Source organism: Bos indicus, chromosome 8 (genome assembly GCF_029378745.1).
Source record: "Bos indicus isolate NIAB-ARS_2022 breed Sahiwal x Tharparkar chromosome 8, NIAB-ARS_B.indTharparkar_mat_pri_1.0, whole genome shotgun sequence".
NCBI classification, from domain to species: Eukaryota; Metazoa; Chordata; class Mammalia; order Artiodactyla; family Bovidae; genus Bos; species Bos indicus.
In genome coordinates, this window is record NC_091767.1 from 69,478,175 (window position 1) to 69,622,353 (window position 144,179).

General features: G+C 42.2%; 2 protein-coding genes across 4 annotated transcripts in view; both read left to right on the plus strand.

Moving 5' to 3' along the window:
* Nucleotides 1-8,098: 8,098 nt before the first annotated feature.
* PIWIL2 (piwi like RNA-mediated gene silencing 2) lies at nucleotides 8,099-92,148 on the plus strand. 2 transcript variants are annotated; one of them, XM_070794885.1, is made up of 23 exons: nucleotides 8,099-8,295; nucleotides 10,356-10,554; nucleotides 12,296-12,383; nucleotides 12,529-12,667; nucleotides 13,147-13,347; nucleotides 13,971-14,081; nucleotides 16,148-16,265; nucleotides 16,720-16,844; nucleotides 17,695-17,775; nucleotides 18,052-18,165; nucleotides 49,004-49,192; nucleotides 49,801-49,885; nucleotides 50,608-50,697; nucleotides 52,149-52,289; nucleotides 55,884-55,997; nucleotides 57,084-57,272; nucleotides 59,483-59,584; nucleotides 60,160-60,276; nucleotides 60,857-60,945; nucleotides 61,813-61,918; nucleotides 86,688-86,941; nucleotides 87,372-87,479; nucleotides 88,289-92,148. In XM_070794885.1, exons 2-23 carry the CDS (start codon nucleotides 10,363-10,365, stop codon nucleotides 88,443-88,445), a joined length of 2,910 nt encoding a protein of 969 aa, XP_070650986.1. In that variant the 5' UTR covers nucleotides 8,099-8,295; nucleotides 10,356-10,362; the 3' UTR covers nucleotides 88,446-92,148. The 2 variants fall into 2 exon arrangements, with proteins under 2 accessions (XP_070650986.1, XP_070650987.1); XM_070794886.1 differs by having other exon boundaries at nucleotides 8,099-8,269.
* Nucleotides 92,149-99,150: 7,002 nt separating this feature from the next.
* SLC39A14 (solute carrier family 39 member 14) overlaps nucleotides 99,151-144,179 on the plus strand; it is a 51,482-nt gene continuing 6,453 nt past the window's right edge. Inside the window, exons 1-7 of one of the 2 annotated variants that reach the window (XM_019966308.2) lie at nucleotides 99,151-99,297; nucleotides 134,193-134,470; nucleotides 136,448-136,634; nucleotides 137,419-137,588; nucleotides 142,072-142,194; nucleotides 142,925-143,113; nucleotides 143,264-143,471. In XM_019966308.2, coding sequence (XP_019821867.2) covers nucleotides 134,207-134,470; nucleotides 136,448-136,634; nucleotides 137,419-137,588; nucleotides 142,072-142,194; nucleotides 142,925-143,113; nucleotides 143,264-143,471 — 1,141 coding nt within the window. In that variant the 5' untranslated portion in view covers nucleotides 99,151-99,297; nucleotides 134,193-134,206. Of the gene's footprint in view, nucleotides 99,298-134,192; nucleotides 134,471-136,447; nucleotides 136,635-137,418; nucleotides 137,589-139,959; nucleotides 140,130-142,071; nucleotides 142,195-142,924; nucleotides 143,114-143,263; nucleotides 143,472-144,179 lie in introns of both variants that reach the window. The other variant, XM_019966307.2, reaches the window with a different exon arrangement.

The following is a 144,179-nucleotide window of genomic DNA, read 5'->3' on the forward strand; positions in this document are numbered from 1 at the left end:
TTTTTTTATTTTTATTTTTTTTTAAATTTCACCGTATTGGGCACCTCTTAGGCCCCGTTGTAGTTTCTCTCAGTCTTATCTGTCCCTTTATTTAGCCAGTACTGTGGTAAACAGTTTTCTGTGGGCATTCACAAAATCTACAGGGATGTCTCTTCAAGAAAATTGGAGATTCCAAGGGAACATTTCATGCAAAGATAGGTACAATAAAGGACAGAAATGACAAAGATCTAACAGAAGCAGAAGAGATTAAGAAGAGGTGGAAAGAATACACAGAAGAGCTATACAAAAACGGTCTTAATAACCCGGATAACCACAATGGTGTGATCACTTACCTGTGTGAAGTAAAGTGGGCCTTAGGAAGAATCACAAGGAACAAAGCTAGCAGAGGTGATGGAATTCAAGTTGAGCTATTTCAAATCCTAAAAGATGGTGCTGTTAAATTGCTGTACTCAATATGTCAGCAAATTTGGAAAACTCATCAGTGGCCACAGGACTGGAAAAAGTCCGTTTTCATTCCAATCCCATAGAAGGGCAATGCCAAAGAGTGTTAAAACTACAGCACAATTACGCTCATTTCTAGCAAGGTAATGCTTAAAATCCTTCAAGCTAGGCTTCAGCAGTATCTGAACCGAGAATCTCCAAATGTACAAGCTAGATATAGAAAAGGCAGAGGAACCAGAGATCAACATCTGTTGGATTATAGAAAAAGCAAGGGAATTTCAGAAAAATATCTGCTCCATGGACTATGCTAAAGCCTTTGTGTGGATCACAACAAACTGTGGAAAATTCTTAAAGAGATGGGAATATTAGACCACCTTACCTGCCTCCTGAGATAGTTGAATGCAGGTCAAGAAGTAACAGAACTGGGCATGGAACAACAGACTGGTTCCAAATTGGGAAAGGAGTACATCAAGGCTGTATATTGTCACTCTGCTTATTTAATTTCTATGCAGAGTACTTCATGCAAAATTCTGGGCTGGATGAATCACAGGCTGGAATTAAGATTGCTGGAAGAAATAGCAACAGCCTCAGATAATGCAGATGATACCATTCTAATGGCAGAAAGCAAAGAGGAACTAAAGACCCTCTTGATGTGGGTGAAAGAGTAAAAAAGCTGGCTTAAAATTCAACATTCAGAAAACTAATATCATGGCATCTTGTCCCATCATTTCATGGCAAATAGATGGGGAAAAAGTGGAAACAGTGACAGATTTTATTTTCTTGGGCTCCAAAATCACTGTGGACAGTGACTGCAGCCACGAAATTAAAAGACACTTGCTTCCTGGAGGGAAAGCTATGGCAAACCTAAACAGTGTATTAAAAAGCAGAGACATCACTTTCCTGACAAAGGTGTATATAGTCAAAGCTATGATTTCTCCAGTAGTCATGTACGGATACAAGAGTTGGACTGAGCATAAAGAAGGCTGAGCACCGAAGATTGATGCTTTTGAATTGTGGTGCTGGAGAAGACTCTTGAGAGTCCCTTGGACAGCAAGGAGAGCAAACCAGTCAATCCTAAAGGAAATCAACTCTGAATATTCATTGGAAGGACTGATTCTGAAGTTGAATCTCCAATACTTTGGCCACCTGATGTGAAGAGCCAACTCATTGGAAAATACCCTGACACTGGGAGAGATTGAAGGCAGGAGGAAAAGGGGGAGACAGAGTATGTGATGGTTAGGTGGCATCACTGACTCAATGGATATGAGTTTGAACAAACTCTGGGAGATAGTGAAGGACAGGGAAGCCTGGTGTGCTGCAATTCATGGGGTTGCAGAGTCGAACACAACTTAGTGACTGAAAAACAACAGGGATACAAGCTGATAATGCCTAGCCTCAAGCTTGCCCTGTGTATCTCCTGCTTTCTGCCCTGTTGCTTCTGCATTGATGCCAAGTCATGGAGCATGATGGTGCACTTAAAAAGTATAGGGATTAATACTCTTTGAGGTGAGACTTTGATCAAGGGACAGGACAGTCAATGCATATCCAACTCTTCCAGGTAACATCCTGTCAGGACTAGTAGTCTTTTTTTTTTTTTTTTTTTTAAAGATTTATGTATTTATTTTTGGCTGTGCATGGTGTTCATTGCTGCACATGGGCTTTCTCTAGTTGTGGAGATTGGGGCTACTTTTTTTGTCCCAGTGAGCTGGCTTCTCATTGCAGTGGCTTCTCTTGTTGTGAAGCACAGGTTCTAGGTGTGCAGGCCTAAGCAGTTGCAGCACGTGGGCTCAGTGGCTGCAGCTTGCAAGACTCCAGAGCACTGGCTCAGTAGTTGCGGCACAGGGACTTAGTTGCTCTGAGGCCTGTAGGATCTTCCCAGACCAGGGATTGATCCAGTGTCCCTTCCATTGCAAGGTGGATTCTTAATAACTGGACTACCAGGGAAGTCCTCATGTTTTTTGTTTGTTTTTATAATTTTTCATTTGAGAATCTTTACTTTTAATTTGATCATTGTGTAATCCAGAATATTCTGTTTTTTGGTTGTGCTGTTTACTCATAGTTTTAATTGCCAGAGTCTCATCTAGACGTCATTTAAATGAGATACTGGTGAGACTTGAGGTCTGATTCATCCTGAGCCAATATTCTGTTCCAGCTGTGAAGCTATGAAGAGGAAATAGCTTTGTTATGTAGGCTTGTGGTAGCAGTGGCAGCCCTGGTCATAGCTGAATCACCTTTGGGCTTATTCTTCCCTTTTCTTAAGTAATTCGGAGTGTTGAACTGCACTCCTAATGTAGGGGGAGTTTAATCACTGGGCAGGAAACTAGATTCCACATGCTGCAACTACGGTTCTTCATTCCACAACTAAAGATCTTGTGTGCTGAAATGAAAACCCAGTGCAGCCAAATAAATAAATATGTTAAAAAAATACACAAAAACAAAACTTTATTTCATCTAGTCAGATAGCCAGTGAGAATCTCCTGTATGACTCAGGGAACTCAAACAGGGGCTCTGTGACAACCTAGAGGGGTGGGAATGAGACGGAAAGTGGGAGGGAGGCTCAAGAGGGAGAGGACATATGTATACCTATGGCTGATTCATGTTGATGTATGGCAGAAGCCAACCTAATATTGTAATTATTCTTCAATTAAAAATAAATTAAGAAGAAGAAAAAACAAACCTTTAGTTCTTCCGGTCTCTGTTCCCATTGGTCCACACTGGCCATATCTCTGCTGGTATAATGCCATTTTTGCTCCAAGTTTCTGCTGAAATGGCTGATTAACTCCATAGTGAATCATGGATAATCTCCCAATAGAGAGATTGTCTAGCCACACCCTTGGGTGTTCTTTCCAGAACAAACTTTCTCACTTTTGCACCATAGATAGGCTGTGTGTATGTATGTGTGTGTATGTTAGTCACTCAGTCGTGTCCAACCCTTTGCAACCCCATGGACTGTAGCCCACCACGTTCCTCTGTTCATGGGATTCTCCAGGCAAGAATACTAGAGTGGGTTGCCATTTCCTTCTCCAGGGGATCGTCCCAACCCAGGGATCAAACCTGGGTTTCCTGCATTGTAGGCAGATTCTTTACAGACTGAGCCACCAGAAAATTTCCCAGCTCTTCAAATTCTGGTTCTTGTTTAATCTTTCTTTCAATTTATCTTTTTCCTCTTGCATTTCAATCCCTGGGTTGGGAAGATCCTCCAGAGGAGGGCATGGCAACCCACTCCAGTATTCTTGCCTGGAGAATCCTATGGACAGAGGAGCCTGGCAGGCTACAGTCCATAGGGTTGCAAAGAATCGGGCACAACTGAAATGACTTAGCATGCACGCACTCCTTATCTAGACACCCAAGTTTGTCGCTTGTGAGTTCCACCTTCCACAAAGCACAAGCCTACAACTCAGCCAGTTCTTTGCCACTTTATAACAAGGATCACCTTTTGTCCAGTTTCCTGGATGAGGAATAACATATTCCTCATTTCAGTCTGAAACCTTACCAGAAACACCTTTAATACCCATACTTGTACCAACAGTTTCTACAAGGAAATCTAGGGTTTTTCTAGCCTGTTTCTCATAAGTCTTCCAGTTATATCCATCACCCAGTTCCAAAACTACTTTCACATTTTTATGTATTTGTTATGTCAGCACTCTGCATTTAGTTAGCATTCTCTAGTGAAACAGAAGTATTAGGATACATAGATATGTATATGAAGTCATATATACATGGCTTTATACTAAGCATGGGCTTCCCAGATGGTTCAGGGTTAAAGAATCTGCCTGCCGATGAAGACGTGGCTTTGATTCCTAGTCCGGGGAGATCCCCTGGAGAAGGAAATGGCAACCCACTTCAGCATTCTTGCCTGGAAAATCCCATAGACGGAGGAGCCTGGCGGGCTACAGTTCATGGGGTTGCAAAGAGTCAGACACTACTTAATGGCCAAACAACAACAATAATAATAAGCAATTATAACATGTGATTATGGAAGTTGACAAATCCTGAAATCTTCAGTGGAACTGCAGGAGAGCTGATGGTGGTGCTCCAGTCTGAAAGCTGGCAGGCTCAAGACCCAGGAAGAGCCACTGTTTTAGTTTGAGTCAAAAGGCAGGAAATGGCTCCGACTGTAAAGAATCTGCCTGCAATGCGGGAGATATGGATTCGATCCTGAGGTCAAGAAAATCCCCTGGAGAAGGAAATGGCTACCCAGTCCCATATTCTAGCCTGGAGAATCCCCATGGACAGAGGAGCCTGAGGGCTACAGTCCATGGGGTTGCCAAGAGTCGGACACAACTGAGCGACTAAGCACACACAAAGGCAGGAAAAGGATGATTTCAGCTCAACTGAAATCAGGTGAGAAAAAATCTTTTATTCCAAGCCTTCTTGTCCTAGTGAGGCTCTCAACTATTTGGATGAGACCATCCGTGGTAGAGAGGGCAATCTGTTTTACCCAGTCTCCCATTCAAATGTTAATTTTATGCAGACCGCCCTCCCTGAAACACTCAGAATAATGTTGGACAAAGTATCTGGGTACCTGTGGCCAAGTCAAATTGATATGCAAAAGTAACCGTCACAGGGAATTTCCTAGTGGACCAGGGTTTGATCCTTGGTCCAAAAAAAAAATAAAGATTAAAAAGTAGCTATCACAGTTATTATCTGTGCTATTTATTATAGCCATTCTAGTGGATGTGAAATACTGTGTATATGTTTTCAGTTTGCATTCCTGTAATGATTAGTGGTATTGAGCATATTTTCATGTGCTTTTTACCCATTTGTATATCTTTGGTGAAAGATCAATTCATATCTGTTGCCCATTTAAAAAAACTGGATTGTTTGTGTTCTTATTGAGCCTAGTCTGTGTATTTAAAATTTAATTTAAAAAAAAATTCCAACAAACAAGCAAAACTCACCCATTTTATTGACCCTCATGTGGTTTGTAATTTATCTTTTTCTTATGAGTTCCTGTGTGGGAACTTTAAGGGCCAGGGTGAGTGTGTATTTCTCCTGGGAGGATCTGTATTTACGTCTGCCTGGAATTCAAAGATACTACAGATGTAGATCCAATTTCAGTTAAGTCCTCCATGTAGTTTCTAGGCCAAAGAGGTAATGTCATTTTCTGCCATTAATCTTGCTGTAGCTCTGTGTGACTTTATTTTCTCAACAACAAATCAGTATTTGTGGTCAGAATGGAAATACTTATTGGGGACAATGGGCCAGAGTCTTTGACGTCACGACTGCCTGGAAAAATCCAGATTGTACATAGTGACAGGACTGTCCTCATCCTGAATTTTAGAGCCTGGCAAGGCCAAGTGGATGGAACTTGGTGCTATGAAAATATCACCTTATATCATCTGTAATTTAATTTTAAATACTTTAAACAGTACAATATGTGTGTAGTATTTTAAATCAATACCAAGGGATTGTTAATTAACAACTGAAGTGCCTGTGGTGGAATATAACCTCCAGGAGAAGTTTATATTTTGAAAGCTTCCAAGCAGATGTCCACACTTTAGAGCTTCAACCATCTTTATTTCCAGTCAACACTGAGACTGTAGATTTTCCTTTGGTGAAATAACTAGTACTCGTTATGCATGGATTGGCTAGAAATGTTGTATAGGATATTTCTATACCCTGCTGAAGCTGAAGCTGCAATACTTTGGCCACTTGATGTGAACAGCCAACTCACTGGAAAAGACCCTGATGCCAGTAAAGACTGAAAGCAGGAGGAGAAAGGGGCGACGGAACACCACCACCGCCACCAACAATATCTTGTCTACTTTTGCATGATACGATGTAGAAATCTAGAGAATCCAATGTGTATATCCTTTGTAATGATGCTCTTTGAAAACTGACAGCTTCAGAAAATTGAGAATTGCTGTTGCCAAAAGCTGCTGAGTCCTGCCCCTAAAATATTGTTTCCTAGATATGGAACTATTTTTGAGTTGTTACTAAATGTTTGCATGGGCAACAGAATTCAGTATACATGTTATTATAACACTGTAATGTTGTAAAGTAGGAAGGTTGTGAGGTAGAACTTATATATAACGTTAAACAAATTACATCTACAAAGAAGGAAGGGGTATCCTACCAATTAGACTTCTGCTTTGGAAAATCTCCTGCTCCAATAATTTTCAAACTCTATTCTGATTTGGGAAGGAGAGGAGAGTCCTCAAATGTAGGGATTAAAGCAAGGTATGAGATATCTGAGGCTTGAAAAAGCCTTCTCTAGCCCTAGCCATATTCCATATACAGTAGTTGCATGTCTCTACAGCATCAGTCAAGGTCTCTGGAAGCTTGACCCCAACCACCTCAGAAAACTGGGGGTTGGAGAGGGGTGCAGTTATTTGCTAAAATAATTGAGGAGGGAGAGACATTTTTATGTCTTTGGAAAATGTACTGTAGCTGCAGAATTAACCACCAATGCTTTTACATAATTTGAAGATAGCTCTTCTTGGCTCACAGTTTCAGGTATCTATAAATAATAATGATAGACAACATTTATGGAAGGCAATCTTGTCCTGGTGCAAAGTATTTTACACACATGCATGTACATTTCCTAGGTGGCTCAGTAGTAAAGAACCCACGTGCCAACGCAGGAGATGCAAGAGATTCTGGTTCAATCTCTGGGTGGGAAAGATCCCCTGGAGTAGGAAATGGCAACCTCTTCCAGTATTCTTGCCTCGAAAATTCCACGGACAGAGGAGTCTGACAAGCTACAGTCCATGGGGTCACAAAGAGTTGGACACTACTGAGCATACACATGTAATTTCCATACAACCCTATGAATAGATGATTTTATTCCAGTTTTATTTTTTTTCCAGTTTTATATATAAAAACAGTGGGGCACAGAGATCGCATAATTGACTGTAACTCACGCTCATTTCTATGCACCACCATCCTCAATATCTTTTAAAGGGGAAAGCTATGCCTGTGCATGCTCAGTCATGTCAGACTCTTTGAGCTCCCACGGACTGTAGCCAGCCAAGCGCCTCTGTCCATGGGATTCTCCAGGCAAGAATATTGGAGTGGGTTTGCCATTTCCTCCTTCAGGGGATCTTTCTGACCCAGGGATCGAACCTGCGTGTCCTGTGTCGCCTGGGTGATTGCCAGGGTGATTCTCTACAGCTTGAGCCATCAGGGAAGCCCCAATGGGAAGGTTGAAAGCGAAAGCGGAAGTCGCTCAGTCGTGTCCGATTCTTTGTGACCCCATTGACTTGGAATTCTCCTGGCCAGAATGCTGGAGTGGGTATCCGTTCCCTTCTCCAGATCTTCCCAACCCAGGGGTCCAGCCCAGGTCTCCTGCATTGCAGGCGGATTCTTTACCAGCTGAGCCACGACGGAAGCCCCAATGGTAAGGTTGAGGCAAGTCAATTTCTACATGAGCATGTAAGCTAACTCTGTTTACATGAGTTGCTCTCAGTAAGAGAGTCGGGATGTTGAAAGCGAAACACACTTCAACACTTAATTTCACTCCTAACTTTTGGACACCACCCCCCGCCACTTTCCCCGCCACTTTGAGCACCCTTTCCGGGTGAACCTCGCCACCACGGCGTGAGACGGCTGGAATGGGAGAGGAAGGCTCTTTGCAGAAGAGCCAATGAGATGGCTGGTTCTTGTGATTGGCACGTCATTTGGCCAATGGGTTCAGTCGCTTAGGCCTCGCGAGAGGACGGGAACTCGAGGTCTGGAGCATGTGGGCTTTTGGCGTGGTAGGATCGTTGAGCGCTGGCTTCTCCTGAGGCGCAGCCAAGATGCTCGGTGGAGTCCAGCACCTGTGAGAGGACGGGACGCAGGTGTGGAAGACCAGGGAGGCAGAGGTCGCTCTGCTACAGGCCAGGTGCGCTCGCACTCAAGTTCTTGGTGGTAAGCTGGGGTCCTTGTGGCCCTCTCCCCCTCTCCCCTTGGAAAAGTGCGGAGTCTGTGGGCCCCTGGGTGGAGGCTGGGCCTGGGGCGGGGGCAGGAAGTCGTTATTTGAGGTTGGGGGTGTAGGCGGAAGGCAGGCCCTTGAAAAGGTGGAACAGAGGAGGGAGGAGGCTATTGGCAGGGAGGTGGTTGAATGCGTTGAGTGTTCCTTGGGCGGGAACAGTGGGCCAGACCGCTGGTGAAGTCTTGGTTTGGGGAATGATGCTTTCTCCAGGTTGAAGGAGCGTAGGGGCCCTTCCCTTCTGGTTACATCCCAGTCATAGACCCCAGTCTGGAGGTCGCACCTGGAGGAGTACTGAACGTAGGCCTCGCCTGTCCTGGGATCTGTCTGTCCTAGCATTCTTCCGGGTTGGGCCTTAGACTCAGTCAGCTATTTGTTAACTAATCAAAGGAGAAAATCCACAGTAAGGGAGGGTTTTCTGGAGGAGGTGCTTGAATCTGTAGAAGTGATGTTGGAGGTAAGAGAGGGGTGAAGAAAGAAGAGGATTCCAGAAATCCTGTAATTGGTAGGTATCACGGTGCCTCTCAGTGTGTACCAGTTAGACTACTAATTGCTCTGGTTTCCTCCAGTGGTGGTGGGAAGGTGTGAGCCAAGAGGTCAAGCTAACTGAAAAGGAGTTTGAACAATTATAGGGGAAAACTCTAGTAGCCTTTGAGGAGGAGGCATGCCTTTCCGTTTTAGTGTAAAAAATAATTGTATAAAAAAGTTTTGCCAAATCCTGAACCGCTTTCATCTGTAGACTTGACTTAGAAATTGTATGTCAGCCTTTTCTTTATGTGCATGACCTGATTTCTCAGTAATTTATAGTTAAGACAGGTTTGTAAAAATTAAGAAGAGGCTTACTTGTTAATTACAGAAGCTTCTTTGGGAATTGGGGTGAGTCAGGACAGTGAAAAGGAGCCCCTGAAAGAAGGAGTCCTGGGCCTTTGCTAGGGGTCTAGTTGGTTAAGTCTCTATGCTTCCACTTCAGGGGGCATAGGTTCGATTCCTAGCTGGGGAACTAAGATCCTATATGCCCCTAAAAGTGAAAGTTGCTTAGTCATGTTGGATTCTTTGCGACCCCATGGGCTATACAGGCCATGGAATTCTCCAGGCCAGAATACTGGAGTGGGTAGCAGTTCCCTTCTCCAGGGGATCTTCCCAACCCAGGGATTGAACCCAGGTCTCCCACCTTGCGGGCGGATTCCTTACTAGCTGAGCTACCAGGAAAGCCTAGCATGGCCTTTTAAAAAAAGAGAAGTCTTGAAGTCTGTAGATTATATAAAGTGATTTTGAAGAGGCTTAGTGAGTCTGAGACTTGAGGGCCAAGAAGAGCATCATCCCTGGTTACCTTGAGGGCAGGGGCAAGTATTAAATGTCACCTGTGAGACTAAGCAGGAATCATAGGCTCAAATGAGGAAGGGTCTGTATGCTGAAGACCTCAGTTCTGATAGAGTGAGAAAAGAGCTCTGTTGAAAGAAATTGGATAAAGATTCAGAGAAGCACACTAAGGAATCAAGGAGGAGATGGAATAGTTTACTATGAAAATAGACTGGGAAAAAGATTAGGTCCCTGGTAGAGAGGCCCCAAATAAAGCAAAACATAAATATTTATTGACACAAAATTTTTGTGATATGTTAACTATATACTTACTTATAAAGCAAAATCATGCCCATACATAAAAAATACATCCTTCCCCATCTGGTAGTTAACTTGTAGGACTGAGTTCTCAAAGAAGCTCTTTGGGTAGAAAATATGAGTAAAATTAAGGAGGGTTTGGCCTTTAAGAGATTGTTGATTGAGAGTATTTAGAAAATTCTGGGCTAAATAGAAACTTTTGAATATAATATATTGTGAATATCATATAGGAGTATCATTGGTATGATCCAAAGTAGCTTTTTTTTCTTTGAATGCTTGTGTGTCTGTTGTGGAGGAAAAGGAAATTCTTTGGGAAGCATTTAAACTATAAAATGATGGCAGGTAATAAACAAGGACAGATTGACACTCATGTCCTCTGCAGCCTTACAATGGATCCTGTCCGACCACGCTTCAGGGGCCTGTCTCCCGTGCACCCATCTCAGTCTGTGCGGATGCCAGGCTCTTGGCCACAAGCTCCAAAACCTTTGGACCCAGCTCTGAGCAGGGCAGGACCTGCAGGCAGGGGCCATGTGTTTGGAAAGCAAAAGGAGCCGAGTCCACAGAGTGGGCCAGTGCAGAAGGTAAGACCATGTCTGTATACACAGTAGCAGCATGCAGCTTATCTTTAGAGCAAATAATGGATTTCAAGGTACTTAGGAAACTGGGAAGCCCTATATGAAAGCAGGCATTGTTTTTATTTCCCCCTTTAACAAGTAGTTTGATCTTCTAGGAATATATTTGAAATTCTTGAATTGCAGGTCTAGAAAAAGTGCCTCATAATGAATGTTAGATGGACTTGGGTAAATGGCTTAGTTTCCTGACTTCTAAAAGTATAAATATGTACATACATACATACATGACAGGTTTAGAGATACAGCCTTTAGTGTTTAGGTTTTCACTCTGGGTTGGACTCGGTGGTATTAGCAGCCACTGTTGCCTCTAAGGTCATAATTGTTAAGAATAGTTCCTTTCAGAAGGCTCTTTGCCCAAATCTTAAAGAAAAAAAGGATCTTTGGCTATTGTTACTGCTGTATATATACTTACATGGATGTGCATTCTTAATCTCCTGATTATATAGTAATTGTTAAAATGGTTTTTATCTGTAATTAACAAATTTCAAAGAATAGAGAGTTAGGTATAGGAAGAACCTAATAATGCAGTTGTGACCATGTGAAGTAGTGTTGACCCTGTTAGATGTAACGTTTTATAAAAAGAAACACTGATGACAGTAATCCTGTGTTTTCACTCAGATGGGATTGCTTGAGTCCATATGTGGCAACTCTGATTGGTGTAACAGTAGTAAACTTCCAAGACTGCCACAGGAAAACAGTAACAAGTTCTGTTGAGGATTGTTTAAAAAACAAAAACAAAAACCCCAAGACTTCTGATACCCTTAAATGACATGTTTTTTGGGAAAATTTATTAGCTGGTATGCTTGTGCCCACTTATATTAGGTGTACAGGAAATGAGCTAGAAAAGTAGTTCTGTTGCATTTGGAATACTTATATTAAATCATGAACTATCAGTTCAGTTCAGTCGCTCAGTCCTGTCCAGCTCTTTGTGACCCTGTGGACTGCAGCACGCCAGGCTTCCCTGTCCATCACCAACTGCTGGAGCTTTCTCAAACTCTATCCATCGAGTCGGTGATGCCATCCAAGCATCTCATCCTCTGTCATCCCCTTCTCCTCCTGGCTTCAGTCTTTCTCAGTGTCAGGGTCTTTTCTAATGAGTCAGTTCTTCTCATCGGGTGGCCAAAGTATGAGCTATACTGCTGCTGCTGCTGCTAAGTTGCTTCAGTCATGTCCAACTCTGTGTGACTCCATAGACGGCAGGCTCCCCTGTCCCTGGGATTCTCTAGGCAAGAACGCTGGAGTGGGTTGCCATTTCCTTCTCCAGTGCATGAAAGTGAAGAGTAAAAGTGAAGTTGCTCAGTCGTATCTGACTCTTAGTGACCCCATGGACTGCAGCCTACCAGGCTCCTCCGCCCTTGGGATTTTCCAGGCAAGAGTACTGGAGTGGGTTGCCATTGCCTTCTCTGAGTATGAACTATATTTATGCTTAAAAACCTAATATGAACTATATTTATAAAATCATGAACTATATTTATGTTTAAAAGCCTAATATGACATAGTTATAAGTGTTCTTAAAGAAAACCATAAGGATTTAAACAATTTTATGAGGTATTTTTATCCTTTATTCTTGATATTTATAGAATTTGAAGTGTATAATTTTTATTATTTACCAAGGTTTGAAGAAAATCAACAATATTTCTGGCCTTTTAAACTGTATCTTAGAATAACATTATTCTTTGACTTTCTGTAGGAGTCTGTGGGTTTAGTCTCAATGTTCCGAGGACTGGGGCTTGAAACAGCATCCCAGACCCCTCTGAAACGCGAGGTGCCTCCTTTAGGTATGTGGAAAACTAACTTGAGAAAATGTGATGTTGTGTATCATTGCTTTGTTCTTAAATTAACACAGTTTATCTTCAAAAAAATTACTGTATTTTACAAAATGTTCAGCTCACAGTTACAGCTGGGATCTGACCTTTCCTTTAGGTAGAGGCATTTTAGGTCTAGGCTTATCTTCCAGTATGGCATGCAAGGACAAAGAAGAACCCCATCCCACTTTTCTGGATCCTTCATCGTTGGCAGCTGGGGATAGCAAGATGGCAGAGGCCTCCGTTGGTTGGAATAGGTGGGTAAAGTTGCCTCCTTGGGTAGCTATCAAATTTGGATGAAATATCTCCAAGTCCAAAGAGAAACTCTAAAGTGGGTTATATTGCCTCACAAGGAAACAGTGCATGGTTTCGTGGTAAGAATGGGCATTTTCCAAAAGTAGTTAGTACCTACTGACCCAGTCAGTCTTTGGACAAGGTAAAAGCAGTTTTCCACAGCACAGTTCACCACCTCGTTTGCCCTCTTAAGAAGTCATACTGATGGTGCTGATTCTTTATCCCAGGTGGGTCAGACTTCCACCTCAATTTCTGCTATGGAAGTTGGCCCTCAGAGTCCATATTAATAGTAATTGAGGAGTGAGTCTTGTTGGCATATTGGATTCAGAGAGAATCCCAATGTTTGGGTCCCATTTGCTGACTCCTCCAGGGAAAGAATGAGATTTGAGGATGATTGAGCATGATTGAGAAAGTCCTGATTTGTCTCTTTTCAACGATTCAGGATGCTCAGAAGAGGAACTTTGGACGCATCTTTGTTACCAGTGGGAAGAGCAGCTGGTTTAGGCAGAGGAATATACAAGGCTCCTGGTGCTCTCAGCCCGCCTTATCAGGATCCTGCCCAGCTCTCACCTCTGCCCGCTCTGCCCCAGGCCCCACTATACTCTCTTGATACCCCTCCACTTGGGACTGCAGAGCGCAAGAAGTAAGTCGGGAGTGCTGCCTTCCTGCTTGGGGATGATGTAGCGGAGGCCTTCTTATAGGATTGCACACTCTGTTCTCTCATAGGATTGCACACCCTCTTTTGTTGTGTCTAAAGTCCTCCCTTGTGGTAGGCACCACAGGGTTGTTTTGTTTTTTGCCAGTGGGGAGAATGACAGAAGAGGTGGACAATTCCTGATGAGGTGAAATGGGGTTAGTGCTGATAATATGTATCAATCAGCTCATGACTTTTCATTTCCTTCCCAATTCAGACATAGATAATTCCTTGTCATGTTGTAGATAAGAAAATTATCTGGGAAATACATTGCAGCTGTTCATTTTTCTCTACAGAACTAACTCTTATGTTCTTAGTTAGCTGACCTAGTTATTCCAGTGATATTACTAGGACAGATAGGGTGACCTTGCTGCTCTAATTAGAAATTGCAAGAATTTACCTTCTTTCTTTCAAAGCTTCTTTTGTATGTCTTGAGGGCCTGTGTACCTATAAAATACTACTTCCCCCAATCTATCTTTCCTTCTTTCTTTGCTTTCTTTGTATTTTTGTGGCATGGGCTATTTGTTTTTGGTATCTGTGGGTGCTTTTATTTTTTTATTTTTATTTTCTAGAGAGCTTTTTGTGAAGCAAGGATCAAAAGGAACACCTCAATCTTTGGGATTGAACCTTATCAAAATACAGTGTCATAATGAAGCAGTTTATCAATATCATGTGACTTTCAGGTATTCAAAGCTTCCCCCCACCCCGTATTGTTTACTTCTTAGAGAGCAGTAAAGAAATAGTTCAATAGGAATAACTGAATTGTTTTTCTGTATAATTCCTGATGCATTTACCTCCCCCTACAGACTTCAAATACTCAAATCTTTGCAATAAGTTTGAAATTAACTTTTCTGTGTTGTCTGTTTAGCTGTATTACCAATCCAGATTTTAACTTAATAGGTACAATTTTATGCATGAGGTTAGAAGTGGATTTTCTTTGAAGTTAATGAAACTTAGGTTCAGGGCCTTTTACTTGCATGGTACTCACTCGTATTGGACTCTTTGTGACCCCATGGACTGTAGCCCACCAGGCTTCTCTGTCCATGGGATTTACCGGGCAAGAATACTGGTATGGTTGCCACTCTCTCCTCCAGGGGATCTTCCCAATCCAACGATCGAACCTCTGTCTCTCAGGTCTCCTGCATTGGCAGGCATATTCTTTACCAGAGGCACTACCTGGGAAGCCCCTTTACTTGCATAGACCCCTTCATAACCTTTTAACTTACCTTGTATTTGTATTCCTTTTCTTTAATGTTATGAGGGAAAAAAATAGATTAAAAGAACAAAGGGGAGCATGGGCCATGAGAAATAGCCAGGGAACTAGCCACTTATTTTAAACGTTTGTAAGATGATTGAGAAATGAAATGCTAATTAGAGAGGGTAGCCAGATTGCTTTAAATGTTTCTGTGAGGTAAGAAACTAGAGCTGAGCATGTATGACAAGAGAAGGAGCCAAGGAACTGGGTTATATTGAACTCACAGGAGGAGAAGGTAGTGAGAATGGGCCTGTTCTGGAACGTAAGGAACAGAGATGGGTGTTAATGCGAGGAAAGTGGACTGACGACTGTTCCTGAAACAGAACTGGTGCGTGACTCCTCGTGTATCTGTGCGTTGACCAGGCTGTGGAGACAACGTGGATTCTGTACATTTTGAGATTGTAGCTACAATGTGATGAGAATGCCAGGCCCTTGAGAGAATACCTAGAGGATGCACTACAGTGACTGGTTATCCTGTGGATTCCTTGACATGATAGGGCTCTAAAAAGACTAACTGAAAAGTTGTCTGGGGCATAACGCCTTGTGTATATTAATATATGATTTTTTTTGAAGAAACATTTTGAAATGTGATGTTAGCATGTGAGTGCTTAGTTTTGGCAATGACTGTACTGGATTACCACCTGAACTTTTTGTAGTTTTTATCTTTCTTCACATACTTGAACACGCTTGACCCTTTTTAGCCTTGGGTTTGTTTAAACTTCGAAGTTGTAGGATAAGGTTGTGCATTATTGTAATCTAATGGGAAAATCATCATACAAAATAGCTATTGGAATTTTTCAAAACTAAGATTTGTGCCAATGAATTGATAAAAAGTTGAAATTGTTGAGCGAAAAATGGTTTTACTAAAATACTGTCTTTTAAAAATATATTTTTTAAAAAGTGTATATTTCTACAGATGTTGGATCAGGGATTAGCAGATTATGGCAGCCCTGCCAGGCAAATCTGACCCACTGCCTATTTCTATAATAAAGTGTTGCTAGAATGTAGCCTTGCTTATTGGTTTACCTATGGTCTATAAGGCTTTTGTGCTATGTTAGCAGAGATGAGTAGTTACAGCAGAGACCATATGGCTTGTAAAACCTTTCTGTAGAAGTTGTTTGGCCCTCTGGTCTAACCTCTCAAAGAATGTACCCCGACATGCTAAGGCAGTTATGTTTGAATGAGAACTGTTTTTATTTTAAGTGAGCCTTGGGTCAGAGTTCTTTTTTTTTTTTTTGGTGGGAATTTTTATTTATTTATTTTTAAAATTAATTATTTATTTTACTTTACAATATTGTATTGGTTTTGCCATACATTGACTTGAATCCACCACGAGTGTGCATGTGTTCCCATCCTTTTAATCAGATAGATATATTTGAATTGTTTAGTATGACCACTAGATGGAGCAGTAGTCACAAGTGACTGTTTCTCCAACAAACCTACTGCCCTACTGTAAAGTCATACTGAAGTAAAATCCTCTTTATTATTTTCTAGCCCCAACGTGGAGTGCAAAAGCATGAGGTTTGGCATGTTGAAGGACCATCAAGCTGTCACCGGAAATGTCACTGCTTTTGATGGATCCATTCTCTATCTACCTGTTAGGCTTCAGCAAGTGAGACCAAATAGGAAATGCATTTTGGGACGAAACCAGAGTGGTGGGAAATCATAGTGTCCCTGAACATTTGAGTTGTACTTACCTATTGTGAGAGGGAGGGCGGACTTCTCTACAATCAAGAAATTGCAAACTGAGAAACTTTTTATATATGAGTTCTTTCTAGTTTCTTCTTTCTTTAAGAGGAGTGGTTGGGAGCCTTTGACCTCAGTGACAAAGAATACTATAAGATTTCAAAATCATGAGGCTCTATTGCTAGTTCTGCATTGGGTGTCTCTTACCAAATCCTCTTGTAAACCCTGCTTGTCCTGCTGTGATTTGTCTAGTGTGGACAGCAAAGTAACAGAAAAAAATAAAACATGATTAAGATATGTTAGTGTTCTAGAACACAAGTTGGATTAGATTAGGGTTTGGTAATGGCATTTCTTTTTACATACATATGTTTATTTGTTAGGTTCTTGAGTTAAAGAGTCAAAGGAAAACTGACAGTGCTGAGATCACCATTAAGATTCAGTTGACAAAGATCCTGGAGCCCTGTTCTGACTTGTGCATTCCCTTCTACAATGTTGTGTTCCGTCGGTGAGAGATGGCTGAAGTCTTATTTTCTTTAACCTCAGTCTTTGTAACAGAGCTCTTCAGGAGCCTTGGATGGTATTAAAACTGCAGTGTGTATATAGAGAGTTTGGAAATATTTAATAAGTAAATGCATGACATTAAAGGCTAACTTATCTTGGGTGATTGGACAGATTTGGGTATATGAAAGTAGATCTGAGGTGGTTGGCTAGAGGAAATGGGTTCCTTTGATTCATTCAGGAACTTTAAAAGCAAATGTTGATGGTGTATATTTAATGATGTTACATTAAACACCGTGATGGGTCTACATGAAGAGGTAGTGTGTAAAAATTTTTGCTAGAATATCTCTCGGTCGTTTGAAGGTTTGGATATAGACAGCTCATAATTTTTTATTTTTACTCTTCTGAAAACTCAAATTTTCATGAAACTGTTATTCCCAAACCACTTCTTTTACAAAACACAAAACCTGATTTCTACTTAGTAAGCTGAACTGCTAGGAACAAACATAACTTCCTGTGCCAGACTGATACTCACAAATTTAGAAATGGACTCTCTTGTGCTATTTTTAGTTAATAGGGTAAAGTAATGTAAATTGAGCTTGGGAAGTCAACTTGATTTTTGGTTACCTAGTTAGGAGAAAAAGCTGCCATCATTTGCATATACAGCGAGATAAATGCTTTGGTAATTTTTATTTTCCTTTTGGTAAGAGTGTTCTGTACATAAACACTATATTGTGCAAAGAACATCAGCCTTTCTGCCCTTTTAGGCTTCCAAAGGAAAATGTAGCTAAGAGCACTTGAACTTATTTATTTTTAAATCTTCTACTAGAAAACTCATTCTTTGCTCTTTATTTCAGGGTAATGAAACTTTTAGATATGAAGCTTGTGGGAAGAAACTTCTACGACCCTACAAGTGCTATGGTGCTGCAGCAACACAGGTTGGTGGTGATTTCTTCTTCCTCAGTTTTGAATGTTCTACAGAGAAAATTTTCATTGCAATCACTGTATCAGTTTTTTATGATAGCAGGTACAATTTGTGAGTTAATTAAGTGTTTTATTAAGTTCATAGTGATGCTGACTTCATTTGTTTCCTGTTGCTTTCTCATTGTTATTGGGGAGGGGCAGTATCTGCCCAAAGTATTGCCTCAAATGGGGGCATGGAAATATCTGTGGTTCTTTTAGCATCCCAGGGTAAAGGCCATCTGTGTCTTCAGATTGCAGATCTGGCCGGGCTATGCAGCTAGCATCCGGAGGACAGACGGAGGTCTTTTCCTGCTAGCGGATGTCTCCCATAAGGTCATTCGGAATGATTCTGTGCTGGACATCATGTGAGTGGATGGATGGGGGGAATCTGCCTTTAACAGGTTAACAGTTTTCTGAGAAGTTCAGTAGTAGCTGCTAATAAATACACATTTAGCCCATTGTTCTTTTGGGGTTTTAAATTGTAGAACAGATTAAAGATACTGAATGGATGTGCTCTTTCCTTGAGTCCTACCAAGATAGACATCTGAATAGAGACCTGCTGTGCTTAGACTGAGGAGGAATGTATCTAAGTCTCTGGTTGAGAAGACTTGGTGTAATATACACACACCCTGAGTTTTTGTTTAAAAGTATTACGAATCGCCAGTCCAAGTTCGATGCAGGATACAGGAAGCTTGGGGCTGGTGCACTGGGATGACCCAGAGGGATGGTATGGGGAGGGAGGTGGGAGGGGGGTTCAGGATGGGGAACACGTGTACACTTGTGGCGGATTCATGTTGATGTATGGCAAAACCAATACAATATTATAAAGTAAAAAATAAATAAAACACTTGTTCAAAAACAAAAAAAAAAAACAAAATATTACTGTAGTAAATATTTACTGTAGTAAATACGGATATGTACAATTTATAATGGCTATATGAAATCCTACCTTATACATAAATCTGTGCATCTATAATTTTTTTTTTATTTGGGTACCTAGAAGTGGAATTACTTAATGGAAAGGCCAAACACTTTAGACTTGAACTATTTACTATAATATATTTAAATACATATTGATTGATTAGCCTCTAGAAAACTTACATTATTTTCTCACCAGCTGTGTATAACTGCTAGGTTTATCAGGCTCATCAGTCTTTGCTTATTGGATAAATTCATTCATTCCATCAACATGGATTCATAGAACTCCAGTTTGTGCCAGAGTTTTGGGACTTTGCAGTTAACAAAACAAAGATCCCTCTTCTTATGGAGTTTGCATTGTAGTCAGGTGAGATAAATAGTAAATAAAAAACATGATAAGTAAATTGCAAGGGGTACAATAAGTACATAAGTGTAGTGTACTAGAAATGATGCGAGCTGTGGAAGAAAAAATAGGTAGAACACAGGGTAGGAGAGATCAGGAGTCCATGGAATGAGGTGCATTGGGATGGAGAGCTGGCATTTAAGTGGCATGTCAAGCTCAGTTGAACCAACACTTGGAACAGGTGAGGGAGTTAACCAGGTGAAGGTACAGGCTAAGGGCATTCTTGTTAGAGGGACAACTGAGGTACAGACCTAAGTTAGAAGTATGCCTGGCTCTTCAAGAAGCAACAGAGAAACCAGGTTGGCTAGAACAGGGCAAGTGAGGTGAGAGCAATGGGAAGATGGAGTAGATGGAGGGACTGAGGATGTAGAGCTTGGTAAGTCTGTTGTGAAGATTTTCACTTTTACTGTGGGCGAAACATAGGGCATATGGGCAGGAGTGGCATGGTGTGATTTGAGTTGTGGAAGGATCCCTCTCCTTACTGTTTGGCGAATAGGCTTGGTGGGATGGGGTCAAAGTGGGGAACTAGCCAGAACACTCCTGTCCTAATCAGTGGGGAGGCGGGCGTGGCAGCGTGGTGGCAGCAAGCAGCGGCCGGCCCCTGGATAGGACCTGAAAGCGGCGCCCAGTTCATTTCCCAACAGGATGTGGGCTGTGAGAGCGAGGGAGACGAGGACTTGGGTTTTCTTGAATGAATTTGTAATGGTTTATTCTGTCTCGACTCTGTCTTCATGGTGGGGACCATGTTTCTTTTTCTCACATGGTACACCCAGAGTGAGTTTATTCCTAGCCTATAGTAAGTGTTCAGGAATGTTTGTTAAATAAAAATAGATGTCTTTGAATTCACTCTTTTTCTTTATGGTTTCTGTCTTTGTTTCTCTGCTTAGAAAGATCTGAAAGAGTGAAAGTGTTAGTTGCTAAGTCATGTCTGACTCTTTGTAACCGCCTAGGCTGTAGCCCACCAGGCTCTTGTGTCCATGGAATTCTCCAGGCAAGAATACTGGAGTGGATTGCCATTCCCTTCTCCAGGGGATCTTCCTGACCCAGGGATGGAACCCAGGTCTACTACTTGCTTTATTTTTATTTCCAGTGTTTTAAACCTTCTGGAACTTATCTTGGTATGATGTTAGGATTATCACAATTGTTTTGGTACTGTTACACGATACACTGAAAACATTTTGTATTTTAAGTATTTTTATTGATGAATCAACTATCAGTGTTACTTTTTTTTAAGGTATTCTTTTTTTTTTTTATCTTTAGTTTTCAGCAGTTTCACTATGGAGGTATACCTCATTTTATTGTGCAGTGCATTATAGTGTTCTACAAAATGAAAGTTTTGTGGCAGTCCTGCATCAAAAAAGTATGGGCACCATGATTATATTTGTTATGATCTTTGGTGTTACTGTTACAGAAAGAGTACAACTTGCTGAAGGCTCAGATGATGGTTAGCATTTTTTAGCAATAAAGTCTTTTTTAATTAAGATGTGTCACATTTTTAGTCATAATGCTGTTGCATAGTTAATGGACTACACTGTAGTGTAAACTCAACTTTATTATGTACTGTGCTCTGCTCACTCAGTCATGTCTGACTCGCTGCTACCCCTTGACTGGAGCCTGCCAGGCTCCTCTGTCCATGGGATTTCTCAGGCAAGAATACTGGAATGGGTTGCCATTCCCTTCTCCAGGGGACCTTCTCTACCAGGGATTGAGCCTTCATATCCTGCATTGGCAGGCGGGTTCTTTACCACAGAGCCACCTGGGAAGCCCTTTATATGCATTGTGCTGTGCTGTGCTTAGTCGCTCATTCATGTCTGACTCTCTGCAACCCAATGGACTACAGCCTCCAGGCTCCTTTGTCCATGGGGATTCTCCAGGCAAGAATTCTGGAGTGGGTTGCCATTTCCTCCTCCAGGGAATCTTCCCAACCCAGGGATCGAACCCAGGTCTCCCACATTGCAAGCGGCTTCTTTACCACCTGAGCCACCAGGGAAACCTTATATGCACTAGGCAGCCAAAAATTTTGTGTGACTTGCTTTATTGTAGCCATCTTGAACTTAATCGCAGTGTCTCCAAGGAATACCTGTAATGTGTCTAGATGTGGTTTCCCAGTATTTCTAGTGCTTAGCCCTCACCTCGAGTGTGGGCTGGATTTATTGACTTCCTTTTTTTTTTTTGCTATGCTGGATCTTGGTTGTGGTGTGTGAGCTCTTCATTGCATTGCATGGGCTTTCTCCAGTTGTGATGTGCAGGAGTGTCTCTGGTTGCAGCGCAGGGGCTATTTATTGTAGCATGTGGGCTTCTCTTCTTGTGGCCTGGAGACTTAGTTGCTTCTCGACATGTGGGATCTCAGTTCCCTGACCAGGGATCGAGCCTGTGTCCCCTGCATTGAAAAGTGGATTCTCTACCACTGGACCACCAGGGAAGTCCCTGACTTATTTCTAGTGAATGAAAAGTGGCAACAAACAGCCCAATCAAAAAAATGGGCAGAAGACCTAAATAGACACTTCTCCAAAGAAGGCATACAGATGGCCAACAGATACAAGAAAAGATGCTCAGAATCACTAATCATTCGAGAAATGCAGTCAGAACTACAATGAGATATCACCTCACTCTGGTCAGAGTGATCATCATCAAGAATTCTACAAATAATAAATGCTGGACATGGTATGGAGCAAAAGGCACCCTCCTCTACATTGTTGGTGGGAATGTAAATTGGTGTAGACACAATGGAGAGTATGGAGGTTCCCTAAAAAACTAAATATACAGCTATCTTATGATCCAGCAATTCCATTCCTGGGCATACATCAAGAGAAAACTCTTTAATTTGAAATGACACATCTACTCCAATGTTCATAGCAGCACTGTTTACAATAGACAACCCATGGAAACAACTTAGATATCCATTGACAGATAAATGGATAAAGATGATACAGTATATATATATATACAATGGACTATTACTCACCCATAAAAAAGAATGAAATAATGCCCCTTGCAATGACATAGATGGACCTTGAGATTATCATAGTAAATGAAGTAAGTTAGAGGAAGACAAATATATGGTATGACTTGTATGTGAAATATTAAAAAAAACTTACAAATGAACTTACTTACAAACTGGAAATAGATTCATAGACAGAAAAAACAAACTTATGGTGACCAACAATGGCACCCCACTCCAGTACTCTTGCCTGGAAAATCCCATGGACGGAGGAGCCTATTAGGCTGCAATCCATGGGGTCGCTAAGAGTCGGACACGACTGAGTGAACTTCACTTTCACTTTTCACTTTCATGCATTGGAGAAGGAAATGGCAACCCACTCCAGTGTTCTTGCCTGGAGAATCCCAGGGATGGGGGAGCCTGGTGGGCTGCCGTCTATGGGGTTGCACAGAGTCGGACACGACTGAAGTGACTTAGCATAGCATAACATAGCATATGGTAACCAAAGGGGAAAAGGGAGACGGATAAATTAGGAGTTTAAAATTAACATATACACAATACTATTTACAAAATAAACAACAAAGATCCTCTGTATATCACAGGGAACTATATTCAATATCTTATAATAATTTATAATAGAAAAGAATCTGAAAAAGAGTACATATATATATATAATTAAATCACTTTGCTATATACCTGAAACTAACACAACACTGTGAATCAACTGTACTTCAGTGAAAAAAGAGAATATGGCAGAAGGGATCAGATAGAACATCACTTTAAAAAAACTGAGATGTAGCTGACATATCAGAGATCAGATCAGTCGCTCAGTTGTGTCTAACTCTTTGCGACCCCATGAATTGCAGCACGCCAGGCCTCCCTGTCCATCACCAACTCCCGGAGTTCACTCAAACTTATGTCCATCGAGTCAGTGATGCCATCCAGCCAGCTCATCCTCTGTCGTCCCCTTCTCTTGCCCCCAATCCCTCCCAGCATCAGAGTCTTTTCCAATGAGTCAACTCTTCGCATGAGGTGGCCAAAGTACTAGAGTTTCAGCTTTAGCATCATTCCTTCCAAAGAAATCCCAGGGCTGATCTCCTTCAGAATGGACTGGTTGGATCTCCTTACAGTCCAAGGGACTCTCAAGAGTCTTCTCCAACACCACAGTTCAAAAGCATCAATTCTTCGGCACTCAGCCTTCTTCACAGTCCAACTCTCACATCGGTACATGACCACAGGAAAAACCATAGCCTTGACTAGACGAACCTTTGTTGGCAAAGTAATGTCTCTGCTTTTGAATATGCTATCTAGGCTGGTCATAACTTTCCTTCCAAGGAGTAAGCGTCTTTTAAAAAATTTCATGGCTGCAGTCACCATCTGCAGTGATTTTGGAGCCCAGAAAAATAAAATCTGACACTGTTTCCACTGTTTCCCCATCTATTTCCCATGAACTGATGGGACCGGATGCCATGATCTTCGTTTTCTAAATGTTGAGCTTTAAGCCAACTTTTCCACTTTCACTTTCATCAAGAGGCTTTTTAGTTCCTCTTCACTTTCTGCCATAAGTGTAGTGTCATCTGCATATCTGAGGTTATTGATATTTCTCCCGGCAGTCTTGATTCCAGCTTGTGGTTCTTCCAGTCCAGCATTTCTCATGATGTACTCTGCATATAAGTTAAATAAGCAGGGTGACAACATACAGCCTTGACGTACTCCTTTTCCTATTTGGAACCAGTCTGTTGTTCCATGTCCAGTTCTAACGGTTGCTTCCTGACCTGCATGTAGGTTTCTCAAGAGGCAGGTCAGGTGGTCTGGTATTCCCATCTCTTTCAGAATTTTCCACAGTTTATTGTGATCCACACAGTCAAAGGCTTTGGCATAGTCAATAAAGCAGAAATAGATGTTTTTCTGGAACTCTCTTGCTTTTTCCATGATCCAGTGGATGTTGGCAATTTGATCTCTGGTTCCTCTGCCTTTTCTAAAACCAGCTTGAACATCAGGAAGTTCATGGTTCACATACTGCTGAAGCCTGGCTTGGAGAATTTTGAGCATTACTTTACTAGCGTGTGAGATGAGTTCAATTGTGCGGTAGTTTGAGCATTCTTTGGCATTGCTTTTCTTTGGGATTGGAATGAAAACTGACCTTTTCCAGTCCTGTGGCTACTGCTGAGTTTTCCAAATTTGCTGGCATATTGAGTGCAGCACTTTCACAGCATCATCTTTCAGGATTTGGAATAGCTCAACTGGAATTCTATCACCTCCACTAGCTTTGTTCGTAGTGATGCTTTCTAAGGCCCACTTGACTTCACATTCCAGGATGTCTGGCTCTAGGTCAGTGATCACACCATTGTGATTATCTGGATCGTGAAGATCTTTTTTGTACAGTTCTTCTGTGTATTCTTGCCATCTCTTCTTAATATCTTCTGCTTCTGTTAGATCCATACCATTCCTGTCCTTTATCGAGCCCATCTTTGCATGAAATGTTCCTTTGGTATCTCTGATTTTCTTGAAGAGATCTCTAGTTTTTCCCATTCTGTTGTTTTCCTCTATTTCTTTGCATTGATCGCTGAAGAAGGCTTTCTTATCTCTTCTTGCTATTCTTTGGAACTCTGAATTCAGATGTTTATATCTTTCCTTTTCTCCTTTGCTTTTCGCTTCTCTTCTTTTCACAGCTATTTGTAAGGCCTCCCCAGACAGCCATTTTGCTTTTTTGCATTTCTTTTCCATGGGGATGGTCTTGATCCCTGTCTCCTGTACAATGTCACGAACCTCATTCCATAGTTCATCAGGCACTCTATCTATCAGATCTAGGCCCTGAAATCTATTTCTCACTTCCACTGTATAATCATAAGGGATTTGATTTACGTCATACCTGAATGGTCTAGTGGTTTTCCCTACTTTCTTCAATTTCAGTCTAAATTTGGTAATAAGGAGTTCATGGTCTGAGCCACAGTCAGCTCCTGGTCTTGTTTTTGCTGACTGTATAGAGCTCCATCTTTGGCTGCAAAGAATATAATCAGTCTGATTTCGGTGTTCACCATCTGGTGATGTCCATGTGTAGAGTCTTCTCTTGTGTTGTTGGAAGAGGGTGTTTGCTATGACCAGTGCATTTTCTTGGCAAAACTCTATTAGTCTTTGCCCTGCTTCATTCCGTACTCCAAGGCCAAATTTGCCTGTTACTCCAGGTGTTTCTTGACTTCCTACTTTTGCATTCCAGTCCCCTATAATGAAAAGGACATCTTTTTTAGGTGTTAGTTCTAAAAGGTCTTGTAGGTCTTCATAGAACCGTTCAGCTTCTTCAGCGTTCCTGGTTGGGGCATAGACATGGATTACTGTGATATTGAATGGTTTGCCTTGGAAACGAACAGAGATCATTCTGTCGTTTTTGAGATTGCATCCAAGTACCGCATTACGGACTCTTTTGTTGACCATGATGGCTACTCCATTTCTTCTGAGGGATTCCTGCCTGCAGTAGTAGATATAATGGTCATCTGAGTTAAATTCACCCATTCCAGTCCATTTCAGTTTGCTGATTCCTAGAATGTCGACGTTCACTCTCGCCATCTCTTGTTTGACCACTTCCAATTTGCCTAGATTCATGGACCTGACATTCCAGGTTCCTATGCAGTATTGCTCTTTACAGCATCGGACCTTGCTTCTATCACCAGTCACATCCACAGCTGGGTATTCTTTCTGCTTTGGCTCCATCCCTTCATTCTTTCTGGAGTTATTTCTCCACTGATCTCCAGTAGCATATTGGGCACCTACTGACCTGGGGAGTTTCTCTTTCAGTATCCTATCATTTTGCCTTTTCATACTGTTCAGGGGGTTCTCAATGCAAGAATACTGAAGTGATTTGCCATTCTCTACTCCAGCGGACCACATTCTGTCAGATCTCTCCACCATGACCCACCCATTTAGGGTTGCCCCACGGGCATGGCTTAGTTTCATTGAGTTAGACAAGGCTGTGGTCCTAGTGTGATTAGTTGACATATAATGTCGTGTTAATTTCAAGTGTACTATGTAATGATATATGTAAATATTGTGAAATGGTCACCACAGTAAATCACTGAGTCTCATTAGCATCCATTACCAGACAGTTACAAATTTTTTTCTTGTGGTGAAAACTTTTTAAGATTTGAAAGCAGCTTTAGAATACACAGTGTACTATTATTAACTATAGTCACCATGTTGTATGTTACATTCCTAGGATGTATTTATTTTATAACTGGAAATTTGTATCTTTTGCTTGTCTTCACCCATTTCATCTATTTCCTGTCCCCTGCCTCTGGCAACCACCAGCCTGTTCTCTGTATGGATGAATTGAAGATTTGGTTCCTTCTTTCCTCCGTTCCTCCTTTCCTTCCATTTCATACACACATGAAATCATATATTTGTCTTTCTTTGTCTGATTTATTTCTCTTAGTGTAATACCCTCAGGGTCCATCCATGTTGTCCCAAATAGCAGGATTTCCTTCTTTATAGCTGAATAATACTGCATTGTATGTTCATGTGTGTGTGTGTTTAAATAATATGGTTTCTTTTTCCATTCGTCTGTTCGTGGACACGTAGGATGCTTCCACGTCTTGGCTTTTGTAAATAATACTGCAGCAAACATGGGAGTGCATGTATCTTTTTTGAGTTGGTGTTTTTATCTCCTTCAGATAAATACCCAGAAGTGGAATTGCTGAATCGTATGGTGGTTCTATTTTTAGTTTTTTGAGGAACCTCCATACTGTTCTTCAGTGGCTGCACTAATTTACATTGCCTCCCAAGTGTATAAGGGTTCCCTTTTCACCACATCCTCACTAATACTTACTTCCTGTATATAATAGCCATTCTAACAGCTGTAAAGTGATCTCATTGTGGTTTTGATTTGCATTTTCTTGATGAGTAATGGTGTGAGCACCTTTTCATGTACCTGTTGACCATTTGTATGCCTTTGGAAAAATAGCTCTTCAAATCCTTTGCCCATTCTTTAATTATATTGTTTTCTTTTTGCTGTTGTTGAGTTGTATGAGTTTATTACATATTTTGGGTATTAACCCCATATCAGGTATGTGACCTGCAAATATTCTCTCACATTCTATAAGTTGTCTTTTCATTTTGTTGATTGTTTCCTTTGCTGTGCAGAAGCTTTTTGGTTTGTTGTAGTCCCACTTGTTAATTTTGCCTTTGTTGCCTTTGCTTTTGATGTCAATGGATGTCACTTCTGAGGTGAGATATAAAAAGACTGTGGCATCTGTCTTGGGTACTCTCTCTTGCTGTCTTGGGTCACTCACCCTGGGGAAACCAGCTGCCAGGTTGTGGAGCAGCCCAGTGAAGTGAACTTAGAATCAGAGCCTTCTTTGAGCTTTGAGATGTCTGTAGCCCTGGTTGACATCTTGCTTGCAGCCTTGTGAAATACCCTGAACCAGAGACACTCAACTAAGCCACACCCAAATTACTGACCCTTTGAAACTGTGAGGTAATAAATACGTGTGATCCTTTTTAACAGATTTATTAAGACATGATTCACACAACATTCAGTACCTATTTTAACTGTGGCTTAATATAAGTCACATAGTTGTATATCCATCAGTACAATCAACTGTAGAACATTTTCATGGCTTCAGAAAGAAATCCTGCACCTCTTAGCTATCACTTCTCAATTCCTTCATCTTCACCCAGACCTCGGCAACAACTAATATACTTTGTATATCTATAGATTGATCTATTCTGGATATTTTATATAAATAGGGTCATGTAATATATGTGTAATAATTTTTGATTTGGCATGTTTTTAAGGTTCATCCATGTTGTGATATGTATCAGAACTTCATTCCTTTTCAGTGGCTGAATAATATTCCATTGAATGGATATATATCTTATTTTTTTATACACATTCGTTTAGAGACAGACATTAGAGTTGTTTTCGCTAGAGAACTATTGCAGATAACACTGCTATGAACTTTCAGGCACAAGTGTTTCCTGTGGACTTATGTTTTAATTTCTTTTCTGTAAATACTTGTGAGTGGAACTGCTGGATCATATGCTAACTTTATGTTCACCATTTAAGGAACTGCTAGACTGTTTTCCAAAAGTGACTCTACCGTTTTACATTCCCATCAGCAGTGTGTGAGGGTTGTGATTTGTCCATATCCTCACCAACATGTATTATCTGTCTTTATGATTCTCATCATTCAAGTGGTTGGAAATGGTGTAGCTTTGATTTGCATTTCACTGATGATTAATGATATAGAAAATATGTTTCTGTGCTTATTCAGTTCAGTTCAGTCCAGTTCAGTCGCTCAGTCGTGTCCGACTCTGCGACCCCATGAATCGCAGCATGCCAGGCCTCCCTGTCCATCACCAACTCCCAGAGTTCACCCAGACTCACGTCCATCGAGTCAGTGATGCCATCCAGCCATCTCATCCTCTGTTGTCCCCTTATCCTCCTGCCCCCAATCCCTCCCAGCATCAGAGTCTTTTCCAATGAGTCAACTCTTCGCATGAGGTGGCCAAAGTACTGGAGTTTCAGCTTTAGCATCATTCCTTCCACAGAAATCCCAGGGCTGATCTCCTTCAGGAATGGACTGGTTGGATCTCCTTACAGTCCAAGGGACTCTCAAGAGTCTTCTCCAACACCACAGTTCAAAAGCATCAATTCTTCGGCGCTCAGCCTTCTTCACAGTCCAACTCTCATATCCATACATGACCACAGGAAAAACCATAGCCTTGACTAGATGGACCTTTGTTGGCAAAGTAATGTCTCTGCTTTTGAATATGATGTCTAGGTTGGTCATAACTTTTCCTTCCAAGGAGTAAGCATCTTTTAATTTCATGGCTGCAGTCACCATCTGCAGTGATTTTGGAGCCCCCCAAAATAAAATCTGACACTGTTTCCACTGTTTCCCCATCTATTTCCCATGAAGTGATGGGACCAGATGCCATGATCTTTGTTTTCTGAATGTTGAGCTTTAAGCCAAAATTTTCACTTTCACTTTCATCAAGAGGCTCTTTAGTTCCTCTTCACTTTCTGCCATAAGGGTAGTGTCATCTGCATATCTGAGGTTATTGATATTTCTCCCAGCAATCTTGATTCCAGCTTGTGCTTCCTCCAGCCCAGCGTTTCTCATGATGTACTCTGCATATAAGTTAAATAAGCAGGGTGACAACATACAGCCTTGACGTACTCCTTTTCCTATTTGGAACCAGTCTGTTGTTCCATGTCCAGTTCTAACTGTTGCTTCCTGACCTGCATACAGATTTCTCAAGAGGCAGATCAGGTGGTCTGGTATTCCCATCTCTTTCAGAATTTTCCACAGTTTATTGTGATCCACACAGTCAAAGGCTTTGGCATAGTCAATAAAGCAGAAATAGATGTTTTTCTGGAACTCTCTTGCTTTTTTCATGATCCAGCGAATGTTGGCAATTTGATCTCTGGTTCCTCTGCCTCTCTGCTTATTGGCCATATGTATGTCTTCTTTGAAGAAATGTCTATTCAGATACTTTGCCTGCTTTTTAAGTGGAATCATTTGTCTTTTTATTACGTTGCAAGATTTATTTATATATTCAAGGTACAAGTCTCTTTATCAGATACATGATTTGGAAATTTTTTCTTATTCTGTAGGTTTTCTTTACTTTCTTTAAGTACAAAAGTCTTTGAAGCATAAAAGTTTTCAATTTCATGAAGTCCAGTTTATCTGTTTTTCTTTTGCTGCTTGTGTTCCTGTATCATGTAAAAATCCATTGCAAAAATCTGAGGTCATATAGATTTACCTCTGTGTTTTCTTTGAATAGTTTTATAGTTTTAGCTCTTACATTTAGGTTTTGAATAAAATTTTCAGTGTGGTATGAGGTAGGTGTCCAACTTCATTCTTTTGCATAAAGATAACCAGTTATTTCAGTACCATTTATTTAAAAAACTGATCTTTCCTCCATTGAATGTTCTTGGCATCCTTGTTTATAATCAGTTCAACGCATGGATTTATTTCTGGACTCTCAATTCTGTTCCATTGGTCTATGACTGTCTTTAATAAAGTGCCACACTGTCTCATTACTGTAACTTTGTGTTAAGTCTTGAAATTGGGAAATATGAGTCGTTTAACCTTGTTCTTTTTAAAGATTTCTTATGATAGTTCTGGATCTCCTGCACTTCATATGAATTTTAGAGTCAGCTTGTCAAATTCTACCAGTATATCAACTGGGGTTCTGATAGGGATATGTTGAATCAGATTGATTTGAGGAGTATTACCATCTGAACAATATTGTCTTCTGATTTAGGAACATAAGAGCTTTTCCACTTAGTTAGATCTTCTTTAATTTCTTTCAACAGTGTTTTGTAGTTTTCAGAGTGTAATCAGTTCAGTCACTCAGTCGTGTCCAACTCTTTGCGACCCCATGAACTTCAGCACTCCAGGCCTCCCTGTCCATCACCAACTGCTGGGGTCTACCCAGACCATGTCCATTGAGTCGGTGATGCCATCCAACCATCTCATCCTCTGTCATCCCCTTCTCCTCCTGCCTTCAGTCTTTCCCAACATCAGGGTCTTTTCAAATGAGTCGGCCCTTCGCATCCGGTGGCCAAAGTATTGGAGTTTCAGCTTCAGCATCAGTCCTTCCAATGAACACCCAGGACTGGTCTCCTTTAGGGTGGACTGGTTGGATCTCCTTGCAGTCCAGAGGACTCTCAAGAGTCTTCTCCAACACCACAGTTCAAAAGCATCAATTCTTCGGCACTCAGCTTTCTTTATAGTCCAACTCTCACATCCATACATGACTACTGGGGAAACCATAGCCTTGACGAGACGGACCTTTGTTGACAAAGTAACGTCTCTGCTTTTGAATATGCTATCTAGGTTGGTCATAACTTTCCTTCCAAGGAGTAAGTGTCTTTTAATTTCATGGTTGCAATCACTATCTGCAATATGCTGTCTAGGTTGGTCATAACTTTCCTTCCAAGGAGTGAGCATCTTTTAATTTCATGGCTGCAGTCACCATCTGCAGTGATTTTGAGTGTATTTTGCAGTGATTTTGAGTGTAAGTATTTTGAGTGATTTTGCAGTGATTCAGAGTGTAAGTTTCACATTTATTCCTAAGTACAGATATTTTAGTCTTTTAATGATTTTATAAATTGAATTTTTAAATTGCATTTTTGGATTGTTCTTTGTAAGTGTATAGAGGCACAGTTGACTTTTGTATACTGATCTTCTATCCTGCAGCCCCTTTGAACTCATTTATTCTATTAATTTTCTTTACATATACCTCAAAATTTTCTATACAAGAGACCATATAATGTGAAAATAGAGATATTTTTACTTCTTCCTTTCCAATATGGATGTCTTTTATTTTTTTTCTTGTCAATTGCCCTGCCAGGACCTGTAGTACAAAGCTGAATAAAAGTGGTGAGAGTGGATATCTTTTCCTGTTCTGATTTTAAGGCGGAAAACATCCAGTCTTTTACCATTAAGTACAGTGTTAATTACGGGTTTTGAAGATACCCTTTGTCATGTTGAGCAAGTTCCCTTTTATTCTTAGTTTGCTGAAAGTTTTTTATCATGAAAGGCTATTGGATTTTGTTGACTGCTTTTTGTGTGTCTGTAGAGATGATCACTTTAAAAATTCTGATTTTTAAATTGATTTTTGGATGTTAAATTGACTATACATTGCTGGAATCTACTTGGTCATATCGTGTAATTCTTTTCTTATGTTGCTGGATTTGGTTTCCTTATAGTTTGTCAGGAATTTTTGTGTCTGTATTCATAAGAGATACTGATCTGTACTTGTGATGCCTTTGTCTCGTTTTGTTATCTGAGTAGTATTGACCTTATAGAAAGAAATGGAAGTATTCTCTCCCTGTTTTCTTTTTTTTTTTTTTTTTTTTGAAGAGTTGTAAAGGATAAGTATTCAGTTTTCTTTGAATGCTTCATAGAAATTTAACAGTGAAGCCATCTGGGCTTGAATTTTTCTTTGTGTTCAGTTTTTAAATTACTAATTTGTTGTATTGTTAGAGGTTTCTTCAGGTTTTTATTTTATTCTTGGATTAGTTTGTGGCTTTCTAGGAATTATCCATTTCATTTAAGGGGATCTAATTTGTTGACATACTGCTAATAAGTGTTCTCTTATAATCCTTTTTGCTTCTTTGAGGCCAGTAGTGAAGTCCCCTGTTTTATTCCTGATTTTAGCAGTCTGGTCTCCTTGTTTTCATCGGTGGTCTAGCTAAAGGATTGTCAATGTTGCTGACCTCTTAAACCAACGTTTGGTTTTGTTGATAATCCCTATTTCATTACTTTTCACTCTTTTATTATTTCCTTCCTTCTGCTTACTTTATTTCTAAATTTTTTGAAAAAACTTGCTGGTTTATTATAAACTGTGCAAACTTAGAAATAATCAAATGGAAGAGCAGTTTGAGGCAGTAGAGAATAGGGCACACTCTCCAGGCACACCCACCCTCCCATCATGTCCATGAGTTCATCAAACCTAGGTCCCCTGCAGGCAGTCTTGTGCATTGCAGGCAGATTCTTTACCAACTGAACCACCAGGGAAGCCCCTACCAATCTAGAACCTCCCTCAAACCTATCCGAGGTTTTTATGGAGGTTCCATTACGTAGGCATTATTGATTAGATTATTTGTCTTTGGTGGTCAAGTTCAATCTGCAGCCCCTCTCCCCTTCCCAGAAATGGAGGGGTGGGGCTGAAAGTTCCAACCCTCTAGATATGCCTTGAACTTTCCTGGGATCAGCCCCAATCCTGAAGCTACTCATGGGCTCTCTGTCCCTTGTCATCTAATTTTCTGCTTGTTTCAGGTTTAACTTGCTCTTCTTTTTCCATTGTCTCAAGGTAGAATTATTTGAGATATTTCTTCTTTTTAATACAGGCATTTATAGCTATAAATTCCCTTCTAAATATTGCTTTAGCTGTATCCCATAAGTTTGATTATGTTGTGTTTTCATTTTCATCGAACTCAAAGTATTTTCTGATTTCCCTTGTAATGTCTTGTTTGACCCATTGATTATCTAGGATAATATGTTGTTTAATTTCCACGTTTTGTGTATTTCCCAAATTTCTTTCTGTCAGTTATTTCTAATTTCATTCTATTGTGGTTAGAGGCCTTATGTATTTTTATCCGTTTATATTTATTGAGGTTTGTTTTATGAGTTAGCTTATGATCTATACTGGAGAATGTCACATGTGCACTTTGGGCATTTTAACTTTAACTGAAAAAAAATTTTCCCCCGTTTACCAAGGAAACGGCAAGATTAGGATAGTAGTGTGTCTTTTATATCAAAAGCAGGGAGACATTGAGACTTTGACATTAACAAACCCATGACAAACAAGAAAAAGAAGCGCTAAGGTCATTGAAGGATGTGTGTTTGTGAACCGTATCTCAGGTTCCAACCACAGATAGGAAGGGGCCATGAGATCAGTGACCCAACTATCATTGACCCTGGAATTTGAACTAAACAAACAAAGTGACCTTCTCTTACAAATTGACAAGACGAGGAATGCCTTCATGACTTTTGAGAAATTGCTTTTTTACAAATTCGTCACTGGTCTAGTGGACCTATAATGTTCAGGTGTAGATAGGCTTGGTTTCAAGATTTATCTGGCTTAAATCTCTGTCCATTCATTGTAGAACACTCCCTCACACATTGAACAGAGACAGGGAAGTCCAGGAGAAAACAAAAACAAATGAAGACTTTATGCATATTGACACGTAATAGCAAAAGCAAAATAAGCAAGTGAAGAATAGTCAACTTAATATCAAAAATATTTTCAAATAGTATATCTTCAAAACAGAAAGCCTAAAGACCTTGTACAAAGACCTCAATCTAATTATATACCAGATAATGCATTTGTAAACTGAAAGGCCAATGTTATTAAAGCAATTGGAGTCTAATGAAACTAGTCAGACCTCAGCTGGTTTTGGGATTTACTGTCTTGGCAGCAGACCTGAAGGATAAGTGGAGTTAAGCATGGGGGGCCCAGATTGGGGGCCCAGTGAGTGCATCTGTTGGTTTGAGACTGCCTGGAATGCTGCCTGGGAAGAGTTTTCACAGTTATCTTGGTGAGACGTCCAGAATTGTCAAAGGATGATGAGACCTCTTAGAGAAAGCTGGTTTTCTACTTACACCAGTAAGAGACTGTTGATTTCATATAGAGTACTGTATTTGAGAAGCGTGTAGTTCAGGACTGCAGACTTGCAACTGACCAAGTAGGTCAACATTGTCTATAAAAGCACTGTTGTTCAGATGAGAGTTTTGTTGATTGATTGAACCAACTCAATTTTAAAAAAAGAAAAATATGGATAGAATAATTTCCTAACCATTTAAATAATTAAATTCTTATGGGATGCTTATTGGACTGTCATTCCTTCATTTCCCTGGTGGCTCAGACAGTAAAGTGTCTGCCTACAATCTCTGGGTTGGGAAGATCTCCTGGAGAAGGAAATGGCAACCCACTCCAGTATTCTTGTCTGGAAATCCCATGGACGAAGGAGCCTACTAGGCTACTGTCCAGGGGGTAACAAAGAGTTGGAGACGACTGAGCAACTTCACTTCACTTCACTCCCTCATTTCCAGAAACGGGGTTGACAGTGGTTGGGTTGGCTTGCAAAAGTGTGTTTTCTGAAGTGAGTTGATATAAATAATTAAGCAGGTTTAAAATTGGTTCTTATGATTACTTGTTGAGGAGGACATGGCAGCCCACTCCAGTATTCTTGCGTGGAGAATCCCATGGACAGAGGAGCCTGGAGGGCTACAGTCCATGGGGTCGCAAAGACTCAGACACAACTGGGGGACTAAGCACAGCAGATGACTACTTGTTACCATGACTGCAATTCAGAACAATCCATTGTTCTGAGGTTTGTGGAGATATTTTTAATTCCCAAGAGTATAAGACTGTCTATGTGTTCATCCAGTTGTATTGTTTAATTTTTAACATAATTTTAAATTCATAAAGAATTTAATTATTTAAATGGTTAGGAAATTATTCTATCCATATTTTTCTTTTCTTTTTTAAAAATTGAAGTATAGTTGATTTACAGTATTTAGTTTCAGGTATACAACGTAGTAATTCTTTTTTTGCAGTTTATTAATATATCCCATTATAAGTTATCACAAGATATTAGATATAATTCCCTATCAGATCAGATCAGATCAGTTGGTCAGTCGTGTCTGACTCTTTGCGACCCCATGAATCGCAGCACGCCAGGCCTCCCTGTCCTTAAATCCTTGTTACTTATCTTTTATCTGTATAGTTGTTTGTATCTGTTAACCTCATACTCCTAATTTGTTCCTCTCCCCCTCTCTCCCCTTTGGTAACCGAAAGTTTGTTTTCTATGTCTGTGAGTCTGTTTCTGTTTGGTATATGGATTCCTTTGTATATTTTTTTTAGATTCCACATATAATTGATATTATAGAGTATTTGTCTTTGTCTGATTTACTTCAGTAAGTATAATATTCTGTAGGTACATCCATGTTGCTGCAGATATCAATATTTCATTATTTTTTAATGGTTGAATATTTTTTCATTGTGTATATATACACTGCGTCTTCTTAAACTAATCATCTGTTGATGAGAATTTGGGTTGATTCCAAGTCCTAACTGTTGTCAATAGCGCTGCTATGAACAGTGGGGTACATGTATCTTTTTGAATTACAGTGTTTGTTTTTTTCTGGATACATACCCAGGAGTGGAATTGCCAGATCATATAGTAGCTTTGTTTTTAGTATTTTTAGGAGCCTCCATACTGTTTTGCATAGTGGAGAACCACTTTACATTCCCTTTAGCAGTGTAAAGGAGGGTGTCTTTTTCTTTACATTTGTAGACTTTTTGATGCTGGCCATTCTGACTCGAGTAAGGTGATACCTTATTGTAACTTTGATTTGCATTTCTCTAATAATTAGTGATTTTGAACATCTTTTCATGTGTCTGTTAAACATCTGTATGTCTTCTTTGAGGAAATGTCTATTTAGACCTTCCTCCTATTTTTTGAATGAGTTGTTTATTTTATTCATATTGAGTTCTGTGGGCTGTTTGTGTATTTTAGAAATTAATCTCTTGTCAGTAGCATTGTTTGGATATATTTTTTCCCATTCTGTAGGTTATCTATCTGTATTGTTGATGGTTTCCTTTGCTGTGCAAAAGCTTTTAAATTTGACTAGGTCCTGTTTTTTTTTTTTTTTTTTTTGCTTTTATTTATTTATTTTTTTGCCTTGGGAGAGTGATCTAAGAAAATACTGCTACAGTTTATGTCAAAGAAAGTTTCACCTGTGTTCCCTTCTAGGCGTTTTATGGTGTCATGTCTTACATTTAGATCTGTAAACCATTTTGAGTTTATTAAAATTTGTCTATAGTGTGAGAGAATGTTCTAATTTCATTGTTTTCTGTGTAACTGTTCAGCTTTCCCCAACATCATTGTTGAAGAGACTGTCATTTCTCCATTGTATGTTCTTGCTTTCTTTGTCATAGATTAACTGACTCTAGCAGCATAGGTTTATTTCTGGGCTCTCTGATCTGTGTTTATTGATCTATAGTCTTTTTTTGTGCCAGTATCACACTGTTTGACTACTATAGATTTGTGTTTAGTCTCAAGTCTGGGAGGGTGGTACCCCATCTTAATCTTTTTTTCTCAAGATTGCTTGGGTGATTTGGGGTCTTTTATGGTTTCATATAAGGTTTAGGATTATTCTGTTTCTGTGAAAAATGTTGAGTATTTTGATAGGAATTGCATAAACCTATAGTTTGCTTTGAGTAGTATGCCGTTTTAACCAGAAACTTGTCCGTTTCTTACGGATGGTCCCATTTGTTGGCATATAACTGTTAATAATATTCTCTGACGATTTTGCGTATGTATGTGGTGGTGGTGTTACTTCTCATTCTTCATTTTGTATTGTGTTTATTTGGGTCCTCTCTTCTTGGTGAGCCTGGCTAAGAGTTTGTTGATTTTGTTTATCTTTTCAGAAACAAACAGCTCTTGGTTTTATTGATTTTTTCTGTTGTGTTTTTTTAATCTCTATTTCCTGTCTGATCTTTATTATTTTCTTCCTTCTACTGACTTTGGGCTTTGTTTGCTCTTCTTTTTCTAGTCCTTTTAGGTTGTAGGTTAGGTTGTTTGAGATTTTTCTTGTTTCTTGAGAAAGACCTGTATCACTATGAACTTCCCTCTTAGACCTGCATTTGTATTTCATTAAGTTATATTTTCATTTATTTCTGTCCATTTTTCTCTTTTGACTGTGCTGGGTCTTTATTGCTGTGCACAGGCTTTCTCTAGATGCAGTGAGCAGGGGCTACTCTTCGTTGTGACTCATGGGCTGCTCATTGTGGTAGCTTCTCTTGTTGCAGAACATGGACTCTAGGCACACAGGCTTCTGTAGTTGCAGCACATGGGCTCCGTAATTGCAGCGTGCAGGCACTCGAGGGCATGGGCTTTAGTTGCCTGAGGCATATGAAGTCCTCCCAGACCAGGGATCAAACCCTGCATTGCCAGGCCAATTCCTGTCCACTGTACCATGGGGGAAGTCCTGTCCATTTTTTAATGATTTTTTTTTCTCACTAATTGGAAATGCCACCAGTAATTACTGTATATGCAATCCTAATCTGTAGTTCAGTCTAGTTCTGGATCTTTTATTCTCTTTTTTCAGATCTGTTAAAGACACAACTGATTCTCAGTAAACTGCACACGTTTAAAGTCTACACTTTATAGAGCTCTGCTCAATGTTATGTGGCAGCTTGGTTGGGAGGCAGGTTTGAGGGGAATGAATTCTTGTATATGTATGACTGTCTCCTTTGCTGTTCCCGAGAAACTATCACAGTATTGTTTGTTAGTCAGCTGTGTGTGTGTGTGCTAAGTTGTGTCTGACTCTTTGCAACGCTATGGACCATAGCCCACTAGGCTGCTCTGCCCATGGGATTCGCCAGACAAGAATACTGGAGTGGATTGCCATTCTCTTATTTAGGGGATCTTCCTGACCCAGGGATCGAACCCGCGTCTCTTACGCCTCTTGCATTGGCAACTGGGTTTTTTACCACTAGCACCACTTGGGAAGCCCTTAATCAGCTATACCCAGATAAAAAATAAAAAGTTTTAAAAAAAAGTCTACACTTTGATGAATTTTGACATATTTTTCTATCTTTGAAACATATTCTTCCTCTGCTCCATGGGCAGTGAACACTGATCTTCTCTGTGTCACTAGAGATTAGTTTGCTTTTTATAGAATTTTATAAAAATAGAATTGTATAGTATATAACTTTTTTATTTTTGGCTGTGCCACATGGCTTGTGGGATCTTGGTTCCCCAACCAGGAATTAAACCCAGGCACTCAGCCATGAGAGTATGGAGTCTTAACCATTGGACTGCCAGGGAAATCCCAGTATATTCTTAGTTGTAGATGTATGTATCAGAAGTTTGTTATTTTTCATTGCTGAGTAGTAGTCTTTTGTATGAATATACCACGGTTTTTAAAGTCTACTCACCTGTTGTTTCCACTTGTTGGCTGTTACACATAAAGTTGCTGTAAATATTAGGGTACAAGTCTTTCCATGGACACATACTTTGATTTCTCTTAGTTAGGCAATACTTGGGAAGTAAAATGGTGGGTCAAATGATAGGTGTACATTTAGCTTTCTAAGAAACTGTTTTCCAAAGTATCTGTACCATTTTATGTTCCCACCAGCAAATGTATGAGATTTCTGTTTGTTCCACGTTCTTGCCAACACTTGATATAGTCAGTTTTTTAATATTAGAAATTCTAATCAGTACATAGTAATACTTTGTTGTGGTATTTCTTTTTATGGTGAGAACATTTAAGATCCTGTGTTTAATTTTAATGCTTTCTAAGTGTTTTTATAGTAAAAAGCAGAGATACTACTTTGCCAACAAAGGTGCATCTAGTCAAGGCTATGGTTTTTCCAGTGGTCATGTATAGATGTGAGAGTTGGACTGTGAAGAAGGCTTAGCACCAAAGAATTGATGCTTTTGAACTGTGGTGTTGGAGAAGTCCCTTGGACTGCAAGGAGATCCAACCAGTCCATCCTAAAGGAGACAAGTCCTGGGTGTTCATTGGAAGGACTGATGCTAAAGCTGAAGCTCCAATACTTAGGCCACCTCATGCGAAGAGTTGACTCATTGGAAAAGACCCTGATGCTGGGAGGGATTGGGGACAGGAGGAGAAGGGGACGACAGAGGATGAGAAGGCTGGATGGCATCACCGACTCGATGGACATGAGTTTGAGTAAACTCCGGGAGTTGATGATGGACAGGGAGGCCTGGTGTGCTGCAGTTCATGGGGTCGCAAACAGTCGGACACGACTGAGCAACTGAACTGAACTGAAGGGTTTTTAAAATTTTTTATTTTATATTGGAATATAGTTGATTAACAATGTTGTGTCAATTTCAGGCAAACAGCAGAGTGATTCAATTATACATGTATCTATTCCTTTTCAATTTCTTTTCCCATTTAAGGTTATTACAGAATATCGTTGTGGGTTTTAATCTGCATTTCTCTAGATGATGTTGAGCATCTTTTTCTGTGCTTATTTGCCATTCATTAATCTTTTTTGATGAAATGTGTATTCAGAGTTTTCACCAATTTTTAAATTTTTTTTTATGGAGTGTGTAACAGTTCTGATGAGTGAGAAATATAAGCCCTATATCAAGATACATGATCTGCAAACTTTTTCTCTTAGTCTGTGGCTTATCTTTTCATTTTTATCAATGGATCCTTGTAAGGATCAAACATTTTTAATTTGACTGTCTATTATTAGTTTTTTTTCTTTCATGGATTGTATTTTTGTTTTCAAATCTAATAAATCATTCCCTAACTCAAAGTCATGAAGGTTTTCTGTGCTATTTTAGGAGGCACTGTTGTTCCACTGTTATGTTTAGGTCTGTGATCCAGTTCGAGTTAACTTTTGTGGACAATATGAGGTAGTGGTCTAAATTCATTTTGTTGCATATGTCATAAAACACTGTCCTTTCTTGATTTAACCTGACACCTCTGTCATAAACATGTAAGTTTATTACTACCTTTCTTTCTCATATAATTTAAAGATGTAAACTTCCCTCTGACCACTGCATTAGCTATAACTCATGATTTTTTGATATTGGTTTTTTGCTTTCTTTCAGTTTGAGGTACTTCCTAATTTCTTTTGTACTGCCTTCTTTGAATTATTTAGAGGTTGCAGTTTAATTTCCAGATATTTGGGTACTTCCTATTCTGTTTTGTTTTCTAGTCTTATTCTGATGTATTTGGAGAACATACTTTGTATTACTTCAGGTGTTTTAATTTTATTGAGACTTGTTTTATGGCCTAGTATAGAATCTGTCCTGGGAGTTCCTTTTGTAGTTGAAAAGGATATGCATTCTGCTGTTTTGGGTGGACTGTTTTATGTACTCAATTAGTTCAGTTGGTTTACTAATGTTGTTCAAGTCTTCTTTATCTTTCCTAATTTTCTATTTGTGGTATCAACGATAGGAATATTGAAATCTTTTCAAGTTGTTTAATTCTTTGCACTTTGTCAATTTTTCTTCAGGTGTTTGCCTTTGGCTACACATGCATCTATACTTATGATAAATGTACATATTTATAATCACTATATCTTATTGATGAATTAACTCTTTTATCATTGTGAAATGTGCCTTTTCATCTCTAGTAATAATATTGCCTTAAAGTCTATTTTGTCTGATGTTAGTGTAGGCAGTCTAGCTTTTTTATGGTTACTGTTTGGTATGTATTTTCTGTTCTTCTATTTCCAACCTGTTTATGTCTTTGAGTTATTAATAAAATGTATATCTTGTAGACAGCGTATATCTAGATTTTGGTTTTTTTCCTCGGTCTGACAATCTGCTTTTGGATTGGCCTGTTTAATACATTTATTAAGTCTTAGGATTTATACTGTTGGCTATATATCTGCCATTTGCTATTTGTTTTCTGTCTGTCTCATGTCTTTTTTTTCCCCTCCATTTTTTTCTTTATTGCCTTCTTCTGTGTTAAATATTTTTTAGTGTACCATTTAAGTTCCTCTGTAAATTGTGTGTGTGTCTATGTGTGTTTGTTCTAAGTATTTCAGTATCTTTCACATATCACAATCTATTTTACATTAATGCATACTTAATTCCAGTAAAATATAGAAATTTTGCTCCAGCATAGTTCCATATTTCTCTCCTCTTTATGAATACATACCCAGAGACACAAACTGGATATATGTTATAAATGCAGCAGTACAATGTTTTAGTTGTTGCTTTAAACAGTCTTACAATAAACAATCTTACAATTTTTTTAAGACATGAAGAAAAAGTATATTCATATAGTCACTTTATATTTACCGACATATATATCGTTGCCAACATTCTTCCTTCCTGTGACTCCAAGTTGCCATCTGGTATTGTTTTCTTATGCTGAGGGATAAAAGATTTATCTGTTAGTATTTCCTGTAGAGCAGAGTCTTCCAGGAACATGATCTCTTAGTTTTTATTTACCTGGGAATGATTTTATCTTTCATTTTCTTAAAACAGCTTCATTGAGATTTAACTGTATACCATACAGTTCTCTCATTTAAAGGATAACATTAATGGCTTTTAGTATATTCATTATGCACCATCACTACAATCAGTTTTAGAACATTTCCATTCCAATCAAAAGAAACCCTTTACTCCTTATCTATTACCCACCCTCAGTTCAGTTCAGTTAAGTCGCTCAGTCGTGTCCGAGTCTTTGCCACCCCATGAATTGCAGCACGCCAGGCCTCCCTGTCCATCACCAACTCCTTGAGTTCACCCAGACTCACGTCCATCGAATCGGTGATGCCATCCAGCCATCTCATCTTCTGTCGTCCCCTTCTCCTCCTGTGGCCGATCCCTCCCAGCATCAGAATCTTTTCCAATGAGTCAACTCTTTGCATGAGGTGGCCAAAGTACTGGAGTTTCAGCTTTAGCATCAGTCCTTCCAATGAACACCCAGGACTGGTCTCTTTCAGAAAGGACTGGTTGGATCTCCTTGCAGTCCAAGGGACTTCTCCAATACCACAGTTCAAAAGCATCAATTCTTTGGCGCTCAGCTTTCTTCACAGTCCAACTCTCACATCCATACATGGCCACTGGAAAAACCATAACCTTGACTAGATGGACCTTTGTTGGCAAAGTAATGTCTCTGCTTTTCAATATGCTATCTAGGTTGGTCATAACTTTCCTTCCAAGGACTGTCTTTTAATTTCATGGCTGCAATCACCATCTGCAGTGATATTGGAGCACAAAAAAATAAAGTCTGATACTGTTTCCCCATCTATTTCCCATGAAGTGATGGGACTGGATGCCATGATCTTCGTTTTCTGAATGTTGAACTTTAAGTCAACTTTTTCACTCTCCTCTTTCATTTTCCTCAAGAGGCTTTTTAGTTCCTCTTCGCTTTCTGCCATAAAGGTGGTGTCATTTGCATATCTGAGGTTATTGATATTTCTCCTGGCAATCTTGATTCCAGCTTGTGCTTCCTCCAGCCCAGGGTTTCTCATGATGTACTCTGCATAGAAGTTAAATAAGCAGGGTGACAATATACAGCCTTGACATACTCCTTTTCCTATTTGGAACCAGTCTGTTGTTCCATGTCCAGTTCTAACGGTTGCTTCCTGACCTGCATGTAGGTTTCTCAAGAGGCAGGTCAGGTGGTCTGGTATTCCCATCTCTTTCAGAATTTTCCACACTTTATTGTGATCCACACAATCAAAGGCTTTGGCATAGTCAATAAAGCAGAAATAGATGTTTTTCTGGAATTCTCTTGCTTTTTCCATGATCCAGCGAATGTTGGCAATTTGATCTCTGGTTCCTCTGCCTTTTCTAAAACCAGCTTGAACATCTGGAAGTTCACAGTTCACATATTGCTGAAGCCTGGTTTGGAGAATTTTGAGCATTACTTTACTAGCGTGTGAGATGAGTGCAATTGTGCGGTAGTTTGAGCATTCTTTGGCATTGCCTTTCTTTGGGATTGGAATGAAAACTGACCTTTTCCAGTCCTGTGGCCACTGCTGAGTTTTCCAGATTTGCTGGCATATTGAGTGCAGGCAGCACTTTCACAGCATCATCTTTCAGGATTTGAAATAGCTCAACTGGAATTCCATCACCTCCACAAGCTTTGTTCGTAGTGATGCTTTCTAAGGCCCACTTGACTTCACATTCCAGGATGTCTGGCTCTAGGTGAGTGATCACACCATCATGATTATCTTGCTCATGAAGATCTTTTTTGTACAGTTCTAGGCAACCACTAACCTACTTTCTGTGACTATAGATTTACCTCTTCTGGACATTTCATATATATATGGAATCATGCAGTATATGGTCCTTTGTGACTTGCTTCTTCATTTTCACTTTTGAAAAGCAGTGTTGGAAATTCCCTGCCATTCCAGTGTTTAAAACTCCATGCTGTCATGCCAAGGGCCCAGGTTTGATCCCTGGTTGGGGAACTAAAATCCCAAAAGCTGTGAGGCATGGCTAAAAAGAAAAAGAAAAATGGTTTCCTAGGATACAGTTTTCTTGCTAGAGAGTTGTGTTGTTTTTTTTTTCTGCCCTTTGAACATGTCATTACACTACCTTCTGGTCTCCATAGTTTGAGACGGAAAGTAGGTTTTTAACTATATTGTTGTTCTTCTGTATATGTTGCATCACTTTTCTCTTACCATTGTCAAGATATTCTCTTTGGCTTTGGGTTTGTCCATGTGTAGGTAGCAAGAAGAGATAAGAAAGCCTTCCTCATTGATCAATCCAAAGAAATAGAGGAAAACAACAGAATGGGAAAGACTAGAGATCTCTTCAAGGAAGTTAAAGATACCAAGGGAACATTTCATGCAAAGATGGGCTCGAGAAAGGACAGAAATGGTATGGACCTAACAGAAACAGAAGATATTAAGAAGAAGTGGCAAGAATACACAGAAGAACTGTACAAAAAGATCTTCACGAGCAAGATAATCACGATGGTATGATCACTCACCTAGAGCCAGACATCCTGGAATGTGAAGTCAAGTGGGCCTTAGAAAGCATCACTACGAACAAAGCTAGTGGAGGTGATGGAATTCCAGTTGAGCTATTTCAAACTCTGAAAGATGATGCTGTGAAAGTGCTGCACTCAATATGCCAGCAAATTTGGAAAACTCAGCAGTGGCCACAGGACTGGAAAAGGTCAGTTTTCATTCCAATCCCAAAGAAAGGCAATGCCAAAGAATGCTCAAACTACTGCACAATTGCACTCATCTCACACGCTAGTAAAGTAATGCTCAAAATTCTCCAAGCCAGGCTTCAGCAGAATGTGAACCATGAACTTCCAGATGTTCAAGCTGGTTTTAGAAAAGGCAGAGGAACCAGAGATCAAATTGCCAACATTCGCTGGATCATGGAAAAAGCAAGAGAATTCCAGAAAAACATCTATTTCTGCTTTATTGCCTATGCCAAAGCCTTTGACTTTGTGGATCACAATAAACTGTGGAAAATTCTGAAAGAGATGGGAATACCAGACCACCTGACCTGCCTCTTGAGAAACCTATATGCAGGTCAGGAGCAACAGTTAGAACTGGACATGGAACAACAGACTGGTTCCAAATAGGAAAAGGAGTATGTCAAGGCTGTATATTGTCACCCTGCTTATTTAACTTCTATGCAGAGTACATCATGAGAAACCCTGGGCTGGAAGAAGCACAAGCGGGAATCAAGATTGCCGGGAGAAATATCAATAACTTCAGATATGCAAATGACACCATCTTTATGGCAGAAAGTGAAGAGGAACTAAAAAGCCTCTTGAGGAAAATGAAAGAGGAGAGTGAAAAAGTTGACTTAAAGCTCAACATTCAGAAAACGAAGATCATGGCATCCGGTCCCATCACTTCATGGGAAATAGAATGGGGAAACAGTGGAAACAGTGTCAGACTTTATATTTTTGGGCTCCAATATCACTGCAGATGGTGACTGCAGCCATGAAATTAAATGATGCTTACTCCTTGGAAGAAAGGTTATGACCAACCTAGATAGCATATTGAAAAGCAGAGACATTACTTTGCCAACAAAGGTCCATCTAGTCAAGGCTGTGGTTTTTCCAATGGCCATGTATGGATGTGAGAGTTGGACTGTGAAGAAAGCTGAGCGCCAAAGAATTGATGCTTTTGAACTGTGATGTTGGAGAAGACTCTTGGGAGTCCCTTGGACTGCAAGGAGATCCAACCAATCCATTCTGAAGGGGATCAGACCTGGGATTTCTTTGGAAGGAATGATGCTGAAGCTGAAACTCCAATACTTTGGCCACCTCATGCAAAGAGTTGACTCATTGGAAATGACTCTGATGCTGGGAGGGATTGGGGGCAGGAGGAGAAGGGGATGACAGAGGATGAGATGGCTGGATGGCATCACTGACTCAATGGACGTGAGTCTGGGTGAACTCCAGGAGTTGGTGATGGACAGGGAGGCCTGGCGTGCTGCAATTCATGGGATCGCAAAGAGTCGGACACAACTGAGCAACTGAACTGAACTAAAGTGTGGTACTTACTGTGTTTATCACACTTGAGATTCATTGATGTTATGGATTTATAAGTTACCATTTTCATCAAATTTGGGAAATTTTAGAGTGCTGTTTTTTTTAATATTTGTTTTTACTCTCTTGTCCTCCTTCTGGTACTCTCATTTCTAGGTTGGGATCTTGACATTGTCTCACAGGATTTTGTGTCATTTATATTTAATATCTTTCTCTGTCTTCTTTGCATTGAGCAGTTTATATTACTCTATGTTGTAGGCTATTTATACTGCCATCTCAAATCTGCTGGTGAGTTCATCTTAATCAGTGTTTCATTTTCATTATTGTTTCCAACTCTACAGTTTCCTCTCCCCTCTCCCCTCCCTCTCCTCTCTCTTCCCCTTCTCTCTCCCTCCCTTTCTTCTTTCTCCTTTTTTGTGCTATTTATTTTACAGTTTCTATTTCTGTATTGAGACTATTCCTTGTTTGTTGATTTGTCATCATATTTTCCGTTAGTTGTCTGAATGTACTTTTATTAATAGAAGGGCTTTCCTGGTGGCTCAGATAATAAAGAATCTGCCTGCAATGCAGGATATCCAGGTTTGATCCCTGGGTTGGGAAAATCCCTTGGAGAAGGGCATGGCAACCCACTCTAGTATTCTTGCATAGAGAATATCCATGGACAGAGGAGCCTGGCAGGCTACAGTCCATAGGGTCACACGGAGTCGGACACGACTGAAGTGACTAAGCAGCAGCAGCATATTAATAGAAAAGAATTGCTGACGTCTTCATACTGCCATAATGAGAAGTCTTTTTTTAATTTCAGTTTTTATTATTGAGGTATAATTAATGTGCCATAAAATTAGCCCTTTTTAAGTGAATAATTCACTGGTTTTTCAGTTCAGTTCAGTTGCTCAGTCGTGTCTGACTCATTGCGACACCATGGACTGCAGCATACCAGGCCTTTCTGTCCATCACCAACTCTTGGGGTTTACTCAAACTCGTCCATTGAGTTGGTGATGCAATCCAACCATCTCATCCTCTGTTCTCCCCTTTTCCTCCTGCCTTCAATCTTTCCCAGCATCAGGGTCCTTTCAAATGAGTCAGTTATTCGCATCAGGTGGCCAAAGTATTGGAGTTTCAGCTTCAACATCAGTCCTTCCAATGAACACTCAGGACTGATTTCCTTTAGGATGGACTGGTTGGGTCTCCTTGCAGTCCAAGGGGCTCTCAAGAGTCTTCTCCAACACCACAGTTCAAAAGCATCAATTCTTTGGTGCTCAGCTTTCTTTATAGTTCAACTCTCACATCCATACATGACCACTGGAAAAACCATAGCTTTGACTAGACAGACCTTTGTTGGCAAAGTAACATCTCTGCTTTTTAATATGCTGTCTGCTGCTGCTGCTGCTGCTAAGTCGCTTCAATCGTGTCCGCCTCTGTGCAACCCCATAGACGGCAGCCCACCAGGCTCCCCCATCCCTGGGATTCTCCAGGCAAGAACACTGGAGTGGGTTGCCTCCAGTGCATGAAAGTGAAAGTGAAGTCGCCCAGTCACGCCCGACTCCTAGCGACCCCATGGACTGCAGGCCACCAGGCTCCCCCGTCCATGGGATTCCCCAGGCGTGGGGTGCCACTAAGTTGGTCATAACTTTCCTTCCAAGGAGTAAGTGTCTTTTAATTTCATAGCTGCAGTCACCATCTGCAGTGATTTTGGAGCCCAAAAAAATAAAGTCTGACACTGTTTCCACTGTTTCCCCATCTATTTCCCATGAAGTGATGGGACCGGATGCCATGATCTTCGTTTTCTGAATGTTGAGCTTTAAGTCAACTTTTTCACTCTCCTCTTTCATTTTCCTCAAGAGGCTCTTTAGTTCTTCTTCACTTTCTGCCATAAAGGTGGTGTCATCTGCATATCTGAGGTTATTGATATTTCTCCTGGCAATCTTGATTCCCGCTTGTGCTTCTTCCAGCCCAGCGTTTCTCATGATGTACTCTGCATAGAAGTTAAATAAGTAGGGTGACAAAATACATCCTTAATGTACTCCTTTTCCTATTTGGAACCAGTCTGTTGTTCCATGTCCAGTTCTAACTGTTGCTTCCTGACCTGCATATAAGTTTCTCAAGAAGCAGGTCAGGTGGTCTGGTATTCATTTATAGGAAATCTGTCTCAAGGATACAGTTTAAGTATTGAAGAATCTTTGTAAAAGATGTTCAGTCAGTTATTTGTAAGAGTGAAACAATAGAACTACTACTAAAAAAGTGAAAGACCAGTGAATTAATGTACCGTCCACTTAGTGAAATACTGTTATGTAACCATTAACACAGTTGAAGAGTTTGACTTAAAAATATTTTTTTTAAATAGTTGTATTGTTGAATAAAGCTATGTAAATAGGAAGCAAAGATTCATGAAATGATCTGTGATAAAATCTCTAATCTTATTTCAAAACACAGTGTTATGTTCTCAGTGCTTTACATGAATAAAGTCATGGAGTTCTATTAGCAACAGTGAGTTAGGCAGTTTGTTCTGATCCACTTTGACACAAGGAAACTGAAACACAAGGTTAAGTTACTTGCTCAAAATCTCATATGCTGGTAAGTGGCAGAGCCAAGATTTGAACCGAGGTTTTGGCTCCAGCGTCTGTAGTCAGTGTGAACTATCTCAAGTTTCTCATGGTTTTTCATCACTGAACTGCAGCAAGTCCAGCAGGATACTAATCACCTAGAATGGTGATAGTTGTTCAAGGGACTAAAAGGGAAAAGGGAGGGAGGAGTCTGGGTTTATTCGTAAATTGTAGGTGAATGAAACTCAACATGTTTCTCTTTCTGTAGCAGTCTGATGTGGTAGTGTATGTTGTGAAACTCTGAGAAGGGGTTATAATTTGAAGAATGGACTCAATTTTTTTGATCGTAGAACCTTTTTCACCCCCTCAAGACTTCTCAAGGGACCAGTGTTCCTAAGGAGTATACTCTGGGTGATACTGGCCCACAGAAGAGTCCATGCTCTGACCCACAAGGAAATTAGTATCTGGTCCCTGTCTGTCTTCAGCCTCCACTGATCATCTTCATCTTCGAGGACCTTTTTTCACCTCTTTGCCTCATGAGTGTGGTCCTCCAATAGTTGTAATTTCTTCCTTCAGCTAGAAATATAGTTTTAAGAATGTTCTGTTGTTCCTGTGTAGACTGCCTCCTAATAATGATGATACAGATTATTCTGATGATTAGAGTACCTTATTTTAAGGACTGTAGTGGATTTTGTCAATTTTCAGTTGTTTTTATTTTTATCTTTTCACTCTTTGGGGGGCATTTTTAAAAAGAGATATGAGAGTTCTGTCTCCTAAAAGAGACAGCTGGAGCCTTTTTGAACTAGGTGTTGGCATTTGGAACCCTCAAGTACTTACAGGCATCCCCTGTCCCTTTCATGTTGCTCTGTGTATACTCCATATGATCCAGAGGTCTTTTGTCTCTTTCCCAAGGCACACCATGTACTTGCAGAACAAAGAAAACTTCCAGGATGAGTGCACTAAGCTTCTGGTTGGCAATATTGTTATAACCCGATATAACAATCGTACCTATCGTATTGATGATGTGGATTGGAATAAGACTCCAAAAGATAGCTTCATCATGTCTGATGGGACGGAGATTACATTCTTGGACTACTACAGGTAGAGGAAGGAGACTGGGCTTGGGCTTGCAGGTTGGTGCGTGGTCTATCGTTCTCCAGTAAGAGTGACATGTAGCAGGACACGTCAAAAGTAATTGGATTGGTAATGCACCCAAGATTGACGAGTTTGTTTGTGGGATTTGACCTGAATTTGCTACCCTTACAGTTTTATTTCCTTTAGTACTTTTTGCAAGTTATTTCATAATCTCAGAGCTTTAAAATTATGTTTCCTTTTCTGTTTTGGTTCGAAGTCTGGTTGGAGAGATTAAATTCAAGTCATTAATCATTTGACTGTCATTTTGCCTTTCTTGTTACCTAAGCCCTTTGGCCTGATGAAGATTTTTATTTTTATTTTTTTGTTTGTTGGCCTGATTCAGTTTTTAAAGAATTTCTTTCCTGGGCTGTTATCCTGTTTCCTCTCTATTTAATTGCATTAACTTGAGTCTGCTTTTTCCAGTTATGAATGTACTCTGGTGAGTTTATGATGGATCTTTGACAAGGGTATAATACAAATAGTATACCTCAGTCCTGGTTAACGCTCAGACTGTGTTGCAGTAAGAATGGTGATGCTGCTACTGACAGTTTCTTCCTGCCTCTGTTCTGCTCTAGCAAAAACTATGGGATCACAGTAAAGGAAGAGGACCAGCCACTGCTGATCCACAGGCCCAGTGAGAGACAGAATAACCAAGGGATGGTGAGTGGTGGTGGTGGTGGTGCATGTCAGGCTGATGCTTCCAGCCAGATTCTCTACCCATCAGCCACTCTTCACCTTCTTCATGGCTCTGGGAGCCATGAGGCTATGATTACAGTGTGGTTAGGGAAAGCTGTGCATTCTTTGTCTGTCTCCTATACCCAGAGGTACTCTTGAAGACCCCTTAGTGAGAAACTAAACATCCAAAGAATGAGTTAGGTTAGGAATAAGGAGAATTGACTGCTAAAGAAGATTGAAACACTGGGTCCATTTAGAGAAGCTGGAGACATTTTAACAGGGTTAGGGACCAGGGAAAAATACCTTGACACCTAACTCCTCTGTCTTCAGAGTGGAGACTGAAGATCAAAATAGGTTAAGATGAGACAGAGGCACCAGCTTGATAGGATATATTGTGTGATATCCACCTACTTACTTGGAGGCCCAAGTGAAAAAACAGTTCTAGTTTTTCTAGTTTTCCCTCTGCTTTTGACAGTTTTAATATTTTTCTCTTTACCTAGTGCAACCAGTTGTGACCAATTGTGACCCAAGTGAGAAAAGGATAAAACACTGGTCGTGTTTCCTGCCCTCTTCTCTGGGGTCTTATGTTCCTAAGAGTGCCTGTTATACCCCTGTGGGACCAGTTTGGGCCTGCTAAAGTCTTATACCAGTCAGAGGAACAGGATCCTCTTTGACTGCCTTGCTTTCCCTCTGTTCTCTCCTCCAAGTTGCTAAAAAGTGAAATCCTGCTGCTCCCTGAGCTTTCCTTCATGACTGGAATCCCTGAAAAGATGAAGAAGGACTTCAGAGCCATGAAGGTGAGAAGGGCCTGCTTTGAACCCAAGACCATTTTGATAGAGATATGGCTTGCATTGGGCCAGATTTGCATCATCACCTGGGCAGGTTCATTTTTCCTCTCCATAAGCGTGATATGTGTCTCTTCCCACACACTGGGAAAGAGCTGACCAGAGCTTTCTTTGGAATGTTGTTACAATAGTAGAACGACTGGATTATAAGGTAAAAGGATACAAATAGTTCTAGCATCACCCTCCCCAATCTGATGGGGGACTGTAGGCTGGTCATGTGACCATAAATGATGTTCTTTGAGAGCACTGAATTTTTCTAACATTTCTGTAAGCCTTCAGTTTATTTGAAGGGATGGAGGAAATAATGTAGCAAAAAGTCAGCAAGTTGGAGAGAGAAATTAGAGGATAGAAGTTCATGCTGTGGTGCTTGGGCGTCCTGGAGGTCTCACGTAGGGCACAGTAGCTGGGAGGCAGAGGTGTGTGCAGTAGCGAGGGTCCAGACGCTGAGGGCTCCACCTCCATACTGTCCGCTTGGGTCTTTCCACCTGCATGCTGCTCTTCTGCCTCTGTCTCAGTCCTTGTCTGTCCCAGTTTTGGACCCCTGGGCTTGTCTGAGATGCCATGAATTGTTTTTAGTAACATCGTAAAGAGCTAAAGTGAATTCCTATAAGAGAGTTCTTTCATGTTTACCTTCTGATACTTCTGCTTTCAGTATGTAGGTCAAAGCTCTTCCTTACAACTCCCAGTTACCTAATGACTTTATGATCACAGAGCTATCTATATAGCCCCATAGACTCACTGCCCTAATGACTGCCACGCAGGGAGCAACAGCCGCACAGTTCATTAGTTCCAGAAGCTAAAGAAAGAATTCACTTGCATGATTCTGAATCTTCATCCCATTAGATGTTCATTCAACAATAAATATTTAGAAAACACCTATTATGGGTTACACCCTGGACCAAACAAGTGTTTTATAGTGACATTAACTGACTAGTATCATATGACATGAAGTATAAGACCAGATGTGTTTTACGTTTGCCTGCGTGCCTGGCATAGGGCATTTTTCTGCCCCGATGTTTAATAGGTATAGTCAAGTCTCCTTACATGGCTTTGAGAAAGAGAATAAGATTTAGATGTCATGAGAAAGAAACAGTGACAATTTTAAATACTTTGTATCTGTGTGTGTGTGTAACTGAATCACTTTGCTCTACAGCAGAAATGAACACAACATTGTAAATCAACTATACTTCAATTAAAAAAAATTCTTTTATGGCTAAAATTTTAACCTTATACTTCATTCACTTTCATGAGCTATTATAATAAAGTCCTTGGAGACACTTTAAAATTTCTACAGATTTTAGTGGGAAAAAGATTTTTCTATGGAAATGTTCTCTGCATTGGGGTTTCTTTAATCTCATACTAGAGAAGTAATAGCTTAGTATCTCCATTTTGATTCTATTCAGGATTTGACCCAGCAGATCAACCTGAGCCCCAAACAGCACCATAGTGCTTTGGAATGCTTGCTACAGAGAATTTCGAAAAATGAGACAGCTAACAATGAACTGACACGTTGGGGACTCTATCTGCAGAAAGATGTACATAAGGTAAACTGGAAGATATGATGGTAGGAAATATCATTACAAAGAATTAAGAGCTTTCTGAGACTAGGTGATAACTTCCTATCTTGTCTTTATTTTACAGTTTTTGCTTTATTATTATACTTTTTATTTGGTCCTAGTCATAATTGAATTTCCTTGACTTAATTTGCTATTAGCTCTTACAGATTTTCTTCTGTATTTCCCAGGATCTGAGCTGTTACTTTCCAGTCAAGCAAAAGGAATATTGACCCTCAAAATTTACCTCATTTTTAGTTTTCCAGCCCAAATTACTCTTAACGTTCTATGTCTTTTTCTACCCCCTCTGCAAGTTTTTCTTTCCCAATGATTAACTTGTGTTTCTTTGAATGTATTACTGTTGTTGTTTTCATAGGCATAAAGTCTCAGACTTGTACATTTTAATTTTCACGTGGCCCTTTCTGCCTGCAGTTTGCCTGAGTCCACTCCATTGTATTTTATGCAGTGTGAGACAGTGCAGAGGCAGCATGAGTTGGTGGAGTCCTTGGCTTTGAACCTCAGTTCTGCCTCTTGCCTTGTTGGTTACTTGAAACAAATTGCTTAGCATCTCATAGTTTCTTTATCTGTTAAATAAAGATGATATTGAGTTAACAGAATTACATGGTAAAATCGTTAGCATAATATTTGACACCTAGCACGTGTTCAGTAAATACTAGCTTTTATTGCTTTTTTACTTTTCTCTCTAGGTTATACCTAAAATACTAATAATTGATTCTGTCTTTTGTTCTCTTTCCCTCTGAACTGACTCCTTGTTAAAATTTTTTTTTAATATTTATCTTATTTTTTGGCTGTGGTGGACCTTTGTTGCTGCGCGCAGGCTTTCTCTAGTTGCAGCAAGCGGGCCTACTCTTTGTTGTGGTGCACAGGCTTCTCCTTACAGTGGCTTCTCTTGTTGCAGAGCATGGGCTCTAGAGCATGCAGGCTTCAGCACTTGCAGCACATGGGCTCAGTAGTTGTGGTGCACAGGTTTAGATACCCCCAGGCATGTGGGATTTTCCCAGACCAGGAATCAAACCAGTGTCCCTTGCATTGCCAGGCAGATCCTTAACCATTGGACCATCAAGGAAGTCCCAAAATTGTTTTTCTTTTTTTTTTTAAACAAAAGTAGTGGAAAGTCTGTAAGGAAAATGTGGATATCGTAGAAAATGTAAAGAAGGGAATAAAAACATCAGTAGTTTCATTGCCCAAAGATAATATCTTAGTGATTTATTTTAGGCACATAAAAAAAGATAGTATTATTTTCAGTATATTTTGTTTCCATAAACTTTTTTTACTGTGAGAGTGAATCTTTTCTTATAAAATTGTGCTTATACTATATATGGTTTTGCATCTTGTTTTTCATGTATTATTGTATCTTGAACATGTGTTCATGTTATTAAATATTATTTGAAGATGTAGAAAACTTAAGCCAAAGAAGAAAAATGTTCATCTGTAGTCATGCTATATCAGAATACCTATAACCACTGTTAACATTTTGGTATATAACCTTTAGTTTTTTTGGTCTATGTATATGTGCATGCACATACTCACATGCGGTATATATTTAAATGGTTTCCTCTTTTTTTTTTTAATTTTATTTTTAAACTTTACATAATTGTATTAGTTTTGCCAAATATCAAAATGAATCTGCCACAGGTATACATGTGTTCCCCATCCTGAACCCTCCTCCCTCCTCCCTCCCTATACCATCCCTCTGGGTCGTCCCAGTGCACTAGCCCCAAGCATCCAGTATCGTGCATTGAACCTGGACTGGCAGCTTGTTTCATACATGCTATTTTACATGTTTCAATGCCATTCTCCCAAATCTTCCCACTCTCTCCCTCTCCCACAGAGTCCATAAGACTGTTTATACATCACTGTCTCTTTTGCTGTCTCGTACATAGGGTTATTGTTACCATCTTTCTAAATTCCATATATATGCGTTAGTATACTGTGTTGGTGTTTTTCCTTCTGGCTTACTTCACTCTGTATAATAGGCTCCAGTTTCATCCACCTCATTAGAACTGATTCACATGTATTCTTTTTAATGGCTGAGTAATACTCCATTGTGTATATGTACCATAGCTTTCTTATCCATTCATCTGCTGATGGACATCTAGGTTGCTTCCATGTCCTGGCTATTATAAACAGTGCTGCAGTGAAAACTGGAAATAGAACTGCCTTATGATTCAGCAATCCCACTGCTGGGCATACACACTGAGGTTTCCTCTTTTTTTATTCAGTTTATTTGTAATGTTTTTTCATGTCATTTAATATTTTTCTGAATATTTTAATGGATAAAAGATAATTCATTTTACTAATAATTTCTTACTCTTTTACATTCAAATTGAATTTAGCATTTTCCTATGAAAATCTGTGAACGTCCTTATAATTATATCTTTGTACATGATGTTTATTTTCATAGATTTATGCAAGTGAAATTGCTAGGTCAGTGGACATATATATTTATGTTTCCAGTACTTTTTGGTATTTTGCCCTCCAGAAAGTTTCAGCAGTTTTTTGCTTTCATAAGCAAAGATGAGTCTGATTCCTTTGTTGTTCAGTCACTAAGTTGTATCCAACTCTTTCATGACTGTAGCCCTCCAGTCTCCTCTGTCCATGGTATTTCCCAGCCAAGAATACTGGAGTGGGTTGCCATTTCTTTTTCTGGGGATCTTCTTGACTCATTCTTCAATTCAGTTTTTATAATGTATACATTGCTGTTTATTTTTTGCAAAAACAGGATTATGTTAAGTGCACTTAGAAAGTGAGTGTAATGGTCACAAAATATCCATCATATAGATATATCAATTTAGTTATTTTCTTACTTTTGGATATTTAGATCTGATTTATTTATTATTCTTCATTTTAATTTGGTCTTTCATTATATGAATTTTTTTTTCCTGTTTTTCTTTTGTATAAAGTATAATAGTTTATGTTTAGTCTTATTACAGCATCTTCTCTTTAATTTTCTACTTAAATTTTTCTAAATATTATTTTCCTGTTCACCTTGAATTTATAGGCATTTTACCTTCATTCTCTGGTTCTAAAGATGCAATGTTTTCTGATCCCTTTCTTGGGGACCATGTTGGGAGCTTCAGTAATTAAAGGGCTGCTGCTGCTGCTACTGCTAAGTCACTTCAGTTGTGTCCGACTCTGTGCTACCCCATAGACGGCAGCCCACCAGCCTCCCCCATCCCTGGGATTCTCCAGGCAAGAACACTGGAGTGGGTTGCCATTTCCTTCTCCAACGCATGAAAGAGAAAAGTGAAAGTGAAGTCGTTCAGTTGTGTCCGACTCTTCACGACCCCATGGACTGCAGCCTATCATGGGATTTTCCAGGCAAGAGTACTGGAGTGGGGTGCCATCGCCTTCTCCGAATTAAAGGGCAGTGCCTATCAAAACTGTGTGTGTTCAGAATTTTATTGACATGGATTCTTAACTGCTAACAGTTGCATTTTTCTACCATTTTCAGAAGTTATGACCGGAACAGGTGTATATAGTAGAGTAGACCAAGCCTCTGAACATTTTTCTAACTAATGTTTGCAGATGGTTCGTGTCATAGGTGCTTTATTTTCTGTTTAGATTGAAGGACGTGTTCTGCCAATGGAAAGAATTAACTTAAGAAATATATCATTTATCACATCTCCGGAACTAAACTGGATTAAGGAAGTAACCAGAGACCTTTCCATCTTGACTGTAAGTGATTTGTGAGGTGGTAAAGAGAGGGCCAGTATTCCTAGAAGTGTGAGGAAGCAGAAATTATTTAGTTGTCCTCTTTTTGAGAGGAAGTACCAACTGAATTCCCATGGAATTACTTACTTAACTAAGGTCCTTCAAACAAGAGCAAATTGATGAGTTGTCAGAGGTAAGCCCTTTGCTTGACCATAGATTCAGGACAAAGAAATAAATTGCTGTGGTAATTCATACAGTGCCAGCCTATTGCCAACTGCTCTTTGTTCTTCCTTCTTCCTTTCTCTTTCTTTCCTCTTTTCCCCTACAGTTTCCGTGAAAGAAGTAAAATTAAAAGTTTCCTACCAAGTCAACTAAAGAAAAAAATGGTATTATAATTATTCTAAAATCTTTTTTGCTAACCTGGTTGCTATGGCCATGCATAAAATATACACATTTTATTTCTAAAATGTTTTTTGGAAATATATTTAAAGAAAAGGTACATTTATGTATATCAGATCAGTCGCTCAGTCGTGTCTGACTCTTTGCGACCCCATGAATTGCAGCACGCCAGGCCTCCCTGTCCATCACCAACTCCTGGAGTTCACTGAGATTCAGTTTTGATTAATTTTCACAAATTGAGTAATCAATACTGGGTTAAGAAGCAGAACTTTACCAGTGCCCCAGACTCTTCCCTCCATGATCCTAATTACTACTACCTGTTACCCTTACATAGTCCCCAAATGGCCACTGTTCTGACCTCTGACAGCATTGAATTTTTTAAAGCCGTGTTTGTATGTAACATATACACGGAACCATACCGTATATATTCTTTGATGTCTGCCTTCCTTTCTTCAACCTTGCTTGATGAGTTTCTCCATATCATTAAGTATAGTTATAGAGCTTCCATTCTCATTGCTGCATAGTATTCCATTGTGAGCATGCCACAATGTACTTACAACACACATCTACATTAGTAATTGGCATTAGATAAGACAGGACTGAAGCAGAGTGAAAAGCAGTTTGTTCTTTGGAGTAACATCTCCTGAAATGATGTTGGCGTGTTGGAGATGTCATGGGAAGTACTAAAAAATAGCTTGTGGTTGTTCCTAGGTCCCCATGCATTTCTGGGCACTGTTTTACCCAAAGAGAGCAATGGATCAAGCCCGAGAGCTGGTGAACATGTTGGAGAAGATAGCCGGCCCCATTGGCATGCGTATGAGCCCACCCGCCTGGGTGGAACTGAAGGATGATCGCATAGAGACCTATGTCAGAACCATTCAATCCATGCTGGGGGTTGAGGTATAAATTAACTTGAATTTTCTGGATGCCCATTTTGAAATACTTGAATACTTGATTTTATATTACCCTGGTTGTTGGTCTGCTGTTGATGGTGTCCAGGAACCTGTGTCTTACTCATATGCACGTGAAACAATTAACAGAGTAGTCTACATGCCCTTTGGCTGGGTTTGCTTCTCTCCTGTGTTGGCATTCTCACTCACTCTAGTGTTCTGTTCCTCATGTAATTGGCCGAGAGAATAGCTGACTTAACTTCAGTTTGTTATCATTATAGAACATGTGCTCAGAAAGCAGTTTCCTGGGCCAGGTGCTATCTTGGACGATTCAGTACTGAGCTGTCACAGTCTGGTCTGGCTTAAGATTCAAATTGCTCCAGTGATGAACTTGGCAGGGGGCCTATCAGCTTGTTCCTGATAGCCGAATGGTATCACTAGAGCTGAGCAGGTCATAGTATTCACAGCTTAGTAGTTCAGGCCTACAGTTCTTATCTGTACATAAAACAGAGGAAGAAGATTAAGGAGAGAGCAAAAGCAGGCAAAAAATTTTGGAGATAACTGGCCCTTGAATTGAAGAGTCAGTTCATGTGAGATCAATACTAGAATTAGGTTATGTTCGCGTCATGACTTTCTCTTGATCCACCACTCTGGGTGTATCATCTGTAGCAGCACACTCATGTTCTCCCTTTCTTTGTATTTTCTTGCTGACTTTCCATGTCTTCTTATTCTGTAGTGGCCTTCCCTGGGCCTGATAAATTCTGCCTTGCTTTCAAAAGAAAAGTCCAGCTTAGTACCTCCGCTTGCTCCCCCATCTCATGTTCCTTGGCATGGTCCTTTTATGAGAGTGCACTGCCAACAATCTTCATGGATATTGACATGGATATGAGTTACATTCCTAATGTAACTTGGTCTTACTTGGTCATATTGGTCTTATTATCTGTCATCTTTCGGGCATTCTGTTTCATTATTCTCTTTATTTCAGGGTCATAAACTCAGATGTCTGCCAGAGTGAAGTGAGCCAGGAGGGAACTCTAGTGAATAAAGAGAGTAAACCCCATGACTGCAGATAACAGCCCAGCATTGTCAAATTGATTTTTAATTTGTTTTTCAATAGAAGCCAAAAATCTAGATTTGCACTTGTATATCTACCTAGCAGTTTACATGTTAATGTAAAAAAGACTTGTGACTCATTATAGAGACTAAAAAACCACATCCATTTCTTAGATCCAGCCCATAGGCTCACAGTGTACAGCCTTTGTTCTCTGTGACTTGGGAAGTTCTTTGATACGATTGCTGGAATGTGTGTCCTCTGAAAGATCTTAATTTAAAACTAATCTGGTTTGGAATAGTATACTATTGATTTCTGATTGTAGCATAAAAGGTTGGCAAATTTTTTACTTCTGTGCTGCTTTCCTTTATTCACATTTTGAAAGAGCCTCTTTTTTTTTTTCCCCCTCTTACTTTAATTTTTTTCAATTTTTAAAATCACACTGCACGGCATGTGTTACCTTAGTTCCCCAACCAGGGATCAAACCCAAGCCCCCTGCAGTGGAAGCATGGAGTCAACCACTGGACCGCCAGGGAAGTCAGATCCTTTGTTTTTAATATCAGATCTCTTAAGTAGTGAGAGGTAGAAGATACTGATATAAGATAAGCTGCTGGCAATATTTTTCTCTATCGTAATCAGAGAGTTAGGAAGATCTTATGGATTTGGCAGTGACTTCATTTCCTCTGCATTTGGCTCTGAATCCTTTCTTCTGATATTATGTTCCCTATTTCCTAGTTAAAGTTCTGTGGCATGAATGTCATAAGGCACTTAGTTTACTAAAGAGAGTGGCAAAAAAAAAAAAAAAATGTCGGGAATTAAAAGCATCAACTAATAAGAAACCCTTTCATATTTTTAAGTCTGGTCTTTTGCAAGCATCTTAAGTCTCCTAATGAATAAGTCAGGTAATCAGGACCAGCTCTAGATAATTTAACATAGCATGTTACATAGCTAAGCAAAGAAGCCTGGAACCCAAAAAATGTGAACCCAAAGGTCCATTCATGTTCAAGGACCTTTGTCTGTGTTGGAATGTCCACCATCTTTGTTTCAGCCCCCATTATACACTAAAGGTCCTCTGGCTTTCCAGACTCTTGAACTGCCCCTGACTAGAACCCTATCAGGGTCCCCTCAGAGTTCCAAAGCCTGACTTATATATACTTTATCTCCTCAAGGGGAAGATACAGATGGTTGTTTGCATCATCATGGGTACACGTGATGATCTCTACGGGGCCATTAAAAAGCTGTGCTGTGTGCAGACTCCTGTACCCTCACAGGTGAGTGGGAGCTAGGCAGGAGGTGCAGATGGAAACTCTAGCATCCCTTGAGGCTTGGAAAAGCGGGATAAATCTGTTCAAAAAGACTGAAGTCACCATTAGAAGCCAGCGTGTGTAGACCCAGCTGGTGAAACTTCTCCTATTAGAGTAACCTGGGAATAGCAGATGCTCTTTGTAAATACTGCTTTCATGTTCCCACATGAGCACTTGTGCTTGTTCACAGCCAAGTCACCAGGTTGTTTCACATGACTGGGTTCTGAGAGTATAGGCGTCCCTTTGAAAGGGGAAAGCTGGCTTTTCCTATGGAGATTAATTTTTTTTTTTACTCTGCATGAGATATTTTTGAAAGTTTTTATTGGCTGGTTTTTTGGTTTTCATTTTCATTTTGTGTGCACATGTGTGTACACGCATGCCTGACTAGAGACCCAATTAGAGTTAGAACTGTTAGTGCAAAGTAAATGATCTGCCAGCTGGAGTTTCTTGAGCAAATGTAGTATTTGCTTTAGAGTAGTTTATGTTGTCTGAAAGGTTGCTAGTGTCCTCTTTCCCCATATCTTTTGGTCCCTGTATTACAGGTCATCAATGTCCGAACCATTGGTCAGCCCACCAGACTTCGAAGTGTGGCCCAGAAAATTTTACTTCAGATTAACTGTAAATTGGGTGGTGAGCTCTGGGGAGTAGATATTCCTCTGGTGAGTGATGCTGAGATATGTCTTCATTCAGTTCATCTCCCCAAACAGTCCTGCCTGGCTATTTTCCTAATTTCCTCCCAGAGTTTTCCATATTCTCATTGCCTTGTAATCAGAGTGGTTCATTGCTTGTTTTCGTATAGGCCAAAAGCTTAGACTGGTTTTCACATTTTTAAATGGTTGAGAAAAATAAACATATCTCCAGACACGTGAAAATGGTGAAATTCAGTTTTCACTGTCCTTAAATGAAGTTTTATTGGAACATAGCCTTACTCCTTTATGTACTACAACCTGTGGCTGCTTGTGTGTTGCAGTGGCAGAATTACATAGTTCCCCAGAGACCGTGTGGCTCACAAAGCCTAAGGTCTTTACTGATTAGCTCTTTACAGAAAGTCTGCCAATCCCTGATCTTGACAATCTCTGACTATGTTCACAGTGTTTAAAAATTTCAGTTTGGTTGCACCCTTTCTCCCCCTCTCCCCAGAACTTACTTCCATATGTTGCTTTGGGGTTCAGACAACAGTTCAACGTGGGGTGACAGATTACTTGGATGTTTTGGTTTGTTTTTTGCTTTCTGACCCAGAAACAGTTAATGGTGATTGGAATGGATGTTTACCATGACCCCAGCAGAGGCATGCGCTCCGTGGTTGGCTTCGTCGCAAGCATCAATCTGTGAGTGCCACTCCTGGCTCTGTTGTGTTTGGTTACCTTATTTGAACACCTAGTCTTACTATAAAGCCATAAAATTTTTTGAGTATTCAATATTGTAGTAAAAGTACACTAAAATCCTTCCTTCTCTCTCTTCCTATAGTATTAATTTGTGCAATTCCTTGTCACATGTCTTAAGTTTCTTCCCTGGCTGCAGTGTGATCCCTTTCAGAATGGAGCCTGTGTCTTGGTGGTAGTGGATTTTTCCCCCCGAGAAATGAGGGATTTTGTTTGTTTTTTTCTGATTATAAAAATGAAGCTTGCTTATGTAAAAATCTCTGGAAATTGAGAAAGTGAAAATTCTTCATGGCTTATCTTTTATTAACCACCACCAAAGATTTGGCATATATATACTTTTAGGTTCTCTTTTATGTACATATTAACACTTCCAGGTAGCTGGTGGACACACAAGTGGCATATTACTATATATTCTGTCCCTCATTTTTTGTGTACTTAAACTATATATTTTGGACATTTTCCCATATCAATATAAATAAATGTCCATTGTTTCTTTTTAATTGCTGCATGGAATTTATTATATGCTACAGCACTATTTAATCCTCTGTAGGTGGATATCTAGGGTTTTTTTTTTTTTTCAATTAAAAGCAGTATGGTAGCAAATATTCACAATTATTTATATTCTGTAGCTGCTTTACATGTATCTTTTCCTTGCATCAGCATGTGATTTTACATGTAACATAAATGCATTTGCTGGGTACTTGTGTGACTGATACATGCAGAAGCCTGTGTGTGCTGACATTCAGATCTAGTCCTTCCTCTGTGGATGTGTGTTCATCTTTTCTCTTTCTTCTGTCCCCACCTCTGCCCCAGCACCCTCACAAAATGGTATTCACGAGTGGTATTCCAGATGCCTCATCAAGAGATTGTGGATAGCCTGAAGCTATGCCTGGTGGGCTCCTTAAAGAAGTTTTATGAGGTGAGGAGAACAGCAGTTTTAAAGTATCAGGGTTTTTAAGGACTGCCTTCCTGATCATTTTAAGAGGAAGTCTGATTTAGTGGGGCTTCCCCAGTGGCTCAGCAAGTAAAGAATACTCCTGCAGTGCAGGAGACACAGGATATGCAGGTTGGAAGCGGATTCAATCTCTGGATGGAGAAGATCCCATGGAGGAGGGCATACCTCCTCCATATATTCTTGCCTGGAGAATCCCATGGACAGAGGAGCCTGGTGGGCCACAGTCCATAGAGTCACAAAGAGCTGGATACAACTGAAGCGACTGAGCACGCAGGTACTGATTTAGAGAGAGGTATCCCAGATCGAAGGTGAGTTTCCCAAACAGACCACCAGCAAGCAGCTCAGAAAGACTGCGTGCCTCTACTTGTCGAGCAGCTTGAAGAGCTCAGTGCTTTGATTTGGTTTGGTAAGTAATGATTATTTCCTGGCTTATCGGCCTGTTGCCTATAAATATAATCTTTAGGGCCTTATCAGAAAAGTCAGGGTAAATTTCAGTGATTAAAGCAGCTTATTAATTTTCTCAGCTTTTTATGGCTGTTATTAGTCCCTGGCTCTTTTCATTTAGGTTCAAGATCAGTGCCTCCCTGAAAATCACCCCTAGAACTCCAAGGAATGCTGAGTGTGGAGAATTGCTGTCATTAAGCTGATACTAGGTCTGGGACAATGAGCAAGCGAGGTACTGAGTTTTGCCTTGGCCCGTACATCAAAGGAAGCACTGATAAGTGGCTTTCATTTCTTAGGGGTCAGAGTTAGCCCTTTGCATAAAGATTAAACAGCAAGAAATCTAATAATTTCTCATGATTAAGGTCAATCTCAAGAACTCTGCCTTGTTTCATTTTAGAGTAACATTTCCTACAGTGTCCTTCAAATAGTTTGATACTGTTTCAATATTAGACAGTAAACCAGAAATTCAGTTTCTGTCTCTGAAGAATTCCATGATATGCTACTTTGTTACCAAGTTCTCCTGCACCTTCCTTCTTATTATTGCTGTTGTTTTCCTGCAAAGTTCTATGTGTCTTTTAGGCCATAGCTTGAAGATTGCTTCTGTGAAGCTTCTTATTCCCCGGTCTGCTCTGTCCCTTGAAAGAAAGTGAAAGTGATTTAGTTGTGTCCAGCTCTTTGTAACCCTGTGGACTGTACAGTCCATGAAATTCTCCAGGCCAGAATACTGGGATGGGTAGCCTTTCCCTTCTCCAGGAGATCTTCCTAACCCAAGGATCTATCCCAGGTCTTCTGCCTTGCAGGCAGATTCTTTACCAGCTGAGCCATGCCTAGCTAGACTGATTTTTTATGGTCCTCTTTCAAGGCCTTCTGTTTACATTCTGCATGGTGATTATCACATCCTGCTTTTTGTTAGTTGTTTGTATCTTTATTTATCTCTCCCTTTAGGTTGTAAATTATTTGAGCCTGTTCAGTTATTGATGGCTGTGTAATAAAATGCCCTAAAACTTAGTGACATACAGTGAGCATTTATGATGTTCACTGTCAGGAAGTTGGACAGTGGGCTCCCATTCCTCGCCCTTTGGGCATCTTCATGTGGTCTTTTCACATGAGCTAGTTTAGGCTTCCTCAAGCAAGGTGGCTGGGCTCAGTGCTTGAGCATTCCAAGAGACTATAGAGAGCCAGGTGGAAAATGTGTTGCCTTGTATACCTTAGCCTTAAAATCCATGTAGTGTCACTTCTACTGCATTTCTATGAGCCAAGTAGTAACATTGTGAATTTTTGGAGGGGTCAGTTTGGGGTAGGGGTAGACTTAAAGAAAAAGCTAATATGCTCTAAAAAGTCTTACTTGTATTCTCAAACTTCTATACTAATTATTATTCCCTTCTTATTTATTGGGCTTCCCTGGTGGCTCAGATGGTAAAGAATCTGCCTGCAATGCAGGAGACCTGTGTTCGATCCCTGGGTCATGAGATCCCCTGAAGAAGGGAATGGCAACCCACTCCGAATTCTGTTTGTACCTTAAAATAAACTTGTACAAAACTCTTTAGCATGGGAGTTAGCTTATGATTTGCTAATCCTGTTCTTCCTCCGAGCAGTTATTTTTCCATCAGTATTATACATCCTGAGGAGGCTTTAACCCAACTTCCCAGTATATTTGCTTACCAGTTCAGTTCAGTTCAGTCTCTCAGTCGTGTCTGACTCTTTGCGACCCCATGGACTGCAGCACGCCAGGCCTCCCTGTCCATCACCAACTCCCAGAGTTTACTCAAACTCATGTCCGTTGAGTCGGTGATGCCATCTAACCATCTCATCCTCTGTCGTCCCCTTCTCCTCCCACCTTCAATCTTTCCCAGCATCAGGGTAAGATTTTCAAATGAGTCAGTTCTTTGCATCAGGTGGCCAAAGTATTGGAGCTTCAGCATCAGTCCTTCCAATGAATATTCAGGACTGATTTCCTTTAGGATGGACTGGTTGGATCTCCTTGCAGTCCACGGGACTCTCAAAAGTCTTCTCCAACATCACAGTTCAAAAGCATCAATTATTCGGTGCTCAGCTTTCTTTATAGTCCCAACTCTCATATCCATACGTGACAACTGGAAAAACCATAGCTTTGACTAGATGGACCTTTGTTGGCAAAGTACCGTCTCTGCTTTTTAATATTCTGTCTAGGTTGGTCATAGCTTTTCTTCCAAGGAGCAAGGATCTTTTAATTTCATGGCTGCAGTCACCATTGCAGTGATTTTGGAGCCCAAAAATATAAAGTCTGTCACTGTTTGCATTGTTTCCCCAGATATTTGCCATGAAGTTATGGGACCAGATGTCATGATCTTAGTTTTCTAAATGTTGTTTTAAGCCAACATTTTCACTCTCCTCTTTCACTTTCATCAAGAGGCTCTTTAGTTCTTCTTTGCTTTTTACCATAACTGTGGTATCATTTGCATATCTGAGGTTATTGATATCTCTCCCAGCAATCTTGATTCCAGCTTGTGCTTCATCCAGTCCAGCATTTCTCATGATGTGATTATCAACATTAGTATTATCACAAGACATGGTATAGATGAATCTTACCAACAAGATTAGTGTCACATCACAGTGCAGGGTGATGGGTAGATATAACCTGAAATGTAAGAGTCAATAGTGACACATTAGTAGAGACCCTCATAGGCATGAATAATTAGTCCAGTTCATCATTATACTGTAAGACTAAAGTATCTCCCACAGGCATGCCACTTAAGTTTTTAGGCTTACATTCAACTTTATCAGGTTCTGAAAACAGCAGTTCATTTGCGATTTCAGACATCTGGTATTTTTGAGCTAACAGACAGTATCATCTCTTCTCTGGGACTCTTAAAAGAGACCAGTGTAATACTGTAATTTCCTCATTGCACAACCATTTATTTCTTTATCCTCAGCTACCATTCTTATTATTTTCCATTTTTTAATTGTAACTATTGTGAAGTGGAATCTCACTGTGGTTTTAACTTGCATTTCCTTAATGATTAACCATGTTGAACATCTTTTCATGTGCTTATTGTCCATTTGTATATCTTCTTTAGAGAAGTCCTTTCAGGTCCTTATCCTGTTTTTCAATTGATCTTTGTCTTTTTATTTTTGACTTGTAAGAGTTTTTGTTTTATATATTGTGAATACAGAACTTTTATCTGATGTATGATTTGCAGATATTTTCTCCCATTTTGTAGAGTTTCTTTACTTTTTTGATAATGTTATTTGATGCACAAAAGTTTAAATTTTGATAAAGTCCCATTTGTCTATTTTTTCTTTTATTCCTTGTGCTTATGGTATCAAGTCTGAGAATCTGTTACCTAATTTGAAGTCACAAAGATTTACACCTTTGTTTTTCTTCTAGTAGTTTTAGAGCTTTAGCTCTTACCATTTAGGTCATTGATCCACTTTGAGTTACATTTTGTGTATGGAGTAAAGCAGGGGTCCAACTCTACTCTTTTGCATGTAGTTACCTGCTTCTCCCAGCACCTATTGTTGGGGAGACTATTCTTTACAGACTGGTATTGGCATCCTGGTTAAGATTCAGTTGGCCAAACAAAGCTGTTTGGGTTTATTTCTAAACTCTCAATTCTATTCCTTTGGTTTATTTGTCATCCTTAGGTCAGAGTAACACTGTTTTGGTTATATTGTTTCATTTTAGTTAGTTTTGAAGTTAGGAAGTCTGAGTTTTCCATTTTTTTTCTTTCAATATTGTTTTGGTTATTCAGATACCCTTGGCATTCCATATGAATTTGAGAATAGTCATTTTCATTTCTTTTTTCAAAAAAGGCCATTGGAAATTTGATAGCAATTGCATTGAATTTATAGATCACTTTGGAAATATTGTAATCTTAAATTTACTCTTGCAGTATGTAGACATAGGATGTTTTTTCGTCTATTTAGGTTGTTTCTAATTTCTCTCAGCAATGTTTTATAGTTTCCATGTACAAGTATTATACTTCCCTGATTAAATTTACTCTGGATATTTTAGTCTTTTGAATGCTACAGTTATAGAATAGTTCTCATTTTTGGATTATTCATGCTGGAGTTTAGAACTAACTGTTTTATGTATTAATGTTCAACTGTTCAACTTTTCCAAACTTACTAGCTTTAGTAGATTTTCCCCCCAATTCTTTTGGATTTTTTGTGTATAGAATCGATTATGTGCAAGTAGAAATAGTCACACTTCTTTCATCTGAATTTAGTTGCCTTTTATCTGTTTTTCTTGCTTAATTGCTCTAACTTCCAGTACAGTTTTTAATAGAAGTGGTGAAAACAGGCATCCTTATCTTTTTCTTGCTCTTAGGTGGATACTTTTAAGTCTTTAACCATTTAGCATGATGTTAGCTGTGGGCTTTTCATAGACTCATTTTATCATGTTCAGGAAGTTTCTTTATGTTCCTAATGGGGAGAGTGTTTTTATGGTGAAAGTGTGTTGGACTTTATAAGTCTCATTCATGTTAATACCAAATTAATTTCAATAGTACACAAAATATTGTTCCTGTGTGGTTCTATGGTGTGCCTCTTTCTTTGTGATAATTTTATATTAGGGTTTCCAGAGAAACAGAATCAATACAATATGTGTGTGTATGTGTGTGTATTTTGAGGAACTGGCTCATGTAACTTACAGAGGCTGGCAAGTCCAAAATGTACTGGGTTGGCCAGCAGGCTGGAGACCCAGGGAAGGGCTGATGTTGCAGATTAAGTTTGGGTTTATCCTAATTGATATTTTACGTCTTATATAATGTGTCAGTTGATTTTTGCATCAAACTAGGAAATCTTTGGTCAGTATTTCTTCACATACACTTTTGCCCCTTTCCCTTTCTCCTCTGCTACTAAGACTCCCATTATTTGTATGTTGTTATGCTTGATGGTGTTGCACTGCGTTTCAGAGGCTGCATTTATTTTTCTTCCATTTTTTTCTATTTCTCATACTGGATTATCTACTCTTAAGCCCCTCTACTGAATTTTTCATTTCCATTTCATTTAATACTTTCTGACTCCAAAATTTTTGTTGGTTCTTTCTTACAATTTTTTTTAAATATTATTTTTTGGCTGTGGTAGGTCTTCATTGCTGCATGCAGGCTTTCTCTATTTGTGGTAAGCAGGGGCTACTCATTGTTGTGGTGTGTGGATTTCTCATTGCAGTGGCTTCTCCTGTTGCAGAGCACAGGCTCTAGGCACATGGGCTTCAGTAGTTGCATGTAGGCTCAGTAGTTGTGGCGCATGGACTTAGTTGCTCTGAGGCATGTGGGATCTTTGTGGACCAGGAATCGAAGCAGTGTCCTTTGCATTGCAAGGCAGATTCTTAACCAGTAGACCACCAGGGCAGCCCCTTTCTTATAATTTCTGTATTTTTATTGGTAGTCTTTTTGTGTGTGAGATTTTCCTTAAAGTCTTGGATGTAGTTTTCTTTAGATCTTTGAACATTATTTAAAATGATTGGTTTAAAGTCCTTGTCTAGTATAACCAATGTCTGGGCTTCTCCAGTACAGTTTCTGTTTACTACATTTTTTCATGTGAATGGGCTTTACGTTACTATTTCCTGGCATGCTTCATAATTTTTTAATTGAAAGCTAGACGTTTTTAATATAATGCTGATGACTCTGCAAGTCAGATCTGCACCCCCGTGGACTGTTGTTGCTCTTTGTTTGATGACTTTCCTGGCCTGATTCTGTAATCTTGGTAATCTAAACTGTGTGTAGTCACTGAAATCTCCCCTTAGTTTAGCTTCAGTTCAGTTCAGTTCAGTCACTCAGTAGTGTCTGACTCTTTGCGACCCCATGAATCATAGCATGCCAGGCCTCCCTGTCCATCACCAACTCCTGGAGTTTACTCAAATTCATGTGCATCGAGTTGGTGATGCCATCCAGCCATCTCATCCTGTTGTCCCCTTCTCCTCCTGCCCCCAATCCCTCCCAGCATCAGGGTCTTTTCCAATGAACCAGTTCTTCGCATCAAGTGGCCAAAGTATTGGAGTTTCAGCCTCAGCATCAGTTCTTCCAATGACACCCAGGACTGGTCTCCTTTAGGATGGACTGGTTGGATCTCCTTGCAGTCCAAGGGACTCTCAAGAGTCTTCTCCAACACCACAGTTAAAAGCATCAATTCTTCGGTGCTCAGCTTTCTTCACAGTCCAACTCTCACATCCATACATGACCACTGGAAAAACCATAGCCTTGACTAAACGGACCTTTGTTGACAAAGTAATGTCTCTGCTTTTTAATATGCTATCTAGGTTGGTCATAACTTTCCTTCCAAGAAGTAAGCATATTTTAATTTCATGGCTTAAAATAAATAAAATAGTTTAGCTTAGTGATCAGCTAATGACAGGATAAGAATTTCTTCAAATGCTCTGAATGTTCTGCATCCTCCAGCGATTGCTGGATTATTTTTACAGTTACTGTGGTCTATTGCAAAGAAACAGGGATATAACAAAACAAGTTAAAACACCACAAAGCTCAAGATCCAGACAGTTTTATTGAATAAATGCGGTTCAGATTCTTTCAAGCTCTAGTTAGTTTTCACAGCCCTAAAAGAGTTGCTTTTGACCCTTTGTGCAGTATGCGTGTTGCTTTTATGGTTGAACGGTTTTTCAGAGGTCCTTACTTTCTCATTCAAGAAGCATTTCTTGAGGAATGCTCTTGACAGTCTGCTTTTGTCAAGTGCAAGTATTTTTCTAGGTGGACAGTCATTAGACTTTAGAAGCCCCTAAAACTAGATCACACTAGAAAACCTCCATCATTTGGTTTTAGGACCCCAAGGGGCTACTTTCTAGGAATAAGAGTAATTGAAAGCAAACTGTAGATCACCTTTGCATTATTTAAAATTTTTGAATCAGATATGATGATCTGGTGTGCTAGTGTTTCCAAGTTTCTCAGTGCAAATACTCCAGGTACCTGGAAGAAACAAACTTGAATCTTCTCTGTGTTAAAAACATCGTTCCAGGCCCCGCATTACTTGTATTAGTTGCTTAACAATAATGTAAATACAAGCATACCTCAGAGATAGGATATTGTGGGTTCAGCCCCAGACTACAACAGTAAAGCTAGTACTGCAATGAAATGAGTCACAAGTTCTTAGTTTCCCAGTGCATATAAAAGTTAGCTTTACACTATAGTGTAATCTTATTAAATGTTCAGTAAACAAATATGCATATCTTCATTTTAAAATGTATTGAAAAAATGGCACTGATAGACTTGCTCAACACAAAGTGACACAAACCTGTAATTTGTAAAAAATGCAATATCTGCAAAATGCAAAGAAGTAAAGCACAATAAAGTGAGGTATTCTATGTCTAAGCTATGTTAGCATTCAGTTTTTTAAAAGGAATATTACACACTCATATGAATACATGTGTGTTTGATATAGTTATATACATACACACATATACATAAATATGCATTCAGAATATATATATACATACATATGTGTGTATATATATATCATATTTATCATATATATAATTTGAGTTTAATTCAAAAGAAAGACTAAGTAGGTGAAAATACAAATAGACTGAAACACAGATGATGAGAGCTGCGTTTGGGTTCTTTTTCTTTAGGGACATAAGCTAATTCTGGAAGAGGCAGCTGAAACACTGAAAAGCTGTAAAGCACTTTTGAAGTCTTTAGGAGTCAAAAGCTAGAGGCCTGGGCCCCCATGTCAGTGTCATCTGGAGTCTGCTCCCCATTACTTGTGAATCTGAAGGGCTACAGACTGAATAAAGAAGAACTGTAGGTAGACCAACTCTGAATTAATTTCAGTTCTTGGATATGGATTCAGGTAAACTCTGACTGCTAGCTTTACTGCCCATTTGCCAAAAGCAAATAAAAATCCTCTGAAGGAAGATAGTAGTATCCTGGGCATCACATTTTTTCTGCAGTATCTAGCAATCAGTAAATAATAACCAAGGATACAAGAGAAAATGAAGGAACTGAAAAACCAAGAAGATCTACAGATAATTGATCCAGATACACAGAGGATTCAGCCAGATGAGTAATCAGATAGGTTTTAAAATAACTACACTTAATAAATTCAGAGAAACGGAAGATAACATTAAGAATTTTAGCAAAGAATTCTTGGGGAGTCCTATGGGAAAAAACTGAAATTTATAGAACTAAAAATTATGCTTACCAAAATTAAACAGTCAATGAATTGGTGCATTAGGTTGCTAGGGCTGCCATAACAATATCCCATGGATTGAGTGGCTTAAACAATAAAAGTTTATTTCCTCACAGTTATTATGTAGGGTAGGAAGTCTAAGATCAAGGTGCTATTTTAGAGGGCCGGATTCTCCTGAGGCCTCTCTCCTTGTCTTAAAGATGGCTGTCTTCTCTCTGTGTCACATAATATTCGCCCCATGTATGTCTGTGTACCAGTCCCTTCTTATTAGAAAGACACCAGTCATATTTGATGAGGGCCCACCCCTGTGACCTCATTTAAACTGAATAACCTCTTTAAATAGATATTCCAAGTACAGTCACATTCTGGGTATAGTGGATTAGGTCTTCAACACACAAATTTTGGAGAAACATATCTTTGTGCATAACAATGGGTAATCTTAGTTTAGGCTTAATTGAGGAAATAGAGAGACCATTAAAATATAGATAAAAAAATAAATTTCACAGAGATACAGAGGATTAGAAAATACAACAAGGCAACAGACATGGGAGTTACGGAGTTAAAATATAATACACACATAAGTGGCCTAGAAGGAGGTAAGTGAGAATAGAGGGCAGAAAAGACAATGGTAAAGAACATTCTAAAAGTGATAGAAAACACATCAAGTCATAGAGACAAGAAATCTGTCAAATCTCAAGCAAGATATAAAAAGTGCACTTAGGCACATTATCGGAGAAGGCGATGGCACCCCACTCCAGTACTCTTGCCTGGAAAGTCCCATGGATATAGGAGCCTGGTGGGCTGCAGTCCATGGGGTCGCAAAGAGTCGGACATGACTGAGCGACTTCCCTTTCACTCTTCACTTTCACTCTTCACTTTCATGCATTGGAGAAGGAAATGGCAACCCACTCCAGTGTTCTTGCCTGGAGAATCCCAGGGATGGGGGAGCCTGGTGGGCTGCTGTCTATGGGGTCACACAGAGTTGGACACGACTGAAGTGACTTAGTACCAGCAACAGCAGGCACATTATAATAAAACTGTTGAAAGTAAAGACATACATATATATGCACCTGTTACAGAGAAGGCAATGGCACCCCACTCCAGTACTCTTGCCTTGAAAATCCCATGGACGGAGGAGCCTGGTGGGCCGCAGTCCATGGGGTCGCTAAGAGTCGGACACGACTGAGCGACTTCACTTTCACTTTTCACTTTCATGCATTGGAGAAGGAAGTGGCAACCCACTCCAGTGTTCTTGCCTGGAGAATCCCAGGGACGGGGGAGCCTGGTGGGCTGCCGTCTTTGGGATCACAGAGTCAGACACGACTGAAGCAACTTAGCAGCAACAGCAGCAGCCCCTGTTAAGACATATTATGTATATACACACCTGTTAAGGAAAACAAGAACACTTATCTTCAAGGATTGACAAATTGACAAATAGTGAACTAGTCAAACAGTTTGAACCACAAGATAAAGAGTAGCTACAAAATGCTGAAGGAAAATGACTACCAACATAGAATCTGATATCCACTAAAAGTAACTTTTAGTAAGGTGAAAAAAAGAAAGACTCTGTTATTGGCAGATTTGCACTGAAGGCATATACTAAAGAGCATTTTTCACCTAGAAGGAAAATTATCCCAGAAAGAAATGTAGAAATGGTTAAAGGAATAAAAATAGGAATGAAAGTGCCAAACATGGGCATAAATTTAAATGAATGCCCACCATCTAAAATAACTAATGTTTTTGAATGGATATGTATTCATTTGTGTGTATAAATTTCAAGTTAATGACAATAACATATCTTGGAGATACATCTGGGAGAAGTAAATGAAATTCCAATGCCTTGGGTTTCTTTAATTATTGAGGAAAAGGTGAAAGTACTAATATATTTTGATACACTAAAGAGTTATGTTGTAATTTCTGGGGTAGCCACTAAAAGAATAAAAGAAGAGCATGCAACAATTGAGACAAGAGAAGAGAAAATAAAATAATAAAAATTTTAAGGAAAAAATATAGATTAGGTGAAACAGCAAGCGATACCTGGACCTTGAATATGTCATGCTAAGTGAAAGAAGCCAGTCATAAAGGACCACACATTCACATATTACATGAGTCCATTCATCAGAAATGTTTAGAACAGTCACATTTTTAGGAACAGAAAGTAGATTAGTGGTTGCTTAGGGCTAAGTTAGGGAGAGAGTAAAAGATGTAGAGTGGTGGCAGTTTAAGAGTCTGGGGCTTCTTGTTGACGTGATGAAAATGTTATAAAATTGATTGTGGTAATAGTTGTATATATCTGTGAATCCACTAAAAACCATTTAATTTTACACTTTAAATTGGTGAATTAAATGGTACATGGATTATCTGAATAAAGGTATTTTAAAGAAAATTAACCTTATAGAAATTCTGGCATTCTAAAATGTAATAAATGAAAATTTCACTATGGGGGCTTAACATCAGATTTGATTAGGCAGAAAGAAATAGCTAGAAATTTGAAGGTAGGTCAGTTGATATCATTCAGTGTGAAGAAAAGAAAGAAAAAATAAGGAATTCTAACAGAGGCTCAGAGATCTGTGGGACAACATCAGCCATAGCAATATGAACATAATGTGATTCCCAGAAGGGGAGTAATGAGAAAGGATAAGGAAGAAAGAACACTGGAGGAAATAATAGCCCCGAATTACCCAAATTAGTGAAAAAAATCATTCAACCAAGAGGCCCAATGAACACTAAATAGGAAAAATTCAAAGATACCCACACTGAGACACAACCTAGTAAAACTGCTGAAAGACAAAGAGGGCATCTTGAAAGCACCAAGTGAAAGCCACTCGTCGTGTTCAGGGCATCTTCAATTTGATTAAGAGCTGACTTCTCATCAGCAATCATGGAGGCCCGAAGGCAGTCATATGACATATTGCAAATGCTGAAAGAAAAAGAAGGTTGAATAGGAATTGTATATCCAGAAAAGCTCCTGTTCAGAAATGAAGGCGAAACCTTGACATTGTGTTCAGTGAAAGAAGCTAAACATAAAAAGTCACGTATTTATATTATTCCATTTCTATGAATGGGCTTCCCAGGTGGCACTAGTGGTAAAGAACCTGCCTGCCAATGCAGGAGACATAAGAGATGAAGGTTCCATCTCTGGGTTGGGAAGATCTCCTAGGGGAGGGCATGGCAATCCACTCCCGTATTCTTAACCTGGAGAAGCCCACGGACACAGGAGCCTGGTGGGCTACCACACAGTCAGACACTACTGAAGTGGCTTAGCATGCATATCTGAAATATCTGGAATAGGCATATTTGTAGAGACAAAACAGAGATTGCTGGTTTCCAGAGAATGAGAATGCTGGCAGGAATAGGGAGTAACTGCTGATGGGTACAAGGTTCTTTTCAGGGTGATGAAAATATTATTGAAATAGGTAGTGTTGATAGGTATACTAAAATCTCTGAATTATACTCTTTAAAATGGTGATTTTTTGTAATTTATATCTCATTTTTTTTAAAAGGAGAAAGTAAGACATTCTGAGATAAAAGCTGGGGGGATTTGTCACTAGCAGACTACAAGAAGTACTTAAGGGAGTCCTTCATGTAGAAATGAAATGACATAGACAGTAACTTGTATCCACATGAAGAAATAAGTAGCCCCGGGAAAGGTAACTATATAGATAAAGGAGAGAAAAAATATATTTTTGTTTGTAACTTTTCTTCTAGTTTGTGTTTTAAGAGATAAAGACAAAAAGCAATAATTATAAATCTAATTGGATGTGTATACAGTATATAAATATATAATTTGTAAGACAAAGTTACAAAGGGGAGCAGAGGGAATAGAGCCATATAGAAGCAAAGTTTTTGAACAATACCAAAGTTAACTTTGTATTAATTGACCAAATGAGATTGTTGTAATATGTTAATTGTAATCCCCAGGTGAAACACTAAGAAAATAACTCAAAAATGTAAGAAAAAGAATGACGAGGGAGTTAAAATGGTAACTAGAAAATGCCTGTTTAATACAAATTAGGGCAGTAGAGGAAAAATAGAGGGACAGAAAAGATATAAGGCATGTGGAAAACAAATAGTAAAATGGCAGATGTAAATTTTACTCTGTCAGTAATTGTACTAAATGTAAATGGACTAAACACCATTCAGAAGTATAAATTAGTAACTTAGATTAAGTGAAAATATGAAGATGTACTTTCTACACAAGACATTTTTTAGTTTCAAAGACACAGTATGTTGAAAGTAAAAGAAGAAAATAAACCATGGAAATAATAACAAAAGAGAGCTGGAGTAGCTATACTAGTAGGCCAGATAGACTTTAAGACAGCAGTTGTTACTGGAGACAAGAAAAGACATTTGTAGTAGCAAAAGGGTCTGTCCATGAGAAGATCATAAAGCATAAACTCATGTGAAACTAGCAATATAGATCCAAAAATATATGAAACAAAAACAAATATAAATGAAAAGAGAAATAGACAATTCATTAATAGATGGAGATTTCAAAATTCCATTTTCAGTAATGGATAGAACAAGTAGAAATAAGATCAACAAGGAAATAGAATATTTGAACAATTCTGTGATCTAACTCAACGTAACAGACATTTACAGAGCACCCAACAACAGAACTCCCATTCTTCGCAAATGTACGTGACACATTCTCTGTGATAGAATGTATGTAAAGCAAGACTCAGTACATTTAAAAAAATTAAAACTGCAAAATATGGTCTGAAACCACAACTAGCATGAAATTAGAAGTTAATACAAGGGACATTTGGGAAAGTCACAACTATATGGAAATTAAACAATACTCTTAAATAACCAAGAGGTCAAAGAAGAAATCAAAGGGGTAATTAGGAAACAATTTGAGATAAATGAAAATAAAACATACCAAAACTTGTGGATGTATGTAAAGCAGTAGTTAGAAGAAAATGTATAGCTGTAAATGAGTGAGTGAGTGAGTGAGTGAAATCTCTCAGTCATGTCCGACTCTGTGCTACCCCATGGACTGTAGCCTACCAGGATTCTCCATCCATGGGATTTTCCAGGCAAGAGTACTGGAGTGGGTTGCCATTTCCTTCTCCAGGGGGTCTTCCCAACCCAGGGATCGAACATCTCCTGCATTGTAGGCAGATGCTTTACCGTCTGAGCCACCTATATTAAATAAGAAAAATCTCAAAACAACCCAAGTTCCATCTTAAAAACTAGAAAAAGAAGAGCAAACTAAGCTCAAAGCAAGAAGGAAAAAATTGATAGAGGTTATAGCATAGATAAGTGAACTGGAACACTGAGAAACAACGGAGAAAATCAGTGTGACCAAAAATTGATTATTTGAAAAGATCAACAAAATTGATAAGCCTTTAGCTAGCACCCATGAAAAAGGGAAGAATCAAGATACTAAGATCAGGAATGAAAAAGACTGACCTTGGAGAAATAAAAAGGATTTTAGGAAATGAACAACTATATGCCCAGAAATTAGATTACCTAAGTGAGATGGGCAAACTCCAAAAAAGGCACAAACCATCAAAACTTTTTAGTTATACCAAACATTGAAAGAATATTCTTTCATGGACTCTTCCAAAAAATAGGAAAGGAGGGAACATTTTCCAGTTTGTACCATGAGCTAAACTGGTTTGTACCAAAGCTAAACTGGTTCCAAATTGGGAAAGGAGTATGTCAAGGCTATATATTGTCACCATGCTTATTTAACTTACATGCAGAGTACATCATGTGAAATGCTGAGCTGGATGAAGCACAAGCTGGAATCAAGATTGCAGGGAGAACAGCCTCAGATACGCAGACAATACCACCCTTATGGCAGAAAGCAAAGAGGAACTAAAGAGCCTCTTGATGAAAGTGAAAGAGGAGAGTGAAAAAGCTGGTTTAAAACTCAACATTCAAAAAACTAAGATCATGGCATCCAGTCCCATCACTTCATGGCAAATACCTGGGGAAACAATGGAAATAGTGTTTATTTTCTTGGGCTCCCAAATCACTGCCCATGGTGACTGCAGCCATGAAATTAAAAGATGCTTACTCCTTGGAAGAAAAGCTATGTCAAACCTAGACAGCTCCCAACAAAAGTCCATTTAGTCAAAGCTATGGTTTTTCTAGTAGTCATGTATGGATGTGAGAGTTGGGACTATAAAGAAGGTTGAGTCCGAAGAATTGATGCTTTTGAACTGTTGTGTTGGAGAAAACTCTTGAGAGTCATTTGGACTGCAAGGAGATCCAGCCAGTCAATCCTAAAAGAAATCAGTCCTGAATATTCATTGGAAGGACTGATGCTGAAGCTGAAACTCCAATTCTTTGGCAACCTGATGTGAAGAACTGACTCACTGGAAAAGACCTTGATGCTGGGAAGAATTGAAGGCGGGAGGAGAAAGGGATGACAGAGGATGAGATGGTTGGATGGCATCACCGACTCGATGGACATGAGTTTTTGAGCAAGCTCCAGGAGTTGGTAATGGACACGGAAGCCTGGCATGCTGCAGTCTGTGGGGTCACAAAGAGTCAGAGACAAATGAGTGACTGAACTGAACTGAAAGCTAAGAAAATTGCAGAAGATTTCTAGACTGGAAATGAAGTTAAAGTATGCCTTTTAAAATATTTGTTTTATTTGTTTATTTGTACCAGGTCTTAGTTGCAGGTGGGATCTTTAGTTGTGGCATGCAAACTCTTAGTTATGGTACATGGGATCTGGTTCCCTGACCAGGGATCGAATCTGGGCCCCCTGCATTGGGAGCATGGAGTTTTAGCACTGGGCCACCAGGGAAGTCCCAAGTTAACTCTCTGTATCTATTTGACATTGTCTTACATACAAAAAAACCATAAAGAATACGTGTATACAGACTATTGTAGCTAATAAAAGTTCAGCAGGGTTGAAGATACAAGATTAATATGCTGTAATCAACTCTTTCTCTAAGCCACTATTGTATTCCTACAGAAAGAGGAAACTTTGGTCACAGAGTCATAGAAGGCCATATAAACAAGCAGAGATACATACACAGAAGGCGGCACTGGAAAGGTGGAAATGAGATTGGAATGATGTATATACAATCCAAGAAACACTAAGGATTTTCAGAAACCACCAGAAGCTAAAGTAAGGCAAGGAAGTATTCTTTCCTAGGGCTTTTGGAGGATGCATGTTGCACTGCTGATAACTTCAATTCTGGACTTCTACCCTCTAGAAATGTGAGAGAGTACATTTCTGTTGTTCCAAGCAACTCAGTTTGTGGTTGTTAAAGCAACCCTTGAAAAGACTACAACAACCTAGTGCGTTACATTCCAGTTATGCAAGGTTGGTTCAACATTTTAAAATTTGTATACAGTCCATCAGTAGGCTCAAGAAGAAAAATCCTGTCACACCAATAGATGCAGAAAAAGCATTTGAGAAAAATCAGCTCCCATTCGTGATTTAAAAAATAAAAAAGCCTCCGAACAGACTAGCACTATAGGAGGATCTTCATAAACTTGATAAAGAACACCTACAAAAATCCTGCAGCTAACCTTGTACCTAATTCTGAGAAACTACATACTTCCCCCTAAGATCAAGAACAAAGTGTTTCTTCTCTCACCATTCCTATTCAGCATCATACTGGGAGTCCTAGCTAATGCAAAAAGACGAAAAGGAGTAAAACTTATACAGATGAAAAGGAGGGGAAAAACTTTACAGGTAGCATGTCTACATAGACATCTCAAGAAATCAACAACAAAAGAGAACTCTGCTGGAATTATAAGGTTGCAGGATACAAAGTAAATATACAAAATTAAATGGCTTTAAAAAAAAACCCACGTAATCAATTCCTTTTCCATATACCAGCAATGAACAATTGGAATTTGAAATTGAAAGCCATACAATTTGTATTAGCACCAAAAAAAAAATATACAGATATAAATTAACAAAGTTTGTGTAAGATCTACATGAAGAAAACTCTTAAAACTCTCATGAGAAATATCAAAGAATCTAAAAAAAGGGAGAGCTATCCCATGTTCATTGATAGAAAGACTCAATATTGTCAAGATGTCAGTTCTTCCCAATTTGATCCATAGATTTAGTGTAGCACTAGACAGAATCCCAGCAAAGTTTAAGTGGAAAGGCAAAAGACACAGGGTAGCCAACACAGTATTGAAGAAAAACAAAATCAGGGGACTTAGGCTGCTGTAGATCTACAGGAATATAGATGGTGTGGTGTTGACAAAAGAAGACAAGGTAACAGCCCAGAAATAGACTGGTACAAATATATTCCAGTGATCTTTGATAAAAGGACAGGGGCATTTCAATGGGAAAAGGAGACTCTCTTCAATAAATGGTACTGGAATAGCTGCCCAGCCACATGGAAAAAAAAACAACCCAAAAAACAGTGACAAGAAAAACCACAAACTATATCCAGACCATATACGTTTCACAAAAAGTAACTCAAAATTATCACAAATTTAGTGTTAAAATACAAAACTGTAAAAGGTATAAAAGGTATAGAAATTCTTGGTCACCTTGGGTTTGGTGATGACCTTTTGATACCAAGGCACTATTACCACGTGGACATTTCACTGTCCATGAAAGAACTGATGAACAGAACTTAATTAAAATTTTAAAAAACTTCTGTGAAAGACACTAAGAGAATGAAAAGAAGCTACATATTCAGAGGAAATACTTGTGAAACACATATCTGATAAAGTCCTGTTACTTAAAAAACAGAATTATTAAAAACTCAGAAGTAATAAGATGGGCAAAAGACTTGAACAGACTTGTCATCAAAGAACATATACAGATGGCAAATAAGTATATGCAGAGATACTCAGTATAATATTGCTGCTGCTGCTGCTAAGTCGCTTCAGTCGTGTCCGACTCTGTGCGACCCCATAGATGGCAGCCCATCAGGCTCCCCCGTCCCTGGGATTCTCCAGGCAAGAACACTGGAGTGGGTTGCCATTTCCTTCTCCAGTGCATGAAAGTGAAAAGTGAAAGTGAAGTTGCTCAGTCGTGTCCGACTCTTAGCGACCCCATGGACTGAGGCCCACCAGGCTCCTCCGTCCATGGGATTTTCCAGGCAAGAGTACTGGAATGGGGTGCCATTGCCTTCTCCGCAATATAATATTAGGGAATGCCAAATTTAAACAAGGTACCACTGCACATCTTTCAGAATAGCCAAAGTCCAATAACTGATACCACCAAATGCTGGTGAGGATGTAGAGCAATCTCTCATCATTGCCTGAGGGAGTGTGGAATGGTGCAGCCATTTTGGAAGACAGTTCAGCAGTTTCTTACAAACTAAACATTGTCTTACCATACCATCCAGCAGTCATACTCCTTGGTACTTACCCAGATGAGTTGAAAGCATATGTCTACACACACAAACAAAAACTACACAATTTTTATAGCAGCTTTATTTATAATTGTTAAAACTTGGAAGCAACCAAGATGTCCTTCAGTAGGTGAATGGACAAATAATCTATAGGACATCTAGACAGTTAAAAATTCATCAGTAAACAGAAATGAACTATTAAATTATGGGAAGATCCGGAGGAATCTTAAATGCATAATAAAGTGAAAGAAGCATATCTAAAAAGGCTACATACTATATGATTCCAACTACAGGACAGTCTGGAAAAGACACAAAGTATGGACACAGTAAATAGATAGTGATTGCCAGAGGTTTGGGAGGGTGAAGATAGGATAAATATAGGACTGTAAAAATATTGTATATGATACTACAAATGACATGTGACAGATGTAGACAAATGACATGTATTTTTCAAAGCCTATAGAATGTACTAGAGTAAACTCTAATATAAACTGTGAGCTGTGCTCAGTCGCTCAGTCGTGTCTAACTCTTTGTGACCCCATGAACTGTAGCCTGCCAGGCTCCTCTGTCCATGGGATTTTCCAGGTGAAAATACTGGGATGGATTGCCATTTCCTACTCCAGGAATCTTCCCAACCCAGGGGTTGAACCCGGGTCTCCTGCATCTCCTCCATTGGCAGGCAGATTCTTTACCACTGGGCCACCTGTTGACTTTAGTTGATAATAATATATCAGTATTCATCAGTTGTAACAAATGTCCTATTCTAATGTAATATAGTAACAATCGGGGAAACTGTGATTGGTGGGGAAGGTGTATATGGGAACTCTGTACTATGGCCTCATGTTTGTTTGTAAACTTAATACTGGTCTAAAAAACAAAGTCTTTATTTAAAAACATGCACATATGATGGGATGCTACCACACTCATACTAAAGTGAAAGTTAAAGTTGCTCAGTTGTGTCTTGACTCTTTGTGACCCCATGAACTGTAGCCTGCCAGGTTCCTCTGTCCATGGAATTCTCCAGGCCAGAATACTGTAGTGGGTTGCCATTCCCTTCTCTGGGGGATCTGCCCAACCCAGGGATCAAGCCCAGGTCTCCCACATTGCAGGCAGATTCTTTACCATCTGAGCCACCGGGGAGCCCACACACACACTAAGATGGCTAAAATAAAAAAGAGTGTTGTTGAGTATGTGGAGAAATTGGAACCCTCATGCATTGCTGGTGGGATTGCCAAATAGTTGAGCTACTTTGAAAAACAGTTTGGCATTTCTTCAGAATGTTAAGCATAGTTACAGGAGACCCAGCAATTCTACTCCTAGATGTAAACCAAAAGAACTGAAAGCATATGTCCACACAAAAACGTGTATATGATGATCATATAGCAGTATTATTCATAATAGCCAAAAGTGAAAATACTTCATATGATTGATGAATGGACAAACAATGTGATGGAATACTATCTGGCAGCATAAAGGAATGAAATACTGATACATGGTACAACATGGGTGAACTATGAAAATATTATGTTCAGTGAAACTATTTAGTCACAAAGACCACCTATTGATTATGTTTGTCCAGGACAGTCTAATCCAAAGAAAGAAAAAGTAGGTTAGTGTGTTTAAGGAGTTGGGGTTGAGGGGTCGTGGAAAATAGCTGCTAGTGCGTATGAGATTACCTTTTTGGGGTGATGAATATATTCTAAAATTGATGGTTGCAAGATTCTATAAACTTAAAACTTTTGACTCTTGTACCTTAAAAGAGTGTCTTTTACGGTGTCGTACATTATATCTCAATAAAGCTGTGAATTAGAAAAAACACTACTCCCAAACATCCATCTAGCATGTACGTGTGTGGAATCAACAAATTAATACATGCTGCCAAGGGAAAAACAGGTGCGAAACGTTGGCTTATTTCCCTGGGCCCCCACCCTTCCTCTGACGTGCCTTCACATAGATGTTTTTGTATTTTGTCCAGCTTTTCCAATTATCCTCAGCTATAGGATTTCCCAGAATTCCTGGTCTATGAATGAGGCCTTGCTGGCAAGCTTCATTTCATCTATGGTTTTATTTAAAATCTGTATTTAGATTTATTTTTCTAGTCCAGCAGTTCTCAGATTTTCTGGTCTAAGGAAACCTTAAATATTACTGAGTTTTTTGTTTGTATAAGAGTATATCTATCAGTGATTATTATCATTAGATTTTAAAACTGAGAATGTTTTATATTTTTAAATTTTACTTTCAAATACTAATAAGCTCAATTCATGTGAATAACAAAAATCACATTTTAAAGATCATAATCACAAAAAGAGAAATACCCTATGATTCCACATATATGAGATACTCAAGAGTAGTAAAATTAAAGATAACTACTTTAAAAATGTTTGGTAATGTATGTTTTACATTTCAGTGAATGGCTGTAATGTTTGGGTTAGTAAAAGGCAAGGGAATGTCCTGCATTTAATTTATTGTGGTGTCACATATCATTTACTTTCTGGAAAATTCTGGTGAATATTTGTGAGAGAATTATAGTGAAAATGCCAAGTAATGTAGTGGTATTGTGAGAACAGTTTTGACTTTGTGGACTCCTTAAAATGACTAAGGGACTCCTGGATGGGAAAGGAGTGGAGCCCAGAGCATACCCTGGGAACCACTGCTTGTGGCCCATAGCATTCGTCAGAGCTCCGGGACCACATCTCCCGCTGCCTGTGAGGCTCCTCTAGTACTGGGATGTCTCATGGACCACTGAAGCCTGACATGTGAGTCTGAGTGCCAGGGTCGCTTTCCATTCACGTGTGAAAATCAAAGCTAAGCTGTTCTTGACACTTGCTGTAGCTTTTAGCGCTCATGATTAGTAATCACCTGATGCTGAGTTTGTCTGTGATTTGGCCTGAGGTTGGAGAAAATTAAACTCAGCTGTAGTTGATGCAGCCCCTGTTGCTTCTGATGTGTCTCTGGCTGTGGCTGTGATTACCAGCCTGGTCTGACTGGTATCTGACTCTGAAGACAGAAGGGCCACAGTGTTACCTTTGGAATCAAAAGTTGGAAGCAGCCAGCTTGACGATGTGTGAGTGTATAGGTTCTTTCTGCTTCTCAGTTCCACTTTCACTTCCCTTGTCTTAGCAGAATTGGGAGAATCTACTTGGTGGAAGTATCTTGAGCCAGTGATTATTTGGGAACTCTTCCAGAATTTAGCCTGCCCTTATTGCACCTACTGTTGCCAATATCTTGCTGGCCTCTTCTTCCTCCTTTTTTTCCCCCCATTTTTTTTTTTTTTAATGGCTGTACTGGTCTTTGTTGCCGCGTAGACTTTTTTTTCTCTAGTTGTAGCGAACAGGCTGGAACAGCCTGGGCGCTTCTGTCGTTGCGGTGCATGGGCTTAGTTGCTCTGCTGCATGTGGGATCTTCCCAGACCAGGGATGAAACCCATGTCTCCTGCATTGGCAGGAGGATTCTTTACCACTGAGCCACCAGGGAAGCCCCCAGTGTTTTTTAATTAAGTAAAATACATATAAAACTTAACATTCTATCCCTTTTTAAGTATAACTTTTTAATGGTGGGAAATACATTGATAATGTTGTGCAGTTTTCTTCATCATCCATCTCCATGGCTCTTTTTATGTTGTAAAACTGAAACTCTCTTCATTAAACAAGTGTTTCCCATGCTCTCCACCCCCTCACCCCTGGCCACCACCGTTCTACGTTCTGCCTCTGATTTTGATGACTCTGAGTATCTCACATCCATGGGAATGATAACTCATTTGTCTTTTTGCAACTGGTTTGTTTCATTTAGCATAATGTCTTCAGAGTTCATCCATGTTGTAGTACATTGCAGAATTTCCTCCCTTTTAAGAGCTGAATAATATTCTGTTGGATGTATATGCCACGTTTTGCTTACCCATTCTTGTGTTGATGGACACTTGGGTTACTTACATCATCATATAGGTCAGTCTCCAGTTCTTTACTTGCCCCTTGTCTAGTCACAGTCTACAACTTTGCTCAAGCTCTACCTGGAATCCTTTTAGCCTTTGCTGACTGAAGTGTCTGCTGATTCTTTTACTGAGGTTCACATATTACTCCAGGGAACAAATGTCTTATACTTCTCTCTTCTCATAGCGTTTTATTTGTACCTTTGTTACATTATTTATAATGTTTTGAGAGCATTTACTTTTAAGTGTGTGTCTCCCCAGTTTTAAGTTCCACTAATATTTGGAAGGTATCAAGATAATTTGGGGGCTTCCCTGGTGGCTCAGATGGTAAATAATCTGCTTGCAGTGGCAAGAGACGGGGATTCGATCGCTGGGTTGGGAAGATCCCTTGGAGAAGGGAATGGCTACCCACTCCAGTATTCTTGCCTGGAGAATCCCATGGACAAAGGAGCCTGGCCAGCTACGATCCATGGCATCACAAGAAGTCGGACATGACTGAGCGACTAATACTTGAACATCCTTTCAAGATAATTTTTATGAGACTAGCACAGTGGCTCATATCTAGTGGGCATTAAGTGTTTGTTCAGTGAATGAATGTAATCACACATAAAAAAACATCTCAAAGTTTCAGCAGATACTTTTTTCTCCTTGACCCTCACCATTGTATTTAGTGCTAGAGACACCAGGCCAACAAGCACAGTCCTCCTTTCAGGATATTAATGAATTTATTGTTTCATGTATTTACCGCAGTACTGAAGTGATTTGACAATGTATATTTACCATTAATGTTTCAGTATTGTGACTTGTCTCATATTTTGACCCTCCTAGATGATAGTCTTATCATTAATGAAATGAGGAGGATGGGCTAGATGACCTAGAAAAGTTACCATTGTTGAATGTTAACTATGTTATTAGATTTTCATGCTCCTTGGTAACAGGAATCATGTCCTTCACTCTTACTGGAATCTTACGTAGGACCAAGTATAGTGTCTCACCCTCAGTGGTTGGTTGCCGAGCCATGCTAAGTCGCTTCAGTCTTGTCTTACTTTGTGAGACCCTATGGACTGTAGCCTGCCAGGCTCTTCTGTCCATGAGGTTCTCCAAGCAGGAATACTGGAGTGGATTGCCAGGGTTAGCAAATTTTAAAGAAAGACGTAATATTAGTGAATACCTCAGTTGAATTTGATTCTGATTTACACTCCATTGATCTTGTTAGATTCCTTCCCTGTGCTTCAGAATATCTGTATTTCCTTGATCTAGTTTGTCTTCAGCTTTTGTATTCATGATACACACGCTTTATCTCTCAACCCTAAGAAGAAGGTGCTGCTGCTGCTAAGTCGCTTCAGTCGTGTCCGACTCTGTGCGACCCCATAGACGGCAGCCCACCAAGCTCCCCCATCCCTGGGATTCTCCAGGCAAGAACACTGGAGTGGGTTGCCATTTCCTTCTCCAGTGCATGAAAGTGAAAAGTGAAAGTGAAGTCGCTCAGTCGTGTTTGACTCTTAGTGACCCCATGGACTGCCGCCTACCAGGCTCCTCCATCCATGGGATTTTCCAGGCAAGAGTACTGGAGTGGGTTGCCATTGCCTTCTCCAGAAGAAGGTGAGGTGATCATTATTTTCAAGTGGGGAAACAGTCTTCAACAGCATAGCTGAGGAGCAACACATGCAGACTCATCCCAGGTCTCCTGACCCCAGATCCAGTGTCATACTTCTCTGTTTCCTCACCTGTGAAATCAGGTTTTTTTCAGATCTCAGTGCCTATGTTACCCAGCCTTTAACACAGCATATCAAGACTCTTTGGGAAGTCACAGAAATGTGCTCACTTTAGCAAAATGGAGATTAGTTGGTAAGATCATGAAGAGCCTCAGGGAATTGGTGAGAAGGTTGAGCGTCAAACTGGGAAATGGAAAGGAGTTCTAGAAGCAGGGACCTGAAAAAGCACCATCAAACTCCAAGTGTTTCTGGTTCTCTGCTCAAGAGTCAGAGTGAGGGAAAAGCATTCTGCTGGCGTAGCTGGAATCATCTCCTGTCTTTTCGTTAGTGCAGTGATTCTCAACTGGGGACAGTTTTGTCCTCCCACTGTGAAGCCTGGAGACATTTTGGGTTATAACTGGGAGAGAGAGCTACTGGCATCTAGAGGGTAGAGGCCAGGAATGCTGTGAAACATGCTCTGGTGTCAGCCCCCAATAACAGAATTCACTGGTCCCACACATCAATAGTGTTGAGGCTGAGAAGGCCTGGATTAGGGGGAGGCAGCTCAATTAAAATCCCACCAGACTATCCTGTTGGAGGCAGAAGAACACTTAAATGCTCTTACCAAAAAAAAAAAAGTGGAATAGATAGTAGACAGAAAAAACGATAAAAAAGCACTTCAACTAGGGCAATAATTCCAAGGTTGTAAAGAATCAGATATGACTGAGCGATTAAGCACACACACACACACAGAATAATTATTTAGTAAAGGATCCTTGTTTTAGCAACTTTGGATGTTGCTGATGCACAAAAATATCAGGCTGGTGGATCTGTGGCATGTGCAGTTATATGTTAGAATCTCTTCAACAGTTCACCTTGTTCTTTGCATAGACAGTAATTTAGTGTTAAATCCAAGTAGAAGGAAGATTGATTCAAGCCTGTAATTTTCCTTCTTTTTAACTTTGTTCACACTGTTTCAGTGTAAGCCTTGTGTATATGACTCTGAGCTTGCTTATTTGGTTCCATATTTTATAACACCTTGGCTGTGCCAGACCTGTTTTGCTACCCTGAGGAAATCTAGAAATGACTAGAAGCTGCCTTTCCTTGCCCTTTCAACATGATGGCTTCGGGTCTAGCTGTGAGAGGGACCTACTGCCATGTCTCCAGGTTGTTCACTGGGTGAGCCGCCCTCTGCCGGTGGTCATTAGCCCTTGGGCCCCGCGGTTCACCTCAGCAAGGTTTCGTTTCAGGTGAACCACTGCCTCCCAGATAAGATTGTGGTGTACCGTGATGGAGTGTCTGATGGCCAACTAAAGACAGTTGCCAGCTATGAAATTCCTCAGCTACAGAAGTGTTTTGAAGCTTTTGAGAATTATCATCCCAAGATGGTGGTGTTTGTAGTGCAGAAGAAAATCAGCACCAACCTGTACCTGGCTGCCACTGAGAACTTTGCAACTCCCTCCCCTGGGACTGTGGTAGATCATACGATAACAAGCTGTGAGTGGTAAGTGGGCGAAACACGTATTTCAACAAGAATAGTTTGGGGAAGTTCTCTGTTCCCTGGGTACTGGAATGGGGAGGTAGCCTAGAGAGATTTGGAATGGGATCTTCAAGAGATTTTCCTGGTAAAAAATAAAATTTTAAAAGCTATTTAGAAAACACACAAACCACCAGTGAAGCTTTTAGCTCTTAAGTATAAAATATTGAACATGCATTCTTTTCCTAAGAATATGCATGCTTAATCTTCTGCACACAGATGTGATCGTTTCTACCACCACTTTTAAATAACCTGTTGAGTCAGGAGACCTGAATTCTCATCCTCGTTTTGCCTTTGTGATGTCCTTGATCCAGTCATTTGACCTCTCTGAGCCTTAGATGAAGGAGCATCTCCAGCTCTGTAACTATACCATTAGTTTGTACTTTTTCCTTACTAGGGTGGACTTCTACCTTCTTGCCCATCATGTGCGGCAGGGTTGTGGCATTCCAACCCATTATGTTTGTGTTCTCAACACTGCAAACCTGAGCCCTGATCATATGCAGAGGTGAGCTGACCAGTAACTTACTCCTAACTTGTGAATAATTCTGGCCACTGAGCTAAGTCTAAGACCTGGAGTTTAAAAACCTCTGAATTCAGCAAATTGGATTTGGCTTAATTCAACAAATCACTGGTTTTGGCTTAATAATTTTCTGATTCTCTCTGAAAGCATTTTTTTTCTGAAAGCATTTTGAATTTATCTTTTGGAGTTGGATTTACTAAGACTCATTTTCTCTTATATAATCAGAAAAGACAAATACTGCCTGCCCCCTTACCCCTTGAGTTTCTTTATGTCTTTGATGATAATGATATATCTTTTCGAGGAATAATTGATAATCGTTTTTGTATGGTAAAATTACTTGAAGACCTTTCAAAAAATTACTAACAACCAACCAGGCTTCACCTCGAAGCATTCTGAAGCATTTGTATTTTTAAAAACTGCTCCCAGTGATTATGACACACAGCCAAGTTTGAGACCCATTGCTCTTGAGCTCAGAGTAAAAAATACTTTGCTGGGGTACTTCTCTTTCTGCAGCCTTTTCTTGAGACAAGAGAAAAAAAAGTGTTCTTGTTGTTTTCCTTGTTTTGCTATAAAAACAGGAGCACCTAAATTGGGAATTTCCCCATGTCCTCTTCACTTAAAAATAGTGGAAATAATTTCACTTAAAAATAATAATTCCAAAAAGTTGCATCATATATTCCTCAGTCCCCCAGTTTGCTGGTAAATATGCTGTGTCATGCACCCAGAAGGACATAATCATGCTTTGCACTGAAGATGGAGAGTGATAAGGCTCATGTTTTCTTCTTGGCCTACAGGTTGACTTTCAAACTGTGCCACATGTACTGGAATTGGCCTGGTACCATTAGAGTTCCAGCTCCTTGCAAGTATGCCCACAAGCTAGCCTTCCTGTCAGGACAGATCTTGCACCACGAACCAGCCATCCAGCTGTGCGAGAACCTGTTCTTCCTGTGACTGGACAGTCAGGACACGGGCTGGTCAGAACAGGCAGACTTCTGAACTCAGCTGTGAACTCATCTGTGCAGGGTCAACAGCAACCGGAAAGGGGTTTGTGTTGGTGTTTGCTCTTTCGCCAACCCAGTAGAATATCTTTCTTTTCATTTTCTTTTCTAAGTCTGTTAACACTGAGAATCAGGTTCCAACATAAATTTCAGCTAGAAATTGTCTTGTTGCCTTTGTAGAGCAAATGGAGGTAGTCTGCTGCAGTGTAGATGGGGTGGGTGAAGATGGGTGACCCTTCAGGAGTCTCCAAAGCTGACAGAAGCTGTAGAAGCCTGAAGAAGCAGCAATTACACTTATAAACTCTGCTTACTGAGCAGTTCTCATTTCTGGTCCAGAGCTGATAGTGAATGAAGTCTTTGCAAAGTTCTTAAAGTAGAGAGCTACTTTATTTGGGCAACTGGAAAGGTAAGAAGGCAAAATTTCTCAGGATTTGGCTGTTGCTGGCAAATGTGAAAGACATGTCGTGAAACCAGCTGGTGGGTACTTTTCAGGCTCTTGCTGACCTAATCGTCTCTAGGGATTGAGTTGATGAAACATGACTTGAACTAGCTTTGGAAGGAGTGTTTAGTTATTTCTTGCCTCCTGAGAGGACAAACGCAGTTTTATCTGTATACTTCAGTTGCTTTATAGTATGCAGTGTTGGTTTCTTCCTACCTCCCCCCCACCCCGACCTCCACCACACACACACATACCAAGATACCTTTGCTCCTTGTCCTTGTTACTGACCTTTAGTCAGTTTCAGTTTTTTAAAACTAAAAATCAGAACATGTGAAATTCAGTAGCTTCAAAGGTTCATGACAGGCCATGAGCTTTTCTTGACCCTTTCTCTGCAGTGTATCACTTCCTTTTCTGTTGATATGTTTGCAAATTGAACCACTCACTTCCCTTGCTCAATACTCTTTTCCCGGCCATTAGCTCATTTTGTTAGGAATTTCTCTGAGTCTGCATTAAGATTTCCAGAAGTTGGCTTTGGGAAGCATGACACTCCTTCCAAAGTCCAGACATTTTAGTTTAGAAGGTTGTCACTGTGCCTGCACGTTTCAGTGTGTTTTGTGTGTGTGTTTATTTTTCTGCTGTTTAAAAATCTTCCAGTCCCTTCAGGGCTAATTCAGTCTTACCTTGTTTTATCTAGATTTTTAAAAGCTAGTTTTATTTAACATTTTGGAATTTGTATTTATTTGTGTGTGTATTTTATTTTATTTATTAATTTTTTTGTGTGATGGCAGGGAGGGATGACTCAGAAATCCTCATTTTATATGACAGTGTGTGAGAAGAGAAACTTTAGCTTAAAACTCCTTAGATGAATAAAAGCAACCTAGCATTGCGTTGGCTGCAGCATGCGGCAGAGGCTGAGCAGCGTGGGGGTCCGTGGTCTCATGTGCACTTCTGGTTCCACGCGGAGTGAGGGACAGCGAAGGGCTGAGACCTGGGGTGTAGACACTGCAGAATCAGGCACATTGGATCACTGGTTTTGATCAAACAGTTCTCCAATTCTCTTTGGAAGCATTTTGAATTTCTCTTTTGAAGTTAGGTTTCCTAATTCACATTTCTTCACTTTTTCCTCCTGGTTTTCTTTCCTTGTTTTTTCAGTCTTAATGTGAAATGACTGGGTCATGGGGTAGAAAATAAAAAGAAATTTGTATAAATGTGTAGTTGTGTTTGTGATAATGTTGACATATGGTAGTGACATAGTTCTTTTTCTTCGTAAACCTTGTAGCACTTGTTAGAATTATTAATTTGTTACTGGGCATGCTGGGGGCAGCTGCAGTATTGGTACTCAGGTAATTTCACTGAGATCTGGCAGTAAGATTTCTTGAAGAAAATACCAACAGTCTGTCTTCTGGGACGAATGAAGCACGTGTTGTATATATGGGTGTGTGTGTGTTTTGTCTTGTTTTCAAAACTCTCTTCCCATCAGAGAATTTTTGTTAGCCTGAGTAAAAGCCAGCTCCTAAGGGTGGCCCTTCCCTCTCGCCTTTTCCTAATGCTTGTCCTTCTTTGCTTGTACTTCATGGTGTGTCTGTAACCTTTTTAAGTACCTTCCCAAAGAACCCTGACTGCTTACTTCACCACTACATCCTTTTCTGTTTATTTAGAAATTCCATCTTCAGTGATTCAGTGTTTCTTGAACTCATCCTTAAAAGAATCTAATTTAGCTCCTTTTTACTTGAGCAGCATTTTATTGAATGGTGTGAAAAGGGAAGTAGTTTTATAAATGACTACCTCTTCATATTGAAAATGTTATAACTTGTGCCTGAAATTTCTCAGTCATTTGGGATAATTGGAGAAAGACCCTATTTTCTCTTTTTTTCCCCTAAACCTAGCTTTTTCTGAGTGTCTTACCTTTCCCTGTCTAGACTTATTTTCTCTCTTTTAAAAAAATTAGGAAATTCAAGAGAATGAGAAAAAAAAGCCACAGACTGAAAGAAAATATTTGAGAAAGACACGTTTGAGGGGCTCCCTGGCAGCCCAGTGGCTAAGACTGTTCTTCCACTGTAGGAGCTCGAGTTGAATGCCCTGGTCAGGGAAGTTCTACGTGCTATGAGGCATGTCAAAGGAAAAAAAAAAAAAAGACATATCTGATAAAGGACTGTTATCGGAAATATACAAAGAACTCTTAAAATTCAACAGTAAGAAAACAACCTGATTAAAAATTGGGCAAAAAGACCTGAAGAGATATTTCACCAACTAAGATATACCGTTGGCAAATAAGCATATGAAAATATGCCCAACATCATATGTCATTAGAGAACTACAAATTAAAATGAGATACCACTGCATACCTCTTATTATAGAATGGTCCAGATTCGAAACGCTGACCACTCCAAATGCTCGTGAGGATGTGGAACAGAAATTCAATCATCCATCGTTGCCCGAGGGAATGCGAAATAGCACAGCTAGTTTAAAAGGCAATTTGGTAGTTTCTTACAAATCAAAACATACCCTTATCATATGATCAAGCAGTCACACTGTTTGGTATTTGCCCAAAAGAGTTTATAATTTACATCAACATAGAAACCTGCACTGGATGTTGATAGCAGCTTTATTCCTTCATAATTGCCAATACTTGTAAGCAACCAAGATGTCCATCAGTAGGTAAATGGATAAACAAACACGGGTATAAGGAGACAATGGAATATTAGTCAGTGCTAAAAAGAAATGAGCTATCAAAGCCATGAGAAGACCTGGAGGATACTTAAATGCATATTACTAAGTGAAAGAAGCCAATCTGAAAGTGTTACATACTGTATGATTTCAACCATATAACATTCTGGAAAAGGCAAAAACTATAGAGACAGTAAAAGGATCAGGGTTTGGGGAGAAGGAGGGATGAATGGGCAGAGGAGTTTTAGGGCAAGGAAACTATTCTGTAGGATACTGTAATTATGTGTAATGACATGTGGATCCATGTCATTGTGGATTTGTCCAAACCCATAGAATGTGAAACACTGAATATGAAGCCTGATGTTCCTTGAACCTTGAGTGATATGACAAGAAGTTGATGTAGGTTCACTAACTGTAATTAACACAAGCACCATTCTTGTGGGGGATGTTGATAATGGGGGAGGCTGTGTGTATATGGGAAACGTCTAACCTTTGCAAATTGTGCAGTGAACCTAAAAATGTGCTCTAAAAAATAACTTTTTTAAAAGAATGAGTTAGGGTGGGAGTTCCCTTGTGGTCTAGAGATTAGGATTCAGTGCTTTCACTCTCCTGTTGTTGTTATTTAGTCACTAAGTCATGTTTTAACTGTTTTGCAACCCCATGTACTATAGCCTGCCAGACTCCTCTGTCTGTGGGATCCTCCAGGCAAGAATACAGGAGTGGGTTGCCATGCCCTCCTCCAGGGGATCTTCCCAACCCAGGGATTGGACCCATGTTTCCTGCATTGCAGGCAGGTTCTTAACTGCTGAGCCACCAGGGATGCCCTTCACTGTGCTGACTGGGCTTCAATCCCTGGGTCCCTGGTCAGGGAACTGAGATCCCACAAGCTGTGCCACATGGCCAAAAGAAAGAATGAGTAAGGGAGACTTCTGGAAACTTCAGAGACTTTTGGCAATATGGTAGACTGAGCTGACCATACTGAGAAATGTTTAGAAAACAAAAATTTTTTTTTTACAGTAATTATCTGGATTTGGGGGAAACAGAACAAGGGAAGAGATGATGATGGGGGAAGTAGGAAGGAAGAAAAATAATTGAGGCTGAAGAAAGAAAGGGATGGCAGAGTGGTTATGTTGTTGTTCAGTTGCCAAGTCGTTTCCAACTGTCTTCAACCACATGAAGAGCACACTGGACTTCCCTGTCCTTCACTGTCTCCTGGAATTTGCTCAGACTCATGTCCACTGAGTTGATAATGCCAACCATTTTATTCTGTGTCACGCCCTTCTCCTCCTGTCCTCAATCTTTCCCAGCATCAGGGTCTTTTCTAATGAGTCAGCTCTTTGCATCAGGTGGCCAAAGTTTTGGAGCTTCAGCTTCAGCATCAGTCTTTCCAATGAATATTAAGGGTTGATTTCCTTTAGGATTGACTGGTTTGATCTCCTTGATGTCCAAGGGACTCTGAAGAGTCTTCTCTAGCACCACAGTTCAAAAGCATCAATTCTTCGCTGCTTAGCCTTCTTTATGGTCCTCCTCTTCCATCTGTACATGACTATCGGAAAAACCACAGCTTTGACTATACGGACCTTTGTGGTTATAGTTGATGCCAACATAGCTCCCAGGGTTATGGACAAAATGCAGGGATGGGAGCACTGAGGTTTTTCATTTCAGATAAGGATAGAAGATGCAACCTTAGACCCTGCGAGGCACAGGATTGCTGGAGTGAATTCTTCTGGATGAAGACAGCTGGAGCCTGGAAGGGGAGTAGAAAGTCCATGCTGACCATCCAAGGGCAGTAGGAAGAAACTAAGGGCAAAAGACATTCATGAGAAATCCCCAAGCCCCACAGACAGGTATGTGCAGCCTGAATTAGTATTATTAGCATGTGGAAGGACCACATGGTGACAAATTATCATGAAGATTTGCCTAGACTGTTGAGAGCCTGTAGCCCTGCAGAAACAAATGGTCAGTCACCTGGATTGCATTGGAAGGACTGATGCTGAAGCGAACACTCCAGTCCTTTGGCCAGCTGATGAGAACAGCTGGCTCATTGGAAAAGACCCTGATGCTGGGAAGGATTGAAGGCAAAAGGAGAAGAGGGCAGCAGAGGATCAGATTATTGGATGGCATCACTGACTCAGTGGATATAAATTTCAGCAAACTCCAGGAAGATAGTGAAGGGCAGGGAATCCTGGTGTGTTGTAGGTTCCCATGAGGTCACAAAGAGTCCAACATGACTTAGCAACTAAACAACAAATGGAAGAGAAGACATAGGAGAGAGTGAGAAGGTATAATAGGAGTTGCTGCAGGTTAAAATAGAATAAGTCACACAATATGGAAGATAATAGAATTTTCCAGAATTAGAGACAAATATGAATCCTCCACCAGAAGAAAATAATTGAGAATAAAGAAAAGCATAGCCATTCCTAGATGTGCTGTAGTGAAACTACAGAACACCAAAGACAGAATCTTAATCTTAAAAACAACCGGAGAGATTGCTTATAAAGAAAGTTAGATTGACAGCAGACTTATTATCAACCACAACAGATGCTTAAGACAAAAGGAATAATAATTTTAAGATTCAGTGTCAACTTGGAACTCTGTTCCCAGCTAAACATTCATTCAAAGCTGAGGACCAAACTAACATTTTCTAATAAGGCTCAGTACCTAGTAATCATGTATGGATGTGAGAATTGGACCAAAAAGAAGGCTGAGTGCCAAAGAACAGATTCTGTTTGAACTGTGGTGTTAGAAAAGATTCTAGAGACCCCCTTGGATTTCAAGATCAAACCAGTCAATCCTAAAGGAAATCAACCCTGAATATTCATTGGAAGGACTGATGCTGAAACTGAAGCTCCATACTTTGGCCACTTGATAGGAAGAGACAACTCATTGGAAAAGATCCCGATGCTGGGAAAGATAGAAGGCAGGAAGAGAAGGGGAGGACAGAGGACGAGATGGTTGGATGGCATCACCGACTCAATGGACATGAGTTTGAGCAAATTCTGGGAGATAGTGAAGGACAGGGAAGGTCTGGCATGCTGCAGTCCATGGGGTCCCAAAGAGTCAAACATGACTGACTGACTGAACAACAGCAACAATAAGGATCAGAGCAGAAGTGAATGAGACAGAGTATAGAAAAGCAATATCAGTTCAGTTCAGTCGTTCAGTCGTGTCCAACTCTTTGAGACCCCATGGACCCCTGTCCATCACCAACTCCCAAAGTTTACTCAAACTCTTGTCTATTGAGTCGATGATGCCATCCAACCATCTCATCCTCTGTCGTCCCCTTCTCCTCCCGCCTTCAGTCTTTTCCAGCATCAGGGGCTTTTCAAATGAGTCAGTTCTTTGCATCAGGTACCCAAAGTATTGGAGTTTCAGCTTCAACATCAGTCCTTCCAATGAATATTCAGGACTGATTTCCTTTAGGATGGACTGGTTGGATCTCCTTGCAGTCCAAAGGACTCTCCAAGAGTCTTTTCCAACACCACAGTTCAAAAGCCATCAATTCTTTGGCACTCAGCTTTCTTTATGGTCCAACTGTCACATCCATACATGACTACAGAAAAACCATAGCCTTGACTAGATGGATCTTTGTTGGTAAAGAAATGTCTCTGCTTTTTAATATGCCGTCTAAATTGGTCATAGCTTTCCTTCCAAGAAAAGCAGTATGGAAAATCAGTAAAACCAAAAGTTGATTCTTTAGAAAGAGTAACAGAATTAGCAAATCTTTAGCTAAATTGTCAAAAAAAAAAGACTCAAATTACTAAAATCAAGAATGAAAAAGAGGACCACTGACCTTACAGAAATAAAAAGGATTAGAAAGGAATACTCAGTTCAGTCGCTTAAACAATTAAAGGCCAGCAAATGAGCTATCTTAGATGAAAAGGATAAATTCCTATAGGTAACTTGCTCCTGAACCAAGTGTTATTTTTCCCAACTGTCTGTCCGCTGAAACCATCAAATGGTAACAGAAATAATTGATAAGGCTTCTAAGGATGTTCTCTTTTGGCTGGCAGAGTGTAGGTTGCTAGTCCTCTGGCATGATTTTGGGTAAACTAGAACCTGCACATTCCTTCTGATCCTCTTGAATTTGTTAAGACATGCCAAAACATAGAAAACTCATTTTTTCCCCTTAGAAACCTGGCTATTGGCTTTTCTCTTCCGTCTATAGAGCTGACCTGATAGTTGGGGGTTAGAAAGGGGATCTTTGCCCCACCCTACTGATCACGTTGTCTACCTTGTCAATATACCAGAGAACCAGCTTTGGTTTCCTGAGTGCCCAGTCTAACTTTGTATGTTCTCTGGGCTTTGTATTTGTATTTCTCTGGCTTCTTTGCCAAGGCCATTCTACTCACTTCAGCTTTGAGAAATCTGCCTGCATATCCTTTGAAAAGGCAGGCAGCTGAGATACCTTGTCAAAAGGGAAATAGCAGTCTTGCTGATGTCAGATTTTTATGCTTAGTTCCTTAAATATTCCCCAAACTTTTAGTGAGCTGGCCTATTCATTCATCCAGCTAATATTTACTGAGCATCTGTTCTGTGCAAGATGTTAGGGGATGCAGGTATATACAGAAATCTTTGGTAATCAAGACAGATTAAGGTTCAATATGGAGGTGAGAGATGGAAATGAAATAATTTTTAAGAGGAAAAGCAAGTATCATTGGTTCAGTTGCTCAGTCATTTCTCTTTTCGACCCCATGGACTGCAGCATACCAGACTTCCCTGTCCATCACCAAGTCCTGGAGTTTGCTCAAACTCATGTCTATCAAGTCTGTGAGGCCATCCAACCATCTCATCCTCTGTCATCCCCTTCTCCTGCCTTCTATCTTTCCCAGCATCAAGGTCTTTTCCAGTGAGTCAGTTCTTCACATCAGGTGGCCAGAGTACTGGAGCTTCAGCTTCAGCATCTGGCCTTCAATGAATATTCAGGGTTGATTTCCTTTAGGATGGACTGGTTTGATCTCCTTGCAGTCTAAGGGATTCTCAAGAGTCTTCCCCAACACCACAGTTCAAAAGCATCAGTTCTTTGGCACTCAGCTTTCTTCCCAGTCCAACTCTCACATTCATACATGACTCCTGGAAAGACCATAGCTTTGACTAGATGGACCTTTGTTGGTAAAGAAATGTCTCTGCTTTTTAATACGCTGTCTAGGTTGGTCATAGCTTTCCTTCCAAGGAGCAAGTATCATAAACCATATAAAAGGTTTTAATTCTGTGAATTCCAGTCCAATGAAATCAATTTACTGGGTTTGTTAACCAATTTTAAAAAAATTGAAATAGACTATAAAATATCAGTACATTGCATATGCTAAGGCAGTTTTTAAAGATTTTTGTTTGCTGTGTTATTTGTAACGAAGGTGCAGTGCAAAATATTTTTTTACAGTGGGTTACAGTAAAAAAAAAGAAAGGGTAGATCAAATAGGCTTCAGGAGAATCGAGCTTTTCTGAATGGAGGTGGTGGCTTTGAAGAATTCGAATTTTAACAAGTGGAAATGGGGGAATGAGTGGAAAAAGGAGCATATTTGGAAGAAAGGAAGAATTGAGGCTCCAAATCTGGCACTAGGCAGGAAAGACTGAGTGACCAAGGGAGGACTTTGGGTATACCTAAAGAATTTTGTAGGTGGGTGGATATGTAGAGCTTAAGACCTTTTGATTTTTAGCTGTGTTAATAATTAATTGAACTCCCTAATGGATTACTGATAGCTTATCAGCTCTGGTGGACTTTGGCAGCTCTGCTCCTTGCTGGTTGCAAACAAGTGAGAATGCTGTGATAGGCCCGGCGGTAGGGTGTCAGTGTCCTCCCTCCCCTCCCGTCTCTGTGACAGGCACCCTTCCCCCCAGCCTGTACTATTGACACATTGCCTGGAAGAGCCATGGGGATTGCTTTGAGGCCTCAGTTTTAGGAACAGTGTAACACCTCTTTGTAATATGTATTTATGGGCTTCAAACTGTTCAGAGCTCCCTGTGTTAGAAGCATGCTTGTTTTACTTAATCACCGGGTGAGTTTCACATTCTTGTTCCAGAACTTCAAGAAAAGGAAGGCGAGGTAGAGACTGGGCCATTTCTGACAGCCCACTGGAGATGGGGTTGAGAGTCCCAAATGGATGACATCATGTCTGAAAAATACTTGAGTTTAACCAGGGAAGACAAACATAAAGGATTATTACAGAGATGAAGGGGCTCTGAAGGAGATTGTGCAGGCATACCATTACTTTGCAATCTCTTGGAAAATGAGAGGAGTATCACCCCACCCTTTAACTCCACTAGAGGACTATAATTGCAGGGTAAGGATAATTAAATTTCAGAAAAACCCCACAGCCCAGCTTGTCTCTTCAAGTGGCATAAACATTCTGGCCTGCTCTGGCTTTGGTTCAGTGCTTTCTCTGTTTTTCCCTCTCTACCCTCCTCCTAAGGAGGAACAGGCTGCCACTGAGGCCCGGATTCTTCCTGCCATCCGCTGCAGAGATTGTCTCCTTTTCCTTTCATCACAAGCATTGCTGTCCTGGGCCGCCTTCTCCCCAGGACTTGCAGAGTGGGATGCAGTTCCCCTTCTCCGTGCAAATTCAGAGACACTTGGTGTCTACAGAGCGCCAGTCACTGAGCTGTAACAGGGCCTTAGGTACTAACAGGCTGCAGTTCTGCTTAGAAGGCCTTTCCTTTGGGTCCCCTAGACACAGGTGGCAGCTGGCCTAGCTGCAAAGGAAATAATCATGACGTCCAGCAGACTAGAACAATGGGAGTTTAATGGGTGGCTTATTTTTTCAAGAAATTTGCATTTCCGAGGCTAGATATCCATCTCAATAGAACTGCTTCACATCAGAAAAGAGTCCTAGGACACTCCTCACACAAAAATTAACATTCCTCCCAGCCTCCGTTAAGCACTATGGTTTCTTAGAGAGTCTGATCATTTTGGTAGAGTGGTGCGACGTCTTATTCGAAAATTGAGTATGATACGGCGTATTTGGAACCTGAACAGGAATTTTTTTGTTCTTTTGTTTGGTGGCAAAATGCAGAAGAAACATTATTACTTACGGGTGCGTTCCCCCCACCCCCAGGATATTTCAGAATCGAGTTGGGGAGGAAAAAGCAGCTTTTTATATTAATCAGATGTGTTAAGATACACATACACACACACATATCAGGTGGTTGGTAGTGTTACTCCGAGAGGATGGAGACCAGGTCATGAGAGCTTCCCATAGAAGGAGGGAAAGGTCTTGATGGGAGCTTTCCCGAGGAAACCTCAGTGAAAGATGAATGGAATTTGCAGTAGGGTTAGAAGATGAAGCCGATAGAGCTAGGAGGTGAGCTAGGATCTCGGCGAGCTAGGGGCTCGAGCTCAGGCCCCAAGGCGCAGAAAGACGCTGGCTTGCCCCGCAAGCCTGGGCAAGCCAAGCTCCCGTTGGGTCTAGCGGGTGGCTGGCAGGCAGCACTCATAAGTCGCCCTACCACCGGCCGGAGCCCACGTGGCAAGCCCTGGGGACAGTGGGGTGGGGCGGGGCGAGGGCGGGGGCGGGCCCGGCCGTGACGCGCAGGGTATATAGCGGGGCATGCGCGCCACGCCGAGGAAGGACGCCGGCAGGGGGCTGAGGGCGCGCGGGCACGCCGACCTAGCTGCGCTGCCGCTACCACTGCTGCTGCGGGTCGCCCGGGGGACCTGGCTTGTGAGGGTGCGCGGGGCCGGGTGACGTCGGCCCAGCTTCAGGTGAGGGCGGAAGGCCATGCGGGAGGGGCAGCTCCGTGCCCCGGAGATGTGGCATCGCGCGGAGGAGCAGTGCGCCTCCGGGGCTCCGGGTCACTGAGTGGGGGTGGGGGCACGGCTGCTCCGAGAACCCGGAGCCCAGCCGCGGTTTCGGAAGTCGCTCTAGTGGACCCACACACGGGCCCGGACGCTACATGGAGGCGACACCTGGCCGCGGTGCCACTACGAGGGGTCCTCAGTGGCGAGGGAAGGGAAGGTGCAGCTACGGCCCCTTGGACTGGAGAGCGCGGGATCTGGGCGCAAGAGAGGATGTCGGTAGCCGCACTAAGGCTGAGAGAGGTGTCCTGGAGCCCATGGACTCGAGCATGGAGAAAAGCAGAGAGTAGACGGGCAAATCTGGTGGGCAGCTCTCGGGATGGCTCTGATGGGACAATAGTATCTAGACTTGGCTTTCCAGGAGCTGAGTGCCCACTTAACCTGGGCCAGACCACCTCGCAGCTGAAGACAAAAGCCCGGTGCCTCCCAGCTGGCCCCGAGCAGGAGCTGAAGAATAGCAAAGGAGGGACTAACTAAACTCTGACCTGGCTCATCCTGTGGGCATGGCTTTTTAGCTGTTTTTGGTTCCTACCGACCGGGTTAGGTGGTCTGGGGCAGGCTGCCCTCTCTTGGTGGGTTAGAGCAATGGGACAAAATACCATCCAAACAGTTATACCGTATGATCCGGAGGTCCAGTTGAGTCACATTTTCCTCTGCTCTGGGTTGTGGCTTCCGTTTGGAGGTTCTAGAGTTGACTAGGGTCTGGGTATCCTGAGCATGTGAGCATGATTTGGTGAGGGGCTGACTCCTCTCCTGGGAACCTAAGATAGAGTGGGGGTAGGAGCAGCTTTGACCTGACCCTTCTTCCTGGAGCCTGCCTGGGCTGGGATTTGCCTGGAGTCATTCTTTTCTAGGAACCCCAGGCTGCTTAGGTCTCCCACTTGCAGCGCAGTGATAACCTGGTGAGTTCTGGCCTAGCTACCTGGCTTCTGTCCCACCTCTGCTCCTAACTTGCCCCATGTCTTGTGAATGGAGTCAGTGCTAAGGGCAGATTAGATCTGTGGTCTCTTATCCACAGCATCTACAATGAATCCTTAACTTTTAAAACAAGAGCCATAAAAACGGAGAGAAACTTGATGAAGCAAGAGAAAGAATGTCGAGACTCATAACTTTAGTAGGTGAAATTTTAAAAACTACACAATCCATTTCCTGTTGGATGCTCAGAGGTGAGTTTTTCATAAACTGTGACAGCCACTATATAGTGGTACGCTTCCTGGTTTGCAGGTATGACTAGAAAGCACCAAACAGAATGACTGGCCCTGTCATTGAGGCAAGAACACTGCATTGAGGTACCAGAGCCCTGTGACTCTCAGTATTTCATCACTTCAGTTTGTAAATACGCAGTTCCTGATCTGTGCTTGGCTCTGCACTTGGCCACTGGAGAGTACAAAAAGGGTATGGGATCTGGCTCCTGGCTCCACTTGTTGGAGGGAGAAAGAACATCCATCCTTACATGAAGAATAAGGTAGCAACATAATAGAGGTCACATTGTTGTGTTTGGTCAAGTTCAGAGAAGATAGCATTCTACTAGAGACGGTACAAGGTGGCAGAAGAATTCTTAGCTTTTGAGCCACATGCGTGTGTGCTTGCTTAGTTGTGTCTGACTCTCTATGATCCCATGGACTATAGCCCAGGTGTCTCCTCTGTCTATGGGATTTTATAGGCAAGAATATTTAAGTGAGTTGCCATTTCCTCCTCCAGAGGATCTGCCTGATACAGAAAGCAAACCCAGGTCTCTTGCTTCGCCTGCATTGGCAGGCGGGCTCTTTACCACTGAGCCACCTGGGGAGCCCTTTGAGCCACATGAAAGTGAAAGAAAGTGAAGTCGCTCAGTCCTGTCCGACTCTTTGTGATCCCATGGACTGTAGTCTACCAGGCTTCTCTGTCCGTGGGATTTTTCCAGGCAAGAGTACTGGAGTGGGTTGCCATTTCCTTCTCCAGGGGATCTTCCTGACCCAGGGATGGAACCGAGATCTCCTGCATTGCAGGCAGACGCTTTACCCTCTGAGCCACCAGGGAAGCTCATAAATCTGTTCAAATCCTGCCCCATCACTCTCCAGCAGGAGACGTTGCTTCTGCAGACCTGTCCTAACCGCTATGCAGCACGTCGTGGTTGTACTTGAAGCGTAGTAGAGGTTTGTTATCATCTGAATCAACATTATCATCTTCTCTGGGGTAAAGTGGATGATTTAGGAGTCCTAGGAGCTGATAGGTAGCTAGGGTTGTAGGAATAGTGTGAGTCCAGGCTTCAGGTTGATTCATCTAGGGAACGTGGAGGCAACCTCCGTGCCTTTCTGGGTAGGCTCCTTTTCTGTGGCGTGCCAGGCATTGGCATATTCACAGTTCCACAGAGCCTTTCCCCCCCCCCACCTTTAGTTTTGCAAGCTATGCTGATTCTTTCAGGTAACGGAAGTACTGTTTCTCCGGACCGGTAATAGGTGGAAAAGACTAGTGACGTGTGTGCATCTGCACGCATGCGCGCATGTTTGCGCATGCGCACGCACTAGATCAGTCACTGGACTGGATTGTTTTAGAACTGTTCCACCTACTTCCTGTTTTCCTTACCTGTTTACACCTCAGTTCCAGGAGCAACCCTCAATCCGGGTCCAGTATTTACAGGATGTTGAGATCTAAGAGTTAGTGCCGTGAATAGATGTATATTTCTGGAAATCGGGACCTCCGAAATAATCCAGCCTTTTCGCGCTTGATGCCTGAAGAAAGTAACGCTTAGGCGTTTTTGCAGAACCGCCGATGGTGATATGATATTGAACTGGAGGGACTTTGGAAATCTTCGAGTCTAGACCCTTTGTTTTACAGCTAAAGAAACTGGATCTAGAGGTTAACTGGTGTTTCCAAGTTACATTTCTTGCTACTGGCCAAGAGGCTCGATAGGGCCAGCGTGCATGCGTTCTCATTCGCTAAGTTGCATCCGACTCTTTGTGACCCCGTGGACTGTAGCCCGCTGGAAAAAGAGGTGCAACTTTTATTCGTAAGTATGATGATAAAACTGCTGGAAATCTCAGACATTTCCTTGAAAACATGAAGAAAAAGGAGCCAGTTTTCCCTGTGCTTATTTGGGGGACGGGAATTCTCAGCTTGTGTGGATAGAAATTTATTCTGGAGAACTCTTCTCCCTTCTCCTTTTTCCAGACTCCCTGCCGACACAGGAGGATGGGGAGTGAGTGAGGAAGGGTCATGCTGCTAGGGCCCTAGCCTGGACTCTCTGGATACAATGGAACTTCTCTGAACTCTGAGGCTGGCGGGCTGGCAGACTGCCCGCCAGATAAGGAGTCCAGAGTCTACACCAGCCAGGGGCCTCATGCGTTGTCCGGGCAAGCAGGACAGCCTCACCACAAGGTCTCCGAGGCTCAGCTGTCTTCACCCTTACTGTGGCCATCGAGGCTCCCAGAGGGGACTCCTTATTGGCCCTGGGTAAGAAGAAGCAGAGACCCTTGTGAACCCTCCCACAGGCGAGAGGGAAGGTGGCCACAGAATCACCCTGAGAGAGCTGTTGGCATGTCCGTCCATGGGAAACCAACTTACCTGCCTCTGATCTGACTGCATTATCAGGCCTCCTAACCTTTCTCCAACCTCAGGCCTGGGACAGTTCTGGGCTTTGGTGGAATGAGAATGTGACTGTCCTGAATTTATTACCATTGGGTCCCTAGAGGCTCTTAGCAGTGTTAGTAATTAAAATGTCAGCTAAAAGTTGGGGATGTTTTTAAAATCCATGTTTTAAACAGTTCATTTTTTCTTAAAAGCATGTTCATGCATTTTTTTCTTCCCATTTTATTGAGATATAACAACACTGTATAAGTTTAAGTTGTACAGCATAATGATTTGATTTATATAGTTATGAAATGAGTACCACAATAAATTTAATGAACATACATCATCCCAGAGGTAAAAGATAAAAGAAATAGAAAAAAAATTTTTTTTCTTGTGATAAGAAGTCTTAGGATTTAACTTTCTTCACAACTTTCACATATGAAAGTTTAGTGGTGGTTTAGTTGCTCAGTTGTGTCCATCCTTTATGATCCCATGGACGATAGCCTACCACACTCCGCTATCCTTGGGATTTTTCAGGCAAGAATACTGGAGTGGGTTGCCATTTCCTTCTCCAAGGGATCTTCCCGACCCAGGGGTGGAACCTACATCTCTTGCATTGCAAGCGGATTCTTTACTGCTGAGCTACCAGGGAACCCCCAAATATGACCTGTAGCAGTGTTAATTATATTTAGCATGTTACACATTACTTCCCTAGTACTTATTTATCTTATAACTGGAAGTTTCTACCTTTTGACTGCCTTGATCCAATTCCCCCTCTCTACAGCCTCTGTGTGCATATATATTTCTATTTGCCAAAACTTTGATTTAGGGCTGAGGCTTTGCCTTTGGATCTAGGTCTGCTAATTACACTTGCAAATTGTATATAAAAGTCACATCTGCATGTATGACCTGTGATTTCTGGTTTCTTTTATTACAATTGGTTTTTTTTTTTTTTTTTTTACCATATGTGAATTATGTCTCAATAAAATGGAAGAAAAAAATTTTAACAGGAAAAAATTTTTTCTATGCTATATAATCCATAGTTTAAAGATTAGAAAGATGAAAAAGGTTTAAAAAGCAACTACACATACATTAACTGCACCCCCATAAACTCCCACCCAGTACAGTAAAAAGTCTCACCTCTGCCCACCCCATCCCAGTTTTAGAAATGCTCTAAGTTAGCATTTTAGGCATTGTTTAGCACTTTGCTTTTTTCACCTAGCAACTATTCTGGATCTTTCCCTGTCAGCCCAGGAAACACTTTTACTATAGCTGCATATTATTCCAGGATAGGGAAGCATGATAGTTTTTAAACCAGCATGTGTTGCTTCCCTTTCTCCCCTAGTTTGGGTTGTTTCCAATATTTTGTCATTATGTACAGTGCTACGGGGAATAACTTTACTAAATGGCATTTCCTATGTATATGACTACAAAAGAAATTCACAGAAGTGAGATTGCTGGGTGACAGGATATATACATCTGTTAATTAGTCTCCATTAAGAAATAATGATAGAGCAAGAATCTAAGACATTTGCAAATCAGTCCATGTGCAGCATCCTACTTTTTTAATGCACACACTTAATTTACAGAGGACGAGATGGTTGGATGGCATCACCAACTCAATGGACATGAGTTTGAGTAAACTCTGGGAGTTGGTGGTGGACAGAGAGGCCTAGTGTGCTGCAGTCCATGGGGTCACAAAGAGTCGGACACAACTGAGTGACTGAACTGAACTGAACTGAATTTAATCTTTTTCTCCCCCATTTGTAACACATTTTTCAAGATGAGCAATTCTCAAACTTTTTGATCCTAGGATTCCTTAATTTAGTCTTCCACTTATTGGCTAAACCTGCTATTTACCATGTTAAAAATTAAATATAAAGAGTTGTTTATTCATTTAAAATAATAGAAATAAGATAATTACATGGTAACATGAAATGCATGTTTTTATGGAAAATAACTTCCAAAAAGTTGAAAAAGTGGCATTATTTTTACATTTTTGCATATCTTCAGGACTTCAAAATAATGATTTATTAGATATAACAGATTATAGTACGTATAGAATAATTTTGCTGATAAATACTCAGTGGAAGTCTGAGAACAAACTGAGTTAATCTCTGAAAACACATATATTTATACCCTAAACTTCTACCTCGGAAATTTCAGAAAACTACACAGGCACATATTCATCATACTTCACATAGCCGCTGAAAAATGAGAGTGAAAAAGCTTTTAACATCTTAATTTTCTAATAAAACTAATTTTCACCTCTCCAGCCTCCTCACACAGTCTCAGTGTATCCAGGTGTCATCTAAGACCACAGTTTTGGGAATTGCCATTCTAGAGCACTTAGTTTCATTTTTGTAGAAATCAAAAGTTTTCCTCTCTGCATTTATGTTTCAGTTATGTTTAAAACCAAACAGAACTGGCATAAAGAAGTTTGAAAAGAGGCACAGCAGACTCTCAACAAAGGAATCCTGGACAGTGACAACAGAGAGGGCCTCTTTGCTGCAGGGATGGGCCCAGCCAGCAGAGCTCAGCTAAGAGAGTGCCCACTCCATGAAGACAGGCAAAACACTGTTTCTGTTCCAAGGAGGCTTGTAAAATATGTGTTGAGATGAGCTGAGTACATGTTGGCAGCTTCACATGCTATTTGTGGCACTCTTTAAGCTCCATTGAGTGGAACAGCCAAGAGACACTGAAAGAGGCCAGTCGAAGGTGAGGCGACTTGGGGGCGAGAATGATCTGGGAAGGCTTCCTAGAGGTGGAATTGAGCCAGCGGGTTCCTGCCAGGGGAGCTGTGTGAATAATGATGTGTGTGTGCTTAGTTGCTCAGTCGTGTCCCCAACTTTGCGACCCCATAGACTGTAGCCCTCCAGGCTCCTCTGCCCATGGGATTTTTCAGGCAAGAATACTGGAGTGGGTTACCATTTCCTTCTCCAGGGGATCTTCCTGACCCAGGGATCGAACCCACATCTTCTGCATTGCAGACAGACTTTTACTTCCCCATCAAGGAAGACCATGAATAGTGGCACTAAGATGTATGTTCCTGGATCACTAGGGTTATGGGGTATAAGGTACCAATAGTCTCTGGTAGGTATTAGCTGTTTATCAAAGACTTGCTGGTCTTTTCAGCCTTGTCTTGGGGTCAGTGTGCTCTTTTCCAGAAAAACACCACTGGCCCCAAATCAACGTCCTTTGCACCAGTCCACTTACTCCAGCCAACCTTGTGTCCTTGATTATCAAGAGTAATGCATACTTCCTGAAAAGTATAAAGAAGTATGGGAGAAAAAGTGTAATCCTGAGGCTGTGAGGCAACCTCTGTTATTCTGCTCAGTTATTTCCTTTTATTGTAAACTTTTAATTTTCAACTTACTTTAGACTTAAAAGTCACAAAAAATATAGCAGAGTTCCTTTATATCCTCTCACCCTGTGGTATAATCATCAAGAACGGGAAATGAACATTGGCACAAAACTTTAAACTGCAGGCCTCATTTAAATTTCACCACTGTTTCTGCTGATATCTTTTTTCTGTCCCAGGATCCAGTCTGCCATCCCACGTTGCATTCAGTTGTCGTTTCTCTGCTCCAATTTGTAACCATCCCGTATCTTTCTCCCTTAGGATAAGGTCACGAATTTTTAGCAAGAATATCAACAAAAATGATGTTGCATCCTTTTAAGAGCATCATATCAAGGCATTTGTGGTGTTAATGGTGATGTTTTCCTGGATCACTTGGTTACTTGGTGTCTGCTGGACCTCCACATTGGAAAAGTTATTCTCTCATGTTGACTCCTTCTCATGGTTCAAACCCCTTTGGCCAGGAGGAGCCTATCCCATTTAAGAGCTCACCTGATTAGTTCTGACTCATACAAGATCAATTTCCCTGTCTTAAGGTCAACTGATTTGGTCAGCTGACACCAACAAAATCCCTTTGGCAGATAATGTTACCTAATAACAGGAGTGATATCTCATATTTTCAGCTCCTGCCCACATACAAAGGAGAAGGTCGTTGAGGCCTATCTTGGAATTCTGCCAACTCTAGCAGGATAGTTTCAGATAAAAGATTGTTGTTGTTTGTGACCCCGTGGACTGTAGCCCGCCAGGATCCTCTGTCCATGGGATTTCTCAGGCAAGAGATCCTGGAGTAGGTTGCCACTTCCTTCTCCAGGGGATCTTCGTGACCCAGGGATTCAACCTGGGTCTCCTACATTGACAGGTGAATTCTTTACCACTGAGCCACCAGGGAAGCCCCAGATAAAAGATATTAAGCCTTAATTCCAGCATCTAAATATTAGTTTCCTGTGACCGTCCTAACAAATGACCACAAACTCTGTGGCTTAAAAGAACAGAAATTTGCTCTCAGTTCTGGAGGCCAGAAGGTTGAAATCAAGGGGTCAGCAGGTCCACATTGCCTCCAAAGGCTCTTGGGGTACATGCTTCCTTGGGTCTTCCACCTTCTGGTGCCTCCAGTTGTTCCTTGGCTTGTAGCAGCATCACTGTCCTCTCTGCCTCCATCTCCACATGGTCTTCTTTTCTGTTGTCTGTGACGAAATCTCCCTGTCCTTTATCTTGTAAACATACTAATCATTGGATTTAGGGACTACTGAAAGTCCATGGTGACTTCATCTCTAGATCCTTAAATCATTATTTCTGCAAAGACTGTATTTCTCAATAAGGTCACATTCTGAGGTTTTGGGGTAGACATGGATTTGGGGATCAAGACCATTCCCAGGAAAAAGAAATGCAAAAAAGCAAAATGGCTGTCTGAGGAAGCCTTACAAATAGCTGTGAAAAGAAGAGAAGCAAAAAGGAGAAAAGGAAAGATATACCCATTTGAGTGCAGAGTTCCAGAGAATAGCAAGGAGAGATAAGAAAGCCTTTCTCAGTGATCAATGCAAAGAAATAGGGGAAACCAATAGAATGGGAAAGACTAGAGATCTCAATAAAGGACAGAAATGGTATGGACCTGACAGAAGCAGAAGATATTAAGAAGAGGTGGCAAGAATACACAGAAGAGCTGTCCAAAAAAGATCTTCACGACCCAGTTAATTACGATGGTGTGATCACTCACCTAGAGCCAGACATCCTAGAATGTGAAGTCAAGTGGGCCTTAGGAAGCATCACTACAAACAAAGCTAGTAGAAGTGATGGAATTCCAGTTGAGCTATTTCAAATCCTGAAAGATGATGCTGTAAAAGTGCTGCACTCAATATGCCGGCAAATTTGGAAAACTCAGCAGTGGCCACAGGACTGGAAAAGATCAGTTTTTATTCCAATCCCAAAGAAAGGCAATGCCAAAGAATGCTCAAACTACCTCACAATTGTACTCATCTCACACGCTAGTAAAGTAATGCTCAAAATTCTCCAAGCCAGGCTTCAACAGTATGTGAACCGTGAACTTCCTGATGTTCAAGCTGGTTTTTGAAAAGGCAGAGGAACCAGAGATCAAATTGCCAACATCTGCTGGATCATGGAAAAAGCAAGAGAGTTCCAGAAAAACATCTATTTCTGCTTTATTGACTATGCCAAAGTGTGCCTTTGACTGTGTGGATCACAATAAACTGTGGAAAATTCTGAAAGAGATGGGAATACCAGACCACCTGACTTGCCTCTTGAGAAATCTGTATACAGGTCAGGAAGCAACAATTAGAACTGAACATGGAACAACTGACTGGTTCCAAATAGGAAAAGAAGTACATCAAGGCTGTATACTGTCACCCTGCTTATTCAACTTATATGCAGAGTACATCATGAGAAACGCTGGGCTGGATGAAGCACAAGCTGGAGTCAAGATTGCCAGGAGAAATATCAGTAACCTCAGATATGCAGATGACACCACCCTTAAGGCAGAAAGTGAAGAACTAAAGAGCCTCAAGAGGAGAGTGAAAAAGTTGGCTTAAAGCTCAACATTCAGAAAACAAAGATCATGGCATCTGGTCCTATCACTTCATGGCAAATAGATGGGGAAACAATGGAAACAGTGTCAGACTTTCTTTTTTGGGGCTCCAAAATCACTGCAGATGGTGACTGCAGCCATGAAATTAAAAGATGCTTACTCCTTGGAAGGAAAGTTATGACCAACCTAGACAGCATATTCAAAAGCAGAGACATTACTCTGTCAACAAAGGTCCATCTAGTCAAGGCTATGGTTTTTCCAGTAATCATGTATGGATGTGAGAGTTGGACTATAAAGAAAGCTGAGCACCAAAGAATTGATGCTTTTGAACTGTGGTGTTGGAGAAGACTCTTGAGAGTCCCTTGGACAACAAGGAGATCCAACCGGTCCATCCTAAAGGAGATCAGTCCTGGGTGTTCATTAGAAAGTCTGGTGTTGAAGCTGAAACTCCAATACTTTGGGCACCTGATGCAAAGAGCTGACTCATTTGAAAGACCCTGATGCTGGGAGAGATTGAGGGCAGGAGGAGAAGGGGACAACAGATAAGATGGTTGGATGGCATCACCGACTCAATGGACATGAATTTGGGTAGGCTCTGGGAGTTGGTATTAGACAGGAAGGCCTGGCGTGCTGCAGCTCATGGGATCACAAAGAGTCGGACATGACTGAGCGACTGAACTGAACTGAATTCAACCCATTGGGCGTCCCCAGTGGCTCAGCAGTAAAGAATCCGCCTGTAATGCTGGAGTTGCAGGAGGCAGCAGGTTTGAGCCCTGGGTTTGGAAAATCCTCTGGAGAAGGGCACAGCAACCCAATCCAGTATTCTTGCCTGGAGAATCCGATGGATAGAGGAGTCTGGCGAGCTACAGTCCACTGGGTCGCAAAGAGTCGGATAGGACTGAAGTGACTTAGCACCCAAGCATGCACAGTCTACACACTGTACTCAGGATGGGGGGAACTGTCCTTTGTAAACTCTGGTTCACAGAGCTTCAAAAAAAAGTTGGATTTGTTTTTAAAGACAGAAGGCAGGCTTGGCTGTTGGGGAGACCAGGGCCTAGCCTCAGGTCTCCCGCTCCCCTCACATTGCTACACGTCTGAGAACCAGGTGGGTATCAGTTACTGAGGACTCTGGCTTACATTCTACATTCTAGACTCTTTGTAATGCCAACAACTTGTCTCTGTGCAAGGAGTTCTCACTGAGAGTTAGTTTCCCTGTAGGAAGGGCAGGGCAGAAACGGTGGTACCTGTTGGCCAGAGAGGGTGAACTGACTTCAAAGAGTTTCGATAAACCACAGGATATTATAGTCTGTCTGTCTAGTCCAGCAGTCCTGACTAGACCAGAATGTCAGACCAGTACCCCAGACAAGAGGCAGGCTGATCGATCAGAGCTGTGTGTACAGTTACCTGGGTCTCACCCAGGAAACTCAGATTCAGAAGAACCATGGTGAGACTGCTCATGGGGGCACCCACGTTAGGGGACCAGGCACACAGGAAGTTCTGCTCATGCAGATTAGGACTGGAGTCCACTGCCAGACTCTTAAGTGAAGGTCTTTAAAAAAGGGGAGAGAGCTGCCTTCCAGTGGGTCATCATTAAGCCTTTCCCATTTCCTAATTGAACTTGAAAGTGAACTTTCTTCTTCTTTTTTTTTTTTGGCTGCATCCGAGTTTCCCATCTAAGATTGAACCTAGGCCATGGCAGTGACAGTGTGGAACCCTAATCACTAGGCCACCAGAGAACCCTCTGAACCTTCTTCTTAAAGTAATTCAGGTTCATTGTAGGAAATACAGAGTAAAAAAGATAACAGAAGTCACCATTAAACTCACCACCAAGAACTAGCAATTTGTTAAATATTTTTCATCTTTTTTTGCGAATGCATACTTTGTAAGGAAAACAGGTTCTGCTATACAGAGAGTTTTGTAGCCTCTTTTTTTCTTTTCACTTAGCATATGATGTCTTTCCATGTCATTATTTTCCTGAATATTAACATTTATTGAGCCATTACTGTATATCTAGCATTGTATTTATACTTAGTATCTTACTCAGTTTTCTCATTTGCTCCAAGGGAGACTGTTAGTAGCTTTGTTTTCCTGTAGGAAGTCTCCTTGATGTTGTGACTTGACGAAATGCCTTGAAGCTAGTAAATGTGTGTTTCAGGATCTACACTGAGGTCTGTTGCACTTGGAGCCCAAGCTCTAAATCTCTGTAGTTGAACTATATATTTTGTTATGTGGATTAGGAACTTCCCTGGTGACCCAGACGGTAAAGCGCCTGCCTACAGTGCAGGAGACCTGGGTTCGAACCCTGGGTCAGGAAGATCCTCTGGAGAAGGAAATGGCAACCCACTCCAGTACTCTTGCCTGGAAAATCCCATGGACAGAGGAGCATAGTAGTCCATGGGGTTGCAAAGAATTGGACACGACTGAGCGACTTCACTTCTTCACTTTACTTTAGCAATCCCCTTCTTTTTTCCCCTTAATTTGACTGTACTGTGCAGCTTGTGGGATCATAGTTCCCCTACCAGGGATTGAACCTGAGCTCTTGGCAGCGTAAGTTTGGAGTCCTAACCACTGGACCACCAGGGAATTCCCAGCAATTCCCTTCTTTTGTATGCTTAGATTGCTTGCAGTTTTTTACTATTAGCCTTGCATTAGAGCAAGCTCCAAGAGGGTAGGGATTTTTGTCTTTTTGGTCATTGTTGTATTCCCTGTGCCCACAACAGTTGGTACTTGATAGACACTTATTGTTGAATGCGTACTTCCATTCCTCAGTTTTAAAATGCCTTTTTGTTCTGTTCTCATGTTTCTGAACTAGGGAGGAGTCTCAGTGATGTGTGCATTTAATGTAGTATCTTTTTCAACTCTGAAAACCTGCCATTGCTACTTATAATTGGAGAAGTACTGCAGAATCTATCCTAGTAAGGTTATTGAGAAGATTAAATGAGCTAATGAAAACAAATTGCTTAGCACAGTGCCTGGCAACAATAAATCCTAGCAATTCCTATTATTATAAAATTAGGGAAGAAAGGATTGTGGATGAGTTACAGGAGTGTTCAGATGCAAATACCAGAGTCCAACAAGGCTAGTTTAGGCAACAGCATGTAAAGCCTCTGGCGATTAGGAGGAGGCTGGGTTCCTGCTCAGTGGTGCCTGCAGGAACCCAGGCTGTCTTCAGTGGATCTTTCTGCTCTGCCATCCTTGGCAAGTAGGACTTCTCGTGATTTTTGAACCTATATTTCTGAACAGGAAAGAGGAAGGGGAAGAGAAGGCACCCTAGCCATGCTGTTAGATTTCACTGGCAGAGCGGTCCCCTGTGGATTTTCTTTACACAAAGGATGTCGTTGACTTCACCCCTGTTTCTTATCTTTTATAGACTTTACTGTTGAGGTTTACAGGGAAAATAGACTGTTCATTAAAAAACAACTGGGGTAATTAGCTAACTCCTTTTTTTGTTGTTGTTTAAGTGAGTTTCTCTTTCTCACACTATGTCAAATTAAATTCTAAATAAATTAGAGATGTAAATTTTTTTAATGCCAGAAAAAAGCAGGTATATATTTCTATAATTTCAGGGTGACAAAAGGTTTTCCAAGCATGCTACTAAAAGCAGAAACCTTATAAGAAAAGTGGGATATATTTGATTAGTCACTAAGTCATGTCCTAGTCTTGTGACCCCATGTTCTGTGACTCCCAAAATTTCTGTGTTGCTCTTTCAATGGTGGGATGAGGGGGCAGACCAGAACCCAAACCCACTGTTTTATTCTCATTTTTACTGAACGCCTGAAAAGTTGGTTTGTGTGGGAGCAAGTGAGGTGGGCATGTGTGCCCTGCTAGTCAGGGGAAACCATGTAAGTCCCAGGGAGCAAGCTGTACTGCTGGCTGCTGCTGCTGCTAAGTCGCTTCAGTTGTGTCCGACTCTGTGCGACCCCATAGATGGCAGCCCATCAGGCTCTCCTGTCCCTGGGATTCTCCAGGCAAAAACACTGGAGTGGGTTGCCATTTCCTTCTCCAATGCATGAAAGTGAAAAGTGAAAGTGAAGTCGCTCAGTCGTGTCCGACTCTTTGCGACCCCATGGACTGCAGTCTACCAGGCTCCTCCATCCATGGGATTTTCCAGGCAAGAGTACTGGAGTGGGGTGCCATTGCCTTCTCCGGTATTGCCGACTACTCTCTTCCTTTCCTGGAAACCAGAGGGCTCCTGGCCAGCCCTGGGGACTTGCTCTTCTCAAAGCACAGAGTATGAGAGGCTTGGGGTGAGGTGGAGCTGTGCTGGCCGGCAGGGGAGCTGGCCCAGTTTTCCCTGGTGGAAGGCCCTGGATTCCCTCCCCACCTCTCCCCCTGCTCCGAGAAGACACACCAGTGACACTGATGAGCGTATGTAGATTTCAACGCTGACCATTTCCTATCTGAGAGGCTGGGCAAGTCCTCAGGATACCAGGCCGCTGGGGAGTTTCCAGGGGGTAGCAAACCACAACTGTTTTCTCATCACCGTTCCCAGCAAAGCACAAAATGTACAAAGTCACCCACTCCCCCAGACTCGGGCCACTAGCCAGAGTGCCCTCAGGGGCAGTCTGACCAGCTCTCAGAGCAGATTCTGTCCCAGTTCCTGTTGCTCCCGCCTCAGCTGCCTCCTGACATCCAGGGGTGCCTCCCACAGCAGAGGCCTTGACCGTGGGTAAACCATGGTGTGCATGGCTCTGCTGGCCAAATTGCACCTCTGACCTTGGCTGCTCAAACCACTCCCTCTTCTTGGCGGCGGTGGCCACAAGCCCCTCCCCCTGCATTTCAGGATGTGTGCAGCTGGCACAAAAAGAGAGGTTGTGAGCAACGGGACCAGACTCGCGTTTCCATGACCAGCTGAGAAATTCTAGAAACCGCCTGTACTTGGGGGTTTCCTTTCCTTTTCTCTGTCTGCCATGGAGAGAAGTTAACATGGTATTCTTGGCCATGTGATCAGATGGTGGCCTGTCCTTGGCACGTTTGCTGCTGGGGTGGGGAAGGAAGGCTGCCTGTCTGCGCCTCTCCCCCCACCTTCCTTTTGGATCCTCCATTCCACCTAATATTCTACTTTCTTTCTTTCTTTTTTTTTTTTTTGACTTTACTTTTTTTTATATTCCAATTCCAGATAGACTTCTCTGGCTCTCTGGGGGTGTCTTCAGCTCTATTGATGCTGCAGAAGGGGGTGTCTCTTCCCCTCAAATTGCTAATAGTAGTTTAACTGGGGGTTGAGGCCAAAGAACAAAAAGGTTCTAAACTTGAGGACACTGCAACAAGGAGGGGCACGGGAAATTAACACATCATTCAGCAGATATTCTTTGGGCTGGAGACTCAGACATAGAGAATAGACTTGTGGCCATGGAGGAAAGGAGAGGGAGGGACAAATTGAAAGAGTAATAGCACTGAAACATGTACGTTGCCATATGTAAAACCGATAGCCAAAGGGAATTTGCTGTATTACACAGGGAGCTCAACCTGGTACTCTGTGACAACGTAGAGGGGCGGGATGGAGAGAGAGATGGGACAGAGGTTCAAGAGAGGGGGGACATTCATATACCGATGGCTGATTCAAGTTGATGTATGGCAGAAGCTAGCACAATATTGTAAAGCAATTATCCTCCACTCAAAAATTTAAAAAAATAAAAAGTTATTAAAAAAAAGTTATTCTCTGGGGGTTGTCTGGGTGCCAGGCACTGGCCTCTCTGGGTTCGGGGAAGAAAATAGGCCGAGTCTGTCTCCACTGTTGTGGAGTTTATAGTCAGTAGGAGGAGACAGATAATAAACATGTAAACAAAACGAAAGAAAGAAAACTCTGTTAGATAGTGATATATGGTAAATAAAACAGGGTGTTAGGACTTTGAATGCCTTGGGAGCAGGCTTTTTTTTTTTTTTTAAACCGGGTGGCCCTGCATTTTGAGTAGGTGATGTCTGAGCTGAGACTTGATATGAAAATCTAGGCGGGGGGGCGGGCATTCTTGGCAGAGGGAATAGCAGGTGCAAAGGCCCTGGGGTAAGAATGCTTCTGACGTGCTAAAGGGAGCTGCACACTGTCAGACGTGGGTGTGTTACGTGCGTGTACGTTATACTCTAAAAAGAGAGAAGGGACTTGGACAGTTTGCGGGTAAGTGCCCAGAGGAAGCTGAAATCTGCTTAAGAGATTTGATTTTATTTTAGTATTTTTATTCCACCAGCATTCCGGCATTTCTTTCACTCAGATTCCCTGTCTTTAGATTCAGGCAGTCCTTCCAGATCATCTAGAGAAGTCCTGAAGAATGAATTGTCCTTCAGCGGGTGGCATTCAAAAAGCAGTTATTGCAAGCTTGTGATATACACTTGGCATTACTATCACTGTAGTTGATTCACATTGTATACTATTCTGTTGTGAGAGTCGGTTAGTTTATTTATCCACTCTCCTGCTGATGGGCTTTTGGGTTGCTTCCAAAGTTTTTGTTATTGTGAATAGTGCTACCACAAGACTTCTCATATCTGTGTTTTATTTATTTTTTTCCCCTCTCTGTTTGGGTTTGAAAGTCACCCAAACTAGAGGATGTCTGTAGTAGTAATGTTAGTCAATTAGGTGTGTCCAACTCTTTGCAACCCTGTGGACTGCAGCCTGCCAGGCTACTCTGTCCATGGGATTTTCCAGGCAAGAATACTAGAATGGGTTGCCATTCCCTTCTCCAGAGGGTCTTCCCGACATAGGGATCAAACCTAGGTCTCTCTCATTGCAGATAGATTCTTAATCATCTAAGCAAACTAAAGTCAGAAACCCTTTCCAGGTGGCATTCCGATTGTCCCCCTGGGGTTGGAGTTGGCAGTAGAGGATAAGCCTTTAAGTCTGGTTAGAATGTTGATCCCTTTTTAATAGGCAAGCAGTTGGTAGGGGGTGGGGGAGGGCAAGTGGAAATTCATTGTGACGTTAGGGAAATCACTTACGGTACTGGGTTGTCCAGAGACTGCCACCTGAGAAGGGGGAGCTTGTCCATGTGGGTCTTCTCTTGGCCCTGATCCATATCTGAGGATGATAGCCAGAGATGTGGTTGCTTTTGTTCTGGAATCCATCTGAGTATACTCTTTGACAATCTCTCTTGAGCTCTGGTTGGGCAGAGACAGGGAATCAGGAGGGCAAAGTATGGGAATCCTTATGCTGTCCTTCTCACCTTTGAGAAGATGGAGCTTTGAGATGACACTTGTCCTTTCTTGCTCTTGACCCCCTGGACCTAAATGCTGCATCTTCAGTGCAGTGTATCACCCTGTACTCTCTAGAGAAGTGAGGTGATGTCTGTGTACATATGCATTTGTATTTACATCTTCGTGCAGCAATCCCAGCCTCCTAGGATTGTTATGAAACAGCTGAGGAAACTAACTGTAAGTGTTTGGAGTGTCATTCTGAGACAGTTACAGCTTTGAGACAGAGAGGTTGGAATCAGAGGCGGGCAGGGTGGGGCTTGTGCTGGGAAGAATTTGGAATGGTCCAGAGATGGTGCTTTTTCCTACAGTTCATCCTTTTTTTATTTTTGGCTGTGCTGGATCTTCTTTGTTGCTCCGGCTTTTCTCTAGGTGCAGCAAGTGCGGGCAACTCTTTAGTTGCAGTGTGTGGACTTCTTATTGCCGTGGCTTCTCTCGTTGCAGAGCACAGGCTCTAGAGTGCTCAGGCTTTAGTAGTTGTGTAGGGGCTTAGTTGTCCTGCAGCATGTGGGATTTTCCTGGACCAGGGATTGAACCTGGGTCTCCTGCCTTGGCAGGCAGATTCTTTACCACTGGGCCACTGTGGAAGCCCTAAACAACACATCCAAGCCCTTCACACTTGTGGAGAAAGTGCTTGGAACACAGGCGGACTGTGTTCAGCTTTCTGACTGTTGGTAGAATCAGATGTTAATTAGCCTTCCCAGGTCTGGTTCTGTGGGCAGTGTGGGTGCAGGGGTGAAAGGGAACAGGAATAGGTGTTGTGGGTGGAGCCCAGGGTCCCTGCCAGAGAGCAGTGACCTGAGGGTGAGAGATGATGGGAGCCTAGTTGGAGGAAAACCCTTGCTTGCCAGGCAGGGGGCCTGAACTTTGCTGTTGGTTAGGGGGAGTGATGAAAGGTAAGTATTTTAGCAGGAGAGTGATATGATCATTGGAGGGGATGGGATGGAGCAGGTGTTAGTGACCAGTGAGACTGGTGCAATGGTTTCTCCTCTGAATCCCAAGAAGAGGGGTCCACACTGGGGAGGCAAAGGATGAGAGAAGGCCTCTCAGCTCAGTAATCTCATGGGGATGGCCAGTGTCCTTGGACCAGGGAATGAGCCATGTGGAAGTTTGGGAAGTGGGCGGGAAAGTGGAGGAATATGATTCAGGAATGTCATTACTCAATCTTCCCCCTGTCTCATCACCTTTCTCTCTCTGATTTAGAAATATGGACCTTTCCCCTCTTTTTCCCAATTACCCTCTTTCCCCAGAGAGTAGGGCTCATTTGTGACTCATGCTGGTAAATGTTTACGGTCACTGAGAGATCTCAGACCCAAGATGTAGCCTGTGCCTTTCTGCTGGGGCCCTGGGCATGTGCTCATGACGCCCACTTTGGGGAAGAAAGCTGGCAACCTGATGACCTTCCTCTGAGAGTAGAGATCCTCAGACCTTTACATTGTCGTCCCCTAGAGAGCTTCCTAAAACACAGATTGCTGGGCTCCACCTAGAGTTTCTGATTCAGCAGATTTGGGTGGTGCTAAGAATTTTTTCTTCCAAAAAAAGAAAAAAATTGTCTGAAGGGTAGGGGAGGAGAAAATTTATACTTTCAATAGGTTCCCAAGTGATGGTATTGCCTGCTGGTTGCGGAACCATGCTCTGAGAACTAGTTTCCTGGAGAAATTATCACGCCCAGTTCAGCATCTCAGCTGTAGAGACAGTCATAGAGCTTCTGAGGAGGAGCGAGGGGACTTGCCCCTAGCTTAAGGATGCAGGTAGGGGGAGACAGTGGTGTAGCAGGACATGATGTGAAGAGCCAACTCATCAGAAGAGACCCTGATGCTGGAAAATGTTAGTCGCTCAGTTTTGTCTGACTCCTTGCAACCCATGGGTTGTAGCCCGCTAGGCTTCTCTGTCCATAGTATTCTCCAGTCAAGAACACTGGAGGGGGTTGCCATTTCCTTCTCCAGGGAAATCTCCCCAACCCAAGGTTCAAACCCACATCTCCCACTTTGCAGGCAGATTCTTTACCATCTGAGCCACCAGGGAAGCCCAGGAATGCTGAGAAAGATTGAAGGCAAAAGGAGAAGGGGCAGCAGAGGATGAGATAGTTAGATAGCATCACTTGACTCAATGGACATGAATTTGAGCAAACTCCGAGAGAGAGTGGAGGACAGAGGAGCCTGGCCTGCCACAGTCCCTGGGCTCACAGAGTCGGAAGAGACTTAGCAACTGAACAACAAACAGCAAGGACGTGAGGGACAGAGGAAGGGTGGGCTGGCTGCAGGACAGAGTCTTTGTGCAGGCTGAGTAGTGGAGCTGACCTGGGGCCCGGCTTCTAGTAGAGAAAGGTTCCTTGCACCAGGGAAACCCAGCCCTGAAACCTCCGCCTGCTGCAGCCACAGGTCCTGTAAAGGCTCACTGTCTGGGAAGAGCCCACCTCACTGCCCAGAGGGCTCAGAGCACTCCTCTTACCCATTTTGGGAAGAAGGGAACGTAGGAGACTTCTTGTGAGAGGCCCTTGGCACATTCTGCCCACAGAGTGTTGCTGCCCAGGAGTTGGAGTTGGCCTTTATAAATGGCCCTCTTGCTACAGCAAGAGAGTTGAAATCTTAGCCTGATTGAGGAAATGATGTAGGGTGGGTTTGGGGAGGATTGTTTTCAAACTTACTTGCACTTTTGGTTAGCAGGACAGTGATGAGACTTGTTTCTCTCCTGGTAACTGCTAAAGTGAAGCCTTTTTGGGTCTTTATAGGCTTCCCTTTCCTGGTGGCTCAGTGGTAGAGAGCCAATGCAGGAGATGTGGGTTTGATCCCTGGGTCAGGAAGATGGAAATGGCAACCCATGACAGTATTCTTGCCTGGGAAATCCCATGGACAGAGGAGCCTGGTGGGCTACAGTCCATGGGGTCACAGAGTCAGACACGATTTAGCGACTGAACAACAACAGTTCAGGTGTCTAATGGAAAACTGCCAAGCCAGCAGCCCCATGAGGCAGGGAAGCACCCCAGGCAGGGTTGAAGTTGGGAGAACAAAGTCTTGCTCTTTAGACCAGACTGGATACTGTGTTCTCCTTCCTGGGGTCCTAGCTTTCTTCTTGCCCACCTCTGGTCTATTCTCCATACTGCAGCCTGACCAGAATAATAAAAACACAGATCTGCTGGCACCTTAGCTGAAGATGATCACCACTGCCCTCCAGATGGGTTCAGCCACCTTAACATGGCCTACAGGCCCTTCCCTGTCCTGGCCCCTACCACATCCTCTTATGTACGCCCTGGCCACTCCGTGCTCTTTAAGTTCTTAGATGCTGCATCTTGGCCGAAGCATTCCAAAGAATGCTACATCTTCCTAGAATATCCCGCCCCATCCCCACCCCATCACTTTTCTCCTGGCCCACTTTTACACATCCTTTTGTTGTTCAGTCACTCAGTTGTGTCCGACTCTTTGTGACCCCATGGACTGTAGCACACCAGATTTCCCTGTCCGTCACCATCTCCCGGAGCTTGCTTAAACTCATGACAAAAAGTGGTCCACTGGAAAAAGGAATGGCAAACTGCTTCAGCATTCTTGCCTTGAGAACATGTCCTGTAGGTGTCAGCAAAAATAGTGTCTCTTTCTGGAGGCCTCCCCTGACCCCGGATGCTGGATTTGACCGTCCTGCTCTGTTCTTCAAGCTTCCTTTGCTCCTCCTCATGACCTGTGGTGGATGGTGTGGATTGGCTTGTTCCCCAGGAATCCACGCTGACACAGCCCTGGTCCTGGTGTGTTTACTGACAGCACCACCTTTCACTATTGTGTACATTACTTTGGATAATAAATTATGGTCTAAGCTACCAAATGTAGAGAAAAAACAACACTTTCCACAGACATCTTTTCACTGGAATTCCCAGTGTGACTTGCATTCTGCCAATGAGCCACATTGGATCTAGTCTTGAATATGTGGATATCCTCTTCCTCATGACAGACCTGGGACGTCCATGTGCTGGTATGGATTATGGTAGCTTCCTTGTGCCATTAGCTTCCTGATGATGGCAGGTCAGGGCAGCAGCTCCTTGGAGGGCTGACTCCACTCTGTGATTTTGGGACTAGTTCCTGGAAGTTCAGTCCAGTCTGTTTCTTCCACTCTGCCCATGATTCTCTGGGCCTTTTTAATATGTTATACAAAATCTCTTTCTGCTTAAATTGTCTAATTGAACCCCAATCAGTACACAACCCTCGTCATCACTGTTATTGTAAGTTGGTTGTTGAATTGTTTGCTTTGCAGCTCTGTGAGGGCAGGTACCAGGCATTCTCCAACATTATTCTTGGTATGAAATCTGTAGGCAATGAATATTTGTTGAGTGAATGAACTGTTGGAATGAGTTTTTTCAAGTCGCAGGTGTAGCTAGCCTTTTGTTCAATGAATATAAATCATATTGAAGGAATGGGAATTGTTTAGTCTGGAGGAATAAATGGTCTGGACATTTGACTTCAGATAATCTATGAAGGCCCCAAGGCGGTAGGGGTGGGGGAGGGGTTAGAATGTTTGAAAGGAGGCACTAAGTTCTATGTTCATCAAGCTGTAAGAGTGATGCAAGCAGATATTAGTTAGGTGGGAGGCTGGACTTGGCATCTTCTAGCTGAAATTTTCTACTTCTCCCCTCTTGTGTGGCCAGCACTAGTCAAGCATAAGGGGAGGACACCCTTGCCTTCCTGGAACAAAACTCTGTTGGGAAGGCTCCCTAAGAGACCAGATCATTAGCAGTTCATAGTAGTTGGAGATGAGTTCTCAGAGAGTGGTCCAAGAAGGATTCCTGGAAGAAGAGGTAATCTGAGACTCGATAGGTTCAAGTCTAGGTGAAGGGATTGGCCTGAGAGCTTGGAGGACAAGGAGCAGAAGGAAGAGACCTAAGTCCATGCTGTGTTATGAGCTTTAAGCTCTCTCTCATCCATCAGAGTGCCCCTGAGAGGCTGGGCATTTCATAGCCTAATCATGCTGGGGGCACATGGTAGGTCAGTGGCAGGCCCCAAATTTGAACCCATCCCTGCCCCACTCCTCATGCTGTCTGATGATCTAGCCCCTGGCACATGCATTTTACTTATGCATTTGACCCTGAGTAATAAGTTGGGAAGTTCTGCTTCAAGTGGGTGATGTAAGCGGTGGTTGTGAGCACACTGTTTCCTAAGCCTCATGCTGGCCCCCGTGGTCTGACAAACAGGAGTAGACTTAGAGGACAACAGGTCAGAATTTTGCAATGGAGTGTCTGGGAAATGTTGATGGATGAATGATGAGAAGAGAGGTGGGGGTGTGGGTGGGGCTCCTGCAGGCTCCTCCTTACCCGGCTGCCTGACTCATTTTGTTGGTTTTGGAAGGCTTCCTTGCTCCATCAAGCCCAGGCTCTGCTGGGACGAGGCGGGGAGCCTGGCAGATGGTCAGTTCTCCTCTGCTGGTCCAGCCCTCAGGACTCAGCGTGTGGTTAAATCAGCCGTCCCAGCCGCCTGTGCTGGCTGCCCAGGGCCCCGATGCTGGTCTCTGCCCTACCCAACCTCCCCCCACAGGCGCTGACACAGTGGGGGCTCAGTAAATATTGGTCGATGCGCGGCAGGCTGCTGGTTCTAATTTTGTTCTCTGCTTCTGGGTCACCACTTTTTTTTTTTTCTTCTAACTTTTCTCATCCTGCCTCTCCCAGCACTGTGAGGTTTCATGGGGACAGTAAGTGGCCACTGATTCTAGGTACCCCCTGCCCTGCCTCCACCCTGCCGGCTCTCTTGTACTGTCTCTGGAAATCCCCCACACTGGGTGGCCTCTGGCTGAGCCACAGCCTGAGGCTAAGGTTCTGGGAGTGTGAGCTGGAAGCAGAGAGCACGTCCTTTTAGGGATATAGGAGAGCGGTTACGTGGGAGGGCCAGGGAAGGCTGGAGAAGAATGGGCCTGTTGAACCCTGGGCCTCTTGGGCAAGGCCAGGGACTGGCTTCAGGCTGTGATATTTGCACTGTATTTCAGAGGGGGTTTTGGCTTGTCCGCGAGGGGAGTGGCTTCCTGAACGAAGTTCTTTTGGTGGGTGGGAAGGACCACAGGCTGGGTAGTTTTTCTCATAACTCCAGAGACCCTGTAGGGGGTCTTGAGCACCATGCTGTGAGACTGTTGGTTTTCTCATGAAGTCTGTTGAGACAGACACAGAGGACTGTATCATTATTAGCCTGACCATGAGTACTGGGAGAACACTCATTATTTGTAGAACACTGAGCAGTTTTTGTAGTCAAATTATTAATTTTACAGGTTCTAGGTTTTGTGCCATACTTAGAAAATTTGATCCAACTCCTTGATTATAAAAATAATTACGCATGTTTTCTTGTATTGTTGTACCTACACAACACACTGGGACACATCAGTGATGCATTTTAAAAAGTGAGGGGAAAAACCCAAATACTCCAAATCCCACCACTCAGAAATAGTCATCACTAATATTAGGTGAACATTATTCCAGACAGTCTTCCAGGCATGCTTACAGATAAATGGATATAGAGAAATAGACATAAATGCTCCTGTGACACAGGGGGACTGACAAGTTAGGAGACTGGGGTAAACATATATGCACTGCTATATATAAAACATAACTAATAAGTACCTACTGTATAGCACAGGGAGCTCTACTCAGTATTTTGTAATAAGCTGTATGGGAAAAGGATCTGAAAAAGAATATCCATTCTTTATATATAATGTGTAACTGATACAACTGATTCACTTTGCTGTACACCTGAAACCAACACATTATAAGTCAACGATACTCCAATAAATTTTTTTAAATACTCCTATAAAAAGAGTATTAAAACTTTCTTGAATGTAACTGAAGAAAAAGAAACTGTAGTAAATTTAAAGGAATTATTATTATTATTTTACAGCTGTTTATCATGTAGGAGGAATATCCAACCATCTTAATGCTTCTCAAAGAGTGGGTTACTGACCAACATGCATCCGAATTACCGAAGGTGTTCTTTTTTATTGTGAATGTTTATTTGTTTATTTTACAATATTGGTTTTGCCATACATCAACATGAATCCACCACAGGTGTACACGTGTTCCCTATCCTGAACCCTCCTCCCACCTCCCTCCCCGTACCATCCCTCTGGGTCATCCCAGTCCACCAGCCCCAAGCATCCTGTATCTGGCATCGAACCTGGACTGGCGATTCGTTTCTTATATGATATTATACATGTTTCAGTGCCATTCTCCCAAATCATCCCACCCTTTCCCTCTCCCACAGAGTCCAAAAGACTGTTCTAAACATCAGTGTCTCTTTTGCTGTCTCGCATACAGGGTTATCGTTACCATCTTTATAAATTCCATATATATGCGTTAGTATACTGTATTGGTGTTTTTCTTTCTGGCTTACTTCACTCTGTATAATAGGCTCCAGTTTCACCCACCTCATTAGAACTGATTCAAATGTATTCTTTTTAATGGCTGAGTAATACTCCATTGTGTATATGTACCACAGCTTTCTTATCCATTCATCTGCTGATGGACATCTAGGTTGCTTCCATGTCCTGGCTGTTATAAACAGTGCTGCGATGAACATTGGGGTGCATGTGTCTCTTTCAGTTCTGGTTTCCTCGGTGTGTATGCCCAGCAGTGGGATTGCTGGGTCATAAGGAAGTTCTCTTTCCAGTTTTTTAAGGAATCTCCACATTGTTCTCCATAGTGGCTGTACTAGTTTAAGCTGTGAAGAAATGTGTCTTTCACAAAAGAGATGACTAGCTAAAAGAACCCAAAAAAGGCTTAAAAAAAAAAAAAAGTGAGCCATATCTATAGTTACTTATTTCCATTTTAGACAGTATTTATTGACTCTGCTATGAAAAATGAGGGCATCAGCATTTTCACATTTTTTCCCATCTCCTTTCCATCTTTTAATTGTGTTAATTCTATTATTAAATTGTCCATGATTATAACATTTAGATTCTGTCCTGTAACTGTAATCCCCATAGTTCTTAATTCTCATTTGAAGGATTTTAAAGCTTACCTATTATTATTTTGTATTCCTGGAGCCCTTCATTTTTGCTTCTCCAATAAAATTTTTCTTTTTGTCATTGTTTAGCAGCAACATTTAGCAGCATTTCATTATCATGTCATTCCCCCACTCCCCACCCCAGAAAGGGGACTGGAATCTCTGACTTATTTCATACTTGACAATTTCTGTTTGTTGTTTTTACCAAATTTGTAAGATGCTGGACGTCACAGCTGGGAATAATATTCATTGGTTTGTATTTTCTTTCTCTAAGAATTATATAAACTTTGTTATACTTCTGATACTAAATGTCACTACGGGGAAGATGAGAGCAGTCTGAATTTTCTGCCCCTTAAGTTTTAGTATATCTCACAATTTTTGGAAGAAAATACTTGGGGTAGGAGGAAGTTTCTTCTGGTGGCCTGGTAAAAAAGCTTCTTTAAGTTCAGTAACTTAGCTGGGCAAAGTCCCAGTGTTGAACCTTCTGTGTAAAATTTTTGTGAAGTACTGTGTGTTAGCTGGTTTTAGAAAAGGCAGAGGAACCAGAGATCAAATTGCCAACATCCGCTGGATCATGGAAAAAGCAAGAGAGTTCCAGAAAAACATCTATTTCTGCTTCATTGACTATGCCAAAGCCTTTGACTGTGTGGATCACAATAAACTGTGGAAAATTCTGAAAGAGATGGGAATACCAGACCACCTGACCTGCCTCTTGAGAAATCTGTATGCAGGTCAGGAAGCAACAGTTAGAACTGGACATGGAACAACAGACTGGTTCCAAATAGGAAAAGGAGTACGTCAAGGCTGTATATTGTCACCCTGCTTATTTAACTTATATGCAGAGTACATCATGAGAAACCCTGGGCTGGAAGAAGCACAAGCTGGAATCAAGATTGCTGGGAGAAATATCAGTAACCTCAGATATGCAGATGACACCACCCTTATGGCAGAAAGTGAAGAGGAACTAAAAAGCCTCTTGATGAAAGTGAAAGAGGAGAGTGAAAAAGTTGGCTAAAGCTCAACATTCAGAAAACAAAGATCATGGCATCCGGTCCCATCACTTCATGGGAAATAGATGGGGAAACAGTGTCAGACTTTATTTTTTGGGGCTCCAAAATCACTGCAGATGATGACTGCAGCCATGAAATTAAAAGACACTTACTCCTTGGAAGAACACTTATGACCAACCTAGATAGCATATTCAAAAGCAGAGACATTACTTTGCCAACAAAGGTTCCGTCTAGTCAAGGCTATGATTTTTCCTGTGGTCATGTATGGATGTGAGAGTTGGACTGTGAAGAAGGCTGAGTGCCGAAGAATTGATGCTTTTGAACTGTGGTGTTGGAGAAGACTCTTGAGAGTCCCTTGGACTGCAAGGAGATCCAACCAGTCCATTCTGAAGGAGATCAGCCCTGGGATTTCTTTGGAGGGAATGATGCTAAAGCTGAAACTCCAGGACTTTGGCCACCTCATGAGAAGAGTTGACTCATTGGAAAAGCCTCTGATGCTGGGAGGGATTGGGGGCAGGAGGAGAAGGGGACGACAGAGGATGAGATGGCTGGATGGCATCACTGACTCGATGGACGTGAGTCTGAGTGAACTCCGGGAGTTGGTGATGGACAGGGAGGCCTGGTGTGCTACAATTCATGGGGTGGCAAAGAGTCGGACACGACTGAGCGACTGAACTGAACTGAACTGTGTGTTATTTCAATCATCAGATTCTGTTTTTCCTCTCATTTCTGGGAAATCCTGTGGCTTTTTATCTTTGAACCTATCTTCAGTTGTAGTCTTGGGTTCTTTATTTCAGGCACATCAGAAATAACAGTTATCCCAACACTGGTGTTCTGTCATCACTACATGCTTTCATTTGTCTTTTCCATCCACATTCACTTTGCTTACCTCAAACCTTTTGTCAGTATTTCCATTTGAAATTCCTGGCAGAATTTAGTTCTCTGTTCATTATCATCTGTGTATTAGTTCATCAGTGATGTTTTCTTGGTCTTTTTTTGCTAAGCCTGCATCTCCTTTTGTTTCTTCCCACCTTTGAGCCCTGGTTTTATTGTGTGAGTGTTCTAGTTGAGTAATTTCAGAGTGAGGCTATAGTGAGGGATTGCTGTCTCTGGAGTGGTAGTCTCCTTTCTGTTGACATCTCTGGCCTGCTGTCTCTTCTCATTGTGTTCATGCCAGTGCTTTTCAGCTCTGTTGGCTCTAAAATAAGGTAGTGACTTTCTTCCCACCACAATGAAGCGAGTTTGTCCCCCTCCTCAATGACAGCAGTACCAGGGGCCAAGTATTTGTGCAGTGTTCTCTGTGGAGCCTGAGTTAGACAGGTGGCCAGATTGGGCCTCTGTTCTGGGACTTTGGTGGCGCCCAGTGGCAGGGTTCAACCCTGGGTTACTGGGGAAGCGCTCCGTCGTGCTGAAGGAGGAAGAGGGCCCATTGCAGGTGGACAGTTTCCCCAATTCAGCCTGTGGCCTTGCAGCCCTTACTTCCCTTAGGGGGAGTCAGCCCATTGTTCTTGTTCCCCTGTCACCCGCTTCTTTGTTTTCCAGCACCTTTTCCCACTACTCCCCACTGGAAGGGGAAGAAGACTTGGCGGCAGGTTGCCTGTCTCTGCATCTGGGGAGGGTTAGTCAGAATCCTCCTGCTTCCTCCAGGCCCAGCCAGGGCCGGGAGACGAGCCACAAGTGGTGCTTCCTGCATTCCTTTCCTTGCCTCTGCTTTGGAAGTTATTATATCAGATTATGCTTCTTGCCTTGTTTGCTTGCTTTTGGTAACTTTGGTGGGGGGTAGGGAAGGAGGCTTGCTTTTTATTATTATTTTTTAACTCAATAATCAGGGGAAGGAAAAATCAAGACTCCATTTCAATTCCCCATCTTAATTCAGAAATCTTTATTTTTATATAGTGTTTCAACATGCATTAGCTTTCCTAATACACAAAGCTCTGGATTTGCTTTCCTCTGTCCAGAATAAGGAAACTGACCTAGTGAGATCAGTGAGATACTTGTTCAGCTGCTCAGTCGTGTCCAACTCTTTGCAACCCCATGGACTGCAGGATGCCAGGCTTCCCTGTCCTTCATTATTTTCTGGAGTTTGCTCAAACTCATGTCCATTGAGTCAGTGATGCCATCCAACCACCTCATCCTCTGTCGCCCCCTTCTCCTCTTGCCCTCAGTCTTTCCCAGCATCAGGAAATGAGTTAGCACTTCCTATCAGGTGGCCAAAGTATTACAGCTTCAGCATCAGTCCTTATAGTGAATTTTCAAGGTTGATTTCTTTAGGATTGACTGGTTTGATCTCCTTTCTGTCCAACGAGATCAAGAATCTTCTCCAGCACCACAGTTCAAAAGTGTCAGTTCTTCAGCACTCAGCCTTCTTTATGGTCCAACTTTCACATCAGGACATGACTACTGGAAAAACCATAGCTTTGACTAGGCAGACCTTTGTTGGCAAAGTGATGTCTCTGCCTTTTACTTGAGGTACTTGGGGTCACTGCATATTGGACCCCTTCCGCTAAGCCCAGCGGTCCTTCTGTTGCTGAAGCTGGCATTCTCCTGGTTACTAGCACCCGTGACTCGGAAGACAAACGCCAGGGTTTCTGAGTCCTCAGAACCTCCACCTCCACCCTGAAGCCTAGCTTTGTCTTTGGTCTGCAGGTTTCAGGGGTTTTTATACACCTGTCCTGAGGTATAGGTGTATAAAACATACAGTTGTAAAGGAGTACGTCAAGGCTGTATATTGTCACCCTGCTTATTTAACTTATATGCAGAGTACGTCATGAGAAATGCTGGGCTGGAAGAAGCACAAGCTGGAATCAAGATTGCTGGGAGAAATATCAGTAACCTCAGATATGCAGATGACACTACCCTTATGGCAGAAAGTGAAGAGGAACTAAAAAGCCTCTTGATGAAGGTGAAAGAGGAGAGTGAAAAAGTTGGCTTAAAACTCAACATTCAGAAAATAAAGATCATGGCATCCGGTCCCATCACTTCATGGGAAATAGATGGGGAAACAGTGGAAACAGTGTCAGACTTTATTTTTTGGGGCTCCAAAATCACTGCAGATGGTGACTGCAGCCATGAAATTAAAAGTTGCTAAATCCTTGGAAGGAAAGTTATGACCAACCTAAATAGCATATTCAAAAGCAGAGACATTACTTTGCCAACAAAGGTCCATCTAGTCAAGGCTATGGTTTTTCCAGTGGTCATGTATGGATGTGAGAGTTGGACTGTGAAGAAGGCTGAGCGCTGAAGAATTGATGCTTTTGAACTGTGGTGTTGGAGAAGACTCTTGAGAGTCCCTTGGACTGCAAGGAGATCCAACCAGTCCATTCTGAAGGAGATCAGCCCTGGGATTTCTTTGGAAGGAATGATGCTAAAGCTGAAACTCCAGTACTTTGGCCACCTCATGCGAAGAGTTGACTCACTGGAAAAGCCTCTGATGCTGGGAGGGATTGGGGGCAGGAGGAGAAGGGGACGACAGAGGATGAGCTGGCTGGATGGCATCGCTGACTCAATGGACGTGAGTCTGAGTGAACTCCGGGAGTTGGTGATGGACAGGGAGGCCTGGCGTGCTGCGATTCATGCGGTGGCAAAGAGTCGGACACGACTGAGCGACCGAACTGAACTGATATGTCCTTTTGGCTCACCCAGACCACCTGCATCTGTTCATTCCTCAATAGTTAGCCTTTTATGAGGAGTGTCCACTGGGGAGACATTCCTATTAGGCTGACGGGTCACAGTCCTAGAATGGGGTGAGGAGCGGGATTGGAAGAAAAACAGTCTCTGTTGCCCATTCTGCTCACATCAATGTCCAGCCCCTGGACCAAGCAACACAGCAAGGCACTACTCTGTCCACACAAGGAGAAGTAAATGTTTGCTCATCTCTGGGATGGAGTGGACATGGGGAAAGTGTGGCGTGGTAAATGTAACAGCGACGTATGCTGCAGGACAGAGTGCCGCATCCAGGAGGAGGTGCTTCTGGGCCACGTGAAGGGACGACGTGGGCAGGTAAAATCCTGACTGAGCCTCCTCCAAGGAGGGAAGGCACTTCTGAGCTCCCACGGAGGGTCGAGAGCAAGTGTGTCCTGTTGACTCTCATTCCCCCCCGCCCCTGCCCCTCGGGGGAGGGTTAGGTCTGGCGCCTTGAAGACAGACCTAAAGCACTAAAGTAATTTACTTCTTTGAACCTGAGCCAAGTGAACAAAGGGGTGGAGCGACTGCAGCTTCTGTTCAGTGGGGGAGTCTGGTCCTCTGAGCCAACAGCATACTCGAGCCTTTGTCTGTGTAGCTTGTTTTTAATGCCTGGCTCCACTTGCTCTTCTTGCTCCTCCTGGAAGGAAGGTGGCCCTGGGGCAGCTGGCTCAGCTCCCTGGGGGGAGGGCGGGGTGGGGGGGAGCAGCCCACCTGGGACCGCCCATTTCCATGCCCTTAATAGAACGGGCTTGAGCTTCCTCCTGCAGCTGAGGCCACACATCGAGGACCCCTGCCCAGCCTCACCATCCAGCCACTCCAAGAGTGTATGTATTTTCTTCCTCTCTTCTTTGTTTCCTCCTAAGAATCACTTATAAAGTTTCCCCCCTCCTCCCCTTAGAATAACTTCAGTGTCCATTGGAACAGAAAGCTCCCCTCATATGTCTGCCAAAGGGCCAGGGTCACTTAGGTTTGAAGTGTCTTTAGTGACTCCAGGATCCCTGGACCAAGACTTCTTACTACCCTCCAGTTGTTTATAGATTCTCCTCTGACTCTTAGGTGGATTGGGGCGGGGTGCAGGGTATGTCTGGCGTGAGGGCCAGGCAGGAGGGCTCTGCCATCACCCACTCTTGGCTGCCGTGGTTGGGGGTCTACTGGGTTCCTTAAAGAGCAGATGCTGAGTAGATGCTTACCTTGACATGAATGCCCATCCAGGTACAATTACAGTATCTTGAGCCTCTCACCCTTGAAGTGTTTTTGCATGTCTCTTATTTCTTTCTTTAAAAAAAAAAAAAATTATTTATTTGGCTGTGCTGGGTCTTAGTTGTGGCACATGGGGTCTTCGATCTTTGTTGAGGCATGTGGGATCTAGTTCCCTGACCAGGGATTGAACCCCAGACCCCTATATTGGGAGCATGGAGTCTTAGCCCCTGGACCACCAGGGAGGTCCTGTGTCTCTGTTGTTTCTAAGTATTCTGAAGTTGCTGCAGATGAATTGGATTGCTTGGTTTTTTGGGGGGGTGGGGGAGCCAAAAGCAAAGATAACTTTATTGGGGAAGCCAACAGTCTTGGGGAGAAGCTGGACTCCTGTTCCAAAGAACCAAATCCCCGTTTGCTGATCAGGGAGCAAGAGATTTTAAAGGGGAAATTTCAGGAATGCACTGGTACGGAGGGGTGGCTACATACAGAGGGGCACAGTCACCTTGAACTGTTCATGTGGTGGTCTGATCAGTGTCATCTTGACTGTTTTAAGTGCAGTTAATTTTCAATTCCAGGGTCAGTTTGTTCCCATTTCCTTGAGGTAAACTCTCAAGATTGTGTAAGATGGAGCAACTTATGGCGTGGCTAAAGTCTGGTCATGATTTAGTCAACTTCTTCCATCTGCTGGGGGCTTCAGTACTAAAGGATATGGCTCAGATTATGATCTGTAGCCCTTGTGTGCGTGCATGCTAAGTCACTTCAGTCATGTCCAACTCTTTGCAGCCCTATGGAGCGTAGCCCACCAGGCACCTCTGTCCAAGGGATTCTCCCGGCGAGGATCCTGGAGTAGGTTGCCATGTCCTCCTCTGTGGTACATTGCTTGTTTTGAAACTTGTAACATGGCCTGTCCCCTGAGACACACTTGGGCAGTTTCCCTCCACGAGTCTTTAGGGCATCTTATGCCTGGGTTTGGGGTACTTACTGGGACTGATAGAAACTGGGGTAGATCTGCTCAGGGACACACAGGCTTTGGTGGCTTCTCCACGAGACCTGGGGCGTGTATGTGTGTATCTTCACACAGCAGGGACAGTGGTTAAGTGCGCCCTGACTTTAGTGTCACTTAGACCCAACTTCAGATCATGAAAATTTGGTTTCTGGCTTCACTGGTCTACTTACTGGCCATGGGTCATGCTCCCTAATCCCTAAACTTCATCTGTTGTTGCTGAGTCGCTGAGTCAGTCCAACTCTTTGCAGCCCCACGGACTGTAGCCTGCCAGGCTCCTCTGTCCATGGTATTCTTTAGGCAAGAGTACTGGAGTGGGTTTCCATTTCCTTCTCCAGGGAATCTTCCCAACCCAGGGATCAAACTCATGTCTCCTACATTAGCAGGCAAATTCTTTACTACTGAGCCACCAGGGAAGCCCTCGTTTGTTAGGCAGAGATAATTGTTCTACCTTCTCTTAAAGACATTGATGAATGTCAGATGCTTCAGTAAAGTACTGGGACCTCTAGCAGCTTATCTCATCAGTTATTTGCCTCCCCTTTCCTAAACCCATGCAAGCCCTCCCCTACTTCGTTTTAACTGCACAGCACATGCTTAGACAAATTCCACTATGGTCTGGCAGAGAACAGACTTCTTTGTACAGTGGGGTTTAGCTGTTTTAGACTTAAGATCCACTCTGCTAACTAACCATGATTTAACTTTGGTGCTTGGTAGAGACTTGAGAGCTTTTAGTCCCAAAATAGCACTTGTATAAACTGCCCTCTTGGCTGGTGCCTAGCCCATTCACTGGTATATATTCACTGGAGTGATGGTTTACATCCCGGATTGGGTTGTGTGCCTCGTGTGTGGGACCTAGAGCCTATAATGTGCCAGCTGCGCTTGCACTTGGAACCTGTGTCCTGTGTGCGTGGCAGGCCTGGTGCAAAGCCAGCCACAGTGCTTCCTTTGGCAGCTTAGTATCTGACTGAGAGGGAATCAAAGTGGGGGAACCCTGCTAATGATTAGTCATATAATCATCAGAGCCCTGTTTTATCAAGTGCTCTCTTGCGTCTAGTCGCTTGCCAAAGCTCATGTCATTAGGTTTCACAATAGTCCAATGATGTGGGTACCAGTTTTACAGATGAGAAAACTGAGGTGTGGAGAGAGACTACGTAACTTGGCCAAGGTCACTTCTGGGAATCAGCGGCATGAAAATTCAAGCCAAGTCTTTTGACCCTGAGGGCCATAGTACACTACATCACTGCTCACAGTGATTCTAGAATGTTGACTCTAGTTAAATAGCTTGCCCAAGATCACACAGCTGGTAAATGGCAGAGTTGCCCTGCCGTTACCCACTCTGCTCTGGTGCCTCTGTCCACACCAGGCACTGTGCCAGAGCCCTGGGTGCCCAGGGAGATGTGGAAGTGACTGAAGCACCCGGGTTCCTGGGCCCCAGATTAAATAGGAGGCTCACTTCCCCCTCCTGGTATTTATTTCACAAATTAAATTATAACTCTCCTAAGGGAAATGATTAACTAAAGAAAAGTTGTCAGTTGTGCTACCAGAAGGTTTCATTTTTCTCTGTTCTTTCTCAGTTCTTAACTTTTATGTAATTGTTCCACTTCTTTATTTAATGTTAAACTCCTGATTCTGCTTTTTACCGCTGCATACTGTTGCGTGAAATCAATATAATTCACTTGACCACAACACATCTTTCTGCCAATGGCTTTTTTATTTTGGGATTGCTTCTGTTAGTGTAAATTCTAGAAGAAGTAGAATTATTAAAGGATTGAGATACATTTAGTATCATAACTTTTCCAGAGTCATTTAGATAGCCACTGGAAGTTGTTGTTTAACCTCACTAATATTTGATTTAAAGTGTTTTGCTATCTTAATAAGTAGCAAAGTAGCACCCTCCATCTTTTAAATTTATATTCTTAAACCAGGGAGACCAAGTTTTGGGGTTTTTTTGGTTTTTGTTTTTAATTGGCTGTACTGGTCTTCTTGCAGGCTTTCTGTAGTTGGGATCGAATGGAGATTACTCTCTAGTTGCGGTGCGGTGGCGTCTCTTATTGCGGAGCGTGGGCTCTAGGGCATGCGGGCTTCAGTAGTTGTGAATCACCAGCTTAGTTGCCTTGAGGCATGTGGAATCTTCCCCGACCAGGGATCAAAAACCCATGTCCCCTGCCTTGGCAGGGTTCTTAACCACTGGACCACCAGGGAACTCTAAGACTAGTAGTTTTCATATTGGTTCCCTAACTTAGGTAGTGTAGAAATAACTCTTTGGCGTGTTTGATGGTGTATATTTTCCCCAGTCTACTGCCCCCCACCTTTTAGTTGTACTTTTCATTTTTCAGATTTTTCCTTTGAAGAATTTCAAGCATATACAAAAGTAGAGAGAGTAGTATAATGAATTCCCATCACTTAGTTCCAACTCATGCCTAGTTGTCAACTCATGCCTAATCTTGTCTCATCTGTACTCTAATGCAAATATTCCCTCCTTTGTTATTTTGAAGCAAATCCCAGGTAAGATACTTAATCCATGATGATCTCCGTGTCTCTAAAAAGATACAGACTTTAAAAGAAAACCATAACCACATGACTTCCCTGGTGGTCCACTAGCAGAGGTCACCTGCCAGTGCAGGGGACCTGGGTTCCATCCCTGGTCTGGGAGGATCCCACATGCAGTGGGTAAACTAAGCCTGTGCACCACAAGTACTGAGCCTGCGCCCCCGAGCCTGTGCTCTGCAAAGAGAAGCCACCTTCATGAGGAGCCCACGCACTGCAGCTAGAAGGTAGCCCTCTGCTTGCCGCAACTAGAGAAAGTCCATGTGTAGCAAGGAAGACCCAGCACAGCCAAAAAAAAGTTAATTAAAAAAAAAAACACACATAGTTTTTCTTTCCCTTTTTTAAAAAAACTACATATAATGATTTGACTGTGCTGTGTCCTAGTTATAGTACCGGAGAGTCTTTGTTGCAGCATGCAAACTCTTAGTTGCGGCATGTAAACTCTTAAGTTGTAACGTGTGGAACCTAGTTTCCTGACCAGGGATCGAACCTGGGCCCCCTGGACTGGAAGCCCGGAGTCTTAGCCACATGGACCACAGGGGAAGTCCCTACTTTTTAAGAATTTAGTCAGACCTGTTGAATTTGTTTTTATTTTCTGTCACAAAGAAGGATCGTTCTCAAAAGTTAGGCAGAGACTTAGAGAAGGGATGAAGGATCATCTTTGGGACTGACTGGATCCAGAGTCTGAGGAGAGACCCTCCTGTCTGGAGCGAGCCCTGTGGGTCTGCAATGGAAGGAAAGGGTGGGTCTCTCACCTGGCTCTTCGCTCTTGCAGGCTCATCCGTCACCATGGAGCTGCTGCGCCCAGCCCTCCCCAGCTACTTCCTGCTGACCCTGCTCAGCATATGGACGGCTGCTTCTGAGGCTCGTGCTGTGTCCACAGGGATGCCCACCATCAGTGCAGCCTCTTTTCTGCAAAACCTCATGCATCGCTACGGGGAGGGTGACAGCCTTACCCTTCAGCAGCTGAAGGCCCTGCTCAACCACCTGGACGTGGGAGTAGGCCGGGGCAATATCTCCCAGCCCGTGCAGGGCCCGAGGAACCTCTCGACGGTAAGGCCTTCAGCTCCGCCCAGCACCGATTCTACCCTTTCAAGGTTCACAGTCTAGGTGGGGCCAGGTGAGCCTTGATGACAGAGCAGAGGGGCCACTTCTTGCCCTGCAGTCTGGGTCAGCTGGTCTGAGACTCCAGCTGCACCTCACAACCTTCTCCATGGGTGCACTGAAGCCCTTAGCCCAGGACAGCCATGCAGTAGGGGCTGCCCGCTGTCCAGACCCTGCCACAGAGCTGTACTGGGAACTCCTGGAACTGATGCTAGGCTGGGGTTCCTGGGTCAGCTTGTGCTTCTAATAGAGTTTTTGCAAAAAACTCTTTTTGCAAAACTTTGCCCATCATCCTGGGTGAGCCTCAAAGTACCTCCAGGTGCAGGTGGCAGATCTTCATTATATCCTGTATACAGTGAGATGGGCTTCTGTGGTGACTTAGACAGTAAAGAATCCACCTGCCATTGCAGGAGATGCAGGTTCAATCCCTGGGTTGGGACAATCCCCTGGAGAAGGAAATGGCAACCCACTCCAGTATTCTTGCCTGGGAAATCCCATGGACAGAGGAGCCTGGCAGGGTACAGTCCATGGGATTGCAAAGAGTGGAACACGACTGAGTAAGCAACAACAATATACTGGGATACTAAGGGACGCACCGTGTGTTCTGCAGGGACCAGGATTAAGACTCGGGTATTTTGGCTTCTGATTCTCTCTTCTGTCTTCCATGTCATCTTGGCTAATCAGAGTCTGAGGCCGTGTGTGGCAGCCAAATATAAGTCACCCCGCAATGTCTTTATACATCTCCTCTGTTCCCTGTGCTGAGTGTTGTGAAAAAGACAGAAAAAATGAGTCATCTTCAGGGAGTTTACTGTTCAGATGGGGAGCTCAACCAACCAAAGACAGAGTTAGCTGATACTTAGATGAAGTGTTAAGAGGCTGTGGGTTGGAGAGTCATTTTCTGATTCAGAAATGACAGGAGCGGGTGAGTATGGGCTAACTGGTCAAGGAAGCTTTGTGGGTGGGGTGTTCTGGAGCTTCACCCTGAAGGAGAGCAGAGTTCAGAGAGGTCAAGTAGCCAGAAGTGGGGAACCATGTGGCATAGATGTGGAACCATGGGGGCGTGGTGCACCTCTGAGTCAGAGGGGAGCCTGCCCCGGATTGGGGGCTCATGTAGCCTGACCCCAGCGACCTTCTGGTGCAGCACAAGGATTTTGGGGGTCACCAAGTCTAGCCTCCAGCTTTGTAGGCCCAGGAAACCCTCCTTCATCAGCCCTCCCAGAGGGTTGGTTCATTAGACACAGACCCACGTAAAACCAGTGAAAGACTGACGTGTGAGTGTCTAATTAGAAGTGAAATGGCAGTGTTTCAGGGGAATGGTATGTGAGAACCACTTACCTGATGCCTCCCAGGGAACTGAGAGCCCAAGCCCACTGGGCAGCCCACGCCTCTCCCTGGCAGACCCTGAATCTTCAGGTACTCCTCCTCCCTTCCCCAGTCTCTGCCAGCATATTCTTCAGGCTGCAGACATTACTGCACATGGCCCAGGAGACAGCATAGACACCTGTGCTCAGTGGCTCTGGAGAAGCATCTGAAATCTGCATTTTACTATAACAGCTCCCGGGGTTGTTGTGATGTGGAGCCAGATTGGGTATCTGGGAGAAACTGCATATTCAGGTATGCACAGAGGCATGTTTTCCAGCAGCCGCACCCTGGTCATAATAATTGGAATCCAGTTGTTTCCAGAACTTCTGGGTAGCCATTCATAGATGGGCGTGTGGAAGGCATGTCTGGGTGGCTGATCTCTTAAGATTACTTATCAGTGTTTTATGTTTAAGGACTACTTTGCTCTCATCCTTGGAAATTAGCCTGCAGATTCCATGAAAGTTAGCCAGTTCCATCTTCTATTCTTCATCTTGGAGAGCTCCTCAGGGGCAAGGTGTGACCTTGGGTCCTAAGAGGCTTTCTGCCCCTCCCTCTTGGTTTCAGTGCTTCAGTTCTGGAGAACTCTTTGCTGCCCACAACCTCAGCCACCAGTCGCAGATCGGGGAGCGTGAGTTCCAGGAGTTCTGCCCCACCATCCTCCAGCAGCTGGACTCCAGGGCCTGCTCCTCCGAGAACCAGGAGAATGAGGAGAATGAGCAGACAGAAGAGGGGAGGCCCAGCTCGGTGGAAGGTGAGCCAGGATGGGGAGGCAGGGCCTGGTGTCCATGCTTGTCAGCACCGGGACTGCCGGGGTGATCAGATAGAGCAGCTCACTGAATGATTAACCGGTTATCCTCCTCTTAGCATCGTCAGGAGGGGTGAACAGAAGTAATGTCTAAACTGATATCTCCCATGCTCACGAGACCAGTCCAGCACATCACCAGGCTGGGCAGTGTGGCTGGTGAGCGGTCAGTGTGAGGCTTTTGGACCACTTTCCCTTTTGGTTTTCATTAAACTACCAGGGGGCCAATGCCTTGATTTTTTGAGTTTAGCATTTAAGGCCTTTCTCAGTCTGCCCTAGTCCCACTTCACCCACCTACCCTCCTCCTCTGCCTGGACCTCTGCTCCAGCCACTGTGGTTCACGTGTATACACGTGGCTCCCTTGGGCCTGGATCGAGCTCCTGCAATCCTGTCCTGCTGGTGTGAGCTGCCAGCATTTGGTACCTGGCACATGCCACCTGTGTCCTGCCCCACGTCATTATTTAACTCTTGTGGTCCTTAGCTTTTCATGGGTTCACCTGCCCCTCCATCTGAAAGGTAAGCTACTTTGGATAGCAACTTTGGTGTATGTTTTCAGGCTTCTTCACAGCACCCAGCAAGAGACACTCGGCAAGCATTTATTGATGGGCTGGCGAAACTCTGTCTGCCCTGGTTGTGGCTGGGTTCAAAATGGGGAGTTGCACGCACTCCCCAGCAGCAAGAGCACCCCCACCCGCAGTAATGGCGGCCCTCGTCTGTTCTTGTTCCTCCACAGTGTGGGGCTTTGGTTTTCTCAGTGTCTCACTGATTAACCTGGCCTCTCTCCTGGGAGTCCTCGTCCTGCCCTGCACGGAGAGAGCGTTTTTCAGCCGTGTGCTCACTTACTTCATCGCCTTGTCCATTGGAACGCTGCTCTCTAACGCGCTCTTCCAGCTCATCCCAGAGGTGCAGTAGAACAGAAGCGTGCGCGTCCTCTCTCCCCGGGGCGTCCCTGCCCCAGCCTGTGCTCCAAGGCCCCTGACAGCCGCCACCTGAAACATTGACGTCTTCTTCTAGTCAAGGGACCCGAATGACTTCTGCCTCTGAATCTCCAGGGCCTCCTGTCACTCCTGGGGCACCCAGGTCGGCCTCTGGCCTCTTCAGGGGTTGTCAGATGCAAGGCTGTTAGCACTCACCCCCATCACCACCACCACACCATCACCATGCTGGGGATCTGTCAGCCTCCTTCCCCAGTCAGTGCCTTTCCTAAGCCCAGTTGGCAGGGCTTGAAAGGAAAGTGGTCGGTGGTGGCTGCCCCTACCCTTGGTCCTCCTGATCCCTGCCAATCTAAGTAGAGGCCCTGGCAGTACTCAGATGTGGCCACCAAGAGATGATCCATCTGGAATGAGGTGGAAGGAAAGAGGTTACCAACTGAAAAGCAGAACTGGCTTAAAAAGATCCTTTTTTTTTAAAGCAGTCCCTAATCCACACAGTGTGGGCTTCCCTGCTGGCTCAGTGGTAAAGAATCCACCTGCCAGTGCAGAAGACACGGGTTCGATTGCTGGGTCAGGAAGATCCTCTGGAGGAGGCGATGGCAAGCCACTCCAGTATTCTTGCCTGGGAAATCCCATAGACAGAGGAGCCTGGTAGGCTGCAGTCCATGGGGTTGCAAAAGAGACACTACTTAGGACTAAACAAAAAGTCTGCAGGATACAAAGCCAAACACAGAATCAAGACTGGGAAACAAAAACAAGTGAAGTGACCCGCAGCCCTTCACACCTTGCATCTTGACTTCTTCCTGATAGGAGTGACTTCCTGGCGCCCCGACTTGACTGTTTTGAAATATTCGTTAATTTTGTTCTTTAATTGTAAACACTGAGGAGCTTAAAAAAAAAAAGGCCCAAGGTGACAGTCTGCCCACCTGTCAACTCGGGCAGGGACGTGCAGTGGGGCGGTGGGTGACGTGCCCCCCTCCACTTTGAGAATGTTGGCTTTGCCTTCCATAGGCAGCTGCCCACCTTTCCCAATCAGAAGACATCATGGGGATTTCCCTGGTGGTCCAGTGGCTAAGACTCCGAGCTCCCAATGCAGGGGCCCTGGGTTCAGTTCCTGGTCATGGAACTAGATCGCATATGCTGTACTAGCGACCAAAAAAAAACTCTATGGGATGCCGGCCTTACCTTACCTGTTCCTGCTTCATGATGAGAGAAGAAATTTGGTTTAAGGTGAACCATCTCGATGCTATGTCAGAATTGCACATGAATCTAGCAAGCACTTCTCAGGGCAGGCCTCATCTTGGGCTATTTTTTTTCCAGCTCTGGAAATTAAATTTATTAATTTTTTTTTTCAAGATCGGAAATGAAATGCTGTGTTGCCTGTTGAATAGAAATACAATAATGATGCATACTCTACCTCTGGCCTCACAGGGGAGGCTTTGTCCTGCCCGGAGTGTGTGACTCTGAGAAATGGAAGAGGAAATATTTTTTGGCAGGGCGATCTTGGAACTCTGTTCTCTATGCTGCAGCCCTCTCAAAGCAAATGGAAACAAACGAAACCTGAGGGAGTTCTCTGGTTGTCTAGTGGTTAGGGCTCCAGGCTTTCACTGCTGTGGCCTGGGTTCAGTCCCCTGTTGGGGAACTAACATCCTACAAGCTATGCAGCCAAAAGAAAAAACAAACAAAAAACATAGAGGGAAAAAATGGCAAGAAAACCCGGGCTGTTGAGAGAGTGAATTCTGCGGGCATCGGGCCTTGTTTGTTTATCCTTTCTGTCCTGCACTTCTGACCTGGTTGTGTCCTGTGCAGTGCTGAGCAGGTGCGAGGAGTGTCCATGTGCCTGCAGCGTGGGTTGGATGTGCAAACATGTGTATGTGCAGCACAACGGTCTCTTCCCGGGCTCTCGTTTCCTCTCCCGGACAGCCCTCGAGTCCAAAGTCTGCCAGGCAGCCTCTGGCCTGGCCTGGGGACACTTCGGCTAAGACTGAAACTGCCCTGCCAGGCACAGCAGCAGGCAGGTGGGACTCGGCCACCAGGCAGCAGGGGCAGGAGAGAAACAGCGTTCCAAGACCACCTCAAGCTCCTCCCCCATTTCTCCTGAACTTGATTGAAGAAAATTTCATCAGACTTGAATCACTAACAAATGTTCTGTTTCTCTCTCCCTCCCTGCTTGTCTCTCTCTGATTCTTCTCCTTTGTCTCCTTTGTTAATATCTGTCAACCAAACCCCTCCTGACCACTCCCTCCCCCCAACCTGCCTTCCCTCAATGGTGGCTGCCATACCCTGGGGCATTGGCCCTCGTCTCTGTCCCGGGTGGGCCTGGCTCCCCCTCTCCATGGCAGTTTGGGGGTACGGTCTCCTCTGCGTGACCGTCATCTCCCTCTGCTCCCTCCTGGGGGCCAGCGTTGTGCCCTTCATGAAGAAGACTTTTTACAAGAGGCTCCTGCTCTACTTCATAGCTCTGGCGATTGGAACCCTCTACTCCAACGCCCTCTTCCAGCTCATCCCTGAGGTATGACGAGCCAGGGCCCTCTCGAGAGCACGCCACCTCCTGGGGGACTGCGGGGTGCAGTGGGAGGACCACCCCCCATCTCCACGGATGGTGTAGCGAGGAGATCTCTCCTTTTGGAAAGTGAAGACGGGACACAGACACGAACAGGGAGAGGCAGTTTGAGCAGGGAGTAGGTTTGTGAGCTGGTACAGATCCCAGCTCCCCTTGTGCACTAGGGCAAGTCACCTAACCCCTCTGTGCTGCAGTTTCCCCATGCAGAAAAGGGGAAAAATAACAGGCTGGACCTCAGGATGAGGTCGTGAGGGTTCTATGAGTTCATGTTCATAAATCACCTGGTGCTCGCTACCTACCAGGTGAAGAGAGATAGTGTAGTTAGGTCACATAATGGCCCCCAGTTTAGAGCTTTGGAAATCAAAGGATTTCTAAAACCGGAATCAATAGGTCTCAGTGAAAAAGAATAGTTCTCCTCAGTAGGGCATAAACTTCTAAAGACCCTCTGTCTTTGTATCAGAAAGTAAGCTGAACCCAGCAGTCTGGCCTCACACATGCTGACGGCCCCATTGCCCCTTCACCTGGGCTAACCAGGACACCCTCCATGGCAGAGGAGGAGCACTGTGTTTGTAAGGTTTAGCAGGGCCCAGAAGGAGTTTCTGATGCTGTGTGGTCTCCTTGTAGACCCGCTGATGCAGGAAGCAAGCATGAGGTGCTTCCCTGTGGGTGGTCTGACAGGCCCGGACCAGCCAGAGGTGAAGCAGAAAGATGATGCCCTGCGCTTTGCAGCACTTCATTTTCCACGCTGTGGTTTTGTGTTTCTTGACTTGATCCTCAGATCACTTCTGTGATGTATAGGAAACAAGGACTGTTTGACCTGTTTAACAGATGCAGAACCCGGCCTACACAAGAGCTCATGTCCTGGTTCTTTTAGTGGAGAACTGTTAGTTGCCTCTGTCCACTACACTTTCCCTTAAGATGGTTTGACTGTCTTGGAAAGTTGGCCTGAATGAGTCATTTCTATTCTAGAACTTGACCTTTAATGTCTCTTAGAAAACTACACTGGGTTAGAGACTGCATTTTGTCTCTTTAAAACAGAAAAGAAAAAAACACTTAGTTTTTAAGCAACCCAGAGTTCCTGGTTCTGATGGCCACTTTTATCTGGGGCCCATCCATGAGATGGCTGGTGTTTGCTCTTGAGGCCCGTTTTCTATCAGAAAACTGAGGAGCAGGTCAGCAGACACTTTCTCAAGTTCCCCGCCACTGCACACAAGTTAGGAGCTTCACTGGGAATGGTATTCTCCTAACTTCTACTCCTGTCTGCTTTCCCAAGGATTTTTTTTTTTTTCCTACCATAATAAGCGAAGTTTCAAGAACCCAAAACAAACTTCCCCAGATTGATACATGCAGTAATACTGTCTGCTCCCTTGGCTTTGTGGTCACTGGGAGGTCTGCGGTCAGAAAGATGCTGCAATTCTTAAGGTTCCATCAGGGAAAGGATTTCCCATTTTAGAAAGTTTAATTACGCCATCTCCCTGTGTGTTTACATGCAGGTCATCCAGGGAGACTAGATAATGACAAAAATAAACACAAGTGTCTCCTCCTTAAATACGGAATTTGCCGGCAGAGTCTGCCCTTATTACAAAGCACCAGGAGGAAATAAAGACAGGGTTGTTGTTAAAAGTTCTGCATCCTTGTCCGAGGCTGTTCTTCCTGAAAGTAAAATTCGAAAGACGATCTGATGTCTTTTTTTCTGATGTCAGAAAATCAGCTAGAGAGAACCCAGCAGATCTAGTGGCATGACATGAGGAAAACATCAAGGGTTAGATTTTGCTGGAAAAAGATGAAAAGACTTGTCCCAGTCTCTTCCTTTCTTGGAGTCAAGGAGGTGGTGAAAGAGAGGAGAGGGGACCAGTGAAGTTCAACTCATTTTGTTTTCCTGGGTCCACAGGCTTTCGGTTTCAACCCCATGGAAGACTATTACGTCTCCAAGTCTGCAGTGGTGTTCGGGGGCTTTTATCTCTTCTTTTTCACAGAGAAGATCTTGAAGATGCTCCTTAAACAGAAAAACGAGGTGAGCCCTAATTGTTGGTAAAGGAAGTGCCTCCCAGGAGAGCATCCGTCTCAGAAATCTGTCCCAGGTGTGCTGTTAACTTCAGTGCTGATCCAGTGAGCTTAGCTGGATCCTCCCACCATGGATTCAAACCTACAAACTTCCTGAGTAGATAAACCCACGTCACTTCAGAAAGGGGACAAGCAGGGGGCAAGGGCGAACCAGAAACCAGATACCAGATCTGGCCTGTGTGCCTCCTCCCAGGCAGTAACTTGCCCTCTTTATCTTATTCTAGATTATTTCCTTAACAGATTTTCAGCCCTTGAGGAGATGTAGGAAGGGCACTGTATATGAAATATGTCCGCAAGGAAATGAGACCGGTTTTTGTGGTGTAGGTCCCAGAAGTTGCCTTTGGTGCCTGGCTCCTAGTTTTCCCCTAAACAGTTGCTGAATGGGATATAATCAGCCATTGCGAGGAGCCTCTCTTAAGCACCTGTGCTGTGCCTCCTGCCAGGAATAAGCACTGGCCCCTCGGTCACTGCTCTGAGATCCATCCTATGCCAGCTGCACGCCCCACCCCGCCCCTTTCAGCTTTCTCCATTGCCTTGCCCTCGGCTTCTGTCTCTCCATTGCCTGCTCATGGTTTCCCAGACAGTGGGAGTGAGGTTCTCCCGGTGCTCGTGGCACTTGCTGGGTGGATGGTTTTGGTGAGCGTTGCTCTGGTTTGACCCCCTCTGCACGCTGCCTCTAGCATCATCACGGACACAGCCATTATACCTCTGAGACGCTCCCCTCCCAGAAGGACCAGGAAGAGGGGGTGACAGAGAAGCTGCAGAATGGGGATCTGGATCATATGATTCCTCAGCACTGCAGCGGGGAGCTGGACGGGAAGACCCCCGTGGTGGACGAGAAGGTCATCGTGGGCTCCCTGTCCGTCCAGGTCAGCGGGCTGTCCTCCGCTGGGAGATTCAAGTGGGGACTGGGAGGTGGGAAGGGGTTCCACGGTAACAGCCTTGATGACTCGGACCTGCCCTGAAGGTCTGTAGTCCACCCTTTGACCTGGGGGCCTTGGGGTCGGGCTTCCCGGCAGGACCTGCAAGCTTCCCAGAGCGCCTGCCATTGGCTGAAAGGTGTACGCTACTCAGACATCGGCACGCTGGCCTGGATGATCACCCTGAGCGACGGCCTCCACAACTTCATCGACGGCCTGGCTATCGGCGCCTCCTTCACTGTGTCCGTCTTCCAGGGAATCAGCACCTCAGTGGCCATCCTGTGTGAGGAGTTCCCACATGAGCTTGGTAGGGGCCCGGGCACTGCCCCCACCCCAGCCTGGTCCATTGTGCTGCCTCCCCACAGCCCTTCAGAACACAGACCATGTTCAGTGAACACATTCTCTGTGCTGTGTGAAATCAAACCACTGATTCTCAACAGCCGAATCAGTCACTGAAAACCGATCATTGGATAAGGACACTTGGAGGTCCAGTGATTAAGACTCTGCACTTCCACTGTGCGGGGCACAGGTTTGATCCCTGGTCAGGGAACCAAGGTGCTTCATGTCACACAATATGGCCAAAAAAACCCGGAAAATCAATCAGTGGAAATTATGGAGTTTTTACCAGCATGTTTGTTTCCCTTTAGTCCCATAACCTGTGGCTCAGTTTCCTCACTTCTACACTGGGATTAATAGTGGTACCTAGCTCGTTGATTCATTGTGAGAAACATGGAGGAAAAAAATCATGAAAAGGACTTATGGCATGCCATTCATTAGACTTAAATTTTTAGTATTGGTTATCTCTTACATCCTATTAATCTTCCAAAGGCTGAGCTGCATGTTTGAGGTCTGGTGGGTAGAAGAAAGAGATGAGCCAGTTGGAAAGTCCTTGGTTTTATCAGAAGGAGAGTGTAAAAAGCCTAGACTTTTTTGAGGCTCAGATATTCAAGGTCATATCCCAGCTTTGCCATTTATTGGCTTGTGAATTTGGGCAAATGACTTAACATCTCTCCAT

Bases quoted from the DNA above. Each gene is read 5' to 3' on its own strand.
- PIWIL2 (XM_070794885.1), top strand. From the start codon at position 10,363: ATGGATCCTGTCCGACCACGCTTCAGGGGCCTGTCTCCCGTGCACCCA. The intron at 10,555-12,295 runs GTAAGACCATGT...GACTTTCTGTAG, and splicing joins AGAGTGGGCCAGTGCAGAAG to GAGTCTGTGGGTTTAGTCTC. The intron at 49,193-49,800 runs GTAGAGGAAGGA...GTTCTGCTCTAG, and splicing joins ACATTCTTGGACTACTACAG to CAAAAACTATGGGATCACAG.